Source organism: Castor canadensis, chromosome 7, assembly GCF_047511655.1.
Source record: "Castor canadensis chromosome 7, mCasCan1.hap1v2, whole genome shotgun sequence".
Classification (NCBI taxonomy): Eukaryota; Metazoa; Chordata; class Mammalia; order Rodentia; family Castoridae; genus Castor; species Castor canadensis.
Window position 1 is genome coordinate 150929055 of NC_133392.1, and position 121922 is coordinate 151050976.

Below are 121922 nucleotides of genomic sequence, written 5' to 3' on the forward strand. Positions count from 1 at the left end.
AGGAGGCAGAGATATCAGGAGGATCGAGGATAGTTCTCAAAATCCTATCTCGAAAAAACCCATCATGAAAAAAGGGCTAGTGGTGTGGCTCAAGATGTAGTCTCTGATTTCAAACCCCAGTACTGCAAACAAACAAACAAACAAACAAACAAATAAATAAATAAATGCCCCTAACTGCTTAGGAATTAAAATACTCTCTTTTAAGTAACTATTTGATTCAAGAAAAAAATTAAAATACTGTCATATGCTTAGAAAATAGACATTGCAAATTAAAACTCACAATATGTGGCTAATACTGAAGGAAAATATTTTTTGAGTATTTTAAGTATTTAAAGAATAACAGTGTCCATGAGTAAAAAAGGCATATGTATCATCAGTGACTAAATGACTAATTTTGCTAAACCTCAGTCTAGAATAAAACTGGGAAAAAATGTTAGGGAATGATTGAGGTCTGTTCTGGTAATGGTAGAGTTATCTGTCATCAGACTAACCCCAAATAACAATTATGAACTGGACAGTGTATAAGAACCAGCTACCTGAGAGCACTGAAAGTGACCACAGTGGGTGGATACTGACCAGGAACTGCCACTGGAAGAATGGAAGGGCACTAGGTAAGCTGCATGGTTTTGTGTGAGGGCAAGCCCCAGCTGGTATGGGGAATGTAAAGACTAAAGTTAGGAAGCTTGAATGACCAGAGGAGACATTTTGGGACTACTACAACAACTGGAAAATAAGGGAAAAGTCCTGAAAAGAAGAGAGTCACGGAGGAGGAGCCCCAAATTCTATTTACAAACTCTGCCCAAAGCTTGAGTTCTGCCATGTTGATTGCCTGCTAAACAACAACAAAAACAAAAATTCCTCAGGAAAACAGAATGCATTCCCTATTTTCTGTTACTGTTATTTACAAGGTACAACATACAATCCAAACCTGCCATTTCTACAAACAAATGAGACGAGACTAGAGATGTGGCTCAAGTGATAAGAGTACCTGCTTTGCAAGCACAAAGCCGAGTTCAAACCCCAGATTCACCAAAAAAAAAAAAAAAAAAAAGTGAAACATGGTTCACACCTAAGTAAGAAGACAATGGAAGCTATTATGGATAGAATGTTTGTATCTCCCAAAATCTGTGTGCTCAATCCCTAACCCAATGCAGTGATATTTGGAGATGGGCCCTTTGGGAAGTGATCAGGGTTAGATGAGGTTATAAAGGGGGTTTCTTATGCTGGGCTTAGTTCCCTTATAAGAAGAAATATCAAAGAAAGATTTCCTCTGTCTTCTCAGCACACACACTGCAGAAAAGGCTGTTTGAGGACACTGAGAAGGTGGCCATCTGCAAGCCAGGAAGAGAGGAAGAGAGCCCTCAGAAACAACCATTCTAGTACCCTGATATTGGACTTCCAGCCCCCAGAACTGGAGAAAAATGTTTCTGCTTTTAGCCACTCAGTCTATGGTATTTCATTAGGGCATGTGGAGACCAGCCTTGAAGTGACCCAGCTGACAAAATTAGCAGACAAGGATTTTAAAGTAGTTATTAAATAATTAGGTTGACTGGACCCGGTAGCTCTCACCTGTAATACTAGCTACTCAGGAAGCAGAGATCAAGAGAACCATGGTTTGAAGCCAGTCTGGGCAAATGATTTGTGAGATCCTATCTGAAAAATACCCAACACAAAAAAGGTCTGGTAGAGTAGCTCAAGTGGTAGAGTGCCTGCCTAACAAGCATGAAGCCCTGAGTTCGAACCCTAGGACCACAAAAACAAACAAATAAATATCTTTTTTGGGTTAAGGAAAATACACTTATAATGAGATAGGAAATCTCAGCAGAGAATTAGAACTATTAAAAAGGCCAATGGAAAATCTAGAACTGAAAAATACACTACTGAAGTAGAAAATTTTCTGACTTACCTTAACCACAAATTGGAAAAGACAGTAGGAAGATGTTTTGAACTTGAAAATAAATCAAGACAAATTACCCATTCTTAAGAACAGAGTGGGGAAAAAGTTTTGAAAGAGAAAGATAGCACAGTGGTCTATGAGGAACAGCATCAAAAAGTCTAATGTGACAAATATGTTGGTGCATGCCTGTGATCCCAGCACACAGGAGCCTGAGGCAGGAGGATAGTGAGTTCAAGTCCAGCCTGGGCTACATAACTCCTATCTGGGAAAAAAAGAAAAAGAGGGCTGGCAGAGTAGTTCAAGCAATGAGAGCGCCTGCCTAGTAAGCATGAGGCCATGAGTTTAAACCCCAGTGCCACCAAAAAAAAAAAAAGGTCTTAATGCATATGTATTTAAATACTAGAAGAAGAAATAGGGAGAAGATGCAAAAAATACATTTGTATTGAAATACTAGAAGGAGAAATAGAGAGGGAGAAGATGCAAAAAAAATACATTTGAGTAACTAGTGGCTAAATATTTCCCAAGCTTATGAGAGACATGTTTAAAAAGCTTAGTGAAGGGACTGGAGGAGTGGTAGAGTACCTGCCTAGTAAGCCTGAAGCCCTGAGTTCAAACCCCAGTATTGAAAAAAAAAAAAAAAAAAGTGTAGTGAACCCTAAATAGGATAGTCCAGTTGCTAAAAACCAAAAATAAAGAGAAAATCTTAAAAAAAAAAAAAAAAGAGAAAATCTTGACAGCAGCCAGAGAAAACCACATAGTCCATACTAGAAATAATCTGAGCTGTTGCTGGCTTCTTGTCAGACACTGGAGGCCAAAAGACAGTAGAATAATGCCTCCAAAGTACTTAAAAAGAAACAGTCAGACATTTTCAGACAAATGAAAACTAAAGGCTTCATACCAGAAAACCTGTCCCTTATGAAATACTACAGGAAGTTATTCAGGCTGAAAATAATTAATACTCTGTTTCAGGGAAAGAGTGGAGAATACCAGGTATGGTAAATATAGTAGAACCTTGTCCTCTTAACTTCATTAATATTAATATGATTGTTTAGGATTGGTGAAGCAGTAGAGCGCCTGCCTAGGAAGTGTGAGGCCCTGAGTTCAAACCCCATTATTGCCAATCCATAAATAAATAAATAAAATTGATATGACTGTTTAAAAACAAAATTACAGCCAGGCACCAGTGGCTCACGCATGTAATCCTAGCTACTCAGGAGTCAGAGATCAGAAGGACCATTGCTGGAAGCCAGCCCTGGGCAAGTAGTTCATGAGACCCTATCTCAAAAAAAAACTCATTGCAAAAAAAAGGTTGGTGGAGGGCTGGAGGCCAATGGCTCAGGCCTGTAATCCTAGCTATTCAGGAGGCAGAGATCAGGAGATTTGCAGTTCAAAGCCAGCCCCAGGCAGATAACTTCACAATACCCTGTCTTGAAAAAACCCATTACAAAAAAGAGCTGGTGGTTCAAATGGTAAGAGCACCTGCCTAGCAAGCGTGAGATCCTGAGTTCAAACCCCAGTGCTGCAAAAATGTAAAAAAATATATAAGAAATAAGAAGGTAGTATGGGAAGGGAAACTGGATACTGTGGTATATATCTGTGATCTTAGCTACTTGAGAGGCTGATGTAGAAAGATCATGAATTTGAGACCAACCTAGGCAACATAGTGAGACCCTGACTCAAATACAAAAAAAGAAGAAGGCAGAGGGACTGAGGATGTAAGAATAAGAGTGAAAGCCCTAAGCTGTGAACCGGTGGCTCATACCTGTAATCCTAGCTACTCAGGAGGCAGAGACCAAGAGGATCACATTTTGAAGCCAGCCTGGTCAAATAGTGCAAGAGACCCTATCTCAAAATACCCAGCACAAAACAGGGCTGGCGGAATGGCTCAAGTGGTAGAGAGCCTATCTAACAAGATTGAGGCCCTGAATTCAAACTTCAGTACCACCAAAAAAAAAAAAAAAAAAAAAGACCCTGGTTGAAAGAAAAAGAATATAAAAAGATAACCATACAAGCCATACTATGCATAAGGCTATGGTAATCATGGTAATATCTGAAAAGATAGGCTTCAAACCAAAAGATATTAAAATAATTATAATGATAAAAGGATCCTCCTATTAGGAAGATGTAACAGTCATAACTGTGTGTGTGTCTAGTAACACAGCTTCGAAAATGGGCAGGACTGTCAGACATGGTACCTGATGTCTGTAATCCTACTTACTTGGGAGTTAGAGATCAGGAGCATTGATGTTCAAGCCCAGCCTACGCACAAGATAGCAAGACCCCATCTCAACGCACAACCTGGAGGTGATGGTGTGCACTCGCCATCCCAGCTATGTGAGAGGCATAAACAGGAGGATCGAAGTCTAGGCCAGTCAGGACAAAAATGGAGACCCTCACTGAAAAAAAGCAAAGCAAAAAGGGATGGAGGTGTGGATACAGTGGTAGAGTGCCTGCCTAGCAATCTCAAAGCACTGAGTTCAGACTCCAGTACCACCATAAACAAAACAAAACAAAAACACAAGCCTGAAATCCAGCTATGCAGAGCAGAAGCAGGCAGATCTTCCAGGCCAGCCCTGAGCAAAAGTAGGAGACCCTATCTGAAAAATAAACTAAACACAAGTGCTGGGGGCGTGGCTCACATGTTGGAAGACCCTAAGTTCAAAACCTCGTTACTGCAAAGAAAAAGAAAAGAAAAAATGCCCATGTGCACTAGAATGCCACAGTGATCTTTTAATCTCTGTGCCACATTTTCTTTTCTTCCGTTTTGTTTTGTACCACATTTTGTTAGATTATGTAATGAATCCCAGATCCAAAAAGTAAAACTAAAATTTGGAATAAATTGTTAGAGAAAAGTTTGGTTTGGTTTGGTTTTCAGTGGCGCTGTAGATTGAACTAACGGCCTCACTAAGCAAGTGCTTTACCACTTGAGCCATACTCTCAGTCCTCTTTGAGGAAACTTTAGAAAGAGCTTTAGAAGAACAACAAAACTGCCAGAGTGTGGAAGTTGTTTCCTAATCCACATATTTCCGCTATTTCTTTAGCTTTCTGTTTCCTAGAAATGTATGTGCAGTCACCATCAAAATAGAACTTTGTGATGGTTAAAACTTGTAATGTGACTGGGTGCTGTAGTGCAAGCCTATGATCTCTGCTACTCAGGAGGCAGAGGTAGTGGTGAGACTTTTGTCTCAAAAACAAAATATAAGCAAAAGGACTCAGGGCACAACTCAAGTGTTAAAGCACTTGCAAGCATGAAACCCTGGGTTCATTCCCCAGTTGGGCTGGGGGCAGAGATTAGTAACAATGTGAAAAATAAAACCTTAAAAAAATTCTGATTGTGATCCATGATCAACTGGGTCATATATCCAGGTGTCTTAGGACATATTATAATAAAGTAGGGAGGTTGAATTTGTATGAATAGGACCTTTTTTTTTTCTTTGTCAGCTGTGGTCCCATGGTGTTGGATGCTTTAATCAAAATTAAGAATGAAATTGATTCGACCTTGACCTTCCGAAGATCATGCAGAGAAGGTAAGTGCTTCATTCCGGTTAGGTTCCAGCCTGATGCTTAAGTTCTGGCTCTCCAGAGAGGCTTCACCTACCGACTCATGGAGATATCCTGGAGAGTAGTAACATCTCTGCCATGTGACCTGGCTGCATGTCATGAAATTTGAATTGTGATTCAGGTTTCCTTTGGGGGTTTTCCATCACATGGCTACTGCATCCCTGTTAGCTGCTGCGCACCTTGGGGACTAGTGAGGACAAGGAAGCTGGCCACATGCTGTGCTGTGCTCATTGCTGAGAAGGGGGCTGTGCTGTATCTACTGAGGCCAGCATACCTGCCCTTGTCACAGGGCAGCCCGTAGCTCCCAGCATTGCGTGTGCACAGATTGTTAGAACAGCACCCTCCACTGGGTGGTGCTGTGGGAGCCATTGAGATGGTGTAAAGACCAACATTTCCTACTTTAGTAGCTATGTATTCATTTTACAAATTAGAAAAATGAAATTACTGTTGATAGTGTAGCAAGGATACAAATGGTTTTTTAATACGAATTTAAGTAAAAATTGAATTGATTTAAAGAAAATTCCTCAAGTGGCAGAAATCCCATGCGGTAACATGAAGACTAACTGGCCTTGGAGGGAAGTATGTGAGCCAGATCTGTTCTGTGCACTACCTGAGGTGGGTAGGTGCTGTCGTTACCCTCGATGTACAGATGAGAAAACTGAGGTCAAGTTAAGGGACTTCTGCAAGGATGTGTAGTAAGTCAGGAGCTAGGAGTCAACCAAAGCCAGCAGACTGCAGGGCTTGGAAAACCTGGGACAAAACCAAAATGGAGGGTAGCTTGGTTCCACAAGTTCCTGGAACTAACCTTTTCCCAGTATAGCCTTCCAAAAAGGAAAAGCCAGAGTGGGTATCACAGGAAGTAAGTCCAGACTAAAAGAATTCTCATGTCAGAATCCTTGGTCAGCACCTTACCTCGCTTTGCTTTGCCATTCACCCGTGCTTTTCCTCCTTGGAAAATTAGTACTCAGTCAGCTCCTGAGGTGCAGAGCCCAGGACAACCAGCCTGTTAACTTGTTTTGTGGACACAATAGAATAGAGTTCTCTTGGTAGTCCGTGTGCATCCAGGCTTCAACCTAGAGATGAAACTGCACTGACCCCTTCACCAAGACATGTTGACTTGCTTTGGGCACTGTATCTATTAGAATTTGAGTTCAGGTAACAGTGCCTTTAAAAAAAGGTGGGCTTGGGCTGGTGGAGTAGTTCAAGTGGTAGAGTACCTGCCTAGTAAGCACAAGACCCTGAGTTCAAACCCCATTACCACAAAAAAAGGAAGGCCAATTTTTCTGTAAAACCATACTGCTACTTTATGGAGCTAGAACTGGTGTGGGAAGCCCATGGGGCCAGCAGCGCCCCAGGGCCCTCCAGACCTGCAGAGCCATCCAAAGAGTGTGTTCTAACCTCAAGGTTGCCTCCTGGTCACAAAATGGTTTTTGGAGCTCCAGATATTAGATCCACATTGTAGGTGGGAAGGAGGAGGAAATAGAGAAAAGGCAACAGGTATACTCCATGTCAGTGCTGCTCCTGGTGGTAGAGCAGCCATGGCCCAGAAGAAAGGAGTGGGGAGTGTGACTGAATCACCTGGGTTTCTCTCAGGTATCTGTGGCTCTTGTGCGATGAACATCAATGGAGACAACACTCTAGCATGCACCCGGAGGATCGACACAAACCTCAACAAAGTCTCTAAGATCTACCCTCTTCCACACATGTATGTGATGAAGGACCTCGTTCCCGTGAGTTTCCGCAACTCTCCCATGTGTTGCAGGTGGTTCCTGCATGAGTGTGGTCAATCCGTTCTTCAAGGCAGGCTGGTTTAGGGTGTTTACAGCTACTCTTGTGGACATGGTAGAACAATTGGACAGGGCTGTCCCCCTCTGTCATGGCAAGAGGAGGACTACACGTCTCCAGGAGCATAGGGAAGCCCCCAGGCCTGTGTGTGTTTGTGAAGAATTTGAATAGCAGAAGATGAACACCTAGAGAATCTTCCCACAGCTCATTTGGTAAGGTCTGTTTGGGAATAACAGAGCATGGAATTTCAGACTTGGAGTAGCCCCAAGAGTGAAGGATTTGGCCATAACTACAAAGAATTTGTGCGGAAAATGCCAACTGGGAAAGCAGCGGTTTCTTATGAGTTTGGCTCCAATCCCCTCCTCTGTTCGACCACCTCCCCTTACTTGTTTTCCAGGGCAGGCAGGGAGAAAGGACTCAGGTGGAAACACTGCCAGCTGGATGAGAGAAAGGTTTTCTAACCTAGCTTAGCATTGGACTACTTCCTGTTTCTCATCCTTGCATGTGTCCCTGCCCAGGAAGAGCATGGCTTCTGTCTGTTGTAGGGCAGAAAAGTGGGCAGGTCCACAAAACAGGGCTGGTGGGAAGCTGAGGCAGTGGTGGAATCTGATCCTTTTCTTCTTCCTCTTCTCATAACCTCAGGATATGAGCAACTTCTATGCACAGTACAAGTCCATCGAGCCCTATCTGAAGAAGAGGGACGAATCCCAGGAAGGCAAGCAGCAGTATCTGCAGTCCATAGAAGAACGGGATAAACTGGTCAGGAGTTCCTTCTTACTGGCTTTGTTTGGGGGGGCTCATGGCAGAGATGTTTGCTGGGGGTGGGAGGAACAGCATGAGATGATGCAGACCATTTAGAATACTCTGGAAAAGAACTTTGAGAGCATTTGGCCCCAGGGTTGGACACCCACCTCTCAGGACCAGATGCTCAGTGTGAACCCATGAGGGCCCAGAGCCATCCAAGAAGCCGGCACTTAGGCCCTGACTCGAGGGTCAAGTTGTTGCCATGCCACCAGACCTAGAAGAAGCCCAGAAGTTGGCAGTTAGAGCAGAGCTGATCTCTCGCTGTGGGAAAAATGGCATGTGCTGGCCATTTGCAATCTTAACCACCACCACCACCACCTCACATGTGGGAGTGAGACAGTAAAGGCCGAAGTGGACCTAAAGCCGGGCTCTTCTGTCCTCACTCAACACCTCTAGTGACCAGTGTGATTGGCTCAGGGTTTTCACTCCCCTGGAGTTGATTCCTGTATTCATCCTAGAAAATCTTCAAGTAGAGGTGCCACCATCAAGTTTTCAGTCTGTTCTTCTCATGTACTGCTTTTACCTCCTCTGAAAAATCTCCGATTGGCTGCTCACTGAAAAGGAGGAGGTGGGAGGGGCTTCAGGGGCAAGGCCCAGCACTGCCTCACAGTCTGAACTTGGTACATTCTTCCCATACCACACTTTCCTACAATTGTTCACATGTTCCCATGGTGGACCAAGCACACTTAGGGCCTGTTTCCTCTGAACCCCTACACTGTGGCACTTATCAGTGAATATTAGTTGTGTCAATGAATCAATGAATTCTGCCTTGTGGGTCTTGAGGATTATTTAGCCTTCTCTTTAAAATGTTAAGGAGAGTCCTAGAGAACAAACTAGTCTGTCATGGGGACAGTGAGGATCATCAGTACAGTGACATTGGGAGTCCAAGTGAGCTTACTGCTCCATGTCTCATGTGGTAACATAGCTCTGTCCACCACCATTTCTAACTCCTACTCCTCATCTCATGTTCCAGGCTAGGCAGGCTTGGCCCACACTAGTGAGTATCCTATCCCCTTGAGGTGGTGATGTTAGGAAATGAACGCCACCGAACATGTTTTCTAGATAATAGACATTTACTCATTTAAATACTAAATATTGGCCAGGCATCGAGATTTACGCCTATAACCCTAGCTACTCTAGGTGTAGAGGTTTCTAGGATTGAGATTCAAGGCCAGCTCTGCAAAAAAAAAAAAAATTACTGAGATCCCATCTTGATTAATAAGCAAGGCATGGTGGTGTACATCTTCAATCCCACTACATGGGAGGCCAAAGGTAGGAGGATTGGAGTGTAAAGCTGACCCTAGGCAAAATTGCAAAACCCTGTCTGAAAAATAACTAAAGCAAAACAGGTTGGAGAACCTGCTTAGCAAGCATAAAGCCCTGAGTTCAAACCCCAATACTGCCAAAAAATCTTTTTAAATACCAAACACTATAAGCATTTTTGCTTCCTTAAATTAATATGCTGAACTTCAAAAATAATTGGAAGAAACACTTGAACCACTCTGCCAGCCCTATTTTTTATTGGGTTTTTCGAGATAGGGTCTGTTGAACCATTTGCCCAGGTTGGCTTTAAACCACGATCCTCCTGATCTCTGCCTCCTGAGTAGCTAGGATTACAGACGTGAGCCACTGGCGCCCGGCTCTGAACTCTTGACTGCGTGCTAAGTAGCATATTGTTTCATGTCCTTGTTGATTTCTTTGTCTAGATAAGTGAGGGGGGACTGGAGGTGGGGCTCAGACAGTAAAGCACCTGCTTTGTAGTTGTGAAGCCCTGAATTCAATCCCCAGCCCCACCAAAAAGAATAAGTAAACAAAAATTAAAATGAAAGAATTTAAAGATAAGCAAAGTGTTATTGTTTCTGGAAAGGTAAGTGCATTGTAGGTGAACTTTAATACCCCTGGGCTCTAACAAATTAAATGTTTACATTTGACTTTTTTTTATAAATCTGATAAGTCTCCAAACCTGCCTTTGGATTTTGCCAAGAAAACTCATAGGCATGTGGGCATTTTGTCAGGCACTGGCTCCCTGGGCCCTGACCCCTTCTTCTCCACACAGGACGGGCTGTATGAGTGCATCCTCTGTGCCTGCTGCAGCACCAGCTGCCCCAGCTACTGGTGGAATGGGGACAAGTACCTGGGCCCTGCAGTCCTTATGCAGGTGAGGCACTCCCTAACTGCTCCCTCACTTGAGAAACTCAAAGTCCAGTAGCCAGATGTCTAAGAGGATAATGAACTGTTGCAGGGTGGTCATTCTGAGGGGGTGATGGTGTCCTTCACTGGCAAGCAGTACAAACATGGTCATCGGTTACATTGGTTCTCTTGGCTGCACTTCAACATACCTTTGTAGCAGTGTGGTGAGGATCACCTTAAGGAGTGGACATGCTCTCTAGCAAGCCATTCCTTGCAGACCTGCACTGTATTTCTGGGCTGGTGACTGCAACAGTCCACTTACCTGAGCCTATCAACAGCTGTCCCATCTCCCACTCACAGGGCTTTCGATGTGCACGCAGGAAAGGCAGCTGCCCAGCTGTAAGGCAGAAAGCTGTCTTCAGGTCAAGAAAAGCCTAGGTTTAAGGCTGCTTAGAAAGAAAGTGGTGTTGTTTATCAGTGTGTGTCACCATATGTACAGGTCACTGCAAAGAAAGTCACTTGGTTCCCGGAAAGCTTGTGCTTTTCACAGACTCTTAAGCCACTCGAAAGACAACTTCACATTTTTCACTTTCCCACAAAAAGGAAGTTATATGACTTTTGACCACAAAAACAGTGTTGATTCCTGTCCATGTACAGACTGAATAGTCAGTCAGGTGCACTCACACTTGTCACTTGCACCTGAGGATCTGAGTTGTCTAACAGTGCGGGTCTCTCAGCAGTGCTGCTGGAACAGCCCAAGGTCACATGGTTGAGTCATTTTTAGCTTTCTGATCTCAGGCTGCCAGAGGGCATTTATGAGTTGAAAGATCAAGGGATTGAAGGTGTGGTTCAAGTGGTAGAGCACCTACTTAGCAAGCAAGGCTAAGTTCAACCCCCAGTACTGGCAAAAATAAATAAATAAAAGGAAAGAAAATGAGGGGTGGAAGGGAAGAGGGACAAATACTATCTCTAGGCAGGTCTATCAAGCATCAGTTTACTCAGTGACAGTGAGAATCTTTCCCAGGTAGGTGCTGTGAAGACAGGTAAAAAGACCAGGAGATATACCCCAACTTTGCTAATTATAATCTGGGCGGGATGCCATTGAGCAACAAGAAATGATTAGGAAACGATGCCCAGTACGTAATTAAGTACCAAGGTGCCAAGAGGAGTGTGGATCAAAGGCTCGCAAGGATCACGAGTCAAGCAGAAATTATAAAAGAATTGGGAACCTTTCTTGAAAGATGGGCAAGAACTAAAGAGGACAACAACCAAGTGTCTGTGTGAAAGGATCCCTTTCCTCTGCACTCCCAGGGCTTTGCATGAGCCCAAGTGCTGCTCTGGCCCAGTAGCTTGGTAGCTCCCCTGACATAGCCCTGCTTTCCTAGGCCTACCGCTGGATGATCGACTCTAGAGATGAGTTCACAGAGGAACGCCTGGCCAAGCTGCAGGACCCCTTCTCTCTGTACCGCTGCCACACCATCATGAACTGCACACTGACCTGTCCCAAGGTACACAGGGCTCGTGGCCCTCAACCCTGCTCAGAAGTGTCATTCCAGGAGTGGCCTGTGCTCACGCAAGGCAGTTGGTGATTTGAGATGGAGAGAATCAGTATACCTGTGGGAGCTTGGGACTAGTTTGCCTCTTAGTTGCAGACTCCTTCAGGCCTTTTCAGGGGTAGGCTTTGCTTGTAGGAGACACATTGGAAGATGAACTTGCCAGAAACAGGCAGCTGTGGGCACTAGAGTCCCACCCTCCCTGGCTCCCCCTCCAGCAGCCAGCTCATTCTTTCTGCTCTGTGGTGCTTTTTTTGAACTCTGGCCTCTAGGCCTTTACTCCCTCTTCCTGCTTACAATGGCTGCTACCACACACCCTCCCTTAGCTTCAGCCTCTGCCTGTCCTCATGTATTTTAGAGAGTATTCAATATCAATCTATGAAGAATCTTTTCTCTTTCTCTTACAAGATCTTTCCTTTTTCTTTTCTCTTTTCTCTTTCTCCTTTCTTTGCACAGTGTTTTAATTTCAAGGATAGTTGCCCTTCTAACATGAGAGGACACTTCCCTAACCTCAGATAAGTCCTTGATTAATTTTGCCACACCTTGCTTGTCTTCCTCCCAACTTCCACAAGGCTTGCATTCAGTCTGATAACCATTGAGCCTCTTGCAAAACAGATGTCTCATCTGCCAGGGCCAGACTATAGCCAAGGCAGTGGTACTGGCCAGTAGATCTCATCATGGTGTTTATGAAGGGTTAACAGGGTCATTTCTTCCACATGCTGTAGAGCGCTTGGATATGCTCATTTCTGCCACTGCTGATTTACTAATCATGATAGTGGCCTGAGAGAATTAGAGCTGTGTGGCTAATGTTGACATTGGTTTGCCCTGGGCAGGGTGAGCCACGCCAGAAGACATTCAACGTGGCAGGACTTCTGCCAGAGAGCTGCCCATGTTTAAATGTCTAAAAGGAGCACTTATCCCAGTTTTTGACTTGCCAAAACTTAATCTGACACATCTTTGACTGAACCAGGGGCCAGAGGTTCACCAGAGTTCTCCCATTCCCCTTCTGTTACCATTTCCTACTGATTCTCTTCTCTTTTTTCAAGGGTCTGAATCCAGGGAAAGCTATTGCAGAAATCAAGAAAATGATGGCAGCCTATAAGGAGAAGAGAGCCTCAATGTAACTCTCCAGCTGAACACAGCGCACAACCAGCTCAGAGCTGGACTAACTTGAATTCTTTCAGAGGTCCTGATTGCCCATGAATACAGTATGTGTAACAAAAACGCTAAATAAACAAATGGAATTCTACTTTATTAACAAAGAGTAAGCCTGTGCCATTTCCCTGCTGCTAAGGGCTGCAAAGGTTCTTGTCCTAGAAGGAAGACAGGTCTCCAGCATGGGGGGTGGAATTGGTACTAATAGGAATGAGGGCTCAGGAGGTGCTCACAGCTTTGCCAGTCACCTGAGACAAATTCCTTTGCTTTGGCCCCTATTTGCCCATCTGTAAAGTGATCATAACTGTTCCTGGTTGGAGAACGCCTGCCACAGGGTCAGAGCGCTCATTAAACATTGGCTAGGAGGAGTGTGTTTTTGTGGGTTTCAGGGTTAGAATTGTTCCAAACTGAATCCTGGTAAGTGCCCGAATGTCACGGAAGCGAGCTTTCAGATTCCTCTAGTGCAGAGCAGTGGCCCAGATCAGCTGTGAACCCACCAGTTCCACAAGTGACTTCTAGGGACTTTTCACTGCAAACACTGATTGCCTACCACACTGCCTTGGCTCTGATGCTTACCATGCAGACAATAACATTGAAGAAAACAAGAAGTGGGAAGCAGGGAGACACAGGCAGAAGGATCTTGAGCTCAAGGCCAGCTGGGGCTACATAGTAAGACACTGTCTCCAACCAAAAAAAATGTGAGAAGTAAAAGGTGGAAACTCCTCCAAACTCCCCAAGTCGCGCATCCCCGGTTGACGGTAGGCACATTTCCTTCCAGATCTTTATGTTACTACAAATGCCTGGAATACGTAAAACCCCCTTCAAAAACAGAGCACAACTTTATCCTATAGCAGCTTTCTATTTTTACCCCGTACATAGGTATGTCAGTGCCGATAGAGAAGTGCGCGTGAGTGTGCACGTGTGCGTGAGTGTGCACACGTACGTATGAGACTTAGCTTATACCTTAACCTTCATAACTGTTGCTTAAGTGCTCTAACATATCTGTTAAGAATTCCAGGAGGCCATTGCTTTGAACCAGGCTCCTGTGCTGGGCCTCAACGGACCGGGCTAAAAACTAAAGCAGAGCTGCCCGTGCTGAAGTCCCACTTACCAGAATGAAAGCCTGCTATCTGACCTTCCAAGAGAACAGAAGAGACAACAGCCACATCTCCAAATCAGATTTGGATTGGCTTGATAATGAACTTCCTCTGCCTTAATGCTTACACAAAAGAGCTGGCCTGATGCTAACTAGTTATTTTTTTCTGTCTTCTAGTCCCCCTCATATAAGAATAGTAACTTTGAAATCACCAATATGATTTTTTTTGTTTCTGTTTTCTCCAGCCCTGTTCTGTCTGCAAAACCAACCCCTCTGCTTGGCTCATTGGAACACTTATTCTGTTTCTTGGGGGAGGGGGAAGGGCAGTATACAGGGGTTTGAACTCGGTCCTCACACTTGCAAGGCAGGCACTCTACCACTTGAGCCACTCCACCAGTCCTACTTATTTAATGGAATGAAGTGTTACCTGAGGCTGAGGCAGGAGGACCCCAAGTTTGAAACCAGCCTAGGCTACATAGCAAGACCCTGACCCAAAATTTTAAAAAATTAAAATAGGGATGGGGGTGCTTGCCTAGCAAGCATGAGGCCATAGGTTCAATACTTATTACCACAAAAAAAAAAAAAATTGATTCAAGGCTTCTCGCATCATGAGGCAGGTTGCTAAGAAAATAAATGTCTGACTCATGGAGAATGAACATTTTTAAAGGGAGAATATTAGTTTGGTGACTCATGCTTATAATCCCAGCACTCAGGAGGTGAAACAGAAGTATCTGGAGTTTGAAGCCATCCTGGGGCTACGTAGCAAGTTCGTATCATCTCCAGCTACACAATGAGACCCTGTCTGAAAGGAGAAAGGGGGCACCATATTCAACAAGCATTAGTCTCAGGCCTTGTAGACAGTGAGGAGCTGCCACCTAGAAGCCAAGGTCACAAGTTAAAAAGCACTGAATTACGAGAAATTTAGAGAGGGCTTGGGGTATAACTTAGTGGTACAGGACACACTTAGCATGTGTTAGGCCCTGGTTTGATCCTCAGTGCTACAAAAGGAAAAGAAAAGTTTTGAGAACAGGGTTCTGCCATTCACTACAGCACCCAGATTCCTGGCTCTCAGTAAGACCACACCCTACCCAGACGGCCTTCAAAGTTTAGAATTCAGAGGTGAGAACAAAAAAATCTCAGGCCACTCTACAGCCTACTTTTGAAAGTTGGAGGGACAAACCCCACAGGCTGAGCCTCTGGAGAGCATCTGAATCCCAAGTTCAAACCTAGTGGATCTCAGCCTGGGGAAGGTCACATTCCTTGGACTCACAGATAATTGGACCTTGCTTCTAATCTCTAGATGTGCAGGGAAGGATGGGCTTTTTTCATGAATAGTTTAATGGCTTGGAAAGATGACCTCTGCAGCTGTGATAAGAACCACTGTGGCTTGGGAATTGCCACTTCAAATCAGCTTCATCAGATGTCACCTTGGAGCCAGACTCTGGTGGCTCACACCTGTAATCAATCCTAGCTACTCAGGAGGCAGAGATCAGGAGGATTGAGGTTCAAAGCCAGCTGGGGTAAATAGTTCTGTGAGACACTATCTTGAAAAAACCCCATCACAAAAAATGGCTGGTGGAGTGGTTCAAGGTGAAGGCCCTGAGTTCAAAAAACCTGTGAGGACAGTAATGGTGACTAAATTTTTGTCCGCCCTTAAGGTGACAGCTTGGTGTATTTCGCACATGACTGGCCAGTTCAGAGTTTTATCTGTGTGCAAGGCATTGTGCACAGCTGGCAATGCTCATGTCACTCTCAGGTTAGTTGGTGTCCCAAGACTCCCACTGCTCAAACTCTCTTCAGACCTTCCCTTCCTTGCCCCAGAACAACTACAAGACCAACTACTGGAAGGCCCGCTTCACTGGGCATCTAGACAAACAGAATCTTACCTCGGGGTTGGTCACTAGTTGAGAAAATCCCCATTGTTGCAAAAATCTGGTGAAACTATAGAAAGTGGGAAGTAAGGCAATGCTCTGGAGGAGAGTGGCTCATGTTAGATTTCTCGGCCCTCTATAGCTTGGGCTAGACATAGGGTGTCTTCCACACCAGCCCCCAAGACAGCAGCAGCCCGGAAGGAAGCTGTCATGGCCTTGCCTACATGTGACTGGAAATTTAAGGCACCATTATCTGGAAGGAGAGCCCAGCGCACAGACCGCCCTGACAGCCACACAGGGAGAGCTACTTCCCCATAGGTGACCCTGGCAGATGGCTGGGCCTACCACATCCTCTGTGGTTTGAAAGGAAACCTCTAGCCTCAAGGGGATGAGCTGAGCTGCACCGGGCTCATCCCCAGGTGACGTGGGATACATCATTGTCAAGCCACAGTCACAATACAGAGACTGTGAGTGCAATCTTGCAATTTGATCTGTGTCCTCCCTTCCCCCATCCTGCCCTGAGACTCAGCCAACCACTTGTCATCTCATTTCATCCTCTCAACAGCTTCCATCTTACAGGTGAGGGGAGAGTCTCAGAGAGGGAAAATGACATTCTAAGGCTCACACAGCCTAGAAAGCAGCTCTTGCACCCAGGTCTTTCTGATGCCTGATCCCAGCCCCTTGCTACTGTACCACATTGCTTTGTAGCAAGCCAGCTGAGCCAGGCATTTCCAAACTCAGCCCTCCTGCTGCCCTGGGGGTCTTGGGCTCTCTGGGAAGGTGTCCAGCTAGGCATCAAGCTAAGCCCAGTAAGGAGGATATGGGAGCTCAGAGAAGTTACACAGCCTGTTCCCACTGGAGGTGTCACTTGCCAATGAAACAGGTTTCTCACCTGACCCACTGAAGCCAGCCCATGCACCAATGTGAATGTCCCCAACCTCCTCCACCAGCAGTCTGTCCCAGTGCAGTAAATGGGTCCACTGTTCCCCAGCCATTCAGCCCAAAGTCTTGGGCATTTGGGTTCCACAAATTCCTACACCTTCACATTCCCTCCATCATCAAGTCATGCCAACAGGTGCCAGGAGCCTCCATTCATGGATCTCTCACTATGACACCAGCTGCATGGTCTTCCTACTGTCCCCTCTGGAGGGTGTCCCCCACCAGCACACTCCATCATGGCTCTGTACCCCTCCAGTACTTTTTTTTTTTTCGGCAGTACTGGGGTTTGAACTCAGGGCTTTCACCTTGAGCCACTCCATCAGCCCTATTTTTGAGATGGGTTTTTTCGAGATAGGGTCTTGAAAACTGTTTGCCTGGGCTGCCTCATGATTAGGTAGGATTACAGATGTGAGCCACTGGCGCCTGGCTCCCTACCAGCACCTTCTATAATCAGTTGTTGTTGGGGTTTTCTGACAATAATCGGAAAGTGTGGGGACAAGGCCAGGGGACAAGGGTCATGTCCATTTGGTTTGTCCTGAGTCTCCCACTACCTGATACTCCATAAATTCAGATGGGACAAATGACTGATGGGCTAGGCCCATCCTTGTCCCCAGCATGAACTTTCCCTGGTTTGTCCTGGAGCCTCACTGATATGATCTCCACCTCTGGAGCTCCTCTGTCCAGAGGCCATTGACCCTGAAGTCGGGAGGTCATCGTGTCTGTGCCTGTTGCTGTGGGGCAGTGTGACAAATGCTGCTTACAACGATGTCACCAGTGCCTTTTAGGAACCCCATGGATTATGCCATGAAGCTTCTAGGCTGGGTTATACTTCTGACATCTCTGGCATTTTTGAGATCTCCTGTGCATTGTAACAGCCTCATAGTATGTGTGAGTCTCTGTGGGGCATCTGTGGACAAGTGTGTCTTCCTTCTTTGACATTTATCCAGCATTGCCAGGCACTGTCCAAAGGGTTTCACACGTGTGTTCTCATGATCCACACAATAAGATAGTAATTGCTAATGTTCTCACCCTACAGGGTTAGAAAACAAGGCCCAGAGAGGTTGATTTTCCTGCTGTCACACAACCTGGAAGAGATGTAGGCCAGCTTGCACCAGCATGCATAATCCTTAGCCACTGTGGTGTGCAGCTGGGGCTAACTCTGTCTGTCTGTCCCGTCCTGCCCCTCTGGGTATAAGACTGGAAGATACTGGACTGGGACTACATTTCCCGGCATGCCTGGCGCGGCGGCGGCGGCGGACGCAGCGGCAGCGGCAGCGGCCGGGCGGGACTTGGCGGCCGCAGACAGACTGCGGCACCTTCAGCTCGCTGCCTCTGCCGCGTTGTGCAGGTGCCTGGCTAGCCCTCCCGCGCCCTCCTGCGCCCTTCCGCGTCCCCGCCCGCGCCTCGCGCCCTCCGCGTTCCGGACCGCGCCCCCCGGGGTCTCGCGCACGCGGAGCCCAGGCCGCGGGCCGCAGAGCCGGGCCGGCGATGAGCGCGAGGAGCCGACATGAGCGCAGGTGAGTTGCCCAGCCCGTGCGCCCACCCCGGGAAGGCGACACCCCCGCCATGGGGTCGCGAGCCAGGGCAGCGGCCCCTCCCCTGTAAGAGGACGCGGCCGGGCCCTTCCCAGAAAGGCCAGAGTGATGATGGCGCCGCGCACAGCCGGCCCCTCCCCCGCCCTGCACCCCGGCCGGGCTGCCAGGGCCCGAGCGTCAGGGGGGGCTGGGGAGCCTGCCCCACCCCACCGAGTTGATCTCACCCCAAGTGACGGGTGTCCAGAGGCTGGGACGCGGTGCGTCATCCTGGGGCCTGTGGGGACCTCTGGGCAGTGACCTCTCTTGTCTGGATGAATGGGGCTGGGGAAGCCATGTCTCCGCAGTGCCTGGGTGAGTGGACCTGGGTCACAAAAGGCGCTCCTGAGCCCCTGCCCCTGGCCGCTGAGGAAGCCTATCAGTACCGAATCCAAGGACCACACCCTCCATGCACCCCTCCCCCCTCCCCCCTCCCCCCTCCCCCCCAGGCCAGGTGTCAGAACCCCCCCCCACCTGTCATAGCCGCTAATTCATTCCCCACCTGCTGCAGCTGAAGCCTTTAGACCTGTGCTACCCAGAAGGATCTGCAACTTCAGGCCCTGTGTCTCGTCCTCCCCAAACCCTCCTTCCAAGCCCTGCAGCCTAGAACGCACTCGGTCCCAGGGAGGGGAAAGAAGGAGTCTGGGATGCTACTCAGAAATATAGCACTTGCCTAGCATGCACCAGGCCGTGGTTATATCCCCAGCAGTGGGGTGAAAAAATGAGGAAAGATGGCCCTAGACTTCAAATCCAACTCCCAAATGCACACTCACACCCACCCCAGCCTGGCTAAGGACAGGAGCTCCTGGCTACAGAGGAACCACAGGGAGGTGGGAGCAGCTAGTCAGCCACCCTGGGCCACTGCCAGCTCATCAGCAGGAAGCTAGGGCCTCCTCAGGAAGCAAAAGGTTCCCAAATGGCTTTGACTCCAGCCCTTCTGCTCTACAGTGCTGGTCTCAGGCCCCAGGACTGAATTTGGAGCAGGGTCAAGTCTAGTCTTGGCCACTCATGGCTATGACTTTGTGCATGTTAATCAACCTCTCTGGACCTCATTTTCTTGTTTTGTTTTTTATACCTGTGATGCTGGGGATCAAACTCAAAGACTTCACATGCTAGACAAGTGCTCTGGTGCTGAGCTACAGCCCCAGCCCCTGGGCGTCATTTTATTGGGGACCCTACTTTCCATAGGGTGGCTATGAGACTGAATTAAGACCCATTTATTTCCAGCTTCTTCACCTTTCAAGTTATCTGACCCTGGGCTAGGGCTTTCATAGCTCTGTTCCTCAATTTCCCCATTTGTAAAAGGGGGAGAATGATGGTCCCTCTCTAGGAGGGCTGTGCATAAAGATATGAGTGAGTGCCCTGAAGTTTCACCCCTGCACCACAAGCCCTCAGGCCTGGTTACTGCTGGTAATGCCAGAACAAGCACAGAGGAAGTTCTCAGCTCACCCAGTGCTACCTACCCAGGGTTGGCCTGAGCTGGTAAGAGCTCAGACACCTCCCAGTGATGGCCCTGAGCCACTGAGCTGTGGATTAGCAGGCTCACCCAGGTGTTTTGACAGGCACCCTGTAGGCACCCAGTGAGCCCCGGGCTTGGCCCTTGAGGGGACTCTAGAGTTTTCCACAGATAAGACTTTCTCCTCCAGCTCCTTTCCCCTCCCTCTACCCAAAGTTGGCTGGAAGAGTGTCCTTGTGGAATGACAGATGTGTGATAGGCACCAGGAAGAACTTCCCAGGGGGAAGAAGCGCTGTTTAGAACCTGGCACTAGTGGCACCACCCTTCAGGAAGAGACTGGAGTCCATTCTCACAGCAGACTGACCCTGGGGCTAAGGTGGGAGAGGTGGACCTGTGGCTCCTGACACTGTCACCTCCCTCCTGTGCTAAGTGCCATCAGTGCTGACATCTGGCAGACGAGAGTGTAGGTGGGGAGGCAGAGAGGACTTTGGAATAAGGCCTTTCCGGCTTTGGGACAAGTCCCTGGCAGGATGGCTCCTGGAGGCTCCATGTGAAGGAAATGAGTGGAGGGCAGTTGTAAAAGCCCACTCTGCAGACTTGTTTTGGGTGGAATCATATCAGCACAGTGATGCTCTCTGGCTTGGCTGCTGGGCTGGCTTATTTCCCAGTGCCAAGCCTGCTCCAGGTGTTGGCCTGAGGGCTTGAGGCATGGGGAGAAGCTAATGCTGGGCCTGGGGCAGTGGCACTGCTGTGGATTTCAGCAGGGCAATGAGAAGGAGAGGGCATCCTGGGAAGTAAGTCATGCAGCAGCCACGCCCCCTAGGCAGGAGCTGCACACCTGTGCAGGCCTCAGGACCTCTGCAATCATCACCCTACAAATGGGAAAGCTCAGACAGGCTGAGGCACCTGCCTTAGGAAGCACAGCCTGCTTGGAAGAGAGCCAGGGCACAACTCATGATGAAGTCGCCAATGGTGATAGTGGCTTTAGGGCAGCTTACTCACCTCTGTGCCTCAGTCTCCTAGTCATAAAGTAGGGATAAAAGTAGAACCTGTTTTATAGAGTTGTGGGAGGATTAGAGGAGTGGCCAAAAGTAAAGCCTTCAGACCAGTCCTGTGATCTCAAAAACAGCCCCAGTCCAGAGGTGGGTGAGAAATTCCCTCCTATCCCACTTGGATGGGCAGGTGAGCCAACTTGGGACTTCAATGCCAGCCTTTTCCAAAGAGGCAGGGAAAAGCTATGGCCTGCTGATGGCCATGGACCTGGGAACCGATGTTGTGGCTGGTGCTCATTATCTTGATGGGGCTCCTCTGCCCCCACCCTGGCCATGCCAGAGAGTAGGGGCCCTGGCTATTTCTTGTCTGTGGGACAAAATGGAAGGAAATGTGCTTTCCCCGCCACCACCGCCACCATGCACGTGCATGTATATGTGCGCATGTGTGTTCCTTCCTTCCCCAGGGACCAACCTCTTCCTGCAGTGGCATCCCAACCATTTGTTTTTTGAGGTAACCAGCAGTGGGCAGGAGGGGGACAGGCCGCAGGCAGGGCTCTGACTCTGGCTCATTGGGTTTCTGAGTCACGTGTTAGAAGAGGCCTCAGCCAATAGGAAAAGGGGACCAGGAACTAGAGAAAAGGTTAGATTAAAAAGAATTAACCTAGAAGGTAACACCCATGCACAGGAAATCAATGTGAGTCAATGCCCTGTATAGCTATCCTTATCTCAACCAGCAAAACCCCTTGTTCCTTCCTATTATTGCTTATACTCTCTCTACAACAAAATTAGAGATAAGGGCAAAATAGTTTCTGCTGGGTATTGAGGGGGGGAGCGGGAGGGGGTGGAGTGGGTGGTAAGGGAGGGGGTGGGGGCAGGGGGGAGAAATAAACCAAGCCTTGTATGCACATATGAATAATAAAAGAAAAATGAAAAAAAAAAAAAAAAAAAAAGAAGAGGCCTCAGTTGGCACAGGGCAAGGAGTTCTCTACTTGCCCACGTGAGCCCAAAGTCCAGGCTCTGGCTCTGGCTTCCTGGCCACATCGCTGACTGGTGGGCTTTGTGCCTCTGAGCAGTTCTTTGAGTCCCCTGGGATGGGGAAATCCGAGATCAGGAAGATTGAGGTTTGAGGCTAGCTGGGGAAGTAGTTCATGAAACCCCCGTTTCCAAAGTAATCAGAGCAAAATGGACTAGAGGTGTGGCTTAGGCAGTCGAGCACCTGCTTTTGCAGGCATGAAGTCCTGAATTCAGACACACACACAAAAAGAATTAAATGAGCTAATTTGTAAGGGACTCTGAGGTGCTTCTGTCACCTGGGAAGAGCTTAATGGGTGTTAACTGCTGGCTGGGATGGGAGAGGACAGAGCTGAACTGATAGGGCACGTGGCCCATAGCCTCAAGGTGTGCCCAAGTGGTGTGGCAGTCACAGCCCAGCCTGAGCTGCATTGGGGACATCTCTAGTTAATTTCAAGCAAATGTAAGCCATGTCCTCCATTCGTTCATAGAAAGGAAATATTTTGCCTTTGCTTTTTGCAGCTTTTTAGTGGGACTCAGGCGGGTAACGCTGGGGGTGCTTGTTATGCAAATCTCAGCTCATGGGACGAGGTGAACAGTGAAGGGATGGACCCTGGCAGACCCAGCAGCTGGCCTACTCAGAACCCAGCCATCCCTGGTTCATTTGCTCATTTCCTGTGCTGTGGAGGATAAGGCCAGATGGTTTGCAACCGGAGGACCATGTGACCATACCCTGGCAATGAGGAGCAAAGGGAAATGTACCCTGAAATATCCCCATGCTCCTGCCTGCCCTGTGCACCCCTGGAGGTCACATGGCAAGCAGTCACTGCCAGGAACACTGAAAGAACAAGGAGCCTGGTTCCCAGGGACATTAACTGCTGTTCCGGCCCAGGTTACCAACACCCAGACTTCTTTTTGTACCAGACAAACTCTGTTTTTCGAGGGAGAGACAGTACTGGGGTTTGAACTCCAGGCCTTTCACTTGATAGTCAGGTGCTCTAACACCAGCCCAAACCTCTTGTTTAATTACAAAAAAAACTCAGCTTGGAGTCAGCCTGCCTGGGCTTGCAACTTGGAGCTACCATATCCTTGCTGTGTGATCTTGGGCAAGCTCTCTCTGAGGCTCTGCTCTTCTCTGAAATGGGGATAATAGTTATGGTTATCTGGTAGGATTATTGTGTTAACTGGGTAATAAGGGCCAGGAGCAGCGCTCTGCACATGGTTAGCTCTTGGGGAATGTTGAATATTGATTTGTTGTTCTGGGTATCACACCTCACACATGCCAGGCACTGAGCCACACCCTGCCCGCCTATTGTGATTATTTGCTGGGCTTGGAGAAGTTCCAGAAACCTGAGCCTTTGGGAACCAAGCAGCTGAGAGACTGGGAATGTTGTGACTGTGTGGCAACTGCTTGGGACACTGGGTTTGAATACTCTATGAATACTCATGTTGGGGGTTGGAAGTTGGGTGGAGCCCAGAAAATCTGCAGTCTGCCCCACACCTTCCCAGCTTTCTCAGCCCCTTAGTGAGCTCTCTAGAGGTTCTTAGAGGACCTAGCAGCATGTGAGGTACCAGGCATCTGTCAGTCATGGGTACCCAGGTGGTTTGGGTACTGTGGGAGAAGCCTTGATGGGACTTCCTGACCTGGGAGCAGTGAGCTCCACTCCCTCTGGGTCCCCAAACACACACTGTCCACCTATCCACAGCTCTGCAGCAGGAGAGTTTCCATGATAGCTGCCTGATGCATCTCCACGAGCCTCAGTTTACCTGTAAAGACCACCCTTCAGTCTAGCCTTGATTACTCAATGGCTCCTCACTCTGGGCCTGTGCTAGGCACTGGAATTAAATGAGGACAAGCAACCTGGACTCCTGCCCACAGGTAGAATGGGTGAGGAAGAGAAGGTGGGACCCAGAGCTCCAAGCAATCCAACAGCAGAATGAGGGAGCCCTGCCAACCTGGGCTCCACCCCTCAGAGCTGGCCAGGCATGCAAGGAAGAAAGACACTGAGTAAGAACCAACAGAACCACCAAGAAACAGGCCCAGGAAGACTGATGAAGAACTGATGATAAAGTCAGGCTTGTGCCAGGTCCCAGTAGCTCATGCTTGAAATCCTAGCTACTTGGGAGGCTGAAATGGGGAGGATTGCAATTCAAGGCCAGCCCAGGCAAATAGTTGAGACCCCCATCTCCAAAATAACCAGAGCAAAATGGACTGGGTGTGGCTCAAGTGGTAGAGTGTGTTGTATGAAGCCTGAGTTCAAACCCCCAGTCCCACCAAAAAAAAAAAAAGTGTTCACTTTGGCAGCACGTATGCTAAAAAATTGGAACTATGCAGAGAAGATTAGCATGGCTCCTATGCAAGGATGACACGCAAATTCATGAAGCATTCCATATTTAATTTAAAATGAAGCATAGTGGCCACACCTATAATCCCAGCCACTAGGGAGGTGGTGGAGGAGGAAGAGGATCTCAAGTTTTAGGCCTGGCAAAGAGACCCTATCTCAAAAACAAAGAGTTGGTGGTGTGGCTCAACAGTGTAAAGCACTTGCCTTGCCTGCACGCATGAGGCTCTGGATTCCATCCCAGCACAGAAACAAAAACCAAAACGGAATGAAGAGACCTTTCCCATGCCCTTTTTCCCTCTCCTTCCTGTCCACAGACAGCAGCCCGCTCGTGGGCAGCCCGCCCAGCAGCTATGGGACCCTGACGATAGAGACATCAATCGATCCCCTCAGCTCCTCAGTTTCATCCGTGGTAAGTGGGCAGAGTAGGTAGGTGGGTTCTGCCTGGGCCTCTGCCCCGACCCCCACTCCTGCGCACCCACCTCCTCCCCGTCCACAGAGGCTCAGCGGCTACTGTGGCAGTCCATGGAGGGGCATCGGCTATCACGCCGTGGTCTGGATGCTGGCCGGGATCCCTTGGCTGCTGTTCCGCTGGAAGCCCTTGTGGGCCGTGCGCCTGAGGCTCCGGCCATGCAGCCTGGCGCACGCAGAAACACTCGTCATCGAAACAAGAGACAAAGAGGTGAGCAGAGCCAGCCCAGGGCTGGGACTCTCAGCCCAGTGCCACCACTTCCCATGGGGCTCACCTGTGGCCTTGACATCAGCCTGGGAGGGCAGGAGTCTGACCCAGAGCTGAGGCCACGCTTCTGTATTCCAGGATAGCTCCTGGCAGCTCTTCACTGTGCAGGTGCAGACTGAGGCCATCAGTGAGGGCAGGTGCGCAGCCCACAGCCCTTCCAGAACCCCCTGCTTCCCTCCACATGCCCCTGATACCGGTGCCTCCATCCCAGGGAGGGGCAGTAACCCTCAGTCCCTCTCCAGCTTGGAGCTGCCCCATCAAGCTCAGACAGAGGATGGCCGGAGCCAGGTGGCTATTGGGACAGTACCAGAGGGCACATGGAAGGACACTGCCCAGCTCCATGGGCAAGAGGAGGCAGTGAGTGGACGCCTGGGTTCTGGGCCAGTCCTTGCCCCTCCCTGGGCCTCAGTTTCACGCTCTTGCCATGGGAGGGTTGGGCTCTGTGTGCTCCACACCTCTGGCTGTGCTATCCCACACATCCCGTATGCTGTCTGACCTCTATAAAAGGGCCCTGTGACATTGGCCCTGAGTGCTTCCCTGACCCCAGCACAAGTGGTCCTCTTGGGGTTGGGCTGCCTCCCACCAGCCTCTCTTCTCCCACCCAGAAGCGGGTGCTGCGGTACTACCTCTTCCAGGGCCAGCGCTACGTGTGGATTGACAGTCAGCAAGCCTTCTGCCAAGTCAGGTAGGAGCCAGAGTGGTGTGACTCGTGCCACTCCTCTAAATGGCACTGATTTGGCCACCAGAGAGCACAGTGTATGTGGGCTGATGAACCTTGGGCCACTGACTAAGCCTCTTCAGGCCAGGGGCCGCTTTGTAGGGTCCTTTTGAGAGTGAAGTGTAAGAACTCCCTTTTGGCCCCAGGTGCCACACCACTGTGAGCCACACTCTGGACTTGCATGATCAGCTTGGGTTTGGTCCCTGCTCTGCTTATGTGTACTAGTCTGAGTCCCTCAAGCAGAGCCAAGAAGAGACTGAAGTACAGAGTAGGTAACCCCAGGTGTTCCTGGGGAAGTTGCAGGGGAGTCATTGCTATCTAGCTGTTTGCCACTGTCAGCACTAGGAGCTTGCTCTTCCCCCCCCCCACCCACCCCGAGATCTCTTTGGGCTGATGCATAGCACATACTTCAGGATGACCTCCCCCAAAGAGCAAGTGGGCCAGGGATGCTTATGCATCGGCTTCAACTGTATGAGTTGTGCTGCTCTAGGGACATGCAGGCAGGTTGTCCCCTGGACCTCAGCTTTCCCATCTAGGCAGTTGGTAGAAAGGACTTACTGGCTGAAGTGTGAACTCTTCTACACTTGGAGCTGTCTTGGGCTCATGGGCAAGGCAGGCTTATACAGGTAGGATAGCCCTCCAGAAAAGACAGGTTTCTGCAGGAAGCTTCTGTGCCTCGCATGGTTGGAGTAGGGGGGGTGTCAGGGATAGACTGGCACCATTAGCCTCTGCTGCTCAATAAGGACGACCACAGAACTTGCCGACAATTGTCATTTAGTGAGTGTCGGGCACTCCAAAACCGTCTGTATTTATGTTATCTCATTCAGTCTTCCCACAGCCCAACAAGGTAGGCACTGCCATTGCCCTGTTTTCCAGAGGAGAAAACTAAGGCACAGAGAGGTTAAGTGACTTGCCTAAGGTATGTCAGTGTAAATAATGTCCTTGTCACTAAAGGATAGCTACTGTTGCCGCTGATAATGTCATTTCATTGTTTCCCTTTCTGGATAAGACATTCGGGGCCCAGCGAGAGGAACAAAAGGAGAAAGTTGGGCCCATTTCTCTCTTCGTGGAGCTTAGTGTGGTAGAAGAGGCCTGGATCCCTGAGTCCATAGTCTACAGGGGATGGGGGGATACAGAACTCAGGCCCTGTCACCTATACAAGTATCCCTTCCCCAGCCTGCTGGATCACGGCCGCAGCTGTGATGACATCCATGGTTCCCGCTCTGGCCTCAGCCTCCAGGACCAAACCGTGAGGTGGGTGCCACACTAGGCCCAGGTGCCCCCAGAACTGGTGCCTCATGTGACTGCTTTCCAGTTGGTGCCTTCTCAGGGCCATGGTTTCCTCAGAGAAAAATGGGAGGGTCCAGCTGCCACAGCCATCTGACGGCTTTACCCCCTCCCCTCTTACAGGAAGACCGTTTACGGCCCCAACGTGATCAGCATACCAGTCAAGTCCTACCCACAGCTCCTGGTGGATGAGGTAGAGCTGCCCCTGGATCTTACCCATACCAGCTGTCCCTTTCTTGGTAGTGGACTGTGTCCGCATCAGCTCAGCCAGTGAGACAAAGTCCAGGATGCGGGGGGTCCACTCAAGGCATGGGCCAGGACTGGGGTGCAGCCTGCAGGGTGGCCAGTAGGCAAATACACACAGCTCAAGCGCCAACCATGTGCCAGACAGCCTGCCCTGGAGCTTGGGTTCTGCCTGTGCTCTGTCCTCATGTTCTGCCAGAGCCTTGTGACAGGGACAGGAACTGCCTTCTGTTCATACAGAAGAAACCCAGACTTCAGAGTGGGGACAAGACATGGCCAAGTCACACAGGGACAAAGGGAACACCTCTAGAGTGAACTGTTCTCATCCAGCCCTCTGTCCTGGTGGCAGCCACCATGAGAGGAAGAGACCATGGGGTCTGGCCATTGTCACTGTAACCAGAGCCTGCTTCTCAGGCGCTGTGCGATTCTTCACCTTTCTGTGCCTCAGTTTGCTCATCTGTAAAATGAAGTTGATGGTGACATCCACCTTGTAGAATTGTCATTACCATTGTATGATAAGTGCTTAGCAGGGGCATAGCATGTGGGGAGCCCAGCAACGCTGTCCTCTTTAAAGTAGCAAAGCTGTGGCTTAGGGGACATCTGCTGAGGTAAGATGAGACTGAGCAGATGGGCCTGGCTTCTGTTCTTTGGCAGTCCCCATGGCCTGTGGCTGGGCTGCCTGGTAACACAGGTCCTCATGCTACCTCATGCCCCTCCCCAGGCACTGAACCCCTACTATGGGTTCCAGGCTTTCAGCATTGCACTGTGGCTGGCTGACCACTACTACTGGTACGCCCTCTGCATCTTCCTCATCTCCACCGTCTCCATCTGCCTGTCGCTGTACAAGACCAGAAAGGTAAGCATGGGAGGTGAGGGCTGGGCAGGAGTGTGGGTAGTGTCCCCAAGGGGCTACCACCCACCAGTCACTTTTTGTCCCCCTGCCACAGCAAAGCACAACCCTGAGGGACATGGTCAAGCTGTCTGTGCGGATGCGAGTATGCCGGCCTGGGGGAGGTGAGGAGCCTAGCAGGGAGGGAGTCTGGGAGGCGGCTAGTGTCAAGCCCCACTGACCCCCTTCTGCCCACAGCGGAGGAATGGGTCGACTCCAGTGATCTGGTGCCTGGAGACTGTCTGGTGCTGCCCCACAAGGGTGGCCTGATGCCCTGTGATGCTGCCCTGGTAACTGGCGAGTGTGTGGTCAATGAGAGCTCTCTGACAGGTGAGCCCCAGTCCCTAGCCCCTTTCCCTGCCACCCAACCCTTTGCCTTGCATCAGAAGTTTTAGCTTGCGTTTTCTTTTCCTTTCAAGAACAGTCCTGGTCTCAGTGCTTGCTAATCCCACATCTTAGCACTGGGTCACTTAACCTCTCTGAGCCTCAGTTTCCCTTCTGTAAAATGGGGCTTTCAGTCACTCCAGGATAGTGTGTGCAGATCATGCATCCAACATGTGTGAACTTTCCACAGCAATGTCTACCTAAAGGCCTAAACTCCAAACCATGTAGGAGAATGTGGCACACGGGTCCCAGTTCACCCCCCACTGCAGAGCAGCTACTGAGAAGGTTTCAGTGTCCTTCCACATCTTTCCCTGTGTATTTATGTACTGTGGCTTGGAGCGGACTTGATAGTGATGATATCTGATTGTGAATCCCCAGCCAGTGCAGACAGCACCACTGTGAGTGGCCTTGTCCTATACTTCTGTTGATATACCCAAGAGTTGTCTGTGAGCCAGACACCAGTGGCTCACACCTGTAACCCTAGCTACTTGGGAGCCTGAGGTCAGGAGGATCAAGGTTGGAGACCAACCCAGGGAAATAGTTTGTAAGACCCCATCTACAAAATAACTGGAGCAAAATAGACTTCAGATGTGTCTCAAGCAGTAGAGCACCTGCTTTACAAGCACAAAGTCCTGAGTTCAAACCCCAGTCACACCAGAAAAAAGCCAGGTGTAGTGGCACACACCTGTAATACCACAACTCATGAAGCTGAGGCAGGAGGATCATGAGTTTGAAGGCCAGTCTAGGATACATAGTAAGACATTGGCTCAAAAAAAAAAAAATTATTTCTCTGAGATGTGTTAAATCTTGGTGGTAGATACTGGTTAGCATTAACTACAAAACACGATACAGTAGTTTTTTTTTAAATCGCCTAAATAGACTGTTACAAGCAATGAAATTGAAGCAGTAATAAGGAGACGTCCTACAAAGAAGAGCCCAGGACCTGATGGATTCACAGCTGAATTTTACCGAACCTTTAAAGAAGAACTAACACCAATACTCCTCAAACATTTCCAGGAAACAGAAAGGGAAGGAACACTACCAAACTCATTCTATGAAGCCATCGTCACTCATTCCAAAACCCAGCAAAGATGCAAGCAAAGAAGAAAATCTTAGACCAATATCTTTAATGAATATAGACATAAAGATTCTCAACAAAATACTGGCAACACACCAACAAGATCACACACTGTGAACAAGTCAGTTTCATTCTGGGGATGCAAGGATGGTTCAACATACATAAATCTATAAATGCAATACAGCACATAAACAGAAGCAAGGACAAAACCCACATGATCATCTCAATAGATGCAGAAAAAGCCTTTGATAAAACTCAATACCCTTTCATGATAAAAGCTCTGAAGAAACTAGGAATAGAAGGAATATTCCTCAACACAATAAAGGCTGTATATAACAAACCTAGAGCCAACATCATACTAAATGGAGAACGACTGAAACCATTTCCCTTAAAGTCAGGAACGAGACAAGGATGCCTGTTTTCTCCACTCCTATTCAATATAGTTTTGGAATTCCTAGCCAGAGCAATAACTCAAGAGTAAGAAATTAAAAAGAATTCAAATAGGGAAGGAAGAAGTCAAGCTGTCCCTATTTTCAGATGACATGACCCTAAAAAACCCTGAAAAGACCCTAAAAACTCTACCAAAAAATTTATTAGAAATCATAAACTCTTTTACCAAAGTAATAAGATATAAAATTAACATATGGAAATCAGAAGCCTTCCTATATACCAACAGTGAACAGACTGAGAAAAAAATCGGGGAAGCAGTCCCATTTGCAATAGCCTCAAAAACAATAAAGTACCTTGGAATAAATTTAATGACGGGAACCTAAGACGTTTTTAATGAGAACTATAAACCACTGAAGAGAGAAACTGAAGAAGACATCAGAAGATGAAAAGATCTCCCATGTTTGTGAATTGGTAGAATAAACATTGAAAATGGTCATACTCTCAAAAGCAATTTATATGTTTAATGCAGTCCCTATCAAAATTCTGATGATATTCTTCACAGAAATAGAAAAATCCTGAAATTCATACGGAAACACAAAAGACCTCGAATAGCCAAAGCAATTCTGAGTAAAAAGCTCAATGCTGGAAGTATCAAATTCCCGACTTCAAACTATACTACAAAGCCATAACAAAAACGGGATGACCAATGGATTCAAATAGAAGACGCAGACATAAACCCACACACACATCCACAATCAATTGATCTCCAATAAAGGAATCCAAAACATACAATGGAGAAAAGACAGCCTCTTCAACAAATGTTGCTGGGAAAACTGGATATCCACATGTAGAAGACTGAAACTAGATCTCTGCCTTTCACCCTGTCCCAAAATCAACTCAAAGTGGATCAAAGACCTTAATATATTAAGGCCTAATACTTTGAAACAACCCAGGGAGTCGTAGGAAATACACTGGGACATACAGGCATAGGAAACGACTTCCTAAGTAGAATTCAAAAGGCTCAGCATCTTAGAAAAACAATGAAGAAATGGTTCTGCACCAAACTAATGAGTTTCTGCACAGCAAAGGAAACAGTCACCAGATTCAAGAGACAGCCCACAGAATGGGAGAAAATCTTTGCCAGCTATTCATCCAACAAGGGACTGATATCCAGAATCTACAGGGAACTCAAAAAACTCAGTCCCCAAAGAATCAACACCCCGATGTAGAAATGGACACATGAATTGAACAGGGAATTCTCAAAGGAAGGGGTACAAATGGCTGGTAAATACATGAAGTGTTCAACTTCCCTGATTATAAAAGAGATGCAAATCAAAACAGCACTTAGATTTCATCTCACCCCAGTTAGAATGGCCACAATCAAGGGTAATAACAACAATTGCTGGTGGGGATGTGGCAAAACATGAACCTTTGTACACTGCTGGTGGGAATGCAAATTAGTACAACCACCATGGAAAGCAGTATGGAGATTCCTCAAAAAGCTAAAGATAGAACTGCCATACGATCCAGTGATACCGCTCCTGGGCATCTATTCAAAGGAATGTAGGTCGGGATACAATAGAGATACCTGTACACCGATGATCATCACAGCACTGCTCACACCAGCCAAACTATGGAAACAACCCAGGTGCCCTACAACTGAAAACAATGGAGTTTACTCAGCCATAAAGAATAATGTGGTTTGAAGGTAAATGGATGCAATTGGAGGACATCATGTTAAGTGAAGGAAGCCAGGCTCAGAAAGACAAAGCCTGGGGGCTGGAAGTGTGGCTTAAGTGGTAAAGCACCTGCCTAGAAAGTGCAAGGCCCTGAGTTCAAACTCCAGTATGACCAAAACCAAAACCACATCAGAAAGACAAGGCCTGCATGTTTTTTCTCATATGGGAACACAGATCCAAAAGATAAACATATACACAAAAACAAGCATGAAAATATACAAACTCATATGTAGAACATGTTAGTAATAGTGGAACTGCTCTGTGGAACTCGAGGACAGACGGGAAGGAAAAGAGAATGGTAGAGCATCAGTAATATAAAACAACGTCTGAAGGTAGAGGATATAAGGATGTGTACTGACAACTGTTGAAAATGGGGGGGTGGGAGGTAAAGAGGTAAGGGAGAGTAATGGAAGGGGCTGAATGGGCCAAAATCCCACAGCGGGGATACATAGAGAAACCCCTTTGAACATAAACTTAATAACAAAAGACAGGACTGTAACATAGGTGTAGTTTGGGGAGTACTTGTGGCTGGGGGGGGTGAATGAAGGGATGAAGGTGAGAGGATATATGGTGGATGGACTTCATATACTTACATGAAATAGAACACAGAAATCTCTAGCAAGTGCTTTAAGGGAAGAGGGAGGGGGTTGAGGGGGAGAGAGGGTGGGTGCGATCTAACCAATGTACAATATAAGTCGAATTGGAACTGACACTATGAATCCCCCCCTTGTATAATGAATATATCCTAATAAAAAATTTTTATAATAATAAAAGATTTTAGGATCGGTGAAGGCTCAAGCGGTAGAGCATCTGTCTAGCAAGAATGAGGTCCTGAGTTCAAACCCCATTACCATGAAAAGAAAGAGAAATTAGGCATATATAAATTTTTTTTTTTCATGGTACTGGGGTTTGAACTCAGAGCTTACACCTTGAGCCACTCCACTAACCCTTTTTTGTGAAGGGTTTTTGACACAGGATCTTGTGAACTATTTGCCTGGGCTGGCTTCGAACTGCGATTCTCCTGATCTCTGCCTTCTTAGTAGCTAGGATTACAGGCGTGAGCCACTGGCTCTGGCTCCCTCATTCTTCTTACCCCCTCTGGCTCAAGTTTTTGTTTTGTTTTGTTTTTTTGGTGGGTCTGGGCTTTGATCTCAGGGTTTTGTGCTTGCAAAGCAGGCACTCTAATGTTTAAGCCACACATACAGTCCATTTTGCTCTAGTTATTTGGAGATGGGGTCTTGGGAATTATTTGCATGGACTGGCGTCCATCCCCAAGTAGCTAGGATTCAAGGCATAAGCCACCAGTGTCTGCCTGCTCAAGTTTATTCGTAGGAGAATGGTAATGAGCTAGGCATGGTGGTCACACCTGTAATCCCAGCACTCAGGAGGCAGAGGCAGGAGGATCTCAAGTTCAAGGCCAGCCTGGGCTACATAGGAAGACCCTGCTTCAAAAAGAAAAGATTGATATGGTTCATGGGTGAGTGCCAAGGCTGGCCATCCACCCACCTCTTGGAGGGCAGAGACAGAGCCTTGGCTGTCCCTGAGCTCCTCCCAGAAATGTGCATACAGTAGTCACTCAATAATCATTTCCTCACAGGCATTCAGTAAGGGATTGCTACTCTGCCCGGCAACTAGGCCAGGGCTTTATAGAGGCTGTGCTGTATCCCCCATGTAAACATCCTTTTGGGGCTGAATAATAAAAGTAATACATGTTTGTGGTAAAGTAATCCCTACAGCAGAAAGGTTCCCCCTACCCTGCCCCCAGGCCCATGTACATAGCCCTGTGTGCTTGTCCAACTCCCCAGGCTGGTTCCCAAGAACTAGCTGCCACACCCTATCTGGGATTGTCTGTGACTTTATGTCTTCTGCCCTCCCAGAGCCTCAGTGTCCCTCTCTGTAAAATGGGGCAGCGATTTCTTGTTCACACCCTGTTACACAGTTAAATGAGAACTAGACTATAGAACAATTCTGTGCACACCTCCCAGTTTGGTTGGAGAGAGGGTGGCCTGAATGGCCCCTCATGGGCCTCACACTGTGTCCCTCCCAGGGGAGAGTGTCCCAGTGCTGAAGACAGCCCTACCAGAGGGGCCCAGATCCTACTGCCCAGAGACCCATCGGCGGCACACACTCTTCTGTGGGACCCTCGTCCTGCAGGCCCGGGCCTGCGTGGGGCCCCAGGTCCTGGCGGTGGTGACACGGACAGGTACCTATCTGGAGGTGGAGGTGAATGCTGGGCTCAGAACTTCAGGAGAGGTGATGCAGGGCAGGACAGGACCTGAGCCTTGGGCCACACACACACCCCCCGCCCCCGTACCACTTCTCTGCTGTGGGATGCCAGGCAAGTCCCACCCTACTTGGGCCTCCATGTCCCCATCTTAACCGAAGTTGGGCTAGACTGTGACCATGCATTGCAGTGTCCACAGGAACCAGAAGAGATTATAAATGCTGCAAGGATGAGATGTGGCAAGCAGGGAAGAGTCCACTCTAAATCTGGTTGTCAGGGAAACTACCCCACTTCTAGATGTCAGCTATTTATGCCATTTTTAAAAACCCTGTGAGGGGATGGGCAAGGCTTGTGGGCTTGCAGGCCCAAGCCAGATGATAGCTGACCCCTTAAGCGTTACATCTTGTCACCCCAGAGGTGCCAGTGGGGTGGGCAAGACCTGTCCTAATTCCAGCTTCCCTTGCCTTGATTTCCCAACTGCTGCCAGGGTTCTGCACGGCTAAAGGGGGCCTGGTGAGCTCGATCCTGCATCCCCGGCCCATCAGCTTCAAGTTCTACACACACAGCATGAAGTTTGTGGCTGCTCTCTCTGTCCTGGGTGAGTGGATCCCTGCACCCACTCTGCCAGTGGTCCCCAGCCCAGGCCAAACCCCACTTACTCCTTGTTGTCTCCCTAGCTCTATGTGGCACTGTTTACAGCATCTTCATTCTCTACCGAAACCGGGTAAGCCCTGGGGCCAGGAGGGACTTCCTGCAGGTGGGTCTGACCCAGCCAGCTCTCACTCTGTTCATGGTGCCTCCTGCCAGGTGCCTCTGAACGAGATCGTGATCCGGGCTCTGGACCTGGTGACTGTGGTGGTGCCACCTGCCCTGCCAGCCGCCATGACTGTGTGCACCCTCTATGCCCAGAACCGGCTGCAGACCCAGGGCATCTTCTGCGTCCACCCGCTGCGCATCAACCTGGGGGGCAAGCTGCGGCTGGTGTGCTTTGACAAGGTTGGGAGCCACGAGTGGGCGGGCTGACTGGGGGGGGGGCAGGGCTGGCCACAGACACCCTCAGAGTGAGCCTGCTGGGCACTGAGTCCCATACAGGCACGGAAACCCTTGGGGGACCCCATCCTCCACCTTACTCCTCCCCTCACCTGCTCCTGTTTGGTACATGAGATGTCTGAGATCATTTACTCACTTGCTCAAGAACTGTTGAGGCCTTGCCTCCTGGGATCCAGCAGTGACCAGCACAGATGTCTTCACAGAGACTGGTGTGTGTGTTCCCATTGAGTTAGAGACCAAGTACTGCAGAGAGGTGCAGTGGGCCACAGGGGCTAAGGAGGAGCCAGTGGGTCACCTTGATGGACAGTTAAGGGGAGTGCTCTTTGAGAGAGGGCAGTCAAGGGCAGAGGGCAGTCACAGATGGCTGCTCTGTGCAGGTCTTGCAGAGGGCGGGCAGGGAGTCACATGGCTCCTGAGGGACAGACAGACAGTATGCCTAGAGCACAGCAAGCGAAAGGGGCGAAAGGGGTGACAAGGCAAGATCAGGTGGGCAGTGCTTTTAATCAGCAGGACCATTGTCTGGCTATATTGGGAGCATAAGCTGAGGAGGGGAACTGTAGGCTCACAGCTCCCAGGCTACTTGAGGAAGTGCTGTGTAAGAGGGTAGTTGGAGTCCTGTACGGGAAATGCACTATTCATTTGCTCATTCATTCATTCATTCATTTATTCATTCATTCAGCAAGTGGATCAAGTGCTGGCCCAGGCCAGCTCCTCTAGGTTCTATAGTGAGCAGATCTAGGGGAAGCAAAGACACATGGGTAGGAGCCCATACAAGGATCCCTGCCCTGAGCTGGGGCGTTAAGATTTCCTGGAGGCAGTAGGGTGAGAGAGTGACACATGCAGAGGGCCTGGAAGTAAAAAAGGGCCTCTTGTGGCTCCAGCTGTGGCTTTTGCAGTCCCAGGGGACCTGCCTGGCCTGGGGTGTGGCTGCTCAGCTCGACAGGGCTCATTCCTGTCTCCCACAGACAGGCACCCTCACAGAAGATGGCTTGGATGTGATGGGAGTGGTACCCTTGAAGGGGCAGGTGTTCCTGCCGCTCATCCCAGAACCCCGCCACCTGCCCATGGGGCCTCTGCTCCGAGCACTGGCCACCTGCCATGCCCTCAGCCGACTACGGGACACACCGGTGGGTGACCCCATGGACCTCAAGATGGTGGAGTCTACTGGCTGGGTAAGGAGGACAAGCACAGCAGCTGGGCCTGACGACACCTACCTTGTCCTCTTCCTAGGTCTCCTAGAGTGGTCTCTGTCACACCCACCATCTGTGGTAATGGTGACAAAGCCTTGTGCTGAGTTCCTACTGTGTGGTGACCCTCCATTGCATAGGGCTTATCTTACTCCTGCCCTGGCCCTAGCAAGTTTAAAACCTGCTTTACAGAGGGGAAACTGAGACCAACAAATTTGAATAACTTGCCCAAGGTCATTCCATAATTTATAAGTGCCAAAGCCAGAATCTGAATTTGAGTCTACCTGACTTCAAAGCCCGTGTTATTCCACACCATGACATCTCCTGTGAAGGAAGCCTTCCATGCATCTCCCTCAAGTCTCTCCTGCTGCCTCTCTGTGGGCCAAAGACCCTGGTTCCCAACCTCCTCTTATGCCTTCCCAGATCCTAGAGGAAGGGCCGGCTGCAGACTTGGCACCCAGGAATCAGGTGTTGGCAGTGATGCGACCCCCACCTCGGGAGCCCCAGCTTCCTGAAATGGTGAGCTGCCAGTGACAGTGGGCGTGGGGCCCAAGGAGTGGCCTCCACCACCAGCTCCTCTCCCACCCCACAGGAGGAACCCTTGGTACCAGTCAGTGTCCTCTGCCGCTTCCCCTTCTCTTCTGCCCTGCAGCGTATGGACGTGGTGGTGACATGGCCAGAGGCCACCCAGCCCGAGGCCTACGTCAAGGGCTCTCCGGAGCTGGTAGCCAGCCTCTGCAGCCCTGAGTCAGGTGAGGGGTGGTGCAGGCCCAGAGTTCAGGGGGTGGGTGTGGCAGAGCGAGCTGGATTCCAGTCTGTCCCCACCCTGTGCTCCAATGAGACCCCTCTCTCCACAGTGCCCAGCGACTTCGCCCAGGTGCTGCAGAGCTACACCGCTGCCGGCTACCGTGTTGTGGCCCTAGCTGGCAAGCCACTGCCCATTGTACCCACCCTGGAGGCCGCCCAGCAGCTGACAAGGTGAGCCCATCTCAGTGGCTGGGAGAGAGGCCTTGACATTGCATGATCTCTGACCCTGGTCTGCCTACCCTCTAGGGCCACTGTGGAGCAGGAGCTGAGCCTCTTGGGGCTGCTGGTCATGAGGAACCTGCTGAAGCCACAGACAACACCCGTTATCCAGGCTCTGAGGAGGACTGATATCCGCACTGTCATGGTGACAGGTACCAGGCCGTGGGCCCTGAGCTAGGAGGGCAGAGCAGAGAGGCACACAGCATCCCCTCCAGGGCCTTCTCAAACATTCTACAGTGTCCCTCACAAATGCAGTTGTCTCCCTCATTTGACAGATAAAGAAACTGAGGCTCAGCAGTGGAGTGACTTCCTAAGAACCATGCATGGTATAAGACAGCCTGGGTTGTAGCCTGGCTGCTCACCTGCTGGGTGACCTCTCTAGTTCCAGATTCCATCTCTGAGAAGTAGGGAGAATGATGTCAGGCTGTCAAGATCAAAAGCTGTGACAATCTCACAGAACAAGAGAGATTCTAGCTGGAGTGAAACAGCAGGAGCTAGTAGGTCTATGTCCTTTTCCTCAAGCATTGCAGCCCTCCACGCATGCATGCAAGCATGTACACACACACAGTGCCATGTGCACTGTCCCACAAAGTCACACAGCAGCACGCTGTATCTGGAGTTCCAGCCCAGTCCCTACAACACTTCAATGCCTAGTTTTGCCAGTGATAAAGCTGAGGTGCAGAGCCATGGCTAGTTTGCCCAAGCTCGCTCTGCCAGTAATGGAGGATGCATCTCCTCAATATTCCTATCTGTAAGGATCAGGGTGAGCAGGGCCCTTGGACAGCACTAGATTCTGACCTCCCCATCATACCCCCAGGGGACAACCTGCAGACGGCAATCACGGTGGCCCAGGGCTGCGGTATGGTGGGCCCCCAGGAGCGTCTGGTCGTTGTCCATGCCACCCACCCTGAGCAGGGACAGCCTGCCTCCCTTGAGTTCCTGCCAGTGGAGTCCTCTGCAGCCATGAATGGGACTAAGGTAAGATCAACCCAAAGTTCCAGCTGTACCACCAGTGACCCTACTTCTGTGTCACCTCACCCAGGCCCCAGTTCTCCGGGATGGGCAGAAAGAGCTAAGCTAAACTTCTTGGGTTTCCAGAGTCCTGTCCAGGCCGCAAGCTACACTATGGAGCCACAGCCCCAGTCCAGCCACCTGGCACTCAGTGGGTCCACCTTTGGTGTCCTTAGGAAGTACTTCCCCAAGCTGTTGCCCAAGGTAGGGCTGCCCCTCAGCCCCCCTGCCTTCCCCTGCTCTCTGCTTTGGAGGGCTGCCTCAGCTCTGCCCTCCCTGCACTCCAGGTCCTGGTCCAGGGCACTGTCTTTGCCCGCATGGCCCCTGAGCAGAAGACAGAGCTGGTGTGCGAGCTGCAGAAGCTCCAGTGAGTGCCGTGCAGTGGGGGTTGTGAGGGCCTGCACGTCCATCCTCCTGCCCTGTCCTTTCCCATCCCCTCGAACATTAGAGAGCCGCCACCCTCAAGAAGCACCCAGACTGGGCTAGAAGTGCCACTCATTGGTAGAGTGCTTACCTGGCCTGCACGTGGCCCTGGGTTCCATCCCAGTACAAGAAAGAGAAAGTAGCACCCAAGCAGGCTCTCCCAGCTCTGCCCTGCCAAAAATTGTCACACCTGTTTTCTGAGCACAGCGGGGGCCCAGCCATCACTGTATTCTGCTAGCAAGCCTGGGAAGGGGGGCAGTCATTTCACAGGCCACCCCTTCTGTCAGGTACTGCGTGGGCATGTGTGGGGACGGTGCCAATGACTGCGGGGCCCTGAAGGCGGCCGATGTGGGCATCTCGCTGTCGCAGGCTGAGGCCTCAGTGGTCTCGCCATTCACCTCCAACATGGCCAGCATTGAGTGTGTGCCCATGGTCATCAGGTAAGGCAGGCATGGCTGGAGGGTGAGGCAGGACCAGTCAACTTGCCTGCACCCCTGATGCCATTCCTGCTACCTAGGGAAGGTCGCTGTTCTCTAGACACATCATTCAGTGTCTTCAAGTACATGGCCCTGTATAGCCTGACCCAGTTCATCTCGGTCCTGATCCTCTACACGGTGAGCAAAGCAGAGCTGCAGGCCCAGAGCTGTGCCAGGCCCAGGGAGGAGATGTGTGGTGTGGGCCCAAACCCTGGCTCTGCCACTTTCCAGCTGTGACGTGGGCAGTGAAGTTCACTTGAGATGAAGGCGCTGAGCACAGAGCCCAGTGCGCAGCAGGCCCTTAAGAATGGCAGCAGCTGTCATAGGCCAACAACTTGTCCCTAATTCCAGGGAAGACTGAGGCATAGCCCAGCAGGAACCCAGTCCCCAGCCCCTTTCCCATGATTCATGTTTGCCCAGCCCATCTACTCTGCCCCAGTCCTTGCTCTGCTGGAGGGCACCTTCCCCCCTTCCCACTCTAAGCCTGCCCTGCCCGCCCCCCACTGAATGCAGGTGATGCGTGGGGCAGATCTTGTTCTGCCTGTCCCTAAGCCCACCTTAAAGCTAAGAGCTTCCTGAGAGCAGGGACCATTAGTCTCCCAGTCACCTAGAGGTCCCACAAAGCTGAGCTTTATCTCCATCAGGCCAGGGGTTTGCTGCATGTGGGAGCATCTCCCCCGTCAGATTTAGGGCCCCTAGGTCACACTAGAGGCAGGAGTGCTTCCAGCATCTGATCAGCCCCCATTGGGCTACGGTTCTCAGGGTTAGGTGTGTAAAGGAAGGGGCCTCCCCTGACACTGTGCTGGGGCAGGTCTCAGCTCCCCCTCTGTTCTTTCTCACTTGCTGCAGATCAATACCAACCTGGGTGATGTGCAGTTCCTGGCCATCGACCTGGTCATCACCACCACGGTCGCAGTGCTCATGAGCCGCACGGGGCCTGCACTAGCACTAGGGCGAGCACGGCCACCTGGGGCGCTGCTCAGTGTGCCAGTGCTGGGCAGCCTGCTACTGCAGGTAGCCCTGGTGGCCAGTGTTCAGATGGGGGGCTACTTCCTGGCTGTAACCCAGCCCTGGTGAGTAGCGTACACACAGCCTCCCCCCTCTCCACCCCTGCTTCCTCCACCCCACAGTCCTTCCCTGACCTCAGCCCCTGGCTTCCCAGGTTTGTGCCTCTGAACAAGACGGTGCCAGCACCTGACAACCTGCCCAACTACGAGAACACAGTTGTCTTCTCTCTGTCCAGCTTCCAGTACCTCATTCTGGCCGTGGCTGTGTCCAAGGGGGCGCCCTTCCGCCGGCCAGTCTATACCAACGGTGCTGCTGCAGGGTGGGGTGGGGGCATGGCTGGGCCAAAGGGAGGCAGCTGGGGTGGAGAGGGGACACGGAGTGGAGAGAGAGAGAGAGAGAGAGAGAGAGAGAGAGAGAGAGAGAGAGAGAGAGTGTGAGTGTGTGTGTGTGTGTGTGTGTGTCTGTCCCTGGGTGTGACTTCCTCTCTGACAGACTCCCCCACCCCCAGTGCCCTTCCTGGTGGCCCTGGCGCTCTTGGGCTCTGTCCTGGTGGGCCTCATCCTGGTCCCCGGCCTCCTGCAGGGGCCGCTAGGGCTGAGGAACATCGAGGACACCTGCTTCAAGCTGCTGCTTCTGGGCATGGTCGCCTCGAACCTTGTGGGAGCCTTCTTGCTGGAGGTGGGGCCTGCCCTGGTGGTGGCACGGGGAGATCCTGGGGGACCAGGCCCCAGCTGCCCCTCCATGCCCTCCCTGCCCTCTGCAGAGCATGCTGGACCAGTGCCTGCCCCCTTGCCTGCGGTGGCTCCGGCCCAAGCGAGCCTCCAAGAAGCGCTTCAAGCAGCTGGAGCAGGAGCTTGCAGAGGAGCCCTGGCCACCACTGCCCACAGGCCCCATGAGGTAGCGCAGGCCTTGGGGCACACTGGACACTGCATCTTCCTGCCTCTGAGCCGCGACTGGAGTTGTCTCTGGAGACCGCCATCACCTCCCATGGCCCCGTGGCTGGCTGTTCTCACACTCCTGCCCTGAGACTGCTTGGCCCAGCCCTTCCCACTCCCACCCTGGGGAAGAGTTGACTGTTGTCCCCACTTTAGACAGTCCCATGTAGAGATAGCAGCCACCAACTCCGCTTGGAACTGCTGTCCGTGTAGCAAATAAAGTGGTGATATTTTCCTGGCTTACCATGCCTGTCCACATCTGGGCACTGAGCAATTTGGACCTCCCCACACCTCCTAGGGGCCAGCTGGCATGAATGCTCCTGGCAGTCCTGATTTTTCAGATCACACTGGGTTATTCCCCTCTTTGGGCCTCCACTTCCTCCTCTGACAATATTTCCTGCACGCTGTATAGTATCTTAAACGTACAGTCATTTAGTGCCGGCACTATCCCCACTTCATGGTTAAGGACACTGAGGCCTAGAGGTCACACCAGCAGCCAGCAGTGGGGCCGGTCGCTCTGTCTTCAGCTTCACTATTAGCCCTCCTGCCTCCCTGGGGGAGGAGGTGCAACCAGTTTGCCTCAGGCCTGCAAGAGAGTGCCAGTGTGCCCGAGCCTCTGCTCTCTCCCTCTGGCTGCCGCATCCTCAGCTGTTTGTGGTCTGGTTCTTCCCTCAGATAAAATGCAGGCTCTGAGCCCAGGTCTCCCAGCCAGACCTACATACACTGCCTCTTGGGAAGGGTGGGTGCATCTGACCTCATCCCATCAGTGGGCCACCAGCCAAGCCCCTCTGCTCTGGAGATGTAACTTGGCCTGCCTCCCCGGGCAGGGAAGGACAGAAAAGAGAGGCTGTTTTCTGCCTCCCAAGCCCCAGACAACCTCATTACTGGAAGCCTGATACAGTCCCTAGACTGCCATGGTCGGAGCACAGGAAATGTTGAGTCAAGCTGGGTAGAAGGGGTGGGGCTGTGCAAAGGTAGTGTGTGACACCAGGCATATCCCGGTGCCGACCTGCATTAGATACTGTGACAGCCAGTGACAGGTCAGGGTGGTAAATGCTGTTTAAGTGGAGCATGTTACAGTGGACATAGGTCTGGGTTCAAATCCCTCCTTTACCCTTAGCAGACCACCCATGAATCCATTGGGCAGGCTGTGCCCAGGCTTAGGGGACACAGCAGTGAACAAATGTCTCACCCAGTGGTAGCTCCTAACCCAACATGGGGCTAGTTGGGTGGACAAATGCCAAGGGCACAGTTGGAAAAGAGCAACCACATAACTCCTCCCCAACAGCTACAGCTCTGCTTGGGTCCTTAGGGCCAGAAATGTGGGCAGAACAGCAGAGAGGATCCCAGAACCAGGACAAGAGTTAAGGCAGCTTTGGGTCTCAGTCTCCCCTTCTGTCAGCCACAGGAGACAGCATTTCTGCTGGGTGGTTTATCCTCCTGCCCCAGTGGGATTGGCTCATGAAGGGCTGAGGGCAGGCTGGGTTGCCCCAGTCCACTGCTGGCTGGACTGAAGGGAGAGTGGGGAGGAGAGGGATATTCATTTGTTTGACAAACCAGCACTGGGGGACAAATGCAAAGCACATATTTCGTCTTGTGGGGAGCAGCAGACAGGCCCACAAAAGACATTTACGAGGGGGAAGTGGTGGGGTGTTGGACTGAAAGCAAGGGGCTGAGGGCAGGAGAGGAAGTCTGCCTAATGGAAGGAATGGTTGCCCCACTTCCCAACCCTCACACCCCAGGCAGGACTGTGGACACCTCTGAGAGCTGGGTCTGGGGGAAGAGTTGGGAATTTGGATTTGAATGTGGTGTGCCATTGGGACATTTGTGGGGCCAGGCCCAGTGGCCCATGGGATATAGTGAGACCCTGTCCCTTGCTGGTTAGAGAAAACAGCTATGTGTGGACCTGGGTTGCTGCACAGAAGGAGGGCTGGCCAAAGAGATCCAGAAGCAGGAATACCAAGCCTCAAGGGTGTCCTGAGAGCCGGCGGGAGAGCAGGGCTGCCTTTCTAGTTGAGTGGCCTGGGTGACTGTCCTTGGGGAGGCCGGCCTGGCCCACTGGGACCCTGCGGGAGGTCCAGGAAGAGGAGGAAGTCCTTTTTAATGCCAGGCGACGTGAGGACAGCTCCACGGCGCCTCCGCCCGCAGTCTCCCCCCCCACCAGAAGGAGGCTGGAGCCCCGAGGGCGCGGCGCGGCGTGGCGGCCTGGGCAGCGCCGCTCGCGTTAGGACCCAGCGGCTCCGGGGCTGGAGGCGGGCGCCGGCCCGTCGGGGGCCGGAGGGGGGCTCGGCGGGCGCACTCGGAGCGCGGCCACTCGGAGCGCGGCGCAGTGGCCGGGACAGGTAGGTGCCGGCCTGGCACTCGGGGGGCCCGAAGCACGCAGTGGCGGGGGGGAGCCGGGCGCTCGGGACCCCCGATCCTGGGGGCAGCTGCGGGGACCCTGAACCCGGGGCCTTAGAGCGGATGCTAGGGGACCACCTGGAAAGTTTGGGTGCGGTCGCTTTGGGAGAGGACGCGAGCTGGGCAGGGCGAGGGCCCCGAGCTTTTGTGGGGGTGTCGGGGGGCGGGGCGGCTTTTGTGCTGCGGGGAGTTGGAATGCCGCGGGCGGGGCGGGGGTCGAGCGGGGGCGGGGAGCGGCCGAGACAGAGACGCAGAGACAAAGAGAGACCCGGGCGGGAGCGGCAGGCAGCGCGCCCCGCGCAAGTTTCCGCGGCTGATTGTTCCCAGCTGTGCCGCGGCGCGCAGCATCCATCTGGCGTCCTCCCGCTGGGTCCCCAGCATGGCCTCCAGACCCGGCAGAGCCCTCCCTGGTCTGAGCCCGTGTCGGGGCCCCATGTCCCTCGCCACCCAGGACCGCAGAGGAGAGGGAAGGCTGCAGATGTGGAAGGGGTCAGAGGAGGGCGGGACAGCCTGCCTCTGTGCTTGGAGATGCGGTCCCCTGGGAGGGATCCATCACTCTCCCCTGTACGCCTACTGCTAGCCCGTGGGGCCCTTCCCCCCCCAATAAGCTGGGTGCCAATCCTGGGGAGGAAGACCTCCTGCAGGGCCCGAGAGTCACCCCCTAATCTCCTGAGTCTCCTCCTGAAAGGGTGACTGCCCCAGGGGGCTTGGAGCTGCCAGCCTGGGTGTGGAGGATGGTGGTCCCCTACCATGAGGAGGCCTCCAGTTCTCAGAGTGGTGGGGCTGTGGGAGCCCAGCCCCCAGCCCAGCCCACCTCAGTGAGATACTGAATGCTGGAGATGAGTAGGGGAGACAGAGAAGCCTGGGGTTGGGAGGAACTGGGGACCTCTGTTCCCTGCCCTCTCCCTAGATTCCCTAGGACAGAGAGGGCCCCTCCTGGATGGATGAGCCCCTGGGCTCTGTCCTCACAGCCCTCACCACAGTAGGCTGACAGTCTTGAGGCCACCCTCTACTGAGGGCCTGACATGGGGACCTGCAGGCTCCGCCAAATCCACTATGTAGCCAAGTCTAGAGGCTGGACTTGACCGATTCCTGAATGTCAGAGACCCGGTGAAAGCCATGGACCAGTGCCCTCAACCAAAGAATGACACACTTGTCCTACAATGTCCCATGGTGCAGACCCCTGGGCTGGGTGACATCACCATGCTTCCAGTACCCCATGCCAGGGTCCAGAGGAGCACTCGTCAGGCTCCATCCTCCCTAAGTGCTTCCTGCTGCTGCAAACAGACCTTAGTCTCGTGAGTGGGGATGAAGACAGCCAGGTCTGGGGAGGCCTGGGGCCTGGCAGGAGAGGAGTCTTCTGAGGGCTGGGAGCCCTGCCCAGCCTTGACTGTGCTGGGGGCCTCTTGGCCAGTGTGCATGTGGTTTCCTGCCGGCCGACATGTTCAGGGCCTAGGGGCTAATTGGAAGCAGGTGGCAGCCTGGCAAACGCTGCTGAGCTGAGCTCTGTGATATTGGCTGGGCAGGGCTCGTGCCCTGAGGATGTGCCTGGGGTCAAGTATTCCCAAGTGCCTGAGACTCCCAGCCACCCACCTTGGGAGGTGCTGGGCCAGAGGGGTGGGCATGGGTGTGACTGAAGAGGAAACAGTTAGGTGGTGGCGGGGAGGGTGCAATTGAAATGTCCCATTTAGTGAACAGGGCAGGATAGGGGTCTGTTCATTTGTCAAGATCAGTCCTAGGGCCAGGTTGCAAGTCTAGTCCTTTGTGTCCTGAACACCCAAGCAGGGACTTTGGATGTACCTCCCAGTAGTTCTGCCCTAGCCCCTCCCTGGTCCTCCAGATGCCTGGCTTCTGAGTGCCTTCTTATCCAGGCCAAATCTGGGGACAGAGGTGGGCTCTGCTTGGGTCACGGGCCTGGGATGCAGCTCTCCCCTCCTCCTCCAGCTGTCCTCTGAGACCACCCCAGCCTCCTCCCTCCATGGCCATGAGAGCTGCCTGCCTCTTCTTGTTGTTCCTGCCTGGTAAGTGCTTCAGCACCTGGGTGCCTGCCTGTAGGTGGGGTAGGAGCGGGGGTCAAGGGGGAGCTGAGCTTTTGTCATGCTCCATGGCCAGATCCCCGCCACCCCCCGGCTCCCAGGCCTTGGACACCACAGACTGAAACAGCCTGGAGCTGGTATGCAGAGCTCCAAGGGTACTGAGGCAGGGAGTGCAGAGGACTGGGTTCTAGACCCATTTGGGGCTCTACCACCCTATACAGTCTTGACCTTTGAGAGGGGTCCTTGTCTGTCAAATAAAGTTATTGGTAGGGCTCACAATGGCCCTGAAATTTCTACTATTCATTCAACAGGTCGAATGTGTTGATATCCTACTATAAGCCAGGCACTGGGCCAGGTCCTGGAGATAGTAATGAACCAGGCAGACAAATCCCTGTCCTCACTGCTGCCAGGCTGGGGAAGAAGGCAAACACTAAACAAGTGGATGGAATAAGTTTTAGATGGTGTAGACTGCTGCGATAGAAATAGACAGGAGGACAGGTGGGTAAGGGAAGGCCTTGGCAGAACTGGAAAGTTAGGTAAGACCTGAAGGAGGCGACCCAGGGAGAGTTAAGTGCGAAGGCCCTGAGGCAGGCAGGAGGCCAGCAGGGGAGAGAGACGGTGCAAGGTCACAGGTGACACAGGGTCACAGTGCATAAGGGACTTTATGGTTAAGGAGTTTGGATTCCATGGGTCTGGTTGTAGGGTCCTAGGCTCTTACAGAACTGCTGTGACCTCCAGTGACTCTTCCCAGAAGCACTTTGGGCCCACTGTCCTTCCCTGCGGGAGACCCCCACATGCTCTGCCTTCCCCCAGCAGGCCTGCTGGCTCAAGGCCAATATGACCTGGATTCACTGCCGCCATTCCCAGACCACGTGCAGTACACCCACTATAGTGACCAGATCGGTAAGTCGCCCCCAGCCTTGCCATGTCAAGACCTGGCTCCCTGGATGTGCGTGGCCAAGCCAGGGACCAGGAGGGATGAAAGAGTGGGGATCCTGGGGTTGGTCCCTGGCTCAGTTGTGACCTCACTTGCTCTGGGGGCTGGGGCCAGCCTGACCTCCACAAACGCCACATGCCCTTGTATTTCCAGACAGCCCAGACTACTATGATTATCAAGGTAAGAGCTTTAACAGGATGGGGCGGTGGGGGTGGGGACCCTGGAGGGGACAGAAGGAGTACATGCCTTGTCACCCGATACAGAAGTGAGTCCTCGGCCCCCTGAGGAGCAGTTCCAGTTCCAGTCCCAGCAGCAAGTGCAACAGGAAGTCATCCCAGCCCCCACCCCAGGTGGGTCACAAACATTGATCCCCACACCCCCAACTCCCTTTCAACCCTGGAAGTGGGGGGGTCGGGGTCAGGACTGAGAGAATTGACCCCTCCCAGTGACCCTGACTGCTTCTCTCCACCCCAGAATTGCCAGAACCAGGGAACGCAGAGACAGAGCCCACGGAGCCTGGGCCTCTTGGTAAGAGCACCTGACAGCTAGGGAAATGGAGGAAGCTGGGCTGAAGTGGGAGCGGTGTGGTTGGGTTTGCGGGGTTAGGCTGTGGGGGAGCTGGGAGAGGTGCCCCTAATTTAGTCTGGCATCTCCAGGCCCACAGGCAGCTCTGGGAGATCCCACTCTGCCCCTGGTGGCTGCAGCCTAGGGCAGGCCTCAACACTGGGAGGGTAGGGTCTGTGCTGGGCCCATGGTCAGATGAGGAAGAGCCAGGGCAGCCCAGGCCAGCTGAGTGGTGCCCAGGCAAGAACCTGAGAAGACTGCATGAGGACCCGAACTCACCCTCGGATGAGGCGATGGAGCGTGTTACAGCGTGGGTTCCTGAGAACCTGCAGGTCTGCTTGAGTTCGTGTGGACTTCTGTGACCATGTGGCGTGGCTGTGAATTAGGGTTGAACTCACTGTTGGAATAGGTGCTGTGTGGTCTACGGTATAAGAGCAGGCCGCCCTGGAAGGTCTAACAGTGCCTGAGCTGGGCCTGCGAGCCAGTCTCAGGTGGGCAAGTTTTGAGGCTGCGCCTTCAGCTCTGAGCCCCAAGTCTGATCCTGCCTGTTCCCCAGACTGCCGTGAGGAACAGTACCCATGCACCCGGCTCTACTCCATCCACAAGCCTTGCAAACAGTGTCTCAATGAGGTCTGCTTCTACAGGTGAGCTAGCAGGTAACGGTCGCCCGGAGCTCTAGGAGGGAGGGTGGGGAGGGCTTTGGGGGCAGTGAATCCTAAAGTAGAGCTCAGCTCTAAGGGTGAGTCTGGCCTGGACCCGGGCTCCCAGGCTCCAATGCCAAGTTTGGTGGACTCTCCCATGGGGGTAGGTGAGGGTGGGGCTGAGACCTCCTCTGGCCCCATCCCCTCAGCCTCCGCCGTGTGTACGTCGTCAACAAGGAAATCTGTGTCCGCACAGTCTGTGCCCATGAGGAGCTCCTCCGAGGTAGGAATCCCCTTCACTTCAGTATCTGCCTACCACCTGCCTCCCGTGTTCACTGAACACGAATTATACACCTGTGCCCACTTCCAGACCATCCCGAGCTCCTCCCCCTTCTCATCCTCAGAACGTCCCCTCACCAGGTGGGGGGGGGTAGCAATTCCCATCACGCACTGCCACCCTGACCCCACCTCCCCACTTCCCCTAACAGCTGACCTATGTCGAGACAAGTTCTCCAAGTGTGGCGTGATGGCCGTCAGTGGCCTGTGCCAGTCTGTGGCGGCCTCCTGTGCCAGGAGCTGTGGAGGCTGCTAGGGTGGAGCTGGCATTGGCATCCTGAGTGCTGGGCCCTGCCCAGGTCCTGCCTCAGGGTTGCCTGAACTGGTGCTTTCCCCCCATCCCAACCTTCCTTTTGTACAAACAGTGGGCTGCAGCCCCAGGGGACTGCTGCCTGAAGTGCCTTAGCCCCTCCCCTAGCCTGTGGCCACACCTGGACACAATGGAGCCTCCTGACTGCCAGTCCCCATCTCCTGGGGGGGCATCCAAGACCTCAGTGTGGGACCTGGGCCCCCAGTGTGCCTTCTCAGTCCCTCTGAGGACAGTCCCCCGAGGTAGGCCATGCCCCTCATCCCAGCTGGTCTGCTTGGATTTCCTACAGCCCCTGGGCACAGACCACCTTTGTTTTATACAAAATTAAAAATAAGTTTTTACAAAAGATACAAAGTCACTTTTCCATCCAGGACAAAGAGGGGACAGCTGGGTGCCTCCTATTCTGCCTATCCCTACCAAAAGACTACCCAGTCCCTTAGAGAGAAATGGGTGTTTAGGTGACAGTGGCTTTGCCTCTGTATCCCACTGGCTTCAGCTCTGACCTGCCCAGAAAGAGGGAATGGCACCTGCCACCATATGTACATATATGTGATACCGGGAGTCATGGGGCGAACAGAAGACTCCAGTGTTCATTGTTCTCCTGGTCAGAGCTGCTTGGTGAGGGCTGGAGTCTGTCACAGAGAGATGTGGCCAAGGTGAGAAGCGGAGCCAGGCGCTGGTGGCTCATGCATGTAATCCTAGCTACTCAGGAGGCAAAGATCAGGAGGATCGCAATTTGAAGCCAACCTGGACAAATAGTTCATAAGACCCTATCTTGAAAAAACTCATCACAAAAAAAGGGCTAGTGAAGTCGCTCAAAGTGTAGGCACTGAGTTCAAACCCCAGTACTGCCAAAAGGAAAAAAATGAGAAGCTGACCGTGTGGAAGCATCAGGGCGTATGTGTGGCAGTGGAGGTAAGTGTAAGGCAGGAAGTCAAGGAAGGTAGACCTGAGAAGGGCTTTTTTTGGAGGGAGAAGGCTGGTGCCATTTAAGGGTAGAAATAGGGAGCCCTCTGTAGTGCTCAGCCCACTGCTCTAATCAGCCCTCCTAGTGGGCCTGTGATGGTACAACTACTGTTCCCAAATTACAGAGAAACTATACCCAGAGCTGCCAAGGGACCACCCAAGGGCCTGCAGCATGCATGGCGGAGCCTGGGCAGATCTGGCTGCCAGACTCTCAAGAGGAGGGTAGGGCAGATTGTGCCCACCCAAGGAAGGTTCCCATTTTACAGACAGCTAACCATGGCTCTGCAGCGTGACACAGCTCTGCCCAAGTCCCTCAGCAGAGCCAGGGCAAGTCTCTGTGCCCATTCCCAGGCCCCATGGCTCATCGTGCTGTCCAGGAGTTCTGCCACTGTCCAGTGGGGCCCTGGGAAGACCAGAAAAAGAGGTAGGAAAAGGTCTGGCTGGGGAGAGCTGTCACCAGGCTGGATCCCAGACCGAAGCTTCAACAGCCCCTTCTATTAAATGGGGGTCCTGGGACCCCAGACACTTTGAAGTTGTTTATCTCCTTATCTAATGTGGGCCTCTGCCTCTGAACTCCCCAGCATCCCAGAGGGCGCATTCCTCCTGCCCAGGCTCCGCCTGTCTCCTTCCCTTGTCCTCCTAAGAAGAGGCACATTAACAGCACAGGAAAGGAGCGTCCATGACAAATCAATTCTAGAAAGTGGGTCTTGTTACAAAAACAACAGCTCTAAACAGTCAACATTATAAAAAGTTACAAAAATACAAGGACTCTGAGTTTACTGGGGAATTCCCTGAAAAACACTGCACTAAGGCGGAGAGATCTCTGGGAGGCCAGTTAGAACCTGGGTCTCTGTCCCCTGCCCTGGGCTGGGCACCCGTCTTTTCCATGAGCCCTGCCCTAGGGCTGGCCAGAGACAAGGGCCCTCTCCCTGACCCCAGGCTTTGGCTCAGCCACTTTCAGAGGATTTTGTACAATCTAAAGTGGTTCTTCCCAGAAGAGGGATGCTGTGATGACATGGGTGACCTGACAATACCAAGAAACCACTATAGGAGTAACCTGGAGCTGGTGTTCTGCCTCTAGCTGCCCTCCACCCCCAGCCCAGGCCCCGGGTGGGTTGTGCTGCTTAGGAGGCCACTCCTGACTTGCATGTGCTGCTCTCATTTCTCTGGGGGGCCAGAGGGTAGGGAGAAGGATGCCGAGCTCCTTCGAAGCTCTTGCTGCAGCTGTTCCTTCAAGGTGGACACCTGGGAAAGAAAAGGGTAGGACAGCCCAGGCCCCACCCTGACTTCAGAGAAAGGGAGGGAGCTGAGGCAGGGAAGTTCTGGTGTCATTCCTGAAATGTCCTTCTCTTCTCAATTTGCCCCTTGTAACAGTCACCTGGCTGTTGGGCATCCTTAGGGACTACCCCACCTCCATCCTTTGTCTCGAGACCTTCATCATTTGGGTGGGCCTTGCTCTAGTCCAGACTCTGGTGGACATGTGACCAGGCTGGGCCTATCAGCAGCTGAGCCCTGTAGACTCGATTTCATCAGGCCTGGTCAGGAAGGAGCACGTGATCTGAGTTGGCCAATGAGGACCAGCCCTGGGACTTTGGCTGGTGCCCTCAGGAAGAAAGGGTTCTCTCCTCTGGGATAGCAGGTTGTTGAGAGAACTGAGCTGGAGCTGCTAAGGTCATCCTGCAAGAGGGCCTGCCTGAGCCCAGAGAAATGGAGCCCTGTGGGAAGGGACTGAGTTCCTAGCACCACTCGGGCCCCTGATCCAGCTGTGGATGATACCAGCACTGATCCACCCAGCTATTTGCAAGTTATGGCATCCTCACACCATGAGGCCATGACCCCACACTTCCACTCTAGCACCACCTTCCCTGGGGGAGGCCCGTGTACCTGCTCCTCCAGCCCCCGTACCCGCTGGCGGTGGGCACGCTCAGTCTGCACCTGGGCACTGCGTAGGCGCCCCACCTCCTGCTGCAGCTCCAGCCGTTGCTGCTCCTCTGCTTCCACCTGGGCCGGACTATGGTTCTGCTCAAGGGCCACCACCTGGGCCTGCAGAGAGGGGCCTCTACTCAGGGTTCTGGCCTAGGGGGCGCGCTGCGTGTGGCAGTGCCAGGTGTCAAGCACCTGAGGCACGGCCAATGCAGGTGGGAGACATAGAAGAAATCCTTCCTCCTCCCCACCTCACTCACCCTGACAGTGGGCCTACAAATCCTGGGTTAGGGTACCCGGTGACTCCCACGCCGACGCACACACACACAGACACTCAACGTAGAGACCGGCTCATGTACACACAGCAAAAGCAAGCATGTAAATGCCTGTGCTCATCCAGATGCCTACACGTGTGCAAAGGCTCACGTGGTGGGATGGAGGTTTGAACTCAGGGCTTCATGCTTGCAAAGCGTGCGCTCTACCGCTTGAGCCACACCTCCAGTCCATTTTGCTCAGGTTATTTTGGAGATGGGGACTCGAAAACTGTTTGCCCGGGCTGGCCTTGATCAGCGATCCTGCTGACCTCAGCTTCCTGAGTAGCCAGATTACAGGTGTAAGCCACCAGTGCCCAACAAGTGCCCAACTCTTACATCTGCATACATGAAAACACCTGTATACAAACATGCAGGCACACATGCCACATCTGTGCATGAGTCATGCAACTAGCACAGGCACACTCCTGCAGACACCCCCACCTCTCCATACCCATACCACACAGGCGCAGACTCACGTGCCAACAGGCGGCAGTCTCATTTTTCTCCACCACGGGAGTCCCTCTCTCTACCACCAGCTGGGACAAACCTCCCTCAGCCTCTGGGCACCTGGGCTGGCCATCAGCTCCCCTGGGACTGCTTATACTGCTTATACTCCCATGCTGGCGATGGACGGAGTTGGGAACCAGGGCTAGAGGGAAAGGTGTGGGGCTGGTGGCAGGGGCCAGACCTCCAGTTGCTGGATCTGCTTCTGGGCCTCGGCCAGCTCCAGCTCAGCCCCCGTGAGCGTGCGATCCAGGCGGCCCTTCTCGGCATTCAGCCGCACTGTGTCCTCATGGCTGCGGAGCTTCTCCCGCTCCACCTAGGAGGGAGAAGGGGCTTACAGGGGAGCTTGCAGAGGGGTGAGAGTGGGATAACCCAACACCAACAGAGGCAGCATGCCGTGGGGACACACAGCAGGGACCCACCCCAGCCAGGCCCCAGAGCAAGAGAGAGGGGCTTCGTGAAGCAGCCCACCTTGTCCAGCGTCCTCCTGAGGGCCACTCTGTCCTTGTCCAGCCGCAGGGCGGAGCGTTCTGCCTCACGCTTCTCAGCTTCCAGCTGTGCCAGGGCGTGCTGCATGCTGCCTAGGCGCTCCTGCAGCAGCCGCCGCTCGTCCTGCAGCTTCTGCACGGTGCGCAGAGCTGCGGCCTCACCTTCCTGCCGCTGTCCCAGTACCTGCAGCAGAGGCCACGCAGCCCCCTCAGCCCTCTAAGCCCCAGGGTGACCACCTGCAGCTAAGGGAAGATGATGTCAGCCCACTGTTTCCAGTCAGCTGGCAGCCAGTTATGGGGTTCATGTGAGAGAACTGTCACTGGAGGCCAGCTAGTTCTTTGGGCCTCAGTTTCTCCATCTGTACTGTGGGAGTGAGGGCCAAATGATCCATGCTTCCTGGGTCAGGAAGCCTGGGCCAGGGTTGGGATAAGGTTGAGAGGATGGAAGGTCCCCATCCCATCCCGATGGCCTCACAGTCCTGGGGACAGAGGAGGCCCGGCCTGGCCCTCACCTCCTGCAGCTGCTGCAGCTGACCCTCAGCCTCTGCCCGCTGCAGCTCCAGGTCTGCCAGCTCGCCACGCATCGTGTGCACCTGCTCACCCAGGGAGCTGCTCTGCTTCCGCGCTTCGGATAACGCTTGCCGAGCTGCGTCCAGCCGTTCCTGGGGAACAAGGGCTGGTGGTGACAGGCCAGCCTGCGAGCCCTAAGGCAAAAGGCCCCTCTCTACTTTGTACCTCTGGCAGGTGCACAGCCCTGCCTGGAGGGTGAACCATACAACAGCTTGTCACTTCTACTTAACTGCCTACGTGAGAGCCACTCACACCCCAACTCCCCTCCATTAACCCTGCCCTGTCCTCTGCTAGTAGCTTCCTTCTCTCATTGGGTGAACCCCACCCCACCCCCAGCCTCCTGATTGGCTGCTCCAATGACCCACTCCTCCCTCTAAACCTACTCTTGTTGACTGGCCCCTCAGAATTCCCAACTGCAACCCCATTGGCTGGCTCTTTACCAGGCCCCTCCTAGTCTGCTCTATTAGCTGGGCCTCCCCACTCACACCCTGAGACCCCCATACCTGGAGCACCTGGCGGTCATGTTCGCAGGCAGTCAGGGCCTTCTGCAGGTGCAGGTTCTTGTCCTGAATGCTGGTGAGGCTGGCATTGCTCTGGGCCAGGGCCTCTGTCAGGCCCTGCACCTTGACCCGCAGACCCCCTTCGCTCTCTTCCACCTTAGCCAGGGCTCCATTTAGCCGCTCCACTGTCAGCTGCAAGGTCCCGGCCTTCACTTCACTGTCTGCCACCTAGGAGGACAGATAGGATGGTCAAGGGGCTACAGTCCCACTGTGAGCTCCACCAGGAGTGCCCAACCCAAGCTCTTCTCACCTCTCTCTAGGGCTTATCATGGATACCCTTGATCCCGTGCACTCCCACAAGTTCCCCTACTGCAACCTGGGCCCCACACACTGCTGGTTAACCACCCGTTTCTACAGCCACATCACCCTATTGTCTCAGACCTATGGTCTCTTCCCTGTCTCATTCCCCTCTTCCCTGCTTCAAAAGAGAAAGTAACCACCACAACCCTGGAGTTCTGTTTTTGACATTGGTGGGTGTCTATCTATGCAAGGATACAGAGTTCCGGCACATGCCAGTTATGAGCTTCCTAGCAGCTAAGGCAAAAAGGACAAAGAGTGAAACCCACATCTCTAACTTGTACCATGTCTCCTATGAGTGCAGATTCTGTCAACAAACAGTCTTGAATTCTAACTTTGGCTCTGCCTTTTATCAGTTCTTGATGGGGAAGGACATGACCTCTCCTTAACATGGTGATGATGACAATACTCCCCTCCAGGGTCGGGGAGACTGTGTAGTCCCTGTAAAGTACTCGGTGCAGGGCATGCAGGTGGTGTGTTGTGAGGGGCCCACCTGTCTCTGCAGAGAGTCCACCCGGTCCAGGAGGGCCTGGGCCTGGGCCTCGCGGTCGCTCAGGCCCAGGCGGCTGCGCTGCAGCTCCCCCTCGAGAGAGCGGCGCTGCAGCTCTAGCTTGACGGTGCGGCTCTCACAGGCGTCCAGCACCTCCTTCAGGTGCCGCTTGTCACTCTCCAGCTTCACCTCTGTGCTCTTCAATTTGCTCACCTTCTCCTGCGGCGGGGGACACTCAGGGCCCAAATGCCCCCTCTACCCGCACGCTCCCCATACCCCCAGCACCCTTAGGAAAAAAGGGGGGCAGCTGCAGAGACTGTGTGAGCCGGAGGCCTCAGTTTCCCCATGGTTCACAGGAGGAGTAGAAATGGGGATCCCAGAGCTAAGTCTAAGAGATTATGTGATCAGACTATCCCTTCCCTCTCTCAGGCCGTACAGGTCTGGACAGTGGAGGGACTGGACTGGCTCAGTGGAACAACCTGGACGCTCACAAGAGCCCTGGGGGAGGGGACTGTAAATGCAGGTTCCAGGGCCCTTCCCTGTTCCGCAGAGTCGTTTTCCAGAGCAGCAGGAAGCTGCAGTGTAACTGGAGCTGAGCCCAACAGCACCATGGGCCTCACGGTTCTAAGACTTTAGGGCCGATTCTCCCTCCCCCACTCAGGGGTCAGAGAAGAAAGGGACTTAGACTGGGGACAGGACAGGAAGATGTACTAGAGGTCCTTCAAGCCACATGACTGCCCTGGAGACACAGCAGGTCCTGAGGTGTCACTGTAGCCCCACTCCTCTGCCCCAGTCTGGCCCCTAGCCTGCCCTCCTCAGAGCCCCACCCTGCCCTGTCTGGCCCAGGGACCCTCACTCTGGCTGCTGCCCAACTTTGTTCCTGGCCTCCTCCTGGGCCCCTGTGGCTGGGCCCGAGGCCAGAGCTGAAGCCGCAGACACAACAATCTAGCTCCAGCCTGGTCTCCAGCCAGAGGCCGTGATGGGCTGCAGGGCTGCCCTGGAGGGCCAGGAAAGGGAAGGGGCTTCAGCAGGCAGAGACTGTCCTGTTACTACCAGGGCTTCCTAACTCAGGCAGACAGACAGATAAGACACACGCACACATGTGTGCATGCAGGTAGATAAAAATATGCCCCAGACATACATCTAACATGCATAGCCACTCATCTGGCTATTCAGAGACACAAAACAGGCCCAGGCACCACCTGTGGGCCAGGAACTTATATGCATCGTTTCTATGTGACAGTTCCTGGTCCAGACTCGTACAGAGGGGGAAGATGAGAATCAGACAGCAGACTGGCCCAAGGCCAAACGTGAGCCCATGTCTGGCAGGCTGAAACCCAAGCCTTTTTTCCTACAGCCTAGTAGAAAGGAGACTGAGTGGACTTGCACAAGCTCCTGTAGAAAGAGGCTCAGGCTGCCACCAGGGGGCTGAAGAAGTTTCCTCCCCCACCGACCCTTGGTTCCTGCCCACCTGGCTGGCCCGAAGCTGGCTCTCAGTGGCCTGCAGACTTCTCTCCAGTGCAGCCACCTGGTCCAGTGTGGCCCTGCGCTCTCGTTCGCTGCGCCGCACACTCTCTTCCTGCAAGGCCAGCTCCGCCTGGGCCCCGCTCAGACGCCCGTCCACACTGCGCCGGGCTACAGCCACCACCCGGTCCCATCAGACATGGCACAGTCCTGAGACCTGAGCCAGGCCACAGAGACCTGGCCCGCCTGTCTGTGCCCCAATAGTCTGCAGGTCTAGACCCACGATGGGGTTAACCAGAGAGGGTCCTCTGGAGGAGGAGGCCCAGAGTCACGTCACAGGCCAGGGCAGGGACACAGGAGTGCCAGGCCAGTCCCCCAGCTACCCACCTCAGCTGGTAGGAACAAGAGTAGAGCAGGGACCCTGAGGGTCAGACTCACCTTCCTCACTCTCAGCCACTGCCTTCTGCAGCTGCCTGGCCCGTGAGGTTGCACTGTCCCTCTCAGCCTCCATCTCAGCCAGCTGTCGACTCAGGGTACTAGTCTGGACCCGAAGTTCATCCTACAGTCCCAACATGGAGGAAAGGGAAGACCTCTTCTCTACTGATCTGCAGCCCCTCCATGGCCCAGGGCCACCAGGCTCTCCCTACAACCCCTCACACTCAGCCTCACCCGCTCTCGCTGAGCACTCCGCAGCTCCTGCAGGAAGTCTCGAAGGGCCCCCCGCACTGCCTCTGGGTCTAGGTCTGGAGGTGCAGGGAAGGTGGCAGGTCCTGGAGACGGTGGCTGGGACCCAGGGCTGCACTCCAAGGGGCTGGGGCTGCTGAGTCCTTCCCTGTTTCCTGAAAGAGAAGACACACTCAGGGACAAGGGAGCCTCTGGACTGTGGCACCCCACTCGCCCTGTTTCTGCAGGACCCACTACATACAAGCTTCCCTCACACAAACTGGACCACCTCACCCTCTTGCTTAAAACCCTTTGCAGACCCCACAGCACCCCCAATCAAGCCCATGTCTGCCTAGCTTAAAAGCCTATTGCCCATCTTCCCATCATGCTCAGCTCCAGTATTCTAGAACATTCCGTTTCAGCCTTAGAGGCTTCACACATGCTACTCCCTCTTCTGGTTTCTGTGCTGAGCCCATCCCACTCTCCTGGTGTCTGGTGTCTGTCTCCCTACCCAACATGCTACCAGGAGAGCTGGGTTTGCAGCTCTCCTGTCCACCATTGTGTTCCCAGGGCCCAGGCCATGCATGGGCACTATCAACTCCATCTGTGCCAGGGACACACCTCATTTCATTCTCACAATGACTCCCCCATAGGCAAGAGCCAATTTGCTCCCTTCACAGGCAAGGCGGACTCAGAGCAGTTAAGCACTTCTTCAACCCCAAATCTGGGAAATTTCAGAACCGGCCTTTGAACCTAGGCAGGCTGGTTCCCCAGGGATAAACCTTGACCCCTACTTGGGAGATGATGGGCCACAGGGAGCACAGACAGCACAATCCCTGCAGGACAACATCAGAATTTTAGGATGGGGGGGGGTGCCATTAGCATTCTCTTGCCTCCAAGTGACAACAAGATTGCCCAGCAAAAGCATCACCACCCAAAGGGCCCAGAGAGAAGGACCTGGGAGCCTCCATGTGGGAAGAGCCCATCTGTTGGGGTATAAAGCCAGCACCCTCTAGTGGTTTGCAAGGGGCTACTGGAGCAGGCCCTTTGTCCTGGCTAGCTACCCTAGCATGCTGTCCACTCCTCTGGTCACAAGATAGGGTGCTTCCATTCAGGACCTTCCCACACTTGTCCTCACTCCACCCCAGGAGCCCTCCAACAATCCCACCTCCTCAGCAAGGTGCTCACTGTTCTCCCCAGATCAGTCCTACCCCCCCCCTTGCCTTTAATCTAAACCTTTTGCATTTTTTTGTGACAAACTACATATTTTGTGTGCCATTTGGGAGTGGGGGGCTATTGGGGTTTGAACTCAGGGCTTCATGCTTACTAAGCAGGTGCTCTATCGCTTCAGCCACACCTCCGGTCCAAAATGTGACATTTGAACTTTTTTTTTGAGACAGGATCTTGCTATCTAAGTGGCCTTGAACTCTCAAGATCCTCCTGACTCAGCCTCCCAAGTGCTGGGATTACAGGCATGAGTACCTAGTCTTAACATTTTTTTTTTGGTGTACTGGGGTTTGAGTTCAGAGTCTTGTGCTTACTAGGCAGGCACTCTCCCACTTGAGCCATGCCCCCGGCCAACTATTTTAAAGGGAACAATTTAGTGGCATGAATTACGTTCACACTGCTGTGTACCCTTTACCATTTGTCCCCAAATCTTTTCCACCGCACCTGTTAGGGTTATTTCCCTAACTTCCTACATTAAACTCCTTAACCCCAGTACCTCAGGACATCCCTAATTTCAAAAAAGAGTCATTATAGATATGACTAGTTAGGATGAGGTCAAACTGGAATGGATTGGGTCCAGAATTCCTGTGATTACTGTCCTTATAAAAAGGGGAAATGACACAGACATGCACACGAGCATGGAGCTACAGGGCCACAAGCCAAGGAGTGCTCTGAGCCAGGAGGCCTGGAACAGATCCCTCCCCAGCGCCTTCAGAGGGGACATGGCCCTGGGACCCCTTCACCTTGGACTTCTAGCGTCTAGGACAGTCAGACACGAGTTACGGTTGGTTAAGCCGTAAGTCTGTGATAGTTGGCCCTCTGTACCTGAGCGCTCCATGCCCGGACTTAACCAACTGCTCATGAGGAACATTCAACAAACTGCAGCTGCAATGACCCTGTGTGGACCTCTGTCTTGTCATTATTCTCTGAACAGCAGAGCGGAACAACTACTTGCATGGTGTCTGCATTGCACTCCGTAGTGCATGCAGAGTAGCTGAGAGTGTCTAATGATCTTGAGCAGGCTTGCATTTTGCCTGCCCATTGCTGCAGCAGCCCTGTCCACATCAGACGGCCCCAAACAGAAACTAATTCTAAGGCAACAGCTTTCAAAAACCCCTCCCCCAGCCTCAGTAACCTCCAGTCTACGTTGTCTCTAGGAATTTGCTGTTCTAGAAACTCTGTATAAGTGGATCATACTACATTTGCCATTTCTGACTGACTTGTTTCCATTAACATAAAGTTGTCTAGGTCAGCTGGGTGCCAGTAGCTCAGGCCTGTAATCCCATCTACCCACGAGGCAGAGATCAGGAGGATCGAGGTTCAAAGCCAGCTAAGCTAATAGTTTGCAAGACCCTATCTCAAAAAACAAAAAAAAAAATCACAGAAAGGGCTGGTGGAGTGGCTCAGTGTAGGCCTTGAGTTCAAACATCAGTACCGCAAAAACAAAAAAGTTATCAAGGTTTATCATTCCTTTTTTGTTTTTGCGACTGGGTTTGAACTTAGGACTTTGAGTTTGAAAAGCAGGTACTCTACCACTCAAGTCACACCTTCAGTCCACTTTGCTCTGGTTATTTAGAGATGGGGGTCCAAACTATTTGCCTGGGCTGGCCTTGAATTGCAATCCTCTCAGTCTCAACCTCCCAAGTAGCCAGGAGCCATAAGCCATATAGTGCCCAGCTCAGAATGCCATTTCTATTAGAGGCTGAATAAAACTCCATTGGATGGACGTATTACTGTGGGTTCATCCATCTATTGAACATTTAGGATGGGGCCACCTTTTGGCCATTGTGAATAATGCTGCAATGAACTCTGCTGTACAAATATCTGTTCAAGTCTGTGCTCAATTCTTTTGGGTATAGACCAGCGCTGGGTCTTACGGCAATTCTATTTTCAGTTTCTTGAGGAACTGCTGAGCTATTTTGCACATGGCTGCATCAATCAACAAAGTTCCTTGCCTCATTTTTCCTATTTCCAACCCTGGCCACCACCCAATACCGTCTGCGTCTCATTCATGCATCACGGCTGTCACCTGCTATTCCCATATCATAGTGCAATGAGTTCTGTGAAAGCACACGTGTGTCGGGATTGTTTCCCGCTCCATCCCCAGAGCTTAAACCTTACTCATCACATACTAGGTACTAGATAAGTACTGAGTAACTGAATAAAGGCATGTGATCCCGGAAAGGGCTCAGGCTGCCCTGCCTGTCTAGGGTAGATTTCAGGATCAAAGGCCTGGTGTGGAGAGCTGTGAAGCCAGGATGGGAGGCCGAAGAGAGAGCAGGAATGAAAAAGGAGGCAGGGCATTAAAACCCTCTTCCCACTGACAAAGCAACCTAAGGAGCTCTCATCTCAGAGGAGCAGAGGAGCCTCAGCGAGGGGGCGGGACGGGGGGGGGCATGGAGGGGCGTGGCCTATCGGAGGGCGGGGCAACCTTGGCCTCATTGAAGGGCTGCAGCAGGACTTTGACGTGGGCGTGGCCTGCACAAGCCCCGCCCACTCCCGGCCCCAGGCCGCTCACCTCCAGCCGGGGCGTCTGGGGCGGGGGAGGCGGGTGCGGGCCGCGGGGCGGGGCTGGGCGCGCGGCCGATGCCCAGGCCCCGGCGCAGGGCGGAGCGCAGGCCGCTGAGCTGGACCTCGGCGGCGCGCCGCTGCGCCTCCACGCGGGCCAGCTCGGCCTCCAGGCCCTGCGCCCGGCCCTCGGCCGCGCTCAGCCGCAGTCCCAGCTCCGCGGCCTCCGCCCGCGCCGCCTCCAGCTTCAGCTCCAGCCCGCGGGCGAGGTCCAGCTGCTTCTTCTCAGCGCCCCGCGCCTCCTCCAGGGAGCTCTGCAGGCCTCGCTCTCGAGCCCGGAACTCGCCCTCTTGTTCCTGAATCTTCCGCCGGGATCCCTGGAGCTGAGGCAAAGCCGGGAGGTGAGGGTCGCAAGGCCTTCCCCAACCCAGCAGTCCACCTTTCTGGTGCCCACCACCCCAAGTGACCGCACCTGTCCCTAAGTGGGCTCTACCCTAGCAGGCACCGGGTACACGGAGTTCCATGGGAGGAACTCAGAATTTCTTTTTTACCTTTCCTTCTGTATATAAGTCTTGTTCCCAGATAATTAGTAATAGCTAATATTTACATAGGACTTGCCAGTGCCAGGCACTAGTACTTTCAAAAAAAAAAAAAATCTTTATAATAAAAGTGACAAACAGAGAAGTTAGGTAACTTATCTGAGGCCAGACAGCTGGTGCGCTGCAGACCAAGGATTCAAAGTCAGGCACTCAGTGGAGCACCTGTGCCTCACACCTGTAATCCTAGCTACTTGAGAAGCTGAGATCTGAAGAACAGAGGGTGAGGCAAACCCAGGCAAAAACAGTCAGCAAGACCCCATCTTAACCAATAGCTGGGTGCAGTGGCATGCCCTGTTGGAGGCTGAGACTGGGAGGATGGAGGTTCCAGACCAGCCCAGGCAAAAGAGCTGGAAAGACCCCATCTTAAGAGAAAAAAGCTGGGTGTGATAAACAAGTCCGTCATCCCAGAGACAGTGGGAAGCATAAAACTGTAGAATCGTGGTCCAGGGCAATCTGGGCATAAAAGGAAATCCTATCTCCAACATAACCTTGAGATGTGGCTCAAGTGGTAAAACACCAAAAAAAAAAAAAAAAGCTAGGCACTCTAACACCAGGGGTTTTTTGTTTTGTTTATTTCTTTGTTTTGTGGTACTGGGGTTTGAACTCAGGGCCTACACCTTGAGCCACTCCACCAGCCCTTTCTTGTGAAGGGAGTTTTCAAGATAGGGTCTCTCAAACTATTTGCCCAGGCTGGCTTCGAACTGTGATCCTCCTGATCTCTGCCTCCTGAGCAGCTAGGATTACAGGTGTAGCGTCACCCAGCATCGCCCTCCCTTTTTGTGCCTGCACACATTAAGCTCACAGTTCTTTTGATTGTTGTAATTCTTATAACTGGAGTAGGTAGGTACAAGCACAAGTCCTAGAGAGTGGGCTCTCTCCTGCTTCCCCATGGAGGGAGGAGGGAAGCACACAGTGCAGCCCACTACCTCCCCGAGTCCCCACCCCCCGCAGGCAGCCCACCCATCTCCCCACTTACCTCCTGCCGTAAGGTCTCCAGGCTGGCCTCACCCTTCACCAGCCTCTGCCGGAGGCCAAGGGCCTCCCGTCGGCTCTCCTTTTCAGCTCGCTCACCCAAAGCCAGGCGGCCCTGAAGCTCTGCCAGCTCCCGGCCCAGCCTGGCGTTGTCACTGTCCAGCATCTTCATCTGGGAGAGAGCAGGAGCAGCAGGCAGGTCAGCTGTGCCCATGCTCCGCCAGGGACACTCAGGACCCAATGGCCTAGGGACATGTGCACCGACCACCACTCCAAACACACTTCGAGCCCGACCAAGGTGAGCTCACCTGGCTTAGGCCACACTAGGCACCTGGCACCAATGGCCTGTGTGCTATGAGTCCATGGGCTCCAAACTGCCTCTTGCCAGGACAGAGGAGGGAAGGTTGAGCCCTTATCAGACCTGGAGCTCCACAGGGCAGGAGACACAGGTCCCTGGGCCACCTTTCACCTCTACAAGGACGAATGGCTTGTTTTGGAGTGTTTACTATGTGTCCAGCTCTTGTAAGCACTTCTCTTACAATTCACTTAATCCTCCTATGACCCTATACTGTACAGGTACTCACATGATCCCTGTTTAACAGGCTCAGAGAGTTGGGGTGACTTGCTCAAGGTCACATGGTCCACAAACAGCAGACTGGGATTTGATCTCAGACAGGTAGAATGTGAAGATGTGTTCCAAGCCTGTGTCCCCATGGGGACAGGTGAGGGTGATGTCTACCTACCCCCAGTGCTGCAGTGAAGCAACAGGAGATCGTCCCATAATTCACAAACACCCAGCAAAAGCCTTGCACACAAATGTCAGTTCCTTCCGGAGACTGCTATGGCCTGAAGGGACCTGGGTGGGGGCTGTGGTGGGAGGTAGAAAGGACAGTGGTACCTATCTCTGGATAGCACATGCCATCTCTAGTGGGGCCGAGTGTAGGAGCTGAGTAAGGCTGCTTCCTATTCCTTGGGTCTTCTAGGATGCAAAGCCTGAGCCTGTGTAAGGGCCCAGTATATAGCAGGTGATTATTCAATGAGTCTGTAGTTGATGAGTTAGGTGCTATCTAGTTCAGAGCCAGTAAACTGTAGCCTGAAGGCCAGGACAAGGATGGTTCTTACATTCTTAAATAGTGGGAAATGGTTCATTATTAATTAATTTTTTTTTTCAGTGCTGGGCATGGAACCTAGAGCCTGGTGCATGTTAGGCAAACACTGCCACCAAGCCACATCCCCAGCCCCTTAGGGCTACTTTCTTACTGCACAGCAAGTAGTGAGGAGTGGTGACAGACACCTGAGGCCCAGAAGGCTGAAAATATTTACCTTTTGATTCTTTATAACAAAGTTTGCTAGCTCCTGACCTAGCTCATTAGGCCTGCTCCTTTTGCTGCTCACAGACTCCTTTAGGACTGGACAAGAGAGCCAGGCATGGTGGTGCCTGTAATCCCAGCACTAAAGGAGGATGAGGCAGGAGTGTGGGCACAGACGTGCCTAGACTTCTGCATAGGTTCAAGGATGGTCTCCCCTAAACCCATCCATTAATACCAAGGTCAAGTAAAAGTCTCATTACAGTTCAAAGCTCTGCTTCTACATGCAGGACAACTGGACTCAGGAAAGGCGTGCTATTGGTTCAGGGACTCACAGAAGCCCAGAGGAGTACCTGCCGCCGGAGCTCCTGCAGCTCCCGCCGAGCCTCCAGCCTGGAGCGTTCCACCTCCTGCAGCCCGGCCCGCAGCTCCACCGCCTCCTTGCCCATAGCTGCCCGAGCCTCTTCCAGGAGTGCCAGCTTTTGCTCCTTGTCCTCGTTGGCAAGCTTCAGGCTGGAGGGGGAGAGGGTAGAGGCTACCCTGGGTCCTGGGAAGAGTTGTCTGCAGCTCTAGGCAAAAGGCTCTTCCCCTGCTTCCTGGCCTGAGTCTAGCAGATTGTGGTCCCAAGAGTTGCCTATCAACGTGGTCAACTCCTACCCACACCTATGGGGCAGGTTCCCGGCAGGGAGAGGTACCATGACTCAGGAGGGGGCCTGGTTCCCAGGGTGATGAGAGCAAGTGGAGTCCAAGTGTGTACCCAATGTTGCCCACCACCACCCCAAAAACGACCCACATGTGGGGCTGTGGAGGGGACCAGATGATGCTCAACTGTACAATTGCCCCAGAGACTTGGGGAGAGTCTCTGTGAGAGGTCAGTGCTTGGTGAAGGCCCCTGAGCCAGTCCCCCACATCCCTCACCTAATGCGCTCGCTCTCAGCCTTCTTCACAGCAGCCCGTAGCTCCTCATTGGAGCGCCGCAGGGCCTCGCGCTCCTTGGCACCCTCACTAAGGCTCCGCCGCAGCTCCCCGGCCTCCTGGCGCTGGGCCTCATGGCCCTCCTGACTATCCCGCACCTTGCGCTGTGCCTCCAGCAGCTCCCGCCGCAGCCCATCACGGGTGTCCTCCAGCAGGCGTAGCTGAGTCCGGAGCTCTTCTGCCTGTGAGCACAAGTCGGGTCAGGGTCCCCCTCAAGCTGGGCCTTGCTGGGGATGGGCAATGCCCCATGTCCATCCCTGGCACCTGTCTCATCTCTCTGTGGAAACTCTGAACCCAGGCTGTGAGTTATGATTTGGGACAAGGCATGCTGGTGTTAGCAGTGCCTGGGCCTGAAATCCTAAGTGATGACACCAAAAGCCAAGGACCCCACTTGCTCCTCCTTGAGGCCCTGCCCCCACGTTTGCCTTGCACACAACAGGTGCTTTATGAATGGTTGTTGCCTCCTGAATTAGCTGTTTATCTGTCCTCAATGCAGGGAGAAATCTTACACCCTTCAGAGGCCCCACGGGACTAGATTGCCAGCAGGCTCAGGGTAGACTCAGCGTGGGCTACCCAGAGAGTTGCTGGCTCACCTCCCGCAGGCAGGCCTCCCGCTGCCGGCCCAGGTCTCGGGCCTGTTCATGCAGTCTTTTCACCTCCTGGGTATGCGCCCCAGCAGCCTCCTCCAGCTGGGCCCGAAGGTCCCGCAGCTCAGACATCAGGGTGTTCACAGTGCTCTGGGGCAGATGTGCTCTTCAGACGTGGTCCTGAAGTAACCCTCATCCTGTCCCCCACGGCTCCCAGCCTACCAACTGAACTGTCACTTTCAGCTTCAAGCGCAGTCCCTCCCTTCGGTCTGCCAGACCCTGTTCCATTAGTGCCTAGTGAGTACTGTCCCGTGCAGCTGGCCTCTCCCTCAGATTACTGGGCTCCCTAGGGCAGAGCTGTACCATCTCCCTTGGAAAAGGACCCAAAAGGAAGGACTGAACCTCCCCCCACAGCCTGGAGGCAGGCCTAGGCCTCTCCCTTGGACAGGCTCCTCTAGGCCCAGGCGTGCACCCCACCCAGGTGGGGCCCAGCTGCCCGGCCTGCTCTACCCGGTCTTGCTCCTGCCGGCTCTGGGCATCTCGCTTCTGCCGCTCCATCTCCAGAGAGATGGCAGCCAGGCTGTGCCGTGTTCCCATCAACTTCTCTGACAGTGCTGTCTTCTCAGACTCCTTCAGGGACAAGGCCTAGATAAAGGCAAGGAACACAGGGCTCAGTGGCTTGAGTGGCCATCATCGGTGGACCCAGGGCAAAGATGCACACTTCTCTGCTGCCTGCCACAGGGTTCAACAGTACCAAGAGCCCTGGACCTGGACCTGACTTAGAGATCTAACCTGCCACAGCCCTGAGGTAGAATCTTTCATTATTTTACTTTATTTAATTATTTTTTGAGACAGTCTCTCACTATGTAGTCCAGGCTGACCTACACCTCAAGATCATCCTGCTTCAGCCTCCTCAGTGCTGGAATTATAGACATGAGCCACCATGCCCAGCCATTATTCACATTTTACAGATAAGGAAACAGGCTCAAAGGATATACAGAAGGTGAGACGAGATGGGTGCAGTCTGCCCTGCCTGCCTCCATTACTTTACTATGGTAAAGTCAGAATTAGTTATTGGGGGAGGGTCAGCTATGCCTGTGGGCATAGTGGGGACTGCACAGGGGCATCCATGAGGATGCTGGAGGAGAAAGAAGAATGCGGGACAGCCTTCCTGGTGTCATGGCTACTACACGCCAGGCATGGGCCTCGATGATGCTTCATGAGCCACCCCCCCCACCCCACCGCCACCGACTCCCTTGTGGGTGAGGAAATTGAGACCTGGAAGGGAAGCAGCCTGCTTCAGGGCTCCAAGCTGCTGGGTGGCTGAGTGAGGACAAGATGCAGGACAGGAGTCCTGGAGCTCAGTAGGCCACTCCGGCCCGCACCTGTTGCTTCTCGCTCTCGGCCAGAAGCAGGCCCTCATCCCGCTCCTGTTGCAGCGCAGCGATCTCCTCACTCAGCTCCTCCTTCTCAGCCTCCATCCTTGCCAGCAACTCCTCCCGCTCTTGCTGCAGCTGGCCCTGTAGCTGGGTCCGCTCCGCCTGCAGCTCGCGCCATGCCGCCTCCTGGGGGCCAGGTTCAGGCCATGTGACACATTAGGAGAGGCTTAGACACCCCTCACACTTCTCAGGGTTGCAAGGGTTCAGGAGCCCCACAACCAAGAGATAGGACAGGTGATAGGTTACCATAAGGTGGGGTAATGACCAGAACTGTGAAAGCACTAGGGAGCAGCTTCTGCCTGGGCTGGGGTCAGAGGCCAGGGAGAAAGAAGTCAGCCAGGTGAAGAGAGAAGAGAGAGAACCCAGGCCAGCAGCATAGCCCTGGAAAGGCCTGGAGGGAGAGCAGGCAATACATGGGGACAATGGGCCAGCACCACAAGCACAGCCAGGCCAGGTCAGGTCCTGAGCTATAAGGATTCTGAGGATGGGGGCCTCAAGCCAAGGTGAAAAGGAACAAGCTGAATTTTAGATCAGCGTCTGTCCAGACAGCAGTGGATCGGGGTCAGGGTAGGGTAGAGTGAGTGGGGTTGGCTGTGAGGGATGAAGGGGTCTGAGGCCCACAGTGAGAGAGGGCAGAGAGAAGAATACAGACTTGGAGACATTAATGAGGCCAAGCCAGGCTGGTCGAGGACTAGGTGTGTGGGGGGGGAGGGGAGGGAGGTATCACAGGAGACTGGCCCCTTGGGGGCTTGGTGGATGGGAAGGTAGAGCCCATGGGCAAAAAGCAGTCCACTTAGGGCGCTAAGGGCGGGTGCTGTCCCCTTGAACTTTGTGAAAGGCACACAATAGTGGCCCTTCTTTAAGTGCTATGCTGCCACCTGCTGGATACATGTGATAATATCTACCAGACTCCATGGAGACCAAGGAGAACCAGGGTCCCTTCTGGTCCTACAGCAGCAGCCTGTGCAGGCTGGGTGGCTCAGGGCCCTGTCCCAAGGGCCACTAAGAAAGCATCCCAGCACCATCCTAATAATTTAGAGAGCACTTACTAACAGCTAGTCACTATGTTCATCCCTTTATACAGTGGATTATCTCACCTCATCCCCCTAACACATCACACTAACCATCCCCATTTCTACAGATGGGGAAATGAAGGCATTTCACATTAGTGTGAAACCAAGATCAGACTCAAACTCAGGAAGCCAGTGTTCTAGTAACTTCCCTGGCCCCTTGCCTTTCTACTGTGCTCAGGTTCCAGAGAGTTCCTTCATATGCAGACAGCACGTCTTAGGAAACAAAAGTGCTTTTCTGCTACACACTATGTTGACCTTTCTCATATGTGACTATACACCCCTCGCATCGAGATCACCAGGGTTGGACCTAATTCAGGGCCTGGGAATTTGCATATTTCATAAGGACACCCCAACCCTATGGATGCTCCCAGGTGCCCCCAGGCTTCCATGGCAAACATAAAGTCCTGTTTCACAAATGTGGGGACTGAGGCAGAGCAAGGATGATTCCTCTGAGGGCACTGAGGAAACAGTAGCTCAGAGCCCTGCCCCCCTACACACACCACACACCCCGCCTGCTGAACCTTTTCACGCTGAAGTCGCTGCACGTCTTCCTGGTGGGCTGCCCGCTGCTCCCGCAGAGAGGCCTGAGCCTCCCGCTCAGCCTGCACCAGCTTCTGGGCCATCAGCTCCTTGTCCAAAGCTGCTTTCTCTTCAGTGGTTATCACCTGCTGTCGCAGGCCTGCCAGCTCCCCTGCACAACGACAAGGGATGGGGGAAAGGACAGGGCGGTGTTAAAACCTCCCCCCTCCCCACCCCCACCCCCCCCAACCCCCCCCCCCCCCCCCCGGGCCAGCAGAGCCGCATGGGCAAAATCTCACAGTGGAGAAGGCTTGCCTAGCACCTAGGCTATGATCCCTTGGAGAAGTGACTCACCCTCTCTGGGCCAGCTTTCCTATCTGCTGCACAGGCCCCCTTTCCTATCTGCTGCACAGGCCCCCTGGCTCTGTTCCCCCACTCTGCCTAGCTAGAATAGCATCAAGGGAGTAAGAAGGGCCCCACAAATGGGAAGGATGTAAAAAACGTAACAAGCCCATTACTGGCTGAGTGTTTACTACAGGATGGACACCTGTAACACTTCACTGACATCATTTCACTTCATCTTCATGACATGCCTACTTAGTTTATCCTCATCCTCATTTACAGATGAGGCTCAGAAATCAGGAGCCTCTCAAAGCTGCCCAGCTACATACAGAGTCTCCTTTAATGACTGAGCAGCATACACACATTCCCTTGAGTGTCAACACCTCAGCACTCACAGACAGGACAATATGGAAGGTAAGCCCCAGCTGGACCAGTGAAATACCATTCCCCTGGGGGAACCCACCAGTATTTCCCTTCCTGGTTCTGTCTGGCTCAAGTGGACACAGACAGGGAAATTAATTTCCATGACCCAAGAAGGTATTTAGTGTCTGGTGAGCAGGAAAAGCCTTAGCATAGAGAATGAGTTGGGAACACAGGGAAGTAAGGCTGGGATCCCGGGATGGAGAGAGTGGGAGGGAAAGCAGCTGATGACTCTGCAGGGAATCAGAACTCGCCACACACCCCAGTGACGAAGAAACAGTGGCTGCCAGTGACTGGGCCAGGCACAGTGCCAAGGCCTTCGCATGCTCTTCTCACCTCATCCTGACAATAGGCTTGGAAGTTGGGCATTGCCACCTATAATGTCAGGCGAAATTCTGTGACCCAGAGATGAAAGGGGCTTGTTCAGGCAGCTCAGGCCTGGAACCCAGGTCAGCCACACTCCTAGCTCAGGGTTCCCAACCTCTGAGAAGCCAAATCAACAGGTTGTCATCAGGGCTGAAACCTGGAGTCCCTCAGTCTCTCTTACCAGTCAGAGTCTCCTTGGCCAGCAGCAGGGCTTGTCCATCGGCTTCCAGCTGCTCCCGGCGGGCCTCGAGCTGGGCCAGCTGCCTCTGCACCTCGAATAGGCTGCTTTCCAAGGCTTCCTTCTCCAACCTGCAGTGCCCACAGACCCTGAGGCCTAGGGACTCAGCCTCCTTGGCCCCAGGAAACTATGGCTCTCAGGGCGTGGCCAGCGTGGGACCTGGGCCAGCCTACCTGCCAGGTCTGGCCCTGGCTCCCTGGGGAAGGCTGAGCCTGAGTTAGGCTGTGTTGGCAAGCTGGGCTCCTAAGTAACTTTACCACCTAAGGGCTAAGCCAGGGTGTGGCTGGCCATGATGTGGCCCCAGGCAGACCCACAGGGACTGGGTAGAGCCCAAGGCCTTACCGCAGGTGTGCGGCCTCCTCTGATAGGGTCCGTCCTTCACGCTCTGCTGCCGCCAGCTGCACAGCCAGGCCAGCCCGTTCCCTGGCCAGTGCCTCCTTCTCCCTGGTTGCTCGCTCCAGGGCCTCCACCTGCCTCTGGGACTCATGCTGGGCCTGTTCCAGCTCCTGCTCCCGACTGTTCAGCTGCCGAGAGAGCTGGCCCCACCCAGGGACTGAGCAGAATAACCCAGAATCCCCAGACCTGCTCACCAACTCAGGGTCTAGCCTGGCCCTGGTCTGGCCTGGCCTGGCAGGCAAGAGGCCGGGGTTTGAGCCCAGGCTCTGCCCTGGTGTGCTTCCTATGGAACAAATCACAGTTTTTTCTAGACCTGCAGTGCTTACAAGTGCAAAAATAAGGGCTTCTCTCCCTCAGCTTTGGGAGTCACTGAGCCCTCTCCTCACCCCAACACTTTCAGAGAACCTGGAATATAAAACAGACCAAGGGAGCGGTTCTGCAGATGGCGGGGTGGCAAGCTGTAGCTGCTCCCTGTGCCCTGTGCTCCATTTCCTATGTACCCAGCCCCCCAGGACTGAGCCTGCATAATAGCCACTGGACCCTGACGCCCCAAGATCCCTTCCAAATGTACTGTCCCAAAGGTCCGATTCCAATTCTACAAGCCCCCACCTATTTCCATATGCTCCCTCTGTGCAGCTTAGGGCTGGCGTATCCTCTACTAAGTTGTTACACAGGTTTTCTCACATGTTCATCAAGAATAACCTAACCATGTGTGCTAAGATCTCTGGCCCCAAATTACAGATGGGTGACTAAGGCATGGGGAAGTGGGGCAGCTTGTTCAAGGGCCTTAGCTAGTGGAGGTGAGTCTGTGACTGCCCCCAAAAGAGGACAGGACGCAGGAGGTTTGGTGCCTGGACTCCTCCCCAGCCCTCTGCCCCACATGTGCATGGGACTCAGCCTACCTGGGCCAGCTGCTCCTGAAGCTGGCTGCGTTCCCTGCGCAGCGTGGGGAGCTGCTGTTCCAGTGCCTCCCGGGCCTGCTCAGCCACGTGCAGGGAGCCCTCAAGGCTCTGCCGCTCCACCTCCTGCTCCAGCCGCAGCTGCTCCAGTCGCTCCTGCTCCTCCAGTGCCAAAGTGGCCTCGTGCTCTGCCTGCTGCTGCCGACCCAGCAGGGCTGCCTTTTCCTCCTCCAACTGGAGGTGGGGAAGGTGGGGGTGAGCAGGGGGTCCCTCCCAGGACCAGGAATGTCTCCTCCACCCTCCCAGTGAGCATGCCCAGCCAGCTCCTCCACAGAGGAAGGGGCAGCACCCTTGAGTGTGGGGCACTAGGGAGGAGAAGCAGGGCTCACAGACCTTGCTTCTCTGTATGTGAAAGAAAACAATCAAAGACAAAGATTGAGAGACAGGAGAGGCAGATTCTAAGGCAGAAAGACACAGGGTGTGGGGTCCCCGATGCCTCAGTGAGGTCTCCTGGGCAAGGAGGACAGGTGGCCAGAGGTGGGCCCATGGTGCACAGCATACCCGGGCAACAAGGCGGTTCAGCTCCAGCTTGTCCTGGGCAAGGCTCTCATTGAGGGCACCAAGCTTGGACAAGGAGTCTCGCAAGGAAACCTCCTCTGCCCTCAACTTGGTCATGGAGAGCTCGAGCTCCACGCGACTGGACTCAGCCTGCAGGGTGGGGACAGGGCAGTGAAAATCAGTCAGGCAGAGAGACACAGGGTGAGTGGGAAGAGACAGGACTTGACATGGAGAGAAAGACCCTCCAAGATGGGGCAGGGAGACTAGAGGGAAATGTGACATGAGTCAAGAAAGATCCCTGCACAGGGTAGCCCATAAGGCCGTCTTAAAGGAGCTGCACACCACAGAGCTGCTCAAGACAGCAGTGCAGGGCAGGGCCAGAGGTCAGAGGGGACCCCAAGTAGGGCACAGGGGTCTAGGACGCTGCAGGAGTGGGGCACACACTGCTAAGGACTCTCAGGACCCTGGCCCCAACTCTCACAGACCCAGATGGGACTTGACACCAAGGACCTATGTCCAGAGATGGGACGGAATGACCCTGAGCTCCAGGCACTGGATGACTGAGCTCCAGGCACTGGCCTCAAAAGCATCTGGAAAAGCAAGGACATGGCCATTTACAGAGGTCAATCCACTTACGGCCAGGATCAGAGGTCAGTCTGTAGCTCAAGTCAAAGGTTAGCCTATGTGCAGAGGAAGGGGTCAGTCTGTGAACAGGCCAGGTATCATCCTGAAATCAGGACCGGTCTGTGGCCAGTGGGAAGGCTTGGGGCCCAGATCAGGGGCAGGTCTGTGGCTGTGTGATAACCAGGGACCTACCTTGGTCAGTGCCTCAGCCACCTCAGCCTTTTCAGCCTGCAGCATGTCCCGTTGCAGTGTGGCACAGCTCAGCGCTTCCCTCACCTCCACCAGCTCCTTCACCAGCCCGGAGCGCTTCACCTCCAGCTGCTCCAACTGTCTGTGGCTGTGGGACAGAGGATAGGTGGTGTCCCATGTCACTTCCCTGCCCTGACCCTCCAACAGCTTGCAGGATGTTGGGCTGGAGCCTGAAGGAAAGAGCCTCATCCCTAAGTATAACCGAGTGCACCACCTCTTAGATCTGTGGCTCTGGGCATCAGTGTTCACATCTGAAAAATGGAGCAGCACCTGCCTTGTGGAATACACACTGCCTGTACAGGAGGCACTCCAAATTCTGCCTGACACATCTCCCCAAGGGTCTCCAGAACCAAGAAAGCACTAACCCTTACCACAAAGCACTAAACATCATCATCATCAGGTATGTCTCAAAGAGATAAATAGTGCAGGTTCAAACACTGACTCTTCTACTAACTGTGTGCCCTGGGGCAAGTTTCATGATCTCTCTGTGCCTCAATTTATAAAACGGACATAATACCTTCTACATCAAAGAGTTATCCTGAGGGTTAAATGAGAAAATCTAACTGCTTAAAATGGTTTCTGACAGTATTACTGTAAAATGACTTAATTTAAATTTTAAAAATATGACTATTATTTCGTTGCTGATGTTCCTATCATTCAAGCCCTACCTCCTACTGTTTTTTGTTTATTTTTTCTGTTTTTGTTTTTTTGCAGTACTGGAGCTTGAACTCAAGGTCTATACCTTGAGCCACTACCCCAGCCCTGTGTGTGTGTGTGTGTGTGTGTGTGTGTGTGTGTGTGTGTGTGTGTGTTAGGTATTTTTGAGATAGGGTCTCATGAACTATTTGCCCAGGCTGGCTTCAAACTGCGATCGTCCTGATCTCTGCCTCCTGAGTAGCTACGATTACAGGAGTGAGCCACTGGTACCTGGCTCCTACCAGTTTTCTAATCTCAGAGACTGTTTCGCAGAGTGGGGCTGATTCAAAGACCTGCATCAGAATGGTACTGGAGGCTGCCTCCAGATTGCAGACTAGCCAGCTTGGGCCAGGAAACCTGGATACTCCCTGGCCCCAGGGATGCTGTCAGAAGCCCAAGGTACACTGGAAGGGCCCTGGCAGTCAGGCAAAGAGAAGCCCACCTGCGCTCCAGCTCCCTGTGTGCCCGGCTGCTGTCCTGCGTCGTGTCCTCATGCTCTTCCTCCAGCAAGTCTCGCTGGCGTCTCAGCTCCTCGTGAGCAACCTGTAGCTTCTCTAGCTCCTGGCGCAGGTCCTCAGCCTGCTGATGGGCCACCTGCAGACTGTGGGCCAGGCTGCCCTTCTCCCTGCAGGACAAGGGCAACTCTGGGGCTGTGCTCCCCAGGGAAAATGGTTGGGTGGCCAAAGGCCATATTCTACATCCTCCAAGGCACTTGCCTCCAGGAAGCATTTGTTCCCCGTTGGGCCACAGCTGAATCTCACCCACACCTCCCAGCAGAAGGAGCCTTCCTTTTCTTCTCCCAGCCTACCCATTTTTCAGGCCAAGTAGAATGGATGGAGGTGCTGACATTACCTGCCATCACCTCACCAGGTAGAAGAGGCCAGAGTAGGCTCCAGGGACACACAGGCAGTCTTGCTACCAGTTCTGCTGGCCCTGTGGCCAGGAAGTGCCCCTCCAATATCCACCACCTTTGACTCTGGGAAGGCCGAGAGAGGTGGGTCTGTTCCAATGCAGAGTAGGCAGTACATGGCAGCCACAGCAGGAAATGGGGGAGGCAGAAACTGGGAACCCCAAAGGCTTGCAGAGAGCTGCCATCTTCCCCAAACCCTGTAGTCTGTAACATCTCCTTCCAAGCCAGCTGGAGTTTCTGGCTCAAGTTTGGCTACCCCCTTTTACTCGGAGTGACAACCCCTAAGTATACTAGATACCAAAGCCAGCAGTGGGCAAGATGAAACTCACAATATGCTATTAAGTTAAAATAGTAGAATGAAAAACAGAATGCTTTGCTGTGACCATAACTACTTAAAAAGCCTGTCTCCAGACCAGGTATGGTGGTGCACCCCTGAAAATAATATTAGTTATTCAGGAGGTGGAGATCAAGAACATGGTATTTCAAGGCCACCTTGGGCAAAAAATTAGGGAGACTCCCATCTCAAACAAAAAGCTGGAGGTGGCGGTTCACACCTATAATCCAAGGTACCCAGGAGGCACAGGTAGGAGTGTCATGGTCCAGGCCGGTCCTGAGCAAAAAGTGTGATACTCTTTCCAAAAAATAACCAAAGCAAAAAAAAAAAAAAAAAAAAGCTGGGGGTGTGGCTCAAGGGACAGAGCACCTGTCTAGCAAGCACAAGGACCTGAGTCAAATTCCAGTCTGCCAAATAAATATATAAATAAATAGCCAGGCACTGGTGGCTCATGCCTGTAATCCTAGCTACTCAGAAGCAAGAGATCAAGAGGAACGCAGTTCAAAGCCAGCCCAGGCAAATAGTTTGCAAGACCCTTTCTCATAAAACCCTATCACAAAAAAGGGCTAGTGGAGTGGCTCAAGGTGAAAGTCCTGAGTTCAAGCCCCAATACTGCAAAAATAAATAGCCCATCTCCTTCATCCAAGTTCCAGTGCCCACCTTGCTGCTCTGTACAGTGAGTTTCAAATTGCAGGAATCTGAAAGAAAAACTCACATGTGTTGAAATAACACAGTGAAGCACTTGGCAAACGACTGGGCACATAACAGGTGTTCTTCTGTACCTATTGTGCTGCCTCACTGGCAGAAGTGGATAGAAGACAAAACCAGTGCCCCCAGTGGGTTAGGAAGGGCATGTGAGGCTGTTGAGGGCCCCATTTGATTTCCCTTCTGTTTTTCAAACTTTTGGTTAAACATTTCCATTTAGGAAGAGGAAAAAAAAAAAGCAACAAAAAAGTCAAAAACAATCAGGTAGATGAGAGGTGGGTAACTTCTTGACTGAAAAAGCTCCAAGAAGGCCGAGAATGTGGCTCAGGGGCAGAGCGCTTTCTTAATATGTGCTAGGTCCTGGGTTCCATCCCCAGCACAAGAAACAAAACAAATGGGCTGGTGGATTGGCTCAAGTGGCAGAGTGCCTGCAAGCATGAGGCCCTGAGTTCAAACCCCACTACTGAAAAAAACCCTCCAGGAAACAATCTAGAACAGGGATCTCAACATATTCCTCTGGGACTCTGGCATGTCCTATAGATGTGTAGCTCTGGAGCACTTGACATGTGGCTGGTGTGACCGAGGCTCAGAATTTTTACTTTCTTGAAGTTTTAAATTTTTTTTTTTTTGATAGTTCTGGGTATTGAACCCAGGGCCTCCAGCATGCTAGGCAAGTACTCTACCACTTGAGCTATGTCCCCAGTCCTTAATTTAAGTTTTTATGGGTACACATGGCTAGCGGTGACATATCAGAGCACAGTCACATGCTTAAAGCCTTGGGGGCCCTTGGGGCAGACACGGATTTACTGATTCACCCGCCATCATCCCTGACGTCCTGCACACCTGCTCAGGAGGTCATTGGCGCTCTGCAGACGCTGGGCCTCACGCTGAGCATCTTCTTGGGCCTGGGTGGCACCATCCATCTTGTCCCGAAGGAGCTGCAGCTGCTCCTCTAGGGCACGCCGCTCACCCTCACTGTCACTAACCTGCTTCCGCAGGGTGCCCAGCAGGTCCTGGCTTGCCTCATAGCGGCCACGCATGTCCTGGGGCATAGAGGTCACTGAGTTTGGGGGAGCCCACCTACTCTCTGCTAGTTCTACAGGGCTGGGCCTGGCCTGGGCAGGAGAGGATTCCGCTCTCCTGCTCTATGCCCTGGCCAATTTTGGAGTATTCACCTCCCTGTAGTCTGAGCCTCCAAGAGGGGCTGACACCACCCCCAACTCCACCTCCCTCTTGCATCCTGGCTCCTCCCTTCTATTCCGCCCCTAGCTCCCAAGCTCCTCTCCTCCTAGACTGATTCCTCCTCCCACACATTTTTACCGATCCCGGTTCTGTGTATCTCTTCTTTGCGTGACTCAGGCTCCGCCCCCGAGCACTTCCAGCTTTGGGCTCAGATTCTGACAGAGTTCTCAGTAAACCCCTGAGAACTTACCTGCCTTCCTCAGTTGCTACTTCTCAGGGCCTTGGCCCCACCCCCAGGACTCAGGCCCCGCCCTCAGGGTACCCAGGCCCCTGACTGCAGACTGCAGGGGGGATGCTCAAGTCCCTTCCCACCTGGACCTGTAGCTGGCGCTTATGCAGGGCGGAGTGGATCAGTGCAAGCATGGAGGAGTCTGAGCAGGCCGGGGACGGGCCTCGGCGTGGGGAGCGGCCGCGGCTGGGCGAGGAGCGCTGCGGTGGGGACGGGGTGCGCAGGCCGGAGAGCCCCCGCAGACTGCCATCGGAGACATCTACTGTGCGCTCTGAGCCGCTCAACTGGACACCGCTCTCCGTGTCAGACAGGACAGCCTGGGTGGCAGGGATAGGCAGGAGCAGGAGCCCCGGGGTTAGCTAAACAGACCCAGGTGAGGCGGCCCACTCTTCACAAAAGCCCCCTTCCTCCCAGCAGCCTTCCTGAGTCCACCCCTTCCACCAGCACACAGACCCCAGCTCGCCAGGTAAGGCCTCATATACTGCAAAGACACCATTCAGTGTTTCTCACACATAGCCTGTCAGCCTCCCTTCTGAGATGGGCTCCCCAGGCAGAGGCAGGTCAGCTAGCAGGATGTGGAATAGCAACAGCCAGGGTGCCCAGCCCCCACCCACTTCCAGTTCAGCTGAGGTCCCCCACCACACCTGTGCCAGGTCCTTCAGGGTCTGCTGCAGCCCCTCACCATCATCTGTCTCCAGGGCTGCCTGCTCCTGCAGCCGCAGGGATTCCTGGAGTGAGACACAGAAAAGGTGGGCCCTGGCTCTGTTCCTAGTTCCCAGGAATCCCACCTGGGAATCCATCCCTGGTCCCCCCAATCAGATGGTCTCCACAGCTGTGCCTACAGGCCAGCTGCCCAATCTGCCCCATGGCAGCCTACTACCCTCACTGAACAGAGGAGGCCCAGAGAAGCACAGTGCCCTGTGTCAGTCACAGACTCCTGGAGGAGCGCCCAAGCCACACAGAGGGTGACCAAACCAGGCAGTGCCCTGGAAGAATACACCTCTGGTGGAGAGGCAGCAGTGCGACACGCCTGGTTCAGAGCCCCCTGGGCCTTGCTCTTCTCTCCTGAGCAGTAGGCTTATGCTGCAGGGCTGCTGGTGAATGTCCCTATACCAGCCTGGCAACCGTGGTGAGCGATGACACAGTCTGAGTGGGATGCTCTGATGTCCTAAGCAGCCCGGCCCTAAGCTGTGGTCCCACCCTGCCTGGTCATCCCAGGGAGGGGCAACTGCATCTCACCAGGGTCTCCAGCTTCTCAGAGAGAGTCTTGTTGACCTGATCCTTCTCCAGGTTCTGGTTCTGAAGGCGCTCCACCTCCAGGGCCAGCTCTGTCACTCTGGAGGTGGGAAAGCAACAGAGGTGAATGGCGCCCCATACCAGCTTCCCCTCACATCCACCAGTTTGTGTCCTTCATGCTTCCACCAAACCTAAGAACCAAACCCCAGGATCCACTTCCCTAGCTATGAGACCTTGAGCAAGTCACTTCTCTCCTCCGGCCCTTGGACTTCTCATCTGTATAATGGGAATGAGATTACCACCAGCTGTATCTCATGGGAAAGCAGTCTGGGCCTCACCTAGGAGGTGGGAGTTGGGGGGGGGCACACAATCTGTCACAGGAGGCTGAATTGTTCAAGATGTACATGAGCCATGGGCATGAGCCCTCTGAACCTCAGACAGAGTGCCTGGGAAGCCTGGCTGAGCTCATGCAGGGGAAAGGCCTGTTCCCAGAGAATAGACACTCCTCCAGGGAAGACCTCTGCAGGGAAACTGGCCTTGAATGGTGCCAGTCACCACCCACCTGGCACTGAGGTCAGCCTTGTCCATGTCCCTCTGCACCTGCAGCTGGGTCAGGTCCTTCTCAACTAGCACCTTGACCCGCAGCTGCTCCTCCAGCTGAGCCTGCAGCAGCGCTTGCTTCTCCAGGGCCGTCTCAGCCCGACTCTCTGCCAGCTGCAGGCCTGAGCTCAGCCTCAGGCCCACCTCCTGGACAGTCCGTGATGTCCGGGCCAGCTCCCCTCCCAGCTGCAGCAGGTCCCTGGGGAGAGAGCATGGGATGTGGGTGGCTCCCAAGTGCAAATTGAAACTACGCCAGGATGCCATTTGTCACTATCAGATTGGGGAAAAAATGTCACGCAATGCTTGGTGTGGGTGAAGCTGTGGGGAAATGGGTCCTCCCCTACACAGCTGGCAAAAGTGCAGGTGGGTACAACCGCAGTGGAGGTTCACCTCCATTCAGCTCCGCCTCTCAGAATGCATCTTACAGATATACTCCAGCACAAAGGAATGACCTGAGTACAGGTCACTGCAGTATTGCTCATGTAAAAAATACTGGTGACAACCTAAGCAGCTATCAAAAGAGGACTGTTATTAAATGATGGCACACCTATCACTTAATCATTTATCATTATTTATCATGACATACCCTGTGGTCAAGAAAAGCCAATAGGGAAGCTTTTTCTAGCCTGATATGGAACCACCTCCCAGTGTAACAGGTGGAGAGAGCATCTCCAAGACCTGCAAAGAAGCCGGGCCTGGTGGCTCACTCCTGTAATCCTAGTTACTCGGAAGGCAGAGATCAGGAGGATTGTGGTTCAAAGCCAGCCTGGGTAAAGAGTTCATGAGAGCCTATCTAGAAAATACCCAAAAACAAGGCTGATGAAGTGTCTCAAGTGGTAGAGCGCCTGCCTAGCAAGCATGAGGCCCTGAGTTCAATCCCCAGTACCACTAAACACACACACACACACACACACACACACACACACACACAGGGGACAGAGGAACATGTTAAATGACACCACAGGGATCCAGGCAGTAAAATCCAGATGGGGATTCTCTGAGGACAATTGGCCCAGTTTCCTGAACAAATAAGACTTTAAAAAAAAAAAACACATTTTGCAAATGTCTATGACTTCTGATTCAAATAAACTGTAAAGACAAAAAATAAAGTAGGCTATCTGTAACTTTTTTTTTGAGACTGTTTATTGTGTAGCCCAGACCATAAACTCACAATCCTCCTGTTTCAGTCTCACATGTGCTGGGATTACAGGCATGCCTCACCATGCTCAGTTTATCTGTAACACTAATGAATCAAGTGGAAAATCTGGACAGTGACTATTTGATATTAAAAAAAGAAAACATTAACTTAAAAAATTTGTGACTGTGGAGTGGCTCAATGTCTAGCATGCAGCCCCAAGTTCAAACCCCAGTACTACCAAAAAAACATTATGCAAAAAGGGAAACATGTGGGTCTCTGTCTCACAGCTCTCTGGCCACTGTCATGCCGACTGTTCACAATGAGCACAGCTGGCCTCTGCTCAGAGCATGAACAGGACCACGCTCCCCAGCACAAAGTTGCCTTCCCCTTCCCTGCTCTTGACTCCCACCTCACTGCCTGCGGTTCCTCCCACCCCCAAGTCCTGGCTCATGCTATTCCCATGCTTGGAGAGTCCCCGGCTCTTCCACTCAATCCTGCCTATCCCTCAAGGCTCCATGCGAACCCCACCTCCTCCATAAAGCATCTTCCTGAGATGCACCCTCCTGTCCTTCAGAGCTTCTGGGACATTCCTTCTGTCTCCCTCATGTCGCTGACCATTCCTTCCCTCAGGCTAGAATTTTGCCATTTCCTTTCATCATTAGAGGTTGCAAGGTCCGTGGTAGCAGAATTGAATATTCTAGTGCATGATAAACAGCTTCAAATACTAACTCAGTCACTCACTGCTGTGTGTGATCCTGGGAACATCACTCAACCTGACCAAGCCTCCATGTCCTCATTGATAACAGGGAGTATTACAGCTCCTGCCTCCCATGTACAAAGAGCCTGGCTCCAGGTAAATGGTGACCTCCTCCACTGTGGTAAGAGTTCACTGCTACAAGTGGCCTCTGCCTCTCCACGGGGCCTGGAGCAAGCAGGTGTGCAGAGTTGAGTTGGACTTGGAGAGACAGTTGCTCCCTGAGCAGGCCCCATCCCCAGCCGTGCCTCACCTCTCTGTGCCCATCTTCACCTCGCCGAGCAGCCGTCGGAACCCCACAACCTGCCTCCAAAGCAGGAGCAGGCGGCTGTGCTCGCTGCTGAAGTAGGCATTGAAGGACTGGGGGGAGAAGAGCCAAGTGAGGGGCTAGAGGAGGCTGGCCAACTCCTCCCCCCTGGTGCCACCAGCTCTGACCATGGCACAAGGCACATGGCCCAGGGTCTCCCTGTGGGCAAGGGCTGCGGAGCTGCATGCTTGCACTCTCAGGTTTCCCACTCTTCCTGCACAGGGAGCTGGGTTTTGGTGCCACACTGGTGGCGAGGCAGCAAGGAGGGGTGAAACATGCCAGGGACCTAGGTTTTCGTTCCAGCTGACAGTGATGACCGAAGGCTGGTTACTTAACCTCTCTGTAAGTGAGGATAATGACAGCAACGACCACAGGCCATTCATTATGAGAAGGAATAAAAGAATGTGTGCCTGGCACATGGTGCAGTCTAATAAAGACCAGATCTTACCAAGATGACTGTGACCTCTGCTAAGGTGTTCACTTGGCCAGGCTCCCTGTGCCTCTCCAGATTGCAGCCTTCACCTCTCTGCACAGATCCCACCCCCATCAGCTGGCCAGCCAACTCTCCAGCACACCTCCTCCTCTCGCCTCCATGCTGCCTCCCGCTGCTCCAGCTCCTTGCAGCTGCGGGTCCAGTCGCTGGTTACCTTGCGTATATCCTCGCTCAGAGTCTTGTTGGCCGAGCCTGCCTGGTCTAGCTGCTCCCGCAGCATAGCGTTCACCTGGGCCAGGCTGGCGCTCCTGGGCAGGGTGAAAGAGGCCAGTGAGTGCTTGCTCACTCAAGGGAAAGAAGGGTCGCAATACCAGCCCCACACCCTCCCTACCTCACCCTCACCTCTGCTGCTCCTCCTCCAGGCGGAGGAGGGTGCTCTCCAGGTCTTGGGTGTGCTCTGTGTCCTGGGTGGAAGGAGGGAGCATCAGGCTGGGCAGACAGAGGTGGGAGCCTACCCCTACCACATCCTGGCACCCACCCTCAGCCGCTGCTGCTCCAGCTCCGTAGACCTGTCCAGCAGCTGCTGCTCCAGCTCAGAGCACTTCTTCTTGTACTGCAGAATCTGAGGATGGTTGAGTAGCAACATTAGGCCCAGGTGGGGGGGGGTGGTAAGCATGGGGGTGGGGCAAAGTAAAGCAAGGGCAGGAGCAGGAGTGGGTGGCCCTGACCTTGGCCTGCAGCCGCTGCACTAGCTGGGCCTGCCGCTGCTGACCCTCCTGGTAGGCCTGCAGCTTGCGCCGGTAGGAGGCTTGCTCCTCCTGCAGCTGCCTCCGCAGCTCCACACTCTGCCGTACCAGCCCCCTGGGCTCCTGCACCTCCAGCTCCCCAGACTCCAGTCGCACGGCCTGGTCCAGCTGCAGGGAAGGGCCCTGGATAAGAGGACTGCATCTCCTAGGAAGGCAGGTACAGGCCTCTGCAGGTGATGCCAGGCAGGGCCCACACCCACAATGCCTTGCAGGCTAATAGCCTAGCACCCAGAGAAGCAGACACATGAAGGCAAGCCCAGGACACAGTGCACACATGCATAGGCTAATCAGCTGTGGGAGAGTTAATGCAGCATGCATGGGCATACAGGTGAGTATGCAGGTAGTCCCACAGCCACGTGTGTGCAAACCGGAAACCACCTGGGGGGTAGGCCATAGACGCCCTCAGTGCACCTGTGTGCCTCTCCCCTGGAACAGTTAACTTCTTTTAATTTATTATGACTAGATTTGTTGCTATGTTTTCCTACCCCAACCCTCCCCAAGGGGAGCTCAGGAAAGCCTGGATTTTTGTTCCCCATTGTACCTTAGTACCTAGAACAGTGGCAGTGGGCTGACATTGCACACACCCGGTAAAGATTTGAGATCATGAACTAATGGCACGCATTCAAAACAGGCATGAAATGCATCTGCAGATCTGAGCTTACAGTCAGGCACACACGTAACACATACAGGCATTCTCAACTGTCCCAGGGTGACACAGATGAGCCTCCCCCATATACACAGCATTAAGACCTGTAATGTAATCCCATACACACCTGCTTGGCACCCTCTCACCCCCACCTCTGCCTTACCTCACGGGAGCCTCCTTTGCCCCTTTACTCCACCCCTACGTAGCATTCAGTGTCATCTTCAGATCCTGTGGGCACAGGCAAGACACCTGCCTGGCTCTGTGTGCCCCCACTAGCCATGAAGACCTCTCAACCTGCTTAAGGTACCCACTGATCCCAAGTGATCCCCTCAGCCTCCTCCACTGCTCAGGGAGGGAAGTGAGGGAAGAGGGGCTGAGGATGAGTAAGACTCAGCAGAGTAGTGAGAGTACACAGGAGGGTGGGGAAGCTGGGAGGTATACATAACACCTAGCTGACTCCAAAAGTACCCATCATACTCACCATTCACCTTCCTAGCACCTGGCCTGCTACAGCCTAGGCAGGGCCTTCCCAGTCTCAAGCATTCAGGGCCACACCAGTCACATGGAAGTCACCAGAGGAATGGCTTTTCTCGCCCACATTACTTAAAGTCTAGGCCAAGTCAGTGGTAAGGTCAGCCACATAGACCCAAGTATTCCCAGAAGATTCTCAATGAGCCACCTACAAAGCAAAGACCACTGCATCTCTACCCACCCCACTCTGGGACACACTGGGGGACAGATGAGTGTGCCCACCGGGGCCACTCCAATAGGCAGGAGCTGGCCATGGTCACATGGGGCTTCACCATGAATGGGGAGGAACACAGGCTAAGGCTATTGAGGGAGGTGACAGTAGGGGCTCTGCCTGGATGCTGGCTGCAGGCCCATGGCAAGTGTCTGCATGAAATCCACCTAAGGTGGGTGGTGCAGTGTCACATCCATATGCGGTGATAGTGGCCTCGAGAGGTGTATGTTGTTGCAAGTATGCCTCACTGGCCGTGAGTTGGGTATGTTTAAACATTTGTGTCCACATGCCACCCCGTGTGTCTTAGTGTGTGCTGAGTGCATAGCAACAATTTAGCCCATCTGGGTCTTCATCTGGACCTGGCTGAGGCGGCGTCCATGATGCGACACAGGCACTGTGGCTGTGTGTATGAGGGCATGAGTTGATGTGTGATAGGAAGGCATGGCACATGTGAGGGGTCTGGCAGTGTGTCTGGGCCACCCGTGTCGCTGGTGCATGGCAGTGACTGTGTTTTGTGCATCTGTATTTTTGTGTGGCTGCTTGGTGGCAGTGCTGTGGTCTGTCTGTGTTTATTCTTGAGACACAAGACAGTGTGCTATGCTGTCTGCATTGTGGGTACAAGGTGGTGGTGTGACCATCTGTCCAGATGCTGCTCTGTGCCTGTGTGGGGATGTACACTCTTGAGCTGTGGGTGTGGGCTACACTGCACACACTCTGTCTATCTGAGTGAATCTATGAGGTAGGTGTGTTTCTGTGTGGTGTGTCTTGTGTGGGGTGAGTTGTGGCCTACAGTGTGCTCTGCATTTCCACATGACCCCAGTGTTGCTGGCTTCTGTGATGTGGAGAAGTTCTGGAAGCTGCCAGGGGTGGGGGAGACAACCCCTTCCTCAATGCTCAGAGCCAGGCTACTCCAAGCCATACCTCACCTCTCTCCACAAACTGCCCCTCACAGAACAGCCTTTCAATTCTACTTGCAATTCAAAAGGGAAGGAGGCTGCCACAAGCTAGGATGAAAGTTGTTTACTGTTCCCTTAGCAACCATGGCCCTCCCGCCTCATTCAATTCACCAAGTCCATGTTGCCATGGGCACTGGAAGTGTAGGGATCAGTCCTCTGGAACCGAAACCACTCCCTCCTTCCCTTCTGAGCTCACCCTACTCCCAGGGGACCCTGAGGTCTCTGACCTGGAGGTAGCCTCGGAGCCCCTGCCTCTGTTTTCCCGCAGGACATCCAGTTAATAGAACATGGACCCTGACCCTCTCTTTACTCCCTATCCCAGGGCTGCTGCAGGGTTTGAAAGATCCGAATGACCTCACTTAGTGTCTCCCATGCAAGTGTGTACCCATGCCTCCCTGACACACACAGACACACACACATGTAAGTTCATGCCCTTGATACACTCAGACAGACACAACACCTGCACCGCAGCCCACCATGCAAGTTATAGCCACAGGGGCATTTGCCAGATGGCTGCAGAGCCCTGGACCAGGGTCTCATCATTCCAGCTTTGCCAATGACCATGGGCCTATCAGGCCTCCATCTCCAGGCCTCGGATTCCCATCTGCAGTAAGGTGATCACCAGGCTCCGATGTTCTATTGACCCCTCTCCAGGAAAAGACTTCAAGGTCATTCATTCTCATCCAATCCCTGTCTCCATGTAGACCTCACAGAGGACAATTCCAACACCAGGCTCCTCCAGCAAGTTCCCCACCCTCCACCGTCACATGAGGGAACTTTCTAGACTAACTCAGACTCTTCATGCTGCAGCCCCAGCAGCTGTGTTGAAGCAAAGAAGGGACCTGCTACCTCCCACCTCTTCTTCCCTTCCTCTGCTAGCTTCCCTGTCACTGAAGCTGGCATTTAAAAGGCTGCCCCTAGGGGAGCTTGGCAATGTGCCAAGGACCAACAGGGGCTGAAACTAGGAACAGACTGGCTCAGTGCCCCATCACCAGTGACAGTGCAGGACCCAGGCCAGCCTGCCTCCATACCCCCTAGAGACCCTGGGAAATGAGTTCTATACTGTTCCAAAAGCTAGGGGCCACCTTAGGCCCCCCATTCTGCTTCTTAACAAGCCCCAACAAGTAAGGGGATTGTCCAGGCAGGCAGCTACTAGGACACGGGTACACCCCACAACAGAAATGCACACATCCCCCTTTCCCAATACCAGCATGCAGGACTCTGTACAGACAGGCCCAGCTTAGGGGTCCTGGACCAACCCTGGTCCTGCTATGAACACACAGGGACTCTAGAGAAGCCCAGTGGCTCTTTTCATACCCAGGAATCAAGTGCTGGGAGCCAGGAAACCTGGGAGCTTGTCCTAACTGGCTATGTAACCCAAGCATGATGCTTTCCCTCTCTAAGCCTCCATTTTCCCCTCTTAAGCGAGCATCACATTTCTCCTGATCTAAGTGCTGTAACGACAAAGGGCCCAGCACGTTCCAGGCACACAGTAAGCACTTAATAGGTGACAGCAACTATTACAACTGTTATTACCGCCCACAGCCTTCCATCTGCACACACACCCTCCATCCCTCATACAACGCTCACGTATTCTTTGGCCACCGTTAATTCCCTAGGGTCACCTGCCATAAGTCTGGGGGCCCAACAAAGACAGTGTACGTAGAGCATACTGCACCCTGGTTCCCACCTATCTCCCACCCCAGACCCTGAGAAGCCCCGCAAAATCCTGCAGCATAGGTCCCTGGGCAATGGGAATCCTGTCTGGACACGCAGATAAGCCTGACTCATCCTTCCTTCCCTACCCAGGCCTCACCCCCATGGGGAGCAGCAGCAGGCCTTGTTGGCAGAAGCAGACCAGCCTACACAATGTGGGACTGGAGGAGTGGCTCAAGTGGTAGAGTGCTTGCCTAGCAAGCTTGAAGTCCTGAGTTCAAATCCCAGTACCACAAAAAAAAAAAAAAAAAAAAAGTCTGGTGTGTGCATCCAGTCACTGCCTTGACCCCAAGGTCCATGGAAATGGGAACCCAAGATGTCCAGAGCCTCAAGGAGCAGGAAGTGCCCCACACCCCAAGCAGGCCTGCATCAGATGGGAATAAAACACTCCTGCACCAGGCACTAACTCCAATACCACCACATAGCAACTGCCATCCGCTACAGAAAACAGGCTCCCAGAGGGGAGCGAGGCCACTGATTTGGCAGAGCCACAAGCTGAACCTGGGGTGGCCTGTCCCGTGGGCCCACCCTTGCTCCCCTGGAAGAGGGGAGCTCCAGCACAGCCCTCAGCCCCAGCAGCACCCACCCGCTCGCTGACAGCGTTGTACTTAATAGCAAGCTCATCACGCTCCGCACGGCTCTGGGCCAGCAGGTCCTCCACACGGGACAGCTCCTGCTGCAGCAGTTGGTTCTCCTCCTGCAGGGACAACAGCGAGGCCATCTCTGGGGCCGGCGGTGGGGCTGGCAAGGGACAGCAGGCACATGGTTGGCTTCTGCCTGGGTCCAGTGGGACACCCTCCCCCCCATTCATCCCTTGGGGCAAGAGGATGAACCAGGCTCCTGGCAGGAGCTTGGGTGAGAGTGGCTGCAGCATCAACTGATAAACAGAACAGAGAAACACGAAGAAGATAGGTAAGAGAGGCTGAGAGTTAGACTTAAGCGGGCACAACTACAGCAAGTGTGGCCCTGCAGCCCTAGGAGGTGCAGGAGGGAGGCACCGTCTAGGAGCCAGGGAAACTTCCATTTCTATCCACCCCACCCAGGGACACAAGGTCCTTCTCTGATTCTTCTCAGGGCCTCAGTTTTGCTCATCCAGATGGAACAGTAACCAGATCCTGCCAGGAGAGCAGGAAAGCCTCACTGGAGGGCAGTGCTTCTCGTAACTTCCAAGGTCAGGGCTCAAGATAGTGTAGGCCGGGTTTTGAAGAGGAGGAAAAGAAAGGCAGAGGAAAAAGCAGAGTTGTCCATCTTCTGTGGACTCCACTTTCACCCTGGGAGAACTGGACACACCCATAGGCCTCACACAGCTGCCCTTCCAGCCTGGGGTGGGGACTCTCCACCCCCTCTCTGGAGCTCTAGGGCCAAAACGTCCCTGGTTTTGCCAAGGAGAGGGCTCATCCCTGACCGGGCAGCTAAATGCAGACTGTAACAGGAGCACCAAAAACAACCCAGGCCCAGCTGCCAACATACCAGCCGAACCATGTGTGCCCTTGCCCAGACACTCAGGCCACATAAATGAGGCCCTGCAAGTTGTGCACCAGGAGGAGCAGGGGCCATTCGACCTCTGCAAAGACCTGATCTGAGCTGAGCTGCCCTCCTCTCGCAATCTCAAGCTCACCCAGATCACGCTTCATGGTATTTAGGGTTCAAGTCCTTGTAGCAGACTGCAACCACGCGGGGAAGGACCACTCAGCCCTTCCCTTGTGACCCAGAGGGAATAAACAAATCTGGCAAATGATCTATCAGCCTCCATCTCCTCCTATGTGAAATGGGTACCTCCACCACAGGGCTGTGCCTGCCTAGAGGTGAGCAGTCAAAAAACTGACAGTACAATCCAGAACAAGGACAGGGGTGTGAAAAGGGGAGCATGCGCAGTGTCCACGGAGGGGGTGGCACCTGGGCTCTCAGGCTGGGAGAAGTTGCTGGTGACGATCTCCCTGATTCGGACTGGCAGGCCAGCAGGTTGGGAGGCCTGGGCCGGGTCGTGCACCCTCAGGCCCTTCTCCTGGCCCGGCCCCAGGACGCTGCTCTCCAGTGTCTGCAGGGAATGAGAAGAGTCTTCAGGGACCTGGGAGGAGAGGAGCAAAGTCCAGTGGCCCAAGATATGGGTGCCCAGGAGACCCTTGGAAATCCCTGCCTGGGTGTTAGAATCACAAAGAGCTCCATGGGAGGAGGGAGGCTCTTGTGCGACCCTGCCCTGGGAACTAGTCCTAAGGGCCAGAGAAGAAAACCAACCCCACAACCACGAGGGACAGTATAGAGTGTTGGGGGCTCCAGTGCAGCTCTGACCCAAGGTGGTTAAGAATCTTGCTAGGCCAGAGAGCATCTGAACCTAAAATCGTGCAGCCGGGACCCCTTCCCCCACCACAAGGTACTGGGATAAGGGAGCCCAAACAGTTGCACCCCACGTGCCCCAAGGAGCTGATACCTGGAGCCCCCGTGCACCCACCACTACATGTCCCTCCCCTCGACTCCCAAGATGCACCTACCTCCCAACCCTCAGGCCAGGCTCGTATGCCCAGCCCTGGACAGGGTGGGCACAACCCTAGGACCCACCTGGATAACGGTCTCCAGTGCCAATTGGGCCTCCGGCGACTCCGCCAGCCCCAGGTTCATGAGGGAGGCGGACTGTAAGGATCCCCCCGCCCGCTTCCCCCGGGACTCCAAGACCAGCTCAGCACGGGCACCCCAATCCAGGCGGCTACGCTGAGCACTGCGCAGATTAAGCTTAAATCCGGCGCGTCCCCACGTGACCACAGTGGGCGGGGCGGGGCTGAGCCGAGAGGGGAGGGGAGAGGAAGGGAGGACGGCGGGAAGCTGAGGCCCGAGAGCTGAAGGGCCAGAGGAAGGATGTAGAGGACAGGGGAGTGAAGGGGAGGGCGTGGAGACACAAGGGAATGGACGGAGCCGGAAGGAAGGGGTAGGACTTGGAGGTAAGGACCCCTGTACGCTCTCCACCCCCGCTAAACTGCTGGGTGAGCCGTCCAAGTGCAGAGGGTGGGGTCAGCAGCCGGTGGCGGGAAAGGCCACAGTCCCAGGTCCGCAGGAGCATCTCTGCTGACCCGGAACGGCTGGCGAAAGTTAAGAATGTGTTTACAGGGTGCAGAGAGGAGGCCTCCGCACAGCAGGTGCAAGGCAAAGAACGTAGGCAAGCAGGGTCGTGCAGAGCAACTAGAACTGATTCCCGCCCCCGGGGGAGATGGGTCCCCAAGTCGGCGTCTTTGTCTCTGAGCCTCTGTACCCTCTATGTAAAATGAGGATAAAAAGCCAGACATGGTGGCTCACGTCTGTAATCCCAGCTACTGGAGAGGTAGAGGTTCGGGAGACCCCATCTCAACCAGTAAAAGCTGGGCATGGTGGAACACATCTGTCATCCCAGTAAGACAGGAAGCCTAAATAGGAGGATAGAACTCTAGGCGGGCCTGGGCATAAACTGTGAGACCCTATGCAAAAAATATTTAAAGCAAAAAGGGTTGGGATCGCGGTCAAGTAGTAAGAGTGCTTGCCTAGCAAGCACAAGGCCCTGAGTTCAAGCCCCGTAACTGCAAACAAAGAGAAAAGGTTCAGATCGTATTGGTACCAGAGTCATGAGCTGTCTAGAGATTAAACAAATGCCATCTGCATGTCAACAGCACTGACAAGGTGCCAGGTCACACAGTGACCACTCCATTAATACTGATCTCATTCATTTGAAAATCCAGCAGGTTTAGTCCCTGGACCCCTAGAATGACTCAGTCATCCGTGCTTCTCCCTGCAGTGAGGAGCCTGCATGGCAAAGAGATTAGGCCCACATTCTGGAGCACACATTTGACTGGAGTCCCATCTGAGGCCAGGCTCTGCCACATGCTCACAGTATGATCCCAGACAGTTACTGCTGAGAGCCTCAGTTTTCCCATCTCTAAAATGGGAATGATAGTACCTATCACAGAAGGTTATTGTAAGGATCATCTCTCACTCTAGAGATGACCCACTTTCAGTCTATTGAAAGTGTACTCTTTTCCTAATAAACTTCACTATCATTTTCACTAAATAAATAAATAATAAAATGAGTTGAAAGGCAAGGGGTTGGGAACCACATGTGGCAACTGGTGAGCAGCTAGCTTACAGGAGCTGCTGTTCCTAGCTTCATTAGCATCACCTGTCTGGGCTCCTGCTATCTCTGTGCCCTCTGGGTGCCCTCTGCTCTAGGGGGTATATGCACACGATCTCATTAAATCTTTAACCTGACCCATTTCCAGATGAGCAAACTGAGTTTCGGGAAGGTTGGAGCTCTCAACTATTGAAGGTAGGGAAGAGGTAAGCTTACTCCCAGTGAGAGCCTGAAAGGCAAGGCCAGGCCGCTTGCACTTCAAGGCTCTATCACTCTATCTAGGTCAGACCCTCCTGGGTACTCATAAATGCACATTGGTCCAGTCTGCACCCCTCATGCCCAACTAAGGAATCTGTCTTGCAAGGGGAAAGCCAGGAAATAGAGCATACTAACCCAAGAAGATGAGTGCCACCGAAATGTAAGCCAGATTTAGGCCAAACTAAGCCACGCAGGCAGAGAACTTCCACTACAAAACAGGGAATCAGATATGGGGGCACACATACTATAATCCTCCTGAGGAGACTGAGGCAGAAGGATAAAAAGTTCAAGGCCATCCTGGGCTATGTACCAAGACAAAAAAAAAAAAAAAAACCTCAAAGACCATCCACCTCCAGGTTGCAGTACCCATAACCAGGCAAGAGGGGAGCCACCGACACCCCGAGCCAAGATATGCAACCCCTGCATGCAGAGCTCAGCAGAGGAGACCCCACATAGGCTTGGTGAATGGAACTGAATTATTCTGTGCCATCCCCAAACCAGTGCTCTAAGGGATGGGGGAAGGGAGCAGGATGCGAGATCCTGGGTACTATGGGCTCTACCCCAAACCTCCTCCCCCAAGAGTCCTGCTGGGTTCTATTGCTCCCGAGAAATCCTAGCTACACCCTGTGTGGATGTGCACAGCATCCTATTCTAAAACACAAAAGCCCTGAATTCCTCATAGGAATCTGAATGCCACAGCTTCAGCAGCTGCTATCGTCCAAATGTGGTTTGTCCTTTCCAAAACTCATGGTGAAATTTGGTCCCGAATGTAAGAGTTGAGAGGTGGTGGGATATTTAAGAGGAGAATTGGCTGAGGTAGCTCAGTGGTAGAGCCCTTGAACTGCAAAAAACAAAGGGGGAGGATTAAGTCAAAAAGGATTGATGTCTTTCTCAAGTAGTAGGTTAGTTATCGCACAAGTAAGTTGTTTAGAGCACAGCCCCCTTTTTTTTTCTTTCTTTTTTTGGCAGTACTGGGGTTTAAACCCAGGGCTTCACATTCTAGGCAGGTGCTCTACCACTTAAGCCACTCTACCAGCCCTGGCCTGGCCCTTCTTACTCTCTCCTCTGTGTGTGCCTGCTTGCCTGCTGCCTTTCTTTCTTTTTTTTTTTGCTGTTTTTTTTTGTTGGGGGTTTTTTGGGTGGTACTGGGATATGAACTCAGGCCGCATGCTTGATAGGCAGGCGCTCTACCACTTGAGCCACTGCCTTTCTGCCATGTCACAATGCACACAAAGTCCTTGCTAGATGTGACCTCCCAATGTTGGACTTCCAGAAAGTGAGCTAAACAAACATCTTTCCTCTGTAAATTTCCCAATCTCCAAGACAGCATCTGCCTACCTGGACAACAATGTTGGCAATACCTCCTCACCTGCCATATGACCCTGCACAATGACGTCACAACTCTGAGTCTCCATTTTCTCATCTGTAAAATGGGATAATTGGAGCCTGATAAAAACATCATGAGAATTAAATAAGATGCTCTGTGCTTAGTTGTGTGGCTGAATATGGTACTGCAGAAACTGCTGTGGGCTCACAAAAAGTATTTCCAATTCCTTTTGGGAATATGGGGCTGGATGCAGGGCTCAAATGGTAGAGCACCTGCCCAGCAAGCACAAAGCCCTGAGTTCAAACCCTAATGCTGCCCTCCCCGTGTCTCCTCCAAAGAAGTTCCTGCCTTTTAGAAATACACCTAGAAACCGTTTCCCAGACTTGGCTATGTGATCAAGTTCTGGCCAAGAGAATTAACACAGAAAGAGAGTGTGCTACTTGAGACTAGCCCAAAAAACCTCCTGAGGGATCGCTAACCACGAGGTCCTAGGGGATGCCAGAACCAAAAGACGGAAGGGGTCTAGGTCCCTCCCTGGTCACTCCATGGAAAGCAACATGATAAACAACCAACAGGACTTCATGAACAAGAAGTGAACTTCTACCGTGATGAGCTCTGAGGTTTCCAGGTTACCCTATCATTTCAGCCATGGCCCCTTGATTATTCCAGGCAGATCCACAGTGCTGGCAGCATTACTATACTGGCTCATATAGTAATCTAGAGCCTTGTGCCTGCTCCTAGCACGTCAGCCATGTTTTGGTAAAGAAATAGAGAAGAATAAATAAATCCTTTGTGCTCACTCCCTTTCTTGGCCCTACTATTTGCCAGGAACCTGCCCTTTGCCAAGCCTTGCAGCAGGCCAAAGATCCCCCTGACGATTATTCACGTGTGGCAAACATATCAGCTTTTCTTACCACTTACCCCATTATTTTCTGGTTGCTAACTAGAAATTATTACAAAAATCTTGAACCAACCATGAGCCAGGCCGTGTGCCCAAAATGTTACATCTGTACCATATGTGTGTTTCAGCCTTCTTGACAGCCCTAGGACACCAGTGCTGCTCCATCCACTTTACAGATGGCAACACCAAGGCTCAGTGAAGTGAAATAATTTCTCAAACTCATCAGCCAGAAGCAGTTAAGCCACAGCTGAGACCTAGGTCTGACTGGTTCTTAAGTTTTATACAGTACAGCAAGGACCACCATTAAGTAGCCCTTACTTTGACCAGGCACACCCAAGGGTCTCTGATGTGTATCATAGGCCACCATTTGCCTGGACTGCTGAGATGGCTCCCCAGGGGTCTCCTGCTCTGTCCCCAACTCTATCTTCATACAGTAGAGATCATGGCCCTTGTCTGCTTACACCTAAAATAACGTTCAAAGGCCTGCCGAGCCTGGCCTTGGCCTTATCGCCTCTCTCCACCATTCATTCCAATCTAGTCATTGTGGCCGTTTTGTTTGGTTGGTTTTAGGAGTTTGAGGGGTTTTTTGTTTTTTGCTTTTTTTTCTTTCTTTCTTTCTTTTTTTTTTTAATGGTACTGGGGCTTAAACTCAGGGCCACTCCACCAACTACAGTCCCGCAAACTGTTTGCCTGGGCTGGCTTCAAACCTCAATCCTCCTGATTTCTGTCTCCTGAGTAGCTTGGATTACAGGCATAGCCACTGGCACCCAGCTTTCTTTTGTTTTTGGGGGGTGGGTTTTGGACTAATTTGGTTTGGTTTAACTTTGGTGTTTTGGAGTCAGGATCTCACTGTGTAGCCCAGGCTGACCTTGAGCTTGAGATCCTCCAAACACATGCTCCCACCTCAGGGTGCAACCGCCATTTTCTCTGCCTGGGATGCTCTTCCTCCTTCCTTTGTTTGTTGGACTGCAGCTTGCCAACCGTATCTTGGTTCAAAAGTGTCACCTTCTGAGAGCTAACCCTGACCTCCCAACCTAAAGTGATCTCTGCTGGTAGTCAGTCATTCACTGCACACATTGTCTCTTCCAAGGGCAGGGACCAAGTATGCATTGTTCATTGCTATCTGCACAGTGTCTGCAGCCCAAAGTTCCATCAGCAGTTGTTTTTTTGTTTTGTTTTATTTGTGGTACTGGGGCTTGAACTCAGGGCCTTCACCTTGAGCCACTCCACCAGCCCTAATTTTGTGAAGGGTTTTTCGAGATAGGGTCTTGCAGAACTATTTGCCTGGGCTGGCTTCGAACCACGATCCTCCTGATCTCTGCCTCCTGAGTAGCTAAGATTACAGGTGTGAGCCACCAGCACCCAGATACTCAACAATTGTTGAATGAATGAATGAACGAATGAATGCTAAGAGACAGTAACACAGGTTGAGTATACCTAACCCGGAAACCAAAAGTCCAAAGTGCTCCATAATCTGAACCTATCTGAGCACTGGCACAATGCCACAATGGTCCACACCTGACCTCTTAATGACGGGTCACAGTCAAATCACAGGCACAGCCAGCAGTTATCCCAGCACTCAGGAGGTGGAAGCAGGTGGATGAAGAGTTCAAGGCCAGGTGCACCAATACACATACACACACACACACACACCCCACCACCACCACCACCACTACCACCACCACCACCAAAAATCACAGGCACTCTAAAAATATTGTATAAAACGACTTTCAAGCTATGTACATAAGCTGTATATGAAACGTGAATGAAGTCTGTTTCAACTTGGGTCCTTTCCTGAAGGTATCTTATTGTGTATGTGCAAATATTCCAAAACCTGAAAAAAAAAACTAAAACCTGAAACACTTCTGGGATGCTCAAACTGAATAGAAAATTAAATGTAAAAAAAAAAAATAGGAAAGAAAAGGAAACAATCCTTTGACTTTAACTGGGGTCACGTGGGGCAAGACAGCCTAGGATGTAACCCAGGGACCGTGGATGGACACCAGTAGACATCAATGAACGCATATCCATCCCGCACCTGCTGCATCCCAGGCAATCAGGGTAAAAAGGCAGGATTCGAGGGCTTGAGAGACTGGGGAGAGGAGGGGTGAGAGGAATGGGGGGATACTCCTCCCACACCATGGGTTGGCACCTGGCATCTAAACCTCCCTACCCGCCGCATCCACGGTAGCCTCCGCTCGGCTAGTTACTAATCAGGACTCTGATGTGACCTCAGCGGAGGGAAGCAGGAAATCTCGGAGGAAAACGGCCATCGGTAGTGGCATGGCCCTCTCCCCTAGTGTGCCAATCTTCCAGACAAAACCGGTCCCCAGAGGGCTGGGGAGATGTGATCACGGGGCTGGGGAGGAGGGCGTCCTCTCGGACCTGTGTTTGCACAAAAATCATAAAGGAGAGACGCTGACAAGCACTTTGAGAAACCCGCGCGTGGAGGCCCAAATCCCCGCACCGGCTCCTGCGGCCTCGCCATCCATGACAGCTCAGTGGCCGTGCGGGGCCAGTTGGTTCGATGGAGACCCATCCACGCGACATCCCCAACTCGAGGGCGGTCTGCACGGTCGGGACGACGGGAGCCCCCCCAACCCCCACCCGACGGCCCTTGGGGTCGCGTGGGGACCTGCAGGCCTCGGCGCCCTGCCGCCCAGCACAGCCCACGAGAACTGGGCGGCGCAGAACCCCGCAGGATCGCCGGGCGTGCTCTCCTCCAGCACAGGCCCGGCCGGGCCGCGGCGGGGTGCTGAGGGGCCCCCAGAGGCCCTCAGGACAGGGACGCGGCTCCAGTCCGCCCCCTGGCGCCACCGCGGCCCAGCGCGCGGCCTCCTCCTCCGGCCGCACCCGCTGCGTCCCCGCCCCGCGCGCACGCGCGCCTCCGGCCCCTACCTTCGCGCGCCGCCACCGCGGCCGTCGCCGCCAAGCGGGCCCGGTCTGAGGGGCGGGGCTGGGAGAGCGCGGCGGGAGGGACCAGGCCCGAGGGGCGGGGCTGGGAGAGCGCGGCGGGAGGGGCCAGGCCCGAGGGGCGGGGCTGGGAGAGCGCGGCGGGAGGGGCCAGGCCCGAGGGGCGGGGCTGGGAGAGCGCGGTGGGAGGGGCCCGGTCCGAGGGGCGGGGCGAGCTCGGTGGGCGGGGCGGGGCTAGTGGGATTCTGACACCTCAGCTTGCGGGTTTTGAGCACCTGCTAGACCCATCTTATTCCTAGCACCACCCAGCACACCGGTCATCACTGCGTTCCGCACTACCGAAACTCGAAGGGCAAGCGCGTCGCCCAGGGCCTTGCCACAGCAATGTGGCCGCGCAGGATCGGCCCCTACTCCTGGTGCAGAGCCCCACTACATTACAGTGAAGCAGGTCTAGGATTAACTCCAGTTCCTTCTCCAGAAGGGAGACTGCGACTCAGAGAAGTGCAGTCATGTGCTCCAGGGCACACACAGGAAGTTCATTGCCTTCCAATCCCATTCTCTTCCCTGTACACCATGCTGCCTCCCTTGAAATTTGCACAGCTCCTCTTTGACCTTTACCCCGGGCAGGCCTCTAGCTCCAGCTCCCATCTTATGAAGACTGGGTCCCTTCTATGCTGACTCAGGGCTTGACAAGACTCAACTCAGGAATTCCCAGTGCTGCTGCCCACCAGTCACGCTGTCCCATAACTAGGTGACACCAGGACCTGCCACCAGAAGGGAGTTGTGCTAGGTGCTCACCTGCTCACTGCAAAGAGTTCTGAATCTGCAACTCAGGTAACAGGGAGGCAGGTGAGGGGAGTCGCCATCCCCAGGTTGCTAAGGCCAAGTCTGCCCAATCTGACGGCTAGCATAGGGTGGACTTGGCCCACCATCAACAAAACCACATTAACCAGGAGGCTTAGAGGATGGGGCCTTCTGGTAAAATGAACTTGCTGGTATATGAAGGCTAACTTGCAAAGCCTTTCTATGATGCTGATTTCACTTAAGTGTATTGAATTTATTCCTTTCATTTTTAAATTTTATTTTTGAATTATCATACATTAATACAAGGGGATTTCATTGTGATGGTTTCCATATATGTGTACAGTGTACTTTGAACAAGTTCACCCTCTCTGTTATATTTCTATTCCCCTCTTTCCACTCTCCCCCTTTTTCAAGCAGTGTCTGGTGGCTTTCATTATGCTGCCTTGACTAATAGATCGATAGACAGACAGACAGACACGCCGCACCCTTCCATCCTCTTGATTCCATAGTATCTTTTCCTCTCTCCCCTCCCCCCAATGCCTGTCTTCAATAGCAAGTCAGAAAAACCTAAATGGCCAGCAACAGCCTTGCATAATAAATCATGGGTTATTCACATATTGCAATACTACGATTAATTCCAAAATTAGAGAAAAGCATTTGATGACTAGAGAAATGGTTACAATATATTAAGTGAAAGGCTTCAGAACACTAATACAGAATAAGCCTGTATTTGTAAAAGGAAAAATGATTTATGTCTATATTTTTTCACATATAAATATAATGGGAAACTGGGTGCCGGTGGCTTACGCCTATAGTCCTAGCTACTTGAGAAGCTGAGATCAGGTGGATCGCTGTTTGAGGCCAGCCCCAGGAAACAGTTTCTGAGATCTCATCTCCAAAGTAACTAGAGCAAAATGGCTCAAGTGGTAGAGTGCCCACTTTCCAAGTGCAAAGCCCTGAGTTCAGTCCCACCAAAACCTAAAAATAATAAATCAATGTAATAGGAGCTGAGTATGGTGATGCATGCCTGTAAATCTCAGCACTCATGAGGCTGAGACAGGAGAATCAAGAATTTGAAGCTGGCCTGGGATACGTAGCAAGACTGCTTCAAAACACACACACACACACACACACACACACACACACACACACACACACGGTAGAAATGGTGGTTCATGCTCTGTAAGACCAGCATGGAAGAATGAGGCAGAGGATTGGGAGTCTGCAGCCCACCCCGAGTTGCATAGCAAATTCCAGGCCAGCCTGGACTACACGGCAAGACCCTGTCTCAAACAAGCAAAACACTCAAATAAATGTAAAAGGAAAAAGAAAAGAAGACACTAAAATGTTACTTGTGCTCTATCTTTGGGTACTCATATGACAAGTGACTTTTTTTATTTGTTTGGTTTTTGGCAATATGAGACTTGTACTTGGGGCCTTCACTTTGAGCCACTCCACCAGCCCGTTTTGTGTTGGGATTTTTCGAGATAGGGTCTCACAAACTATTTGCCCAGGGTGGGTTGGAACCTCGATCCTCCTGCTCTCTGCCTCCTGAACAACTAGAATCACAGGCGTGAGCCACTGGTGCCCGGCTTGACAGGTGACTTTTTAAATCAGATTTTCTTTTAAAGATGACACATTAACATGGTTCAAAATTGAAATAGTATACAGTGTTATAAAGTGATGGTATTTCTCCCATCCCTGTCTCTCAGTCACCTAATTTCACCATGCAGACAACCTGTGGGGTGCTGATTCCTTGTGGGGTAAGTTTTCCCAGAGATTTCATGCAAATTAAGTATCTGCTTTTCCCTTCAATTTTTATGCAAAAGAGCACATATTTTATTTATATATACTTTTTTCTATACCTAGCTGCTTGTTGTTGATATAGCTTAGAGATCAACTCTTTATCAATACATAAAGAACTTTTTCATTGTTTCCAGGGATCTAGTATGCCATTGGCTATACCTGTATCTATATAGCTCTTCCCTTATGGATGGACATTGTAGTAGGTAGATGTAGTGGGTTGAATTATGTCCCTCCAAAAGGTGTGTTCAGGTTGTAACCCCCCAGTCCCTGCATGTTACTGTATTTAGAAAGGGGGGCCTTTGCAGATATAATTAAGGATTTCAAGATATTGTCATCCAGGATTTAAAATGGTCCCTAAATCCAATGACAGATGTCCTAATAAGAAGAGAGGACACACAGACACAGTGGGAAGGCCATGCAAAGATGAAGGCAGAGGCTGGAGTTTTGCTGCTATAAGCCAAGGAATACTTAGAGCCAGCAGGAGCTAGAAGGATTCTGGCCTAGGCTCTGGGAAGGATCACGGCCCAGCTGAAATCTTGATTTTGAACTTCCAACAAGGAAAAAATAAGAGAATAAATTTCTGCTGCCTTTTTTTTTTTTTTTTTTTTTGGTGGTACTGGGGATTGAATTCAGGGATTCCCACTTGCTAGGCAAATGCTTTACCACTTGAGCTATGACACCCCACCCCCTATCCTTTTGGGGGTTTTTTAGCTTGTTTGTCAAATTAGGGTCTTGATCTTTGCATTTTTCTGTCTAACCCAGCCTCAGATGGAGATTCTTCTACCACTAACTCTGGAGTAGCTGGGATTACAGGCCATGCTCAGCTAATTTTTAAGATAGGGTCTTAATAACTTCTGCCTAGGCTAGCCTCAAACCTCGATCCTTAAATCCTCACCTTCTGAGTAGCTGGGATCACCACACCAGTTAAATTTGTGTTGTCTTAAGTCACCTGCCGTGTAGAAATTGGTTACAGCAGCTTTACAAAACTAGTGCAGAGTTGAACTTCTAAGCTGGTCCTTAGTGGACCTTGCCTCCTGGTGTCTACACCAATGTAACTCCCTTCCCTGGAGTGTCAGCAGAACCCGTGACTTGTATCTACTCATTAGACTCAGCAAAGGCGACAAGATCACTTCTGAAATTCAGACCATGACTGCTATCCGCAGAAACTCTTTCCCCTGCTCTCATTGATGAAGCATGATGCCAAGTTGTAAACTACGCAGAGGCCCAGGGGACAAGAAAGTGAGAGTGACTTCTGCCCCACAGCCACAAGGAACTAAATCCTGCCAAGAGTCCCGTGGGTGAGGGTGGAAGCACATCCTTCCCCTCCCCATGGAGACTTAGAATAAAGCTGGCACTTTGGTTGGTTGGTTGACTGCTGCCTGAGAGACACCGAAACGGAGGACCCAGCTAAGTAAGTTGCACCATGGTTCTTGACCCACAGAAACTGCAAGTTGACGAGTGTGCCCTTTTAAGCTGCTATGGGGGTTGGTGTTACACAGCAATAGGTGTCTAACATAGACACGTAGGCCATTTCTACACTTTCCCTAGGATAGCATCACAGAGGATTGTAATTCTGTTTATTGTATCTGTAACCAGGAAAAAATAGTAAAATGTAAATATACATTACACTGAAGCCTCATTGAGGATGACCTGGTCTTTTCTTGTACTGGTCCACTCTGCCCACAGACCACGGGCATCTCTTACTACTGCTCCTGAGTGCCCACAAGGCAATTCAGTAGTCACCAGTAGAATAAAGTCTTGCCACTTGTCATTCAATACCTGCCATATCATGGCTTTTGTCATTTGTTTGAACCAGGGTCTCACTATGTAGTCCAAGCTGGCCTTGAACTCACAATCCTCCTGCCTCAGCACCCTCCTGGATGCTGGGATTATAGCTGTGCACCACCACACCTAGCTTGCTCACCTCTTATATTAGTTATTACTGCATTTAGGAACTGAAAACATTTTTTCAAGGTGCTGGGAATCAAACCCAGGGACTGTGATGCTAAAGTGCTCTACCACTGAGATATACCCCAGTGTAACTGAAAACATTTACTTTGTGTTTCCATAGGTCAGGAGTCTGGGCACACCTTAGCTGAATACTCTGAAGGGCTGTGACCAAAGCATTGGCCAGGTTTAACTGAGAAACTGCCAAGCTTCTGTGGCTGTTGGTGGCATTTGGGGTCTTGCAGACTGCTGGACTAGGTTTCAGTTTCTCATTGGCCATCAGCCAGAGGCCAGTTCCTGTCACCTGACCATCTCCCCAGGGCAGCTCACCCAACACGACAGCTTGCTCCCTCAAAGCAAGAACTTCTCAGCACGAGGTGCTGATGGCTCAAGTCTAATCCCGGCTACTCAGGAGGCAGAGATCAGGAGGATCGCGGTTTGAAGCCAGCCCAGGCAAATAGTTTTCAAGACCCTATCTCAAAAAACCCTTCACAAAAAAGGACTGGTAGAGTGGCTCAAGGTGTAGTTCCTGAGTTCAAATTCCACTACTGCCAAAAAAAAAAAAGTCACAGGTCTAGTTCCCACTCAAGAGGATTACATAGGCTATGAACACCAGGAAAGGATCACATGGCTACCTGAGTCTACGTGCCATATGCACGCACACATCCCACCCCCCCCCGACCCCTGACCCCCATATATCCACATCCTCCCGTGTGGAGTGGCTGGGATCTCACAAAACCCTAAACTCTGTGCTATTCCCTTCAGCCAACCCCAAACCCCCAATGTGTAAGCTCCAGTCAGTGGTGCAATTGGAGAGATGCCTGGTAGTAGAGGCTTTTCTGAGAATCTGGTCCTATATGGATAGTCTTTTAGTTGTGATTTCACTTGGCAGCCCAGCAGGTCCCTGAAGGTAACTTTCAGGTTAGATCTCTCATGGCCATTTCCTTAAGCCACCTCCTCCCCACCATGGTTATCAGCTCTGGGCTTATTTCCTGATGAAAGGTAAATAGGGACAAATTATCTGATGGGCACCTGCTGCTGGCTGATATGCTTCATCTGAGGCCTGGGATACATAAAGATCCTGTGATCACACCACTCTATGATACAGCCTAGATCCAAAGCCCATCCTAGCACTGACCTCTGGCAGAATATACTGTTTACTTTTTTTCTTTTTTGACAGGCTCTCACTATGTAACCCAGGTTGGTCTCCTCAAACTCCTGATTCTCCTGCCTCAGTCTCCTAAGTGGTAGGATTACAGGTGGGTACCACCACTCTGGCAGAATATACTTCTAATTAAGGGCTTCGTCTAGATCTAAGCTTTCTCATTTCCAGCCTCCAAGCTCTTAGAAGTAACTCATCTAGATAGGCAGTAACATGTTGGGAAACAGACACAAAGTTTACCTTTGATGCAACTCCTTTACTCTTATTCCATGGGGAAGAGGATCCTCAGTTGCATTTCTTTTTCCCCTTACACCATAAAGCCACTGTGGCCATTTTCATAACCCACAATAAAAACTGCCTTTCTTACAGAACTTATGCACAAGAAGCATGGCCTTTTTTACTTTGGCCTCTGAGCAAGTATGCACCCTTCCTACTTGGGAGATGCTTCCACAGGTAGGTCTGAGGAGGAGGCAGGAGACAGAGCCTGGCCCACCCAAACTTCCACACAAAACAAGCCATCCAGCAGTGACCCTAGCTACCACTTTCATTTTGCCAAGGATGAGAAAAAGACTCCAACACACACAGGGGAGGCACTACTGATCATCTTGGGGGAACAGGGTCAAATTTTCCCACTTTTGTCATCCTTATGCTCTGGCTTAGACTCTTATCTGAATTCATGGTCAGTGGTAAGGGAGGTGGTCACGAGCCTACTTTAGCATCCTGGAGAGCTGAGCAGCCATGCAGCCAAAAACACGTTCATCTGACACACATTGACAGAAGTAAAAATATTTATTTATTTTTTTTACCTTAAAAATCTGGTCCCACAAAAAGGGTCAATGCTTTTTTTAGTTCATGGTCTTGACCCTCAAAAAAGAAATCTCAACTGAGAGGTCAGGTTAAGTCAATAAACAACAGAGGCACATTCAAGATGATAAAATGATTTCTTATGAACCAGCAATCCAGCCCACCCTGGACTTGCAGTTCACTGAGCTCCTTCTATCTGTTACTCATGGTCGCTGAAGGAGACCGCTGAAGTTAGTAAGAGGCTATCTGTAGAAAGTAAAAGACTATCTGTAGATAAGGCACTTCAGAGACCACCAGTGAAAGCACAAGTTCGCCAGGAGTTATGCTGTGGATCTGTGAGCCCAGACAGCTGTCAGTGGGCAGAAAGCTGACCTCAGATCCACAAGCTTCCACCTTCCTGCCCAAACACCGTCCTATCTGGTTTCCAGTGCCTGCACTGCCTGCCTGGCTGGAAGACATGGAAACCAGGAGAGTGAGCAGAGAGCACTGCTTCCTGCAGCTCAGGGCACCCGCTGGCAGCAAGAAGCAACTTCAGAGGCCCTTGCTGTGCACACCATGGGCCCCTTTTGCAAAGATGTGTTAATGCAGGTCAGCACATTAGCGAAGCAAAATATTAAAAATTTTAAAAAGCTGCTTAATCCTTCCAATGTTCCCCAATGGGCCTGTTCAAGCTGCAGCCTAAAGACCTGCTAGAATTTAGGAAGGAATCTTTCTGGAAGGCACCAGACTGAGTGGCTCCAGCCAATGGGAGTGCAAAAAGCCCCCTGCCCAACAGTGATCCCAGGACACCTGCCAACCCTGAGAAGGGCTGATCTGAATCCAGGTTGTAAACTCATTCTGTTGCTTTGAAGTTTGTGTTTAATACAGGCCATTTTGATGAAGGAAGGCAAGGTTCAGTCTCCCCTAACATCAAGAAGACAGTCAGGGGTAGGGATCTGGAGTCTTTCTTCTCCTGTGTTCTAAATACACACATGAATCCCAGAAACAGTGTGACATGGTGCCAATTCACTGCCTCATATGCTTAGTCTGTCAAGGAGAGAACAGTGATGCTCCAGGGGCCAGCCAGAGAATGCTTTGGCTTCCTTCCTTGGACCCAGATGAGGCAGCTCCTTCCCAGAGGTCGGATGAAGAAAGTGTAGTACAGGTCAGAATTGGACCCAGCCTGTGCCTGGCTGAGTCTGGCTGGAAGGTGACCTGTAAGGGAAAGACAGGAAGGGATGGTGGAGCTCAGTTGTTGAGAGCAGATAAAGGTGGCTTCTCTCTGGATAGAAAGAGCTCTAAGAAGTCAGTTTCTACGTAGGCTAGAGAAGCGGCCAGCAAGCTCTGGCCCAGAACCAAATCTGGGCCTCTATGTCTGTGTTTAACCAACATAAACTTCACTTATAAAGGCTCCCTTTTTTTTTTTGTGGTACTGGGGCTTGAACTCAGGGCCTTCACCTTAAGTCACTCCACCAGCCCTTTTTTGTGATGGGTATTTTTAAAATAGGGCCTCAAGAACTATTTGCCCTGGCTGGCTTCAAACCACGATCCTTCTGATCTCCGCCTCCTGGGTAGCTAGGATTACAGGTGTGAGCCACCAGTGCCTGGCCATAAAAGACTCTTAAGTTAGTTGTAGTGTGCGTGGGTGTTTCAGTAAGTAAAGTTTTATTGACACAGAGTCACACCCATCATTCCCATACTGTCTGTAGCTGCTTTCCTGCTGCTGCAGTGAAACTGAGCAGCTAGAACAGAGACAAACATACAGCCTCAAGAGTTAAACCATTCACCAGCTGGTGCTTTATAGAAAACTTGTACAATAAAAGCTGGTGCCGGTGGCTCACACCTGTAATCCTAGCTACTCAGAAGGCAGACATCAGGAGGATCACTCACAGTTCAAAGCTATCCCAGGCAAATAGTTCATGAGACCTTATCTCAAAAAAACCCATCACAAAAAAAGGATGCTGGAATGGCACAAGGGGTAGGCCCTGAGTTCAAACCCCATACCAGAAAAAAAAAAAAAAAGAAAAGAAAATCTGTGCAATTAAAATTTAGCATAGGGCTGGCAAAGTAGCTCAAGTGGTATAGCACCTGCCTAGCAAGTGCAGGGCACTGAGTTCAACCCCAATACTGTCAAATAAAAACATAAATCATAAACAAAAGAACTCAGCATCTTTCTACCATGACCCCTAGTGAAACTTAAGGAGAATTCAGGGAAGGCTAGATATCTGCTCAGAGGATCTATGAAGATGGGCCAGGCCAATCACCTGTCTTAGGCACTGCACAGAGGCACTGGCGACAAGCCAGAGCACTTGGTGAGGTAAGTCAGAGGAAGGTGGCATCAGACAGTGTAGAACAGCAGAAAGCCTTCATGGAGAGGCATGGAGGGCAATTTGCCATACAAAGCTGATGCTATGAGGCTCTGTCCTTTGACTGGCCTGAAAATGTCCAACAAGAGCCAATGCTCTTTGGAAAAACAGTCCTAGCCCAGTGTCCCACCCCCACCCCCCAGCATGTGGCCCTTCTCACCCTGTGGATTTGGTAAAGTCTCCCCAGATGTCAGCAGTGGCAGCAGTGGCAGGCTTGGGCTGTGGCCAAGACACAGAGGCACCTCCTAGTAATGTCCCAAGTCCAATGGATAGGGAGAAAACAGAGAGACAGATGTCAGAGACTCTTTCTGGTTGTCTCAGTGACCAAAGTATGAGGCCCAGTGGCCAGTGTCATGACTCCACAGGGCTGAGAGGACATGAGGAGGCATGTTTTAGAGCAACAGAGCACCAGATGTGCTACATTCCCACTATCTTCTCAAGAGCTTTGAGGAGCTCTGTGGGGAGAAAGCATGAACCACACATGAGGTGAGGGAAGGTTGCCAGCAAGTGTCATGTCATCTGTCACTTGTATCTGAGGCTGTTTCCAACTGCCGAAATCTGTAACTTACTACATCCTGCCCTGACTACTTGAATGGAGAATGCCAACAAAACCACGAGGTCACCTTGATATAAAGCCTGCCGTTGTGTCTGGATCAACCAGCTGAGAACATCACGTGCTAAACTGTGCCAGGTCCTGAGCCCTGCTGGTTAGGCGCTGGGAGGGCCTTCCGGGAGGGGTGGCACAGAAGCAGAGCCTAGGGTTTATCTCTTCATCGGGGGGAGGCACAATGGGCTAAGGTGCCTGCTTCTGAACCTTTCTGACACCTCCCCCACACTGCCAACTGCCCCTTCTGAAGGGCCTGTGCCTGCCGCACTCTGCCTTCCTACTAATTTGCCATTTCTAATCTGTTCTGGGCTGGAAGGTCAGATAAGGTCAGGGCCGTCGATGGTGTGGTTTTACAGTTTACCAAATGCCTGGTGCACATTATCTCATTTGAACATCACCACAGCCTCTAGGGGAAGACAGGTCAGGACTAATCTTGTGACTCTGTGCAAGTCACTTAAGTTTCAGTTTTCTTATCTCTAAAATGGGGACAGGAACAATGATACCTCCTTGGACTGGTGTGAGGAGTAAGTGAGCTATTATATCTGGAATGCTTAGCACAGCCCCAAGCACTGGTGGGGATAATGGTGACAGTATTAATAAAATGACAACTGACATTCAATGAGCTCACAATGTCCAGATACAGCTGAGTGCTGCACCTGGATTAGCTCATTTGACCCTCATAAGAACTTTAACCACAGGCATCATTATTGCCCCATCCTACAGATGAGAAAATGGAGGCATAGAGAAGTAGGCAATTTTCTGATGAAAATTTGTAGCCCACAAACAGTGAGCTACAACCTGACCTCAGCCAGTGTGGTGCTGGAGTAAGTGCTCAATAGTCGTCAGCTAGGGTGACTTTCCTCACTACCAACACCACTGTGATGTAGACATGTTAGCTGCCCACTGAACATTAGAACAAAGCCCCAGAGAGCAGGGACCCTGTCCCTAACTTAATGGTAGTTTGGGTCACAATTTTTTGACTTCATGATGGATTTGCGAGTATTAGACACATTTTCAACTTACGACCATTTTCTATTGTCAAGGGTTTGGCAGGACAACTCATTCATCCTAAGAACCATGGTCCCTGCTGTATCCCCAGGGCTGTGTGTTGCATGTGGCATGTAGCAGGTGCTCCCTATAATCTGCTAAAAAAAGCACCAACAACCAAGGGAAGGATGGAGACAGTGGCTCTCAGCTCTTAGTGAGCACAGAGATAATGGAAGTAAGAATGAAGATTGTTGCTCCTCGATGCCAAAGCAAGTGGTCCTGCAGCCCCACCCTGAAATAACACTTAAAAATAATTTCTGGTGCCAGGGCAGGGGGCTCCCTAGTGACTCCTGCCACCCTTCTGGCTGGGAAAAACCCATAGAGCTCAAGTTGGAAGCCTGACTTCCAGGAAGAGAAGCCAGTATCAGGGACTCTAAGAACCAGGAAAGCAAGATTCATGCCTGGATACTGCCCCCAAGAACTGGGTGACAGCAGTGTGAAAAGGCAAGCTGATGACAATCCCCTAGCCTGAGGAAAGCATAACATCATGCTGGGTGCAGTAGCCAGGTAGGGAAACGCTGGGAAAGGGCTGGCCTTCCAGCGCTAACTTCAGGAATCATGGCACCTCTGAACTGCTCATTAGGGGAGCTGCCTCTCAGTTTCCCAGCATCCAACAGTCCACTGAGGAGCCCACTGCAAATGAAATCCCTGCTCACCTCTGCACACCTCATGCTGCATCCATCTTTCTAAGTACACCAGGCATCTGAAAGTCTGAACCCCAGTTATGCTCTTCTGCCTAGAATGCTTCCCCAATCTCCTTCCTTCACAGGATAACTCAATGCCACCTCCTCCAAAAACCCTTCCCAGTGAGATCATGCTGGCAGTTAATATCTAGGCCTACGCAGTTTGCCTGTGTGCATGTGACTTGCTCCTCTCATTAAATGTGAACAGAGATGTGCCTGCATCATTCACTCACTCAATACCCACTGAGGACCCAGGACCTGCCTGCTCTTTTAGGACCCCTGCCTATTAGGAAGGAGGGCACACGACTTGAAGGGAAAGCAGAAGGCATTAGCGGAACAGAAGAATCCCTGAGTGTGTGCAGGATCCATTTTGTGGTGCCCACCTTTCAGTCTGACACACACAAGTACAAAGCGACAAGCCAGTGAGTATGAAGAAGAGAAAGCTGCAGGGCTCCTGCTGCTGGGGGAAAGAGGAGCTCAGGTGTACACTCAATGATCACCCCAACACTGACCTGAACCAAGAGCAACTGCTGGCTGGACAAGGGAGCCCCCCGCAGACAACTGCTCCCCAGGAGGTGGGATGAGGGTGGAGGTCTTGCCCCCTGGGGGAGGAGGAAGCAAGCTCAGCCCTCCTGTGCTGGCAGGCCGGGCTCGGGGAGTCCCAGCTGCTCCTTCCTTCTTCTTCATGTTCTAAAGAGAGAAAAAGAATGCAAATCAATCTACTCTGCTAGCATTCCAGTGGATCAGAAAACCCCATGAGGAGGGCCAAGGACCCCTCCAACCTCCAAAATCTGTAGAGCCAAAAGATGGTCCTGTCTTGCACCTCCACTGTCAGGAGGTGCACTCAGCCACTCACAAGTCTAAATCCACTACCAATATGATTAATTTTAAAACCCAACACCTGATTTCTTTCACCATCAGGGAACATCTACAGTGATCCACCGTTACGCACTGCCAGAATGGCTAAGGCATTGACCACCAAGTACTGACAAGGACATGGAGCAACCAGAACATTTATGCGCTGCTGGTGCAAGGGTAAGTTGGTAAAAACCACTCTGAGAAATTGTTTGGAAGATTCTATAAAGCTCAACATAGAAACTCAGGATGCTGAAATTCCACCCTAAACACAGACCCAACAGTGATGCATGCACTATGTGCGCCAGAGGACATGAACTCAGACATTCACGGCAGCACCATCTGTAGTCGCTCCGAACTGTAAACCGCCCAAATGTCCAGTCTTCAACAGTGAAATGGTGCATCCTAACAAAGGGACAGCCACAACAATGAGAATGGACAGTCATAGTACAACACTGACTGAGAGAGAAGTCACACACACGTAAGACTATGCATCCAAATCAATGTGGAGAAGTTAAGAACGCACGGAAGTTAGGGGGTTCTAAGTTAGGATGGGTGGTGTCTGCCGGAAGGCAACAGGAGAGGGGCTGTCACAGCGTTGACAGTCTTCTACTTTTTTTGTTTTTTTTTTTAGTATCCCAGGTGGGATGTGAAAGTCTTCTACTTCTTGATGTGGGAACAAGTTTCTATGCTTTTAAGTTCAGTTTTTTAAAATTCACTGAGTTTTAGCTGGGCATGGTGGGGCATCCCCATAATCCCAGTACTCGGGAGGCTGAGGCAGGAGGATCACAAGTTCTAGGCCAGCCTGGGCTATATAGCAAGTTCTTGTCTCAAAAACAACTAAAATTTTAAAAATAAATAATTTCACTGAGTTCTGCATTTATGATTTTTTTTACTTTTCTGCATATTAGACTTCAAAAAAAAAAAAAGTTAGAAAAGCGAAGAGCTGAGTACCAAGCGTGAGCCAGAAAGCAGCAGGAGTCATATGAATGAGATGACATGGTTCCTCCTGGTGAGTTCAGCTTAGTCAAATGTGAGTCCAGCCCCAAAGAGAAAAGGCCTCTAAGCCCTCAGTGTGCATCTAGCTGGCCAGTTACGTCCAGTTCTAGGACCCTGGCCAGCCAAGTCTCTTCACCTCTCTGCGCTTCAATATCCTTGTCTTTTACAAAGGGGGAGGATATTTAATTCATAGGAGAAATGCCTGAAAACACTACCTGGCCCACAGCTGATGCTCATTACATGTTAGTTTCCTCCAAGCAAGATAAAGAATCACATCCCAACCAGTCCACTGGATTGGACTTGTGTTTTCTCTTTAAGGGCCAGTTGACCAACTTCTAGGTCCCAATCATCACCAGCATGAAGCAGAAAAGAGGAGAGAGAGATGGTAAGTAAAGAGGAAAAGCATTATTTTAGAGTTACAAACTTTCTGCGAAAACAAACCCATTTGGTCCTCAGTTCCCAAATGACAATTCCAACTGTCTTCCCCCACCACCCCTGCAGCCAGGTAAAGGCCAATGGTTGACAACCCAGCCCACCCCAGCTGGTTCAGCTTGTTTCCTATTCAGCAGGCACTAACGGGGAGCGCTAGATGCAGAAAGAAGATTCAGGGAGCCAGGACACCACCACCAGCAGAAGCTGCCCAGGACTCCAGATACCCTCCTCACCACTTCCTAGCCCAGAATACTCCCAAAGCTTCCATACGAGATACCAGGCATGAGGCACGAGGCACGAGGCACGAGGTCAGGACACAGCTTGGGATGAGTATGCTGAGCCTCCTGACCCTCTCCAACAGCCATAACAGAAACACCAGCTCTGACAGCAAGTGAATCTCCTTCTCAATTCAGGCTCTACACAGGCTGTTCCCTCTGCCTGAACCATGCTCTGGTCCCTTACCCCTTGCTTGCAGGTCACTCATTCCCTGTGCCCTCCAACACCTAGGCATCACCCATTGGTGGTGGACCCTCTCCTGCCATGTTGTAATCTGTACTTGCTCAGCTCAACTCCAAGCTGCACGACAGTGGAGGTCTCTGTGTATTACAGCATAAACCTGGCACGAGGCAGCTGCTCAGTAAACTGCAGCTACACTGATGGATCTGAATTGTGAGAAGAGTGGAGCTTTGGGCTGAGTGGCTACTAGTGTCATGTGACCATGGACAACATAGTCACAAGGGAGGGTGGGACTCACTGCGATGTTAATCTTGATGGTCTGGCCCTCCTTGAAGCCCAGGTCCAATTTGGGACCTTCATCTGGGTTCTGGGCTTGTTTTGCAAACTCACACTGCTGTTTCACCCACCTGGGAAGGAACAGGAAGAGAAAGGTGAGGCTGGAGAGGCAGCGGCCCTGCGTTCACTCACACCCCCTCAGTCCACGGGGGAGGCCTCTCTGGAGGCTGGCTTGGAATCAAGAATTCAGACTCCAGCTGTGACACTAAGCAGCTACATGCACGTTGACCCAATATGATGCCATGAAAGGTCTTACAGATGCTAAGAGAATTCAAGGAGATCACTTAGAGGGTCCTACCACTAGTCTCCAGAAGTGTAAGAGCCTGCCCTTTCCTCTCTGTAAGCCCCACACACCTGGACACTTCCATATGGTGAGATAAGACAGATACCCAGAAGTAGAGGACAACACAAAGGTCCCTCTCTCTCCACACAATACCATCCAGCAGCCACCCGAGACAGGTCAGGTGGGCAGGCACAGCCCCATGCTGGCAGTCAGAGGCAGAGGAGCACTTTACTGCCCTATCTTTTCACAAAGGACACCAGAGCATCAGCTGGGCAGCCTGGGAATCCAAGCACCACTTACGACATCATGGAGAAGCAGGCCTAGAGAGATCAAATGAGCCTGACAAGGACTCTACTTAGAGGCTAGAGAGGAAGAAATGTGACTCCTTGAAGCCTGGGCCAGCTGACTTGGATGGCAGAGATGGCCTTGAGAAAGGGGGGACTTCACAACAGAGATGAAGACTGGCAGAGCAAAGAGAAGGCGGTATGCTGGGAAGGACTGAGCTTTCCTGAGGCTCTCCTAGCAGATAAACAGTCACTTGTGTATTCTAACCTGGGACATGGTTCTGTCAAGGACAGAAGGGAGGAGGCATACACACAAGTCTCTCAGAAGCACTCACTTGAAATGGTCCTGTAATGCCACGTTGAAGTCGAAGGCATCCCCTCGGTCTGCAAAGCCAATTCCGATAAACGCCCGTCGCCCTGGGAGACATATATGATCAATTCCACTCTTCCAGAGGCAGAGGACCCTATTCTCAAGAGGGGCCTCCCAGACCCACACCTACCATTTCCATCTTCAATGCGGATGACGAAATACCTGCTGGAATCTGTCACACTCTCCACAGCCGAGCCAGGAAACTGATCCACTGGTGCCTGTGCAAAGAGCTCCCCTGAAAGCACAAGTTGGGGTAAGCCTAAAGCCCTCCCAGCCTAGTGTTCCTATTGCACTACTGGGGTCTCTCCCTTGCAAAGAATCTTAGGGAAGCTAGGACAGGTGGGTCAACCTTCCCTGGAATTCAAATCAAATGCATCCAATTTTTTGGTGGGAATGAGATCTCAGGCGCTCTACGGCTTGAACCACACCTCTACTCCATTTCGCTCTGGTTATTTTGGAGATGGGGTCTGGCAAACTAGTTGCCTGGGCTGGCCTCCAACCTTGGTCCTCCTGATCTCAGCCTCCCAAGTAGCTAGGATTATAGGCGTGAGCTACCAGTGCCCAGCCAACCCACAGTTTTAATAATTTTTATTTAATTGCCAAACATTTCAAAATCAAACTACATGTAAAATAATCCAGATTTCTGGTTTCTCTCAAAATTAAAGGCTTGAGCAATGCTGAGCCTCCATTCCCACACAAGAATGTGGCATTGGGACTGCCACTGACCCATTCCATTACACAACCTGCCAGAAATCTGAGGGTTCTGGTGCAGGTAAGCCCTGGTCCAGGTGTATCATACCTGCAGAAAGGCTAAGCAAATGAGATGGGACTGTAAGAAGGGCCAGTGAACCCCATAGAAAGGAGGGAGAAAGTTTTGGACCTATATAGAAGACTCAAAAGCCACTGGATGTGGTGGGATATCCTAGCACTCAGAAGGCTAAGGCAGGAAGATCACAAGTTGAAGGCCAGCCTAGTCCACATGACAAGACCATGTCTTAAAAAAGACAACAATAAAAAAACCTCCTGGGCCGATAAAGTGGCTTAAGCAGTAAAAACACCTGCCTAGCAAGTGTAAGGCCCTGAGTTCAAACCCTAGTGCCACTGAAAAAAAGACTCCAAAAGAGACTGATTCTCGATCCAATCTCAGAAGAGAGGGAGAACTAGTGATTGGTTTTAAAAGGCACCCTTGTGAAATGTGTCCCCTTGACCACCCCAGCTTCCCACAGCTACAGGGCAGCAGAACTGGGAGCATTCGTGACTGACTCCATGTTCATAGGTGCTGATCCCACTGGTGCTATGTCTTTGACCAAACATTCGTTTGCTCTGGTTTTATGAGGCAGGATCTCACTACATAGCTGAGGCTTGCCTTGAACTCACATCTCCCTTTGATTCTAAGTGCTGGGATTATAAGTGTGTACCGCCAAACCTGTCTTAACCAAACATTTTCAACTGAGTCCTGTGGTTTAGACGTGACCAGATAATCCACACTGAACTAAATCAAGTATCATGGTCCATAGACTCTGCAGCTTGTCCATTTATCTACCCCTACTTTGGTATTTTGGAGCCCAGGTCCACCTGGATGCCTCAGGTTTAGAGCGGTGATTCTCAACCAGGGTGATTTTGCTCCCTTTCCTCACAAGGACATCTGGCAAGGTCTGGAGATACTTTGGACTGTCCTAATTCGGAAGGTGCTACTGGTAACTGGTAGGCAGAGGCCAGGGATGCTGTCAAATGTCTTCCATGTTGGACTTAGCTGAACATGTCAACAGTACTGAGGCTGGAAAACCCTGGCCTAGAGGAATATCTCATTACCTTACTGGAAACAAAGATGAAGAACGTGAGCCAGGAGGATCTCAGAATGGGTCCTACAGGCCTGCCTGGGCTCTAAGTAGTAGCTGTCACATTAGGCAGTTATGTTAAAGTCAGAATTCCCAAGTTTCCCAGAGAACAGGTACTGTGATACCCTTGTAACACCACTCAGATGTCCCAGGAATTATCTAGTCAAAACCTCGAGGCTCAGCCACAGCAGCTGTCTCTTCAACTCCTCTGCAGTCAACATGCACTTTGTCATACCAACGTTCCAGAGAAATAAATCAGTATTTTGGGTGGCCTTGAAGTTTATAAAGCAACTGGATAAGTATCTGCTCACGTCCCATTTCCAACAACCTTGTGAGAGAGGAACTACTGTGATCCTCATTGCAACAAAAGGGAGAGCCGGGTGCCAGCAGCTTATGCCTGTAATCTTAGCTACTCAGGAGGCAAAGATCAGAAGGATCACGGTTTGAAGCCGCCCCAGGCAAACAGTTCGAGAGACCCTATCTAGAAAATATTCAACACAAAAATAGGGCTGGTGGAGTGGCAGAAGGTGAGGGCCCTGAGTTCAAGCCCCAGTACCACCAAAAAAAAAAAAAAAAAAAGAAATGGGAGACCAGTGCTCCAGAGGTCACGTGGCTCATCCAAGACCCAACAACTCAGCAGCAGTAGTTCTGATGACAGGCAGCTCTCCCTCTAAATTTCTGCACCTTCTTCTGGTCCATGAAGAGAAATTTCTGCATATCAGAAAAACAAACAACTGATAGGATGCTGTGGCACATGACTGAGCAGGCACTATGCCCAACCCCCGACAGGGGTCTCAGCCTTCGAGGTTCCACAGCCCCGCAGATGCACTGGCCCAGGACTTCCAGAGAGGTTTCCGCAGAGAGAGAATCAGCTGGGCTTGTCCTCTTACCACAGAAAGAGCTAAGTCTGACAGTTCCCAGCACCTTGTTATCAGGCATGGTCAGCTCTGGAGTCAGAGTTTAGTTGATAAACAGATTCCAGAGTAGGAAGCAGAGCTCAGCCACAGAGGGCTGTACATTTATCCACCCAGCTTTGCTTCAAGGCGAGCTCCAGGGCTTCCTACTTCCTATTGGGCCACCCCACAGCTCTCTTCTCTTTAGCCTCCCAAACTGGCAATTTCCTAAGGCAAGTTTCCTGGACAAGAAATATTCATTTTTTTTGTCCAGATGCTGGAGGTTCATGCCTGTACTCTTAGCTACTTCAGAGGCGGAGGAGATGAGGAAGATTGTGGTTCCAGGCCAGCCCAGGAAAAAAAAAAAGGAAGATCCTGCCAGGTGCCAGTAGCTCACACCTGTAATCCTAGTTACTCAGGAGGCAGAGATCAAGAGGATCATGGTTCAAAGCCAGCCTGGGCAAATAGTTCGAGAGACCCTATCTCAAAAAACCCTTCACAAAAATAGGGCTGGTGGAGTAACTCAAGGTAAAGACCCTGAGTTCAAGCCCCAGTACCACAAAAAAAAAAAAAGAAAAAAAAAGCTATCCTATCTCAAAAATACCTAACACAGTCAGGCACCAATTGCTCACATCCCTAATCCTAGCTACTCCAGACACAAAGATCAGGCAGATTGAGGATCGAGACCAGCCTGGGGAAACAGTTCAGGACACCCTATCTCAAAAAATCCAATACAAAAAAGAGCTGACAGAGCAACTAAAATGGTAGAGAACCTACCTAGCAAGTATGAGGCCCTAAATTCAAATTCCAGTATCACCAAAAAAAAAAATTCCTTTTTACATCTGTGGATAGTTTCTACAACTAAGGTTGGGGAATAGAGTCAACTGAAAGGTACACATGGGTCTCCAATTCCCAGCACAGGTACTACGATCCTGAGCTGCCTGGTCTGCCCTGGGCAGCCTCTCCCTTCATCAAGGAAGAGGTCTGGCACTTCAGCCCAATAAGCCTTCCCCGCCCTTACCTGAGGTCCTATCCTCCAGCTTGATGTAGGCCACCTGCCCTTTTGCAGTGATCCGTAGCCGGCCACTCCATGAAGGCTGATCCAGTTGCCACTCTGAAGCCCTGAGGAGACAGAAACCAATGAGCCTCTGCCAGAAGCTCCTGCTTCATTTCTCCAGTGCTGCGGATGAGAATGGGAAGGGCTGCTTGTCCTATATCAAGGGCTGGCAACGTTTTCAATACAGGGAAAGACAGTAAATAGTTCTGGCTTTGCAGCCCGTCACAACTAGGCAACTGTGGTGATAAAAACACTCATCTAGACAATATATGTATGTATGCTGCTTTTATTTTAAGCAAATATTTTCTCTGAGCCTGGCTATATTTCAGTAAAACTGTACAGATACTGAAACTCATATAATTTTCTTTCCTTTTTTTTTTTTTTTTTGGTACTGGGGCTTGAATTCTGGGCCTTCACCTTGAGCCACTCCACCATCCCTTCTTTGTGAAGGGTTTTTTCGAGATAGGGTCTCCCAAACTATTTGCCCGGTTGGCTTCAAACTGTGATCTTCCTGATCTCTGCCTCCTGAGTAGCTAGATTACAGGTGTGAGCCACTGGCACCCGGCAGAAACTCATATAATTTTCAAACTGAAATATTCTTCCAAAATTTCCCCATTTAAAAATGTAAAAACCATTCTTAGCCTGTGGATCATTCAAAAACACAGTCAGTTGTAGCTTGCCAAACCCCATTCTAGACTACCTTCTCCCAAGTAGGATTTCCTCCTTTCTGTAGAGGAAGCAGCTGGGGGAAAGGGGAGGCTATTGTTTCTGATTAGGACAACCTAAGGCTATGGAGTTCAGAGTGACCAGTTGGGACACTGAGTCCATCATGGAGGGAAAGTGAAAAGTGGAGCAATCATTCACAGAGAGGAGAGCATGGTACTTCACAGTACATGTGAGTAAAATGAGTGGGTGTTTAGGGAATTTTTTTTTATTATTGTTTTTACATTTACTCACACTGTTTGGGCCACCTCTCCCTATCCCAGGAAATTTATTCTTAAAGGTGTCCCAGGCAGAAGAAAACCCAAGAAACCACAGGCCTATAGCAACAGCCTCTTTTGGCTTGTTTAAGGTAGTAACTTCCAATTTTACTTCAAAGAATGAAGCTCAGTAAAAACCCCTGAAGAGTAGGCACACCGGGTGTTTCCAGCAGGGTTTTTCTAGAAAGTTCCTAAGCAGATGTCAGCTCTCAAAAACTCTGGATGCAGACTGTCACGAGGACCACACAAATGCAGACACTCAATTCTCAAGTCAACCAACTCAATTTCAGTTCCTCTTTCTGGGGCAGCAGGCCTTCAATTCAGGCTAATGAGGGCTCTGAAGTTCAAGTGCAGGGGGTAGCAGCTTCCTCTATGCCTTCCAGCTAGGCTAGACACCTGGTAATCTTGCTCTCTGTGGGACCAAATGGAACCAAATCCATCCTGCTGAAGACCCCACAGGGAATGGGGCAGATGGACCTGGTTTGGTGAACCATCACCAGGTTGATGACAAAAAGCAAATGCAGCAGAGCTTGGTGATGTCCACTTGTGATCTCAGTTTATGGCCGTCCATAAGTAGGAGGATCATGGTCTGAAGCCAGTCCAGGGCAAAAATGCAAAACCCTGCCAAAAATAACTAAAACAAAAAGGGACTGGAGGCATAGCTCAAGTGGTAGAGTGCCTGCCTAGCAAGCACAAGGCCCTGAGTTCAAACCCCAGAACCACAAAAAAAAGCAAATGTTTTTGTTATAATTATGGTTTTCATACCATTTTTAAACTACATCATGCATGAAGTGTTCAGTAAAATATGTTTACTAGAAAATTCTCTTAGTCTGTATTAATACAATTGCAATGTAACAAGAGAACAGATATCTAGACATTCCACCATTCCTGTGGTGCAGGCCAAACCTGTGTAACTTCCAAGCAACCTGGACACACGCTGCCTTCAAGAACCAGTTACCTCTCCCTCACCACCATCACCACTCAGTGGTACAGCCACAGGTCAGGATGTCTGTATCAGAGATGTCTTTTTTTTTTTCTTTTAATATTTTTCATCTTGTTTTTGATAGGCAATGCAAACACAAGGTACTAAATGAAACAGTTTCAACTCTCCTTCCCTAACGCAGTTTCCGGTGATCCCTTCCAGAAATACGCTATACGTTGACAAGCATGTGTTTATTCGTGAAGGTTACACAAGACAGATGCAGATGGACTTCCCCCAACGACTGCAGCCTGCGATCAAGGATGAAATTCGTGCAGAGAGCCGGGCAGGAAAGGGACCTTGGCCATCTGCTCGAAGCTTCCCGGGACCCATCCTTTAGGAGGTTCTGGGTTCCCTCCTCCACACTCCCATCGGGGATGTCCGCAGTGACAGTGCCCCTCCCCCATTAAAGATTTTCAAGGCTCCCTCCAAGGCCATCGGTTGGTGCTGAACAAGAAAGGTTTGTGACACTACCACCCTCGACTAAGTTTAGGGTGCCGGCTGTCCACCGGAGTCCCTAAATTCTAGGCTTCAGCGCCTTCCGCACCGCCAGGGGTCTGGGTCCCTTCCTCCGGCTGGCCTCGAATTGAAGAAGCCGCAGCTTTCCCTCCCCGTCGCCCCTAAACTGGACAGGGTCGTCCTCGGCTGCCGCAGTGGATGTGCTGGGACGGCGGGGAAGGGTTAAGTCAGGGCTAACGGGAGGTCACCTGTAGCCACGGTTGGTGGCCCGCGGTGGGATGCGATAGACGTGGACCTCCGGCTTGACGCAGAGAACCGACTCGTACGCGCCCTCCTCCATCTCGACGCCCGGAGCCCACCGGACTTCCGGCTCTTTCCCCGCCCCCAGGGGGCCGGAAACGGTCCGACTCTATGATCAGGCTCTGGCTAGAGTGGCGGCTCGTGAGCCTCGGCGTCCCCGCTCCTGCGCGCCCTCTACTGGAAGTTCTGGCTCAAGACACTCGGCCGACGGAACCCTAGGGCTCACTTGCAGAGGAATAGGGAGGGTCCTCTGTAGGCTGTTCACCTCCTACACCCTCTCACGCAGAGAAAGCTGCAGTACAAACTCCAGACTAATCCGGGATCCGCTTGGAGGTCATCCCCACCACCTCAGCTCTCACGCCTGGGGTCTGATTGGCTGAGAGGCAAAACCACAGGCTCACCCTGCAGCCACCCTCCTCCAGGCTGTAACCTCATGCTCGCGCCCCAAGGGGGACAAGCTCAACAAGAAACTGTATTCAAAGAAGTGAAGTTTAGTAACACAAGACACTTAAAAAGAATTCCAGCCTTAACTTGGAATCCTCATAGAACATTCTAGGGCATAGGCAAATTCTCAAATTCTTGTCTCCACTCTTCTCTCATTCATTCCCCCACTTATTGGCCATCCACAGTGTGCCAGGCCCTAGGAGATGGCAAATCTGTAACTCACTACCTTCAAACTGTCCTCCCCCTCCCCCTTTTCAATCTGGATAAGCTCTTTATTATAGAAATGATCTAAAGTGGTTAAACAAGCATAATATAAAATTTACCACTTAACTTGGGTGTATGTAGTTGGAATTGAACCCAGGACCTTGGGCATGTTAAGCATGTGCTCTACGGCTGAACTACACCCCAGACATTTTTTTAAAATAAGAGTTACCAGATTTTTCTTTACGTTTTTCTTTTCAGCGGTAGTGGGATTTGAACTCAAGGGCCTTGCCCTTGTCTACCATTTCAGCCCCACACACCCAGCCCTTTTTGCTTTGGTTATTTTTCTGATAGGTCTCCAGGTTTTGCCTGACTGACTTCAGAAGTGATCCTCCTACCTAGTGCCTCCCAGGTAGCTGAGACTACAGACTTCTGCCATCACTACTGGCTTGTTTTTGAGATAGAGTCTTGCTCACTTTTTTGCCTGGGCTGGCCTGAAATAGCAATCTCCCTATGTATGCCTCCCAAGTAGTTGGGATTACAGGCATGAGCCATCACTCCCAATCCTTTTGTTTGTTTGTTTTTTTGGTGGCACTGGGGTTTGAACTCAGGGTCTCACGCATACTAGGCAGGCGCTCTACCACTTAAGCCACTCCACCATCTTACCGTTCTTTTGTAACCGCTCATTACAAGCTTTGATTTTTGCCTTGTAATTCAATTTTGTCATTACCCTGATTCTCTAATACAAGGAAGAAATTGAGAAATGACCTAGAAAATAATAACAGTTCCTTCTCCTAGTTTTTAGGAGCTTCCTAAGGTCCCAGATTGGCAGAACTCCACTAGAGAAGTGGAGCCCACCCCCACCCTCACTTTTTCATGATTTTTTTTGATGTGTCTGCTGTCCTGCTAGACTGTGAGCTTCCTAAGGGCAGGACCATGTCCCTGCCACCTTTGAGGGCCTGGCAGGGAAAAAACTCCATGAACAAATGGATAAGTGTGTATGTACTCCACTGAAATGTATTCCATTCCAAAGCCACGTGGTAATTTGGTGATGGGCCACTATGCTCTCTCTTCTTGCATCAGTGCCTGCCCAAGAACATGGGGACAATGGGACATCCTAGGAGTAAAGGATATGGGTCCATGACTCAGAGAAACTTCCAGCTAGGAGAGGACCAGCTTGCAGGAGCCAAACTTGGGACAGTCTTTGTCCACCACCAGCTCCAAATTCCATTCCCTTCTGCTGTGGAGGCAAGCAGCATGAAAGTGACCATAGTGACTGTTTTGGGACTCCCCATGCAGCTGCCCCAGACGGGAATTCCTTCCTTCTCATGGGCCACAGAGGGAATCTTCTCTCTGTGCTGGGGGACACAAGTCTTAACAAGGTGTGCAAAATATTTTCAGTTCTATTCAGCCTACCAAAGATGGGCGAGGTACTGTGTGCTGGAGCCATTAAAATGAGGCCTGTGTAGCTCCTGCCCCCGTGGAGCTCAGAGGAGAGAAGACTGAAGGAAAAACAGTCTTTTTTCATTCATCATTTGCATGCCAAATGACAGATGCTAGTGAAACCAGAGTTTTTGAACTCAAGACCCAAACCCCTGAGATTCCACATGCCAGGTCCTGTAACTTGTTGCCCCTAAATGCCAAATAAAGAGGCATGGTGAGGGCGGAGAAAGGAAATTTATCACACGGCTCGGGACTTGCCATGGGAAGAGGCAGAGTAAGCACTCAGCTCATCTCATCTTAACGGTAGGGAGTTAAAGGTTTAAACAGAAAAAAGAACTGGGGGCAGGGGACAAAATTATGCATAGTTAAACAGTCCCAGTCGCAGGTGTGTGCTGGTTGACCATTATCTCAGTCCAAGGGTTCCAACAGGGGTTCTGGAGAAGATGTTATCACTGTCATCACTTGAGGGGAGCAATGTGGTTCCCATGACCTGATTGCTCCAGGTGCAGCCTCATCATTATGGGTCATTGTCCTCATTTGGAGGGGTGATCTGTCCTGCAAGTCTCCACTGTTCCTTATGGGAAGTTTCAGTCCCTTGTCATAAAGATGTTATCAGTTATCCTTTCTAGAATCCAAGGTGATTGCAAAGTGACTCCAAAGAGAATGGCCAGAGCAAAGACAGATACAAAATGGAAGCAAGGATGCCATGCTTCTCCTGTTTGTGGTGACTTCGAAGTAAGGAGTCAGTGCTTTTCAGCAAACACAATTTGAGTGCCTCTTACAGGAGGACGGACAAACTCACAGAGGCCATGAGAGCAAAGAGAAGAGAAATGTCAGGGCAAGCTCTCTGGGAGAGGTTTCACTGACACAAGAACCCTGTGAGGTAGGCAGGACAATTGTCATCCTCATTGTGTGACAGGGGCCAGTAAGGCAGTGGCAAGTCTGAGAAAATGACACCATCCTGTACTTGGAGGAGGTCAGACCATCCCTTCCCATAAACCCTAGTCACATGGCTGGACATTCCCAAAATACAGTCTCAAAACCCTGCTGCTGAGAACAGTCGCACCTGCCTCCCACTGCTGGCTTACTACCTTATAGTCAAAGGAATTCAAGCCAGCAGGCAGAGCAAAAGCTGACACAGGCTCATCTGTGCGCGGGAGGTGAACCCACTATCGCTTCCAGCTGCTTTCGGGTAAGTCCTGGGCCAAGGTGGGGGTTTGATGTAAGCAATTTTTCCTTGACGGCCTCCAAAAGTACATATTTTATAGATCACTTCTCTTTCTCTGTTATGTTTTCCTGCCATCATAGACATTTCTATGAGAAATCCCACCGTTTTGGCTGAGTACCATGTTGCTTAATTACTATTGGGTTTTCTAAAATATGCATCTTGGGATTGGTCAAATTTTAGAGGCAGGCTTTAGGTGGTGATCTACCTTTGTGGCAGGAAGGTCTTCATGTAATATGTGCTTTCTGGCACATAACCCATTCCCTCACTCTATGGAGATTTGCCCCACTCAGTTTAAATTCCTTTATCAGTTGCCCCTCCCCCAACATCCACACGCTGATATGCAAGTAAGGGGCTTGGGTTAAATGCCTTGAAAATGGATCACTACTGACTTAATTTTTAACTGTTACTCAAAAGGGTAAACCTATAGCATATGACTCAGCAATTCCACTCCTGAGTATATACCTGAGAGACATGAAAACACGTTCATACAAAAACCTGTATGTGAGGTCCATATCAGAATTATTCATTATAGCCAAAAAGCAGAAACAACCCAAATTTCTATCAACTGATGGATGAATCAACAAAATATGGTATATTTCCACGCAATGAAATAATACTCAACCATAAAAAGGAACGAGGGCTGGGGTATAGCTCCTGATAGAGCTCTGCCTGGCATGCCTAAGCCCTGGGTTCCATCCCCAGCACACACACACACACACACACACAAAAGGGCTGGAGGGAGTGACTCAAGTGGTAGAGCACCCGCCTAGCAAACAGGAGGCTCTGAGTTCAAATCCCCAACATTGAAAACAAATTGATACTTGCTCTAGCATGAATGAACCTTGAGACACTATAGTGTATGCCCCCACTTTTATTAAATATCCAGAACAGGCAACTGTATAGTGTCAGAAAAGACACTATTACTGGTTGCCAGGAGTAGAAAGATTGGAGGTGATGGCTAAGGAGAGTGGGGTTTCTTTGGGGGGGGCGGTGCTAAAATGTCCTGAAGTGGCCATGAGAACCGAAATCTGTGACTATACTAAACCACTGAATCCTACACTTTCTTTTTTTTTTTTTTTTTGGGTAGGACTAGGGTTTGAACTCAGAGCTTTGAACTTGCAAAGCAAGCACTCTACCACTTGAACCACACCTCCAGTCCATTTTGCTCTGGTTATTTTGGAGATGGGGGGTGTCTCTTGAACTATTTGCCTAGACTAGCCTCTAACCATGATTCTCCCAATCTCAGCCTCCCAAGTAGCTAGGATTACAGGCATGAGCCACCACGCTGGCTTGAACCCTCCACTTTCAATGAGTGGATTGGACGGAGCAGGAATTACATCTCAATAAAGCTGCTGCCAAAAAGTGTACCAAATGCTCTAAAGGGGAGCATGATCATCTCTGTCACCTCGGGCTTAGGCTCCAGCCTGTGGAACACTGGGGCCTGACAATTCCGGGGATGAGCCTACACGTTCTGAGGTGGAGACGGTGGACAATGGGGTGGGTTGTCTGAGGGGCCAGAGACAAGACAGCGCAGAGGAGGGGCATGGTTGGGGAGTTCTAATGGGAGAAAGGTGGGGGGAGAGAGGGACTAACGGGAAGAGAGGCACAGGCCTGACGTCTCTGTGCCAAGTGAGAGCCTAGGGCCCCTGGGAGCCAGAGCTGTGTCAGCCCTGGGTGGGAGGTCGGTCCCCACAGAGCTAAGGCTTGGCTTATATCTTGGGGAGGCAGCAGGAGGGGTCTGCAGGGGAGAGGGAGGAAGTCAGGCTCCAGGTTAACAGTGGCTATCAGGGGTCCCTGGTGAGCTGAGAGCCATCAGGATGCCTAGGTTGTCTCCAAGGTCTGGCATTGTGGGTGGCATAGGCACGGGTCCTTCATGAGTAAGTGAACGAATGGCCCAAGCTTCCTAGGAAGTGAGATGAATTAGTGAGAGAAGCCATCTGGGGAGTCGGACAGGCCCGGGTTTGAACCCAGCTCCTGGGAGACTAGCCATGTGGTACTGGACAAGACACAGGGCCACTCTGAGCCTCGGTTTCCTTATCTTTAAAACAGGGCTGAACCCACTGACTTTGTGGGGCTGTGAGGAGGATACTGCTCACAAGCAAGTCCAAGGAAGAGAGTATCCTCTATGGATACTGGCTGGCCTGCTGGAGTTTAAGGAGGCCCTCAAGGTCACAGGCTCTCCCTGGGGAGGTGGGGGCCATGGGCATAGA

At 51.8% G+C, this 121922-nt stretch overlaps 5 protein-coding genes and 1 non-coding gene across 14 annotated transcripts in view; 4 read left to right on the forward strand and 2 right to left on the reverse strand.

Annotated features, from left to right (window-relative positions):
- Sdhb (succinate dehydrogenase complex iron sulfur subunit B) overlaps nucleotides 1-12992 on the forward strand; it is a 24081-nt gene extending 11089 nt beyond the window's left edge. Inside the window, exons 3-8 of the mRNA XM_020168867.2 lie at nucleotides 5339-5424; nucleotides 7052-7188; nucleotides 7886-8002; nucleotides 10104-10205; nucleotides 11563-11685; nucleotides 12777-12992. Of these exons, the coding sequence (XP_020024456.1) occupies nucleotides 5339-5424; nucleotides 7052-7188; nucleotides 7886-8002; nucleotides 10104-10205; nucleotides 11563-11685; nucleotides 12777-12854 (643 nt within the window). The 3' untranslated portion in view covers nucleotides 12855-12992. The remainder of the gene's footprint in view (nucleotides 1-5338; nucleotides 5425-7051; nucleotides 7189-7885; nucleotides 8003-10103; nucleotides 10206-11562; nucleotides 11686-12776) is intronic.
- A 5084-nt stretch (nucleotides 12993-18076) lies between these two features.
- Atp13a2 (ATPase cation transporting 13A2) lies at nucleotides 18077-41213 on the forward strand. Of its 5 annotated transcripts, none has more exons than XM_074081221.1 (29): nucleotides 18077-18308; nucleotides 24481-24575; nucleotides 24663-24845; nucleotides 24981-25039; nucleotides 25145-25259; nucleotides 25508-25587; nucleotides 26797-26874; nucleotides 27031-27100; nucleotides 27872-28006; nucleotides 28098-28164; nucleotides 28238-28369; nucleotides 33678-33833; nucleotides 34342-34452; nucleotides 34532-34578; nucleotides 34662-34850; nucleotides 35870-36076; nucleotides 36515-36610; nucleotides 36744-36843; nucleotides 36949-37069; nucleotides 37145-37269; nucleotides 37935-38095; nucleotides 38216-38332; nucleotides 38416-38495; nucleotides 38839-38991; nucleotides 39069-39165; nucleotides 39877-40100; nucleotides 40190-40354; nucleotides 40544-40713; nucleotides 40799-41213. In XM_074081221.1, the coding sequence occupies exons 1-29, from the start codon at nucleotides 18299-18301 to the stop codon at nucleotides 41059-41061; spliced, it is 3606 nt and encodes a 1201-aa protein (XP_073937322.1). In that variant the 5' UTR covers nucleotides 18077-18298; the 3' UTR covers nucleotides 41062-41213. The 5 variants fall into 5 exon arrangements, with proteins under 5 accessions (XP_073937322.1, XP_073937323.1, XP_073937321.1 ...); XM_074081220.1 differs by having other exon boundaries at nucleotides 18078-18308; nucleotides 36684-36843; XM_020168862.2 differs by having other exon boundaries at nucleotides 18078-18308; nucleotides 36684-36843; nucleotides 40190-40341.
- On the forward strand, nucleotides 24111-24219 carry LOC141425176 (U6 spliceosomal RNA). Its single transcript, XR_012450268.1, has one exon. It is a non-coding gene; the product is annotated as a U6 spliceosomal RNA (small nuclear RNA).
- Nucleotides 41214-43184: 1971 nt separating the features above from the next.
- Mfap2 (microfibril associated protein 2) lies at nucleotides 43185-48513 on the forward strand. Of its 2 annotated transcripts, none has more exons than XM_020168866.2 (9): nucleotides 43185-43312; nucleotides 45315-45391; nucleotides 46223-46309; nucleotides 46497-46523; nucleotides 46607-46693; nucleotides 46818-46871; nucleotides 47464-47551; nucleotides 47758-47831; nucleotides 48037-48513. In XM_020168866.2, exons 2-9 carry the CDS (start codon nucleotides 45349-45351, stop codon nucleotides 48138-48140), a joined length of 564 nt encoding a protein of 187 aa, XP_020024455.1. In that variant the 5' UTR covers nucleotides 43185-43312; nucleotides 45315-45348; the 3' UTR covers nucleotides 48141-48513. The 2 variants fall into 2 exon arrangements, with proteins under 2 accessions (XP_020024455.1, XP_020024454.1); XM_020168865.2 differs by having other exon boundaries at nucleotides 46220-46309; nucleotides 48037-48512.
- A 1338-nt stretch (nucleotides 48514-49851) lies between these two features.
- Crocc (ciliary rootlet coiled-coil, rootletin) lies at nucleotides 49852-94706 on the reverse strand. Of its 4 annotated transcripts, none has more exons than XM_074081217.1 (37): nucleotides 94656-94706; nucleotides 87078-87219; nucleotides 85768-85922; nucleotides 81044-81229; nucleotides 80854-80937; nucleotides 80718-80779; nucleotides 80458-80623; nucleotides 79829-79935; nucleotides 77646-77882; nucleotides 77087-77183; nucleotides 76492-76575; nucleotides 75931-76164; nucleotides 75220-75419; nucleotides 72870-73052; nucleotides 71675-71819; nucleotides 70862-71008; nucleotides 70304-70534; nucleotides 69348-69541; nucleotides 68949-69076; nucleotides 67642-67811; nucleotides 65994-66173; nucleotides 65119-65253; nucleotides 64615-64758; nucleotides 63965-64203; nucleotides 63400-63559; nucleotides 61744-61911; nucleotides 60179-60551; nucleotides 56440-56609; nucleotides 56209-56329; nucleotides 55778-55941; nucleotides 54310-54525; nucleotides 53463-53687; nucleotides 52902-53051; nucleotides 52373-52573; nucleotides 52086-52217; nucleotides 51045-51203; nucleotides 49852-50405 (listed from the first exon to the last, which is right to left on the reverse strand). In XM_074081217.1, the coding sequence occupies exons 3-37, from the start codon at nucleotides 85900-85902 to the stop codon at nucleotides 50319-50321; spliced, it is 5814 nt and encodes a 1937-aa protein (XP_073937318.1). In that variant the 5' UTR covers nucleotides 85903-85922; nucleotides 87078-87219; nucleotides 94656-94706; the 3' UTR covers nucleotides 49852-50318. The 4 variants fall into 4 exon arrangements, with proteins under 4 accessions (XP_073937318.1, XP_073937319.1, XP_020024443.2 ...); XM_074081218.1 differs by having other exon boundaries at nucleotides 87078-87249; nucleotides 94656-94684; XM_020168854.2 differs by lacking the exon at nucleotides 94656-94706 and adding an exon at nucleotides 87738-87947 and having other exon boundaries at nucleotides 87078-87249.
- A 6453-nt stretch (nucleotides 94707-101159) lies between these two features.
- Nucleotides 101160-116503, reverse strand: Necap2 (NECAP endocytosis associated 2). The gene is made up of 8 exons (XM_020168845.2): nucleotides 116345-116503; nucleotides 113643-113743; nucleotides 110021-110125; nucleotides 109856-109937; nucleotides 108916-109024; nucleotides 106388-106565; nucleotides 103699-103783; nucleotides 101160-102387 (listed from the first exon to the last, which is right to left on the reverse strand). Exons 1-8 carry the CDS (start codon nucleotides 116434-116436, stop codon nucleotides 102339-102341), a joined length of 801 nt encoding a protein of 266 aa, XP_020024434.1. The 5' UTR covers nucleotides 116437-116503; the 3' UTR covers nucleotides 101160-102338.
- Nucleotides 116504-121922: the final 5419 nt, after the last annotated feature.

What these genes read in the sequence shown, in the direction of transcription:
- Atp13a2 (XM_074081220.1), top strand. An exon ending in AGTATGCCGGCCTGGGGGAG is followed by an intron (nt 28,165 to 28,237) that starts GTGAGGAGCCTA and finishes TTCTGCCCACAG; the next exon opens with CGGAGGAATGGGTCGACTCC. An exon ending in GGCTGGTGTGCTTTGACAAG is followed by an intron (nt 34,851 to 35,869) that starts GTTGGGAGCCAC and finishes TGTCTCCCACAG; the next exon opens with ACAGGCACCCTCACAGAAGA.
- Mfap2 (XM_020168865.2), top strand. Translation starts at nt 45,349, where the DNA reads ATGGCCATGAGAGCTGCCTGCCTCTTCTTGTTGTTCCTGCCTG. An exon ending in CATCCCAGCCCCCACCCCAG is followed by an intron (nt 46,694 to 46,817) that starts GTGGGTCACAAA and finishes TCTCCACCCCAG; the next exon opens with AATTGCCAGAACCAGGGAAC. An exon ending in CCATGAGGAGCTCCTCCGAG is followed by an intron (nt 47,832 to 48,036) that starts GTAGGAATCCCC and finishes TTCCCCTAACAG; the next exon opens with CTGACCTATGTCGAGACAAG.
- Crocc (XM_020168854.2), bottom strand. Translation starts at nt 87,797, where the DNA reads ATGAACCTGGGGCTGGCGGAGTCGCCGGAGGCCCAATTGGCACTGGAG. An exon ending in TGGAGCAGCAGCGGCTGAGG is followed by an intron (nt 80,780 to 80,853) that starts GTGGGTGCCAGG and finishes CCTTCCACCCAG; the next exon opens with GACACAGAGCACACCCAAGA. An exon ending in AGCTGCAGCAGCTGCAGGAG is followed by an intron (nt 52,574 to 52,901) that starts GTGAGGGCCAGG and finishes CCTCTGCTGCAG; the next exon opens with GTACTGGGACAGCGGCAGGA.
- Necap2 (XM_020168845.2), bottom strand. Translation starts at nt 116,436, where the DNA reads ATGGAGGAGGGCGCGTACGAGTCGGTTCTCTGCGTCAAGCCGGAGGTC. An exon ending in GCCACCAACCGTGGCTACAG is followed by an intron (nt 113,744 to 116,344) that starts GTGACCTCCCGT and finishes CTGTCTCCTCAG; the next exon opens with GGCTTCAGAGTGGCAACTGG. An exon ending in AGCAGTTGCTCTTGGTTCAG is followed by an intron (nt 103,784 to 106,387) that starts GTCAGTGTTGGG and finishes GGACATTACTAG; the next exon opens with GAGGTGCCTCTGTGTCTTGG.